A 102940-nucleotide genomic window follows, 5' to 3' on the forward strand; every position below is an offset into this window, starting at 1 on the left:
GAAAACTTGTCACTGCATCATTTATGGAGGTAAATTTAAGCAGCCTCTGTTGCACTAGGACAATAAACATATAAAGATGCAGAAGAGCATTTTAATTTTTTCTTTTGAGAAAAAACCAGAAATTTATAAAATAATTTCTAATATCATTCATGATGGCATCACAACCTGTATCAGAGAACTTTTCTTGCACATGTGATGCTCCTCTAATATTCTCTACAAGTAAATAGAAGCCTCTATAACTACCCACTTCAATTCTCACCTTGTACTTCATTTTAATTTTGTAGAAGCTTTCATTGAGAAAAACCTTTCCAGGTCAATTTAAATCTATGCAGCTGGGATGATCACTAAAGGCAGGTTTAACTGGATATATTGTATGTCTGCTATTAAATCTTTTGTTATTTCAGAACAAAACTGATTCACTTTTTTTTTCTTCATCACATACTTGCATTGGTTTAAGTTTGAACTGTGAATAGATACTGTTTCAGTGACTGAGATATAGTTACACTGACAGAGGAATGAACACCTGGAGTGCAAAAAACAAAACACCAGTGCCCTGTAAAACCCAAGTATTTTTTCTTCCTGTGTTAATAATGAAGGCTTTGCTTTGTGTATTCCTTGTGTGTCATTCTTTACATTTTCCAAAAGGACTGTGTGGCAGTGTGAGAAACTCAGTTCCAGCACAAATACATCCCTTGTGGTCTACACCCTGATGCCTCAGTCTGCCCTGCTGGAATTCAAGAGCAAAAGAATGAAAGGAGACTCTGAGTCTGATTTATGGCAATGCACATCTCAGGCCAAGTTCAAATGACATTACATTCACTTCAGCAAAATATAAATAAGTTCAGTAGCTCAAGACAGTTTTGATCCCTGTTACTCTTTTGAGCTGGCTTATGGTCTTTACCTCTAGCATGCTTCTGCCCAAATTACATCCTACTATGACTTTCAGGGTAATACCCTCAACACAATGACACTGTGCAAGGTCAACAGTATGTCAACAGAAAGACCGATCTGTGTGACTTAAGGCCTTGCTGCTCAGGGCCTTGTCCATTTGGATTTTGAATATCTCCACTGATGGAGAGTCCACAACCTCTCTGATCCCCTGTTTCAAAGTCTATCAATCACCTTTGCAGTAAAAAAAACCCCTCTGATATGAAGTCAGAATGTAGCTTGTTCCAACTTGTATCTGTTGCCCTCTTGTCCTTGGGCTGTGCACCTCTGAGAAGAGTCTGCATCCATCCTCTCTATATCCTCCCGTATTTGAAATGTTTGAAGACAGCACTAAGATCTGCCCCCTTTTGTGTTCTCTTTTAAAGGCAGAACAATCCCAGTTCTCTCCTTGTATGTCATGTGCTCCAACCCCATGACCAGCTTCACAGCTCTTTGGTAGACTCACTCCAGCATGACATGATGCAGTAGTCTGATTGAGGTATCACTTGTGCCAAGTAAAGGGGAAAAACAAGTTCCCTTGACATACTGGCTAAACTCTAAAAGTCATCTTGTTAATGTGGTTGGCCTTCTGCAAGGGCACACTAACATACCTGTGAAAATACATTACTCCTAACAGAGGTGAAGATACATATACACTGACACTGAGTTACAAGGCCAGTAAAAACAAAGGTTCTGTTTTGATTGGATGCTTAAATGTATCATCAGGCATTTCTTATTCAAATTTCAAACAAAACAATTATGCATCTCTTATACTTTACTGTCCAGCTTAGGAGACATTCTCCATTCAAGATGGCAACTTACCCCTTAGCCCCTAAGGGAAAAATAATGCAAATGGCATTTGATCCCAATGACTAAAGAGTACAATAGGAAGTAATGGCTCAAGGGAAGAAATGTAATGAGAAGTAGCAAGGAGGAGTAATGGCATGGGAAGAAAGGAAGAGGGACTAATGAAAGGGCAAAATGGGAAAAGGTAGAGTAAAGGGCAAGAGAATTATTATAGAGGTGAAAGGTAGGGAAGATACAGTCTTTTTATAAGCATCTAGAAACCCTGACAACACTACTAAAGGCCTCTTCTCAAGCTCTAGAACCTACTGCAAAAAAACAGACCCTGCTGACCTCCTCTTTCAAACCCTTTTAAAGTTCTAAATGCTATAAAATCTATCCTGGTGTTTCAAATACACTCAGTAACAGCTTGCAGTGTGTGAATCCTTGATCGTTTTTTTTGGCTCTGCATAATCAACTTTCTGCAGTACACTGAGACTCTGGCATTGCTCCTCAGTGGCCAGTGCCAGCAGCAACCTGAGTTTTGACCATTTTAAATTTGGAAGGATTAAGGATTTAAATCTAAAACCAGTGACTTGTTTGGCCTAAAGGACATTTTATGCTTCAATTTTATTTTTTAACAAAAACACTCAAAAAGTCTAGCAGTTGTCCCTAACCCAGCTGATTTTCTGTTAATTTCACTTTTCAGCTTTCAAACTTTGTGTTCAAACTACCCCTCCTATTTTTTAGCCATTTGCCCCAACAGGATCAAACAGGGCATTTTTGTGTAATGAACTCTTTTCTCCATGACCACAGCTTTCACTGTGGACAGCAAGAACGTTGCAAACAGGGCTTTATTTATTTATTGTATTTGTTATATAACACCCATCCCCATGTATCTGGCTGCCCTACAAAAGTTAAAGACAAGAATAAATAAAATAAGGCTATACCCAGTGGTGAGAGAGAAGCAGCTGTTCTGCCAAGAGAAGAGCCAAGAAAAAACAACTCAGAGCAAAAAAGCTGTTGAGGAAAATCAAGATAAAATGATCAAAGATGCACTATCCAGAAAAGTCAGCAGAGTTTATTATTGAGGCTTTTGCATGCCCTGTTCACTTGATTGCCGTACATTTTACGGTCAGCCCTGGAGGCTAATGCAAGTGGAGATGCTGTGCAAACCTATCAATGAAACCAAAAAATCATCTGCAGCTGTCCAAAAGTCACAGCAGTGTGAAAAAAGAATCATGACAGTCAACTGTAACTGCTTAACAAAGAAGAGGACAGATTTCATTCATTTTTTATGAGTTACCACCATAAACAGTCATGTAAAAGTTACTGTGATTGCATAGCAGGAACCAAACAAAGGGAAATTAAATTATCTTTGCTACTAAAAATAAAAGTCAATATCAAAAGTGCTATAGAAAAGTAAGTTTTCCATAGCACAAAAAAGACATCAAAATTCCAGATAATCCAAAAAAATTATTAGCACTCCATTCATCTCCAACCCTGTTGAGTGTCTTACACAGCCATTAGTAAACTCTATTTGAAATGTGTCACTCCACAAAACAGTGGGGGTTGTTCATTATTCTATTTGTTTAACATAGCAGAATCCAGAAAATGGATTAACTTTGAACCCTAGCAGTACAGCCACATGATCTCAAATTCTCGGATGGTAAAAATGCCAGCCAGACCCTCCAAGCTTTTTAGTCAGTATGATTATATGATGTCAAAACCTGCCTGAAAGATGTAGAGATAGGATCAGTGTACATCTGAGCTGAATTATGTCATTCGTACTAACTGGGCAGGCAATGAGACTGTTCTTCTCTTTTGCTGTTGCGTTTCCCTCACGTTCCCTGCTGACCTGGCATGTTCCACTGGAGGTACCCATTTGTACAGCAGTAGAATATGAGTATTTTTGGTCACACATAGGGTATGCGTCCTTTCTGGCTGCAGCTGTGCCAGCTCCAAAAGCTACAACTCCTATTCATCCCTGCCTACTCACTGGTCCACCCCTTGCAGTGTTTACCATGCTTTCTGTCCTGCCAGCAGAGCTTCTCTGCAAGCACCTCCTAAAACATTTCAGTCAAACTGAGTCAAATTCACAGGATTCAGTGGGAATCTTACATGTATGTCTAGTTCCTAAATAAATCCTAATAGTTCAAAGGAGCATGAGTCCAGGCTAATTTATAGTAAATAAAATACATGAAGTCTTGACACCATAAATAATACCTTTTTTTATAACAACCTTTCATTCTCTTCTTTTTCCCTTTTATCACCAAAATCCTAAGCACAATTAAAATTCCTTCTATCATGATATTGTGGTTTGGAAAACCTTCCTCTTAAAATTCCAATAAATAATTGGAAGTTACTTCATCTTCCACCAAATCCCGCTGTAAGGCCTCAAGCTCCTGGCAAATTTCCAGCTATAAAGATTTTGTGGCTGTTTCCCATCCATCTATTCCTTTTAATGCTACTTCCTTCCCAATCTCCAGACTCAGAAGAAAAGCAAAAGAAACGGAGTGCATTCCATACAACTGTGACAGCAGGGCCAATTCCCCAACAAATTGATTTGTTTGGTATAACCTGCCCTTATTCTGTGTCTTCAGACAGAAAGCCCTTCAGGGCACAGTCTGTCTCTTTGCTGTGCTTAAAGGACACAAAAGGCCCAACCCTCGCTGGGAGCCTGGACGCTATCTGGATTCTAACAGATGCTTTGATCTCCCTCCATTATCAAGCCATCCCTACAAGACATCGGGCTCAGACTGCTGAGGCTCTTTTACATTTGTCATCAGACAGTAAATCCATATACAAACGAATGTACGTTTCTTCTTCTCCTTGTAAAAGGACTCCTTGTCCTTACTGTCCTTGTGTGTCAACCTAAGCACAATGAATCCATCCCTTACAATCGCTGAATCCATGCTCACAGTTTACTGCACATGGACTCTGTAGTTGCATGCAGCCTAATACGAGCTGGCCTGATACTCAGAAACCAAACCTCCCAATATACACATTCAAATATGGATTTTTGAACACGCAAAAATTGCAGATACAATAGTCATAGTGGTGTAAGTACATGGAACACAAATCCCTGTGAGCATTTTGACTCCACTGTCCATAAAGAGTTACGAAATCACCATGCAAATACAAAGGGTGTTTTCTAAACTGCCCATCACACTAGGCCCAAACTGAACAAGCTCAGAGACTGAATTATCTCTTGTCCATGAAGAAAATATTGCTTTTGATCACAGGGTTGAGGTTTTTGGCAGGGTACCAGGGAGCTCCCAGTGTGGCTGCCTGTATCACACAGGCAAGTGATACAGCTAGAGGGCAAACATAAGATTCCCACTGTGCCAACATATCAACCTTTGTAAACACAAATATTGAATGAAAAATAATGAGCGGCAAGACTATATCATGCCAGTGGTACATGCCATACTTATTATTCTAGTGCATATACTCTGAATAATAAGATCTTTGCAGGAGTTCTGCTGCCATACTCCTTCAAAATTAGGCATTTCTAAATCCACAACAGCTGATGAGAATACTTTTCAGGTTGAAAAAGATCCTAAGTGGAGAAATCTAGTTTAAGAATGTCTATTTTTTTCTTACTGCCTTTTCAGTTGTTATTTTCTCACTGTGGTGTATCTCAGATCACTGTCAGTTATTGAAGTGTGTCCAAAGGGTACCCTTGTAATGCAGTGTTTAAGGACAACAGCTCTCCCATCCTCTCCAGTCACCACCTCCCTGCCAATGAGCGAGTTACAGAGAAGGTGCATACTGTAGGAATAGAATTTCACATAAACCATCTGTGACGAAAGAAATTCTAATCATTTGAATTGTCTCTTTTCACAGTAATAATTTAATTAGAACTTTTAATTGAAACAGATCTGAGGAAAAGAAATAGTATACTAAAGTTGGTTTAATTGTTCCATTTTTAAATTTTGATAGAGGATATCATAATAATGGGAAATAATGGGATAACCGTTTCAGTCAGTTTCACTCTTTCACTTAACTTACATCTAAGTTTATATGAAATTTCTCCACAGTAGCCCTGGAGAAGGAATTCATAGCTCTTATTGTAAGCTATGTGAAATGCACTTTTTTTCCTCTGAGTTGGCCCAGAGACTGCACATTTTTCTGAAAACAAAACAGCAGATTTCTATACTTCATCTGAATCACAAGTCTCACATTCTCATGTGCTTGGAGACTCGACTTTTTACTCTTAATTCACAAAGACTCCACAGGCGCCACTGGAACGAGAGCTGTGCCAGGGGTAAGGCAGCTTCAAGATCAAAGTGCAGATTTATCAAGAAAACAATGAAGAATAGGGAAAAAAAAACCCACTTTAACTATACAAAGTCATTGTACATTCATACCAAGAAGATTTCACTCATTACCACATTTGTGAACAAAGGGGAGAGGCGGGCATAAAGAGGAAGGGCAGAATGACGTTAATGATGTTGCAAAAATGTAGCTCAGAGATTTGTCCCTCAAGTTTCATACGTGTATAATATAATCAGTGATGGATTAACATGCTGGAAGTGAGATGTTTGGAAGCTTTTCTGAACCCAGAAGAACGTCTGGTTTAAAAGCTGTGCTGTAGCTTTTTGGAACAGTCTCCCCCAAAATTTTCTGAGTACCTATGGCAAAAATATTGCAATATTACACATTTCTAATAAGATTCTTGTTTTAATCTTGGTAGAATTTACAATGAGAAAATGCAGGAGTACCTACAGGGAGAAAGCAGTTAATGTTTTCCTGTCTGCAAGACTCTTGTTCAAAAATTCTGGAGAGTACTGTACTAATGGCCCCAAAATACTATAGAAAACATTTTCCAAATGACATGATCAAGTCAGTTTAACAGAATAAGCTATAGTGGCAGTAAAACTAAAGAAATAGTATATAAAAGTGGTCCTAATGCATTTCTTCTTCTAAGACTTTTCTGTCCCAAATCCACCAGTCCAGAACTTTTCTATTTGCGTATTTACTGATCAGTTGTGCAGTTTGCACAGAGCTTGTATGATTCAAATGTCAGTGCATATACTGACTTTCACCGGTAAAAGTACATAAAAAAGCCAGGGAATTATCTTACATATCTTGTTAGAAAAGGAGAAAGCATTATTGGTAAGGGGGATGATCTTTTTGCTTCTTTGTTTAGGAAAGGGCAGGCTGTTTGTGATCAAATTCAGGAAGAGAAGGATATTATTAGGATAGCAAGGTAGGCAGGATGTAAACTACTCAGGTCTGGCTGCTCTCATTAATTCCTCTTCAGGAAGGACAAATAAGTAACTTGCAAACATTGTCAAGAATAATGTTTTAGGTAGTCCTGCAAGGAGCAGGGAGTTGAACTCAATGATCCTTATGGATCCCTTCCAACTCAAGATATTCTGTGATTCTCTGATTCTATGAAATCAAGTCAAGTCTTTTACTATAAAGTAACAGGACTTGCAACTGAGGATGCAGTAGATAATGCCATCTTTCCAGACACTAGTAAGGCTTTTGACAGCTGTCCCATATGACATCCATATGAACAGCTTAAGAAAACTTTTTCTTGACTCCTCTGACATAGAGTGGGTGCATAATTTGTGGGAAAATCATACCCAGAGTGTACTTATTTATGTCTAGCTGTCAAAATGGAAGGTAGGCAGGATGTCTCTTCTGGACATTAATTCCAAGTAAAATCATGTCTACTCTCTCTGCCCTGTGGTAGAACTAACATTTCTGTCCAGAGAGTGAAGGACTTCAAAGGTCTTAGCATGAGAAGAATAGTTTTTAGATTAACGCATACAGCTTATTTAAATATTCAAGCCTAGGTTTAGAACCACAACGTTTGTACTCACTCTGTGGCAGCATCCAGATTTCACTATTTCTCTCACTCAAGAGCTATTTGATCTGTTGATAATGGTAAAGAGGGGCAAGTAGAGATGTACAGCCCTCAGCATTTAGTCAGTTTCAGGAGCAGAAGCAGATTGTTGACTAGAAAGATGATAGCCAGATACCTCTTTATTTTCAAAAATGTGCACAAGACCCTGTTTAACTGTTAAGCATATAAGCTAACAGGTCACTTTCAAGTTCAGAAAAGTATACATTTCTGGTGATAACCATTTTCCAAAGAAGCTCTGACTCTCAGCTGCCTAATAGGATTGTGCTTACCACCGCTGTTTGTGCTTTCTCTTGCTCTCTGCTTCTGGCATGCACACACATCAACAACTACAGCCTGTCAATCCTGCAGCCCCATGTTTGTAACACACCAGCTCATTTGACATAGCTTCTCGTTGGCTCTTCCACCTCAGCTATTGCTTTGGGCTGCAGTTCCTGTTGGTTCATAAAGGAGAATCTGACTATTCCTTCATTTACCATTTTTTTAAGAACTAAAATCTATGACGTTAAAATTTCCTATTATTAGGATAGCACAGTCGTTATCTCGTCTATGACAAAAAAAAAAAAAAATCAGCACTTGGCATTTACAAACATTGTAGTTTGACCGCAAATGATAAAAACCTGTACTAGCTAAGGATATTAAATAATGAATTGAAAGACTTCCGGCTGCACTCTCCTGCCTTTTATTCTTACTTGGCTCTGATATTTGCTGGATCCTTTTGTGATTTGGTTCAACAAGTTTTGAAATCTAAACAGTTTGTACAAGACTTTGTAGCCAAGGTTATATTCCAATAATCTCACTTGTTGGTCAAGGATTCATTCAAAAGCTACATAATATAAAATTGCAAATTTTGCAGGCTCATAAAAGGCAAATACAGATGTCAGAAAAGTCTTCTCTTCCATGGACAATTCCTAGCAAGTAATATGATCAAATGGCCACCTAAAGAATATTCATGAGGGTAATGGTCTTTATTAAAGATCTTAAAAAATATCCAAAAGGATTGGTGGGTGGGTACCTTAAAATGTTATCTCAGATTAAAGAATATCTTCTGAACAAGATAAAAATCACCTGCTAAACAGAAGTCTCACAGGATCCGCCAGAGTGACACTTTTTCAAAACACCTAGTTTTTAACACAGTCATAGATAATGACTTATACTAATGCCAATTAAATCATAAGGTTTTATCTATAAGGGATCTTAACATTACAATGCAGGAAGATGTTGATTCATCTGTACTAGGAAGAATGGACAGTTTCTGCTGTTTTTCAAAAGCAGAAAAAACCTTCTAACTCTCATATTTAATTTAGCAGCTGGTGGAATTTGCTAGAATAATTTCTCTCATTTTACATTTAAAAAGGAAAAGTTCATACCACGTAGGGGTTGAATAATATACATATAAATAGTTTAAATACTTTCAATAGTTAGCCACCTGTCTGAATATGTCTCATGTCTTCTTGTTCAGAAACTTGTCAAAATAGTGGCATAAACGGATAACTTTGAATTTTTAGACTGAGCATGATTATTCAGATGGAATTACACCTGTGTGGTTGGTTCATACAACATTTTCCATATAAAGAACAAAAGTTGTATCATATATAGAATAGCATTGCCAATATTCCAAAAAAAAATTGAGATTTCATCTTACTATTTACTACTTACTACTTTTAATCAGCTTATGCAGAAATTTTATACTGGTTTTCTTTTTTAGTGGTTACTCTAAAGTGATTATTTTATTATAGGAATTACTTGTGCTGGTTTTGGCTGAGGTGGAGTTCATTTTCTTCCTATGGGTATGGAGCTGGTTTGGATTTGTGCTGAGAACAGTGTTGATAACACAGGGATGTTTTAGTTACAGCTGAGCAGTGCTTACCCACAGTCAGGGCCTTTTCTGCTCCTCACCCCTCCCCACCTGCGAGCAGGCTGGGGGGGCACAAGAAGTTGGGAGGGGACACAGCTGAGACAGCTGACCCCGACTGACCAGAGGGGTATTCCAGACCATAGGACGTCATGTTCAGCATCGAAAGCGGGCGGGGATGTTTGGAGTGATGGTGTTTGCCTTCCCAAGTCACTGTTATGTGTGATGGAGCCCTGCTTTCCTGGAGATGGCTGAACACCTGCCTGCCCATGGGAAGTGGTGAGTGAATTCCTGGTTTTGCTTTGCTTGTGTGCACAGCTTTTGCTTTACCTATTAAACTGTCTTTTATTTTTACCCTTCTGATCCTCTCCCCCATCCCCACGTGGGGGCAATGAGCAAGCAGCTGCGTGGTCCTTAGTTCCTGGCTGGGGTTAAACCATGACATTACTCTGAATGTCATTATTAAACTGAAACTGCTGTAACCTGCTACAGGTTTTAAGGTTCAAATCTGAAAAACACAAAACACCAATAAACACACAGTTCACTATGCTTTTAATAGCACCTTCATAGTTCTATTTCATAAATTTCAATCAAAACAAAACCCATTTTCCCATGTTGGGCTCCTTCTGTGGCAATAATATTTACTTACATATATTATGAGACCTAAAGCCTGCTGAATGTTACTCTGTCTTCAAGAATGATCTACTATGTCAAAATGTATCTGACTGTTTTATAGACAACTTTACTATGGTTAGATGTGAAGGGTTGTTGTGGAAGAGCATTTTAGATCACTTAAAGAATCACATCAAGGTATTAGCTGAAGTGATTTTTAAAAAGTAAGAGTGCAACCTAACAGAGTTTGATGGCAAGGTTCACTCTATTATTTACTACATGGAAGAAACATACAAAGGCAAATTGAGTTAGAATTGATTTAGAATGATTTACAGAGTCTGGAGATGCAAAAAAGGTAAGGGACACCCTCTTGTTGAGACACAAGGTTCAGAGTGGACCCCCTTGCTTTCTGAACTCCTGATGGAGCTTAGGGGCGGCTATGTCCAATCCTAGTCTCAGACTTGGGTATGGTTTATGTCTAATAGAAGAGATACAAAGGGTAAGGAAAACCTTCCATCGAGTCATGAGGTTCAGAAAGGACCCCCTTGCTTTCTAAACTCCATCTCAGAGAGGAATCTAGTTGCAACTGGATCCAGACGTAGTCCCAGACTTGGTCAACAGTTTACAGCTGATGGAATTTATCTACATGGATTTCAGTAGACATTCATTCAGCATGCTATCAGTCACTTACTGAGGATCTGTTGCGAATAAGGGGTCTCTTAGCCTCAGGTAAGGAATCTCAAACCTTGTTGTTAAAGAAGCACCTTCCATCCGGGCATCCGGTGTTAGTTCACTCTGTAGTTCAAACCCTAGGTTTCCTGAAGCACAGACTCAGGCATCGAATCTTATAAAAAGAAATAATTTAATAGAGCGGTACAGCGGGAGGATTGGCTCAAGCTGGTTGCCTCCGGGGAGGGAAAAGCTGGGGGGGACCCCAAACTCATGCTAAGTAAGCAAAGCTAAGCAAACAGCATACTAAACCACACATTATAACTCTAAGTGATTCATTCTATTTAAAACTTACTTATTTAAGCTAAACGACTAATATCTCTTAACATTGAGAGGCATCCCTGCTCAAGGGGAGAGTTGCCTAGTGTGCAGTCCAGTTGCTGTCCAGGCAGAACTCAAATTGGGCTCACCCAACAGTCTGTTGTTGGTAAAAGATCTCGTTGCTTCAAGGAGCAACCTTGACAGGCATCCCGACTCAAGGGGAGTGAACCACCATGCAGCTATTGTGCCTAGCAGGGAGAGCTCAGAGAAGGCTCGCTTAGGCTGTCCTATTTATGGGATAAAGTGGTTGTCTTATAGTCAAATTGCGTACAATGGGAGAGGTATGGACAAGACTCCTTGTACCCTCAACATTCTTTGTTCCTCTATGAATGAGTCTTGGAAAAACCACCCACTATTCACATGTTAATCGCAGGAGCAGTGTTCACTGTGTCTCCTTTGTGGGTTTCCTAGAGGAGTTCTTGGCCCTGCTACGGTTCAGGTCTTTACCTCCTTTGGAGTCTGTACCAAACTACTGATAGTTTGGCCAAGGAGGAGGTTGAATGCATCCATCACAAGGGTACATGCTGTTTTGCTAAGAATGAAAGATTCCAAAGTGCCGTAAATGGCAATTTCATTTTTTTAAATTTAAAAACAACTTAGTAAAGTATTATTATTATGCTTATAATATCTGTAGCAAATAAAAATAAAATATCATTTAAAAAAACCTGAAAATTTGTGTTCATTTTGCTATACTCTGATGTACCATAATATATAATAACATTTATAGCCAAATAATATTTTCAAAATTATTGCTGGGGTTCTATTTTACACACATACTATACACATTCGTACTCTTACTTACAAATAAGTTTTATATATGTGTATAAGTTTATTTTCACAGACCATGAGCGTGTCAAGGAAACCAAACAAACATGCTTTAAAACCAGTTTTCTTTATAGAGCTGGTCTGCTGAATAAGAACTGAAGTGTACAATTTAAAAAAACAAAAGGGGGGGGGGAAAAGAGAGGCAGATTGTTTATCTTGCTGCCTGAAGATTGCTATGCATCCTGGGTACTGAGACCTCAGCTGGAAGTGATGTGTGAGGACTCTGAAAATCCTATTATATTGTACTGTGCTACAAGCACCAGAATTAAGAGAGTAGTTTTGAGAACTTGAGACTGGGAGAGGCTATTATCATGTAGTGATGCCCTATTGCGGGAACTGAGTACGTCCCTTCTCAAGGGCTCTTATGTGAAGTACTCAGAAAATTATTAGAACTGTAAATTGTTCCAACAGTGTTTAGAAGTCCAAAGCTGAAACCTCCCTCTGCAAAGCAGTATAGTAATAAACTTAAAAAAAAAAAAAAAAAAATCAAGAGGAAGCTACAAGATCTCTTGTAAGCCTCTTCAAACAGCTTTCTTATTGTAATCTACATAATCACAATGAAAAAAAGAAAGTAATTTAAAGGTTAGAACATACTGATAACTTATGAGAAGAATGTGATAGGTCCTTTTATATTTACTGATGTGATTTCAGAGGAAAACAGTTCAGGAAACAGTCTGACACAGAAGAAAAAAACAGCTGTGTTTATATTTACCTTTAAAGATTGTATGGAAATTTGGGCTTTTATGATTAGTTTGTGATGTTTACTGGAAGAATCTTGAGGAGCCCAGTATTTGGGATGGGAAGAAGGCCTGTGATTACCCTGTGTCAACCACAATAACCATGATTATAGTCTGGTAGGAAAGGGTTATCTCCATAGAATAAAAAAAGAAAGTACATCAAAAAGCTATTAAAAGTAAATAAAGACCCTGCAAGGAAAAGAACCATCAGCAGAGAGCTTTCCCTTGAAGGATGACAAGTGTTGGAATATTCTATATGAATGCTATATCTAAAAATGATCTTATACTAGAGGATGATAGGTTACCTAATGGGGAAAAGAAAAGAACCAGAATCCCAATGAAAGCAAAATCCTGATAGATTACTGGCAATGGAAGTCTGATAACTAGCTTATCTCCATTCCAGAATATTGGGCAAAATGTCTTTCCAGGATTATCTAAAGATTCCTACCTAATAAATTCCCCACTAATACATTCATCTGATACACAATGTGCTTCATGACTCCTACACTATGCTGTCTTTTTTGAGGGTTTGAGGGACATCTACATTTTTAATGTAATCCAGAGCAAGTACTATGGTAGGCAGAGCTGCACTTTCTGGATCACTGCTCCCACATTTTACAGAACAGTGAGTTATCTGTGGAAGATGAGACTTACTGTTGCGGTTGGTTCCTGGAGTTTCTAGTCATGCAAACGAAATATATTAAGAGGTTTTCTTCATATCTATTTAAAGTATAATTTTGTAGTACATTGCAAATGTGTAAAAACCAGACTTATAAAGATGTTTACAGAATAAACATTAAATGCACACAACCTACACAAGCATTCACATCAGTGGAATTAGTGGGAAGTGAAATTAGTAACATTTTACACTTCTTTTGCACTACATTTAGAGAACATTTAGCTATCAGAGGAAAAAAAAGGAATGAAGCTGCTCACATGTCACTAATAAAAATGGGGAAAATACAAAATAAAAAATTTTAATCTGAGGCAAAGCATATTTGATTTTCATGGTATTCACATAGGTCCATCAAAGTAAAACATTATTTGTACAGTTGAAACAATATTTCAACTGTTCTAACTACATTTTGTGTGCAAACAGGAATTCTGAGTTTCATTTTTTACTGAACCATTGTAGAGTTTAATAGCTTGTGATTATACAAAGTTCACATATCTTGTTTTAAGCTGTTTGAATACAGCATGATAAAAGCAGTTGAATGTGATCATCTTATTTCATACACCTAATTTTATTCTCCAATTTTGAGTCACTGAATCACTGGAATTCTCTCTTTAATAACTTACCAGAAACCTGATCAAAGAATTAAATGCTTTCATATTCTTGGGCTTAGAGGAAGTCAAGATTAGCGAGTACTTTTCAGGAAGTATTCAGATCTCAGAGAAAATACTACTTTAGGGATACTTTTCCCAAGATGACACATTCTCATAGGTAATGTGTCTTTAATGTTTAGGCTAAAGCAAAATTCCTGCCTAATTCTCCAGGGAATTTGATAGTGATTTTACAGAATTAATGAATCATCAGGAAATTAATATCAAAGCACAGCTGACTGGGTTCCTATTCAGCATTTCTGAATCACTGCTCATTGAGCAAAGCAATCAGTGGACAATGAGGGTTTTGCCTGAGCAAAATGTGAGTCAGGAGACCTGGACTCCCATTGTCTTCACTGGGAGTTTTGCCTGCATATGGAGTGAGCTGGGACTTCTAGTGAATGGGAGCCATTCACAACGTAGCTAAGTAAAGCACCCAATACATCACCATTTTGAAGTTAACACTAGGTGGTAGACATTACTGGAAGAAATACAGACATTTTTGGAGACATGTGAAAGACTTGTATAAAGCAGCACTTCAAATGTATTGTCTCTTATTTCCCCCTTGTTTTGAAAGGTATCTGGCTGTTCGTTCTGACATTCCCTTTGGTTGAACAAATTAATTAAAATAATTTCCTTTTTGCATGCAGTCTGTAGGCGGAAGAGACATCCCTCTTTGCAGGGGAAGAGATGACATCCTTGCAGCTGAAAACAGAAATCTGTTCCGCTGTCCATACGGTCTATCATTGTTTAGTTGTAGGAGGGAGTGATTTCTGACTAACCAGTTCTCAGCATGCTGCTATGTAAGTGCATATCCACTAATCTATAGAGACACTCCCAGCTATACATTTGTGATACAAACTCCTCCATGAACACATCAGTATGAGTGAGACCTTCAAGCCCATTTCCCAACCCAGCTGAGAGCTGGTATAAGCAGAACAAAGGGAAAAGCTAAAGATGAAAAAGGAGATAGAGTCAAATAAAGAAAAAGAACAAAATACAGCACAAGAAAGCCTACGGGGGGGGGGGAAAAACATGAGACAACAAAGAGAAAAGGAGTATTACAGACTGCACACAGACAGACATAAAATAAGGGATGGTTTGGAATAGGTGTCTAAGAACCAAATAGGGTCAAGATCTAAGCTTCCCTCAAAACTTGGATTCATTGATTTAAATGAAAACAAGACCTGTCCTTAATCATTTTTCTCTGACTCAAAGGAAAGAAGTGGTGGGCTAAGGAGTAAAAAGGGAGATAGACTTAATGGAAGTAAAGGGAGAAGGAGAGCAATGAACCTGCAAAAACATGGGGAGTAGTTGCTCTACCAAGGAAAAGAGGACAAGGAGGGGAGGTAGTGCTCTTTTGGGGTAGAAGTTCAGAAGGGAGTAGAAGGGGTGGACTAAATGACTGCATGAAAAAGCAAACCTGATATATATATTATGTAGTGAATCTGTAAATGAAGGATAGGATACTATACTACGGCTGAAATATTTGATTTACATCTTTCTTTTAACAATTTCTGGTCTGAATGAAAAGACTACTGTTTGTGTTCTTTCGACAGATGCATTATACATGTGTGCCAGAAGAGATTTCATTGTATACGAAATAAATCTAAATAAAAACAATGTAACCTGTATCAATCCTTTGTGTTGTTACAGAACAGGCAGTTTTAAAATGTGGACTCAACACATTTGGGGGTTTTTATTTTTCTTAATTTTTATTACAATTTTCTAAATTTCTTTTGTATAACAATAATATTCATATCCTCTCAGACACTGAGTGACGAACCTAGTCCTTCTGAACAGAACAAATTGAGTTAATATATCACACCAGTGATATGTCATCTTTCCTTTGAAACATACTTGTTCACCCTGCTATCTAATGCTTGATTTTTCTATAGATCTGATGGCAGGCATTTGATTACATTTCAAGAACAACAATGAGTAATAAATATTAAAGGACTGTTCCCATTTTCTTTTAAGTAAATAGCAGATTACCAGTGAGTTCTGTGGGCCCTGGATCCCAACAGTGAATGGAATTTCAGAATGAGACACACAGCAAGAAAATAAATGCTGACCACCACACAGCCTGAGTGTCTGGATGCCAGGGATACTATGAAACAGATACTTTGAGATCTTCCATGGAATACTAAACAGAGATCATCCAGAAGAACGTAATGACTTTAAATCATCTCAGCCTGTGTGGACTGGAAGGATAGAAGCAAAGAAGATTTTCTGCCATTCTGTTTTCCAAACCTGATGCTGCTTTTTTCCCCTGCTGAAAATTTGCATGTTTTCTCAGAGCCTGTTTCTTTCTCACAATAAACAATGCAAAGCCCTCCTGCCAAAAAAAGTCCAAATGCTAAACAGTTGCTATTATAGTCATTATTATAGCAGCAACTTTGAGCTGTGTGCTTTTAAATTATAATTATTTTTACAAAAGATTTTTATGTGTCTTGATTGCAGTAATTATGATTCCATAGGAGTAAATGTGTATTTAAAAAGTCACGTTAGTTTACTGCTCCAAATAAATGAGTTTCCTTAAATGAACTTCATACAAATGAGTGGGGGTTTTTGTATATATCTTACTTCCTATGCTAACAACATGCTAGGATGTATTAAACAGCTGATAAACCATTGTTTCATTGTAAAAATAACTATGGACAAAGATGTCAAATGAAAAGCAATGTTTTATATGAAAGGTGTTTCACACAGATAATATCAGATTCTGATTCAGAAATGCACCTTTCTCTTTAGTCTTTTTTCTCACCTATCTGCTCTTGCTTTGTTTAAGGAGGTAATGTCAAGAAAATAAAGCTATGAAGAGGCGAAAAGGAATCTGAGACCATGTCTGTTATACAGGTTAGTATATGTACTAGTGATAAGCCTGTACCTGTGTAAAGAACATCCAGTGTAAAGAGCATCACAGGATCCAAGAAATGGGCTTCTTCAACAACCAGTCTGGTAGGGAGTAAAGACAGAAAACAGTTCAGCCAGTGGGACACCCACCAATGATGCTATTATCCCAAAATAGGACCTCTGTGGGATCATTGCTCTGTTGCTACCATGACAAGGAGGGGTTGGAAGTCACCATTTAGAATGCCCATGACAGTGTGTACCCCCAGCCAGAGCTTCTCCAGTGGACTCTCAGTAGCTCAGTTGATTCACAAGCTACTGAAGTTTACAGCTGATCAGAGAAAAAGTTTAAAAAAGAAATCAGGAAGAGGAAGTAGAGAGGGACCTGAGAGAAAGAGAGTAGCAAGCTTCTGGCTCCAATGCCACACACTTTTGTAACTAGCTACAATGTTGTGTTAACTTTTCAAATGAACCTGTCTGTCCCTTGACACCCATTTAAGTGGTTGCCACTAGCTGTGGGAAAGCCAGTGAAGCCATACTATACAGTGGTTTGGATCTGAAATGCTATCAGCTATCAGTTGGATCCCATTAGATTTCTTACAATGACACAATCCCATCCTATCTGCCATCCTTCCTAGACAACCTTACCTATTCTTTGGTAAGAATTGCTCCATTATACATACAGACATTCACATTCTTGGTAAGACAGTCAGGGGAAAAGTTCATGAGCCACATCCTCTGCTGGTATAACTTCATTTCCCTTCCCCCTTCTCCCAAGAGTGAGTGGCTGATTGGACTCCCTGTGTTGAAAGGGAAGAAAGTTGTCTATACAGTTGCAGTCAGACATACAGTACCTGTTAAGGCCCAGACAGCCCATGATGCTGAACGGAGATACTAGAGGTTCATGTTTCTCTGCTGGGAATTTTCACAGAGCAGAAAAGGAATGCCACAGTTTTGTTGTACAACTTCTGACTGACAACTGACGGAGCTCGAAAGCTTAAAATCACAATTATTCTCATGGCACAAGACCTCAAAATGTAGGAAAAAAAATTACCAAGAGGATTTGTTGGCTGGCTTGAGTGAGCAATGTTAAGACTGTAATGGGACACTAAACAGAAATGTAGAAACAGATCACTGAAAATCTGAGTCCTGCAGCTTAGATTGGCCATTACTAGTAATCATTCTACCAATCTCAGGCAAAACACTTTGCTTTTGAAGTGTTCTTTTGGTGGAATAATAATATTTTATAATAATCATTTAATCTTTACCATCAACAGGACATTTTACAACATAATTTTTATTGATAACTGAGCTTGACCAATGATTTGCAATGTATCAAAGATAAACTCAAGTTCAGCATAAGCAGTAGAGGAAGTTTCTTACTAAAAGTGATCAACAGTGATGTGCTTTGATTCTTATAATGGAGTAGTCTTAGAAGGTTTGAACTGGATTCCTTTAGGAGTAACAAAACCAGATCATACAGTCCAAGCACTAATGGGTGTTTGGGCCACAAAACAAGGTTAGAACTAACCTAAAGTAACATTCCTGCTATGCATACACTGCAAATGTTGTGTCCTCAATACCAACTATGAATCTACAGATCTTTTCCTGCAGCTCTTAAAATTTGCTAACAAAACATAGCCAATGTCTTTTTTGATGTGTGCAGAGCACGTGCAAGTATATAAATTATTAATACTACTATAATTATTATTACTACGATAATTATTAAATTATAAATTGTCTTCCCACTGTCCTCAATAAAGCAATGTGTTAACTTTCACTGCATCAGATATTAATGAAAAATAAAGTATATTTTTCACATTTGGCTGTCCAAAACTGAAGTATTTGTAAATTCCCACTCTGATAAACAGATTTGAAAATAAACAAACACCAAGCCTCAATTTCTTATACTCATTTTAGCATGTTCAAAGAAGCAAGAGCCAACCAAGTTTCTCAGGAAAACAAAAACAAAAACCAACAAACATGCCATGGTCCTGTGGAAATATTCAGGAGCCTAAGGCTGTGTCTTAGTTCTGCCAACTATTTGCTAACTCGTATGGATTAAATCTGACCTCTCAGAGACTCAGGTTTTTTTCACTGGTACAACAGCATATAATGGTAATTAACAGTTCTGAGCTGGACTGGAGCTTGCAAGGGAGTCATATATATTCTTACTTTGTCCAACTTAATTGAAGACTGTGGATGTACCAACATACCATTTACCATGAATCAACATATTCTTTCGCAAGAATTTTATTCCAATTTTGCCATTGTGGTTTTCACAATACTTCACCGAGCTTCTACCTAAACCTCCAAAACTTCAAAGTTTCAGACAGTATTAATTTATAGTGCTGATTTATTAATGTGAAGACTGGGTTACTTTGAATGTTAAAAAGCTTATTTCAGCTGTGATCCATGCACTCTCATACAGGATTTTTACTGTCTGGGAGATGAAATGCTTGTACAATTTGTTGCTTCATTTCTACTTCTTGCATTTGCTACAACTGACTTCCCTGGGTTTTTGTTTAATAGCTCTAGTCAGCTGAAAATAACAATACTTTATGTTTGAACAGCAGCTTCCACTCTAATACCTTTACTTATTTTACAAAGGCGCTCAGATACAGATACATGCCGACATGCAAAGTACATTTACTGACTGATTTTGTTAGCCACAACCAAACAGGGCTTGAGTTTACCACAACATGTGATTTCAGCTGGATGAATCCACACTGCCTGTGAGGAAGAGGTTCAGGTTAAAGCCAGTCCTTACCCTATACTTGCATTTCCCTGCTTTGCAAGCCACCTGGTGTGTTGTCAAAGTCGGGCTGAAATTGAAACCCAAAGCACAAATTAGAGTGCTGAGCTAATAGGACAACACAGACAGGCTCGTCAAGGCCTTAGGTCATTCCTTGTCAAATTTTTAAAAAAAAAAACAATCCTGAAGCATGTGGAAATTATTTTGTCAGTGTAAAATTGGCCATAACACCAATGACTGCTGCTCTGTGTTACTCTATGAAACACACCAATGCTTTTGCATATTCTTAGTGTTGGCCGATCCAATCTAAAGTCTACCATGTTTCTAGTAACTTTTATGTTTTAAGTTGCTCTTCCTAGAAACTAATAATACTACTGAAAATTACAGATAGAAGCACTTAAATGGTAACATTTTAAATTTGTCCTAGTCCTACTATTAAACACTGTATACTAAATGTGTTAAATCTATTGTATACGTAAAGAAAATTCCAGTGCATTGTAATTTCATGTATTGCAGGGTGACACTGTACTATGAACAGTGACTCATTTACTGGTATCCAGGGACATCTAAGATACATGGTTTTTTGTAATATAAAGGATAATACTCTTTATAGTTTCCTTATTTCACCATCACAGTTAAAACCAATAAAAGAAATGGATGTCAGGAAATGAAGGAGAGAGGAAAAAAAAAAAAACAAAAACAAACCAGAAATAAAATTTTGAACAAGAACATGTTGGCAAAAAGCTCTTAATATTGTGTTTTTCTAAGCACTGTGTAATAATATCTGTTGCTCACTGAGAGCTAATAAAAGTATTCCTGCTGAAGTTAAGCTAAACTGTACAACTGCTTATTGTCTATCTTCATTTTAGGTCACTGAATAGCTAATTCTCTCACAGGATTATCCTCATTTCTCATAGACTTCATTATTAATGAAAGCATTAAACGATGACATACTTTTGGATCACCTCATTTGGGGCCTGACCCCTGTTCCATTAAGGCAACTTGAACATTACTATTCGTATGAACAGAAGGCAGAATGAAGTCCTTATCTGGGAGGTTTTACAGAAAGCATGCCATACTCCAAAAAGAAGGATCAAACAAGAAGATCACTAAAGGCCAAAGGTCGGTTAAGAGGTCTGTTCCCATCTCCAGGCAAAATGGTGAAAGTATTTAAAAACCGCACCATGAAAAATAAGAGTGAGGTAAACATTTAAGCTGCCAGGTATAAGAAAACACAGCATGTGTTTCTGTCTTTGCAACACAAGCTGTCAACATTTTTTCTTGCTTTTTTAAAGTCAATTAGTAAGTTAATTTAGATGTTTACTTTCTTAAGTTAGATTTCTAAGATCAAGATTCTGCAGCACAGAGTTCAAACGACATTAATCATGAGTGAGTTTGCATTATATTGTAAGATTTTTCTCTACATTATACATCATTATTTGAAGCACATTTAAATTAGAAAACACTTCAGCAAAACCATTATCTGTGACTGTGTGGAAGTAACACTGCTCTTAATTTTATTTTGTACCTGACTATTTTTTGCTGGCTAGTACATAAGATTATTTCTGTATACTTAAAATGACTTTCCAGGAAAAAAAAAAACAACAAAAAAACCCCACCACCCCCCCCAAAAAAACACCAAAACCAAAAACCAAACAAAAAAAAAATTAAAAGCCACATCATCTATAAACAAACTTCTTAAATTACATGTTTAGCATAAATTTATATACATTTCAATTTACAGTATTTGTTCATCTTATAAGGAAATACACTTAAAATCTCATAAAGATGCACTGAAATATAATTATTGAATATTTTATACTGACTTTACCCACATTTAAAATGAAAGTGTTCCTCTAAAAAGTGAAAGAAGGTCTTTGGGAATTCCCCTGACTCTCCTCTGCAAATATCTTTACGGTAGTACAAACTTTTAAATGCTGAAAAAAACTGAAGGCCACTTATTTCTCAAAAGTGGATGCTTTATGCTTTTCCCTTCATCATTCATTCTGTGCTATTGAAACAGGATGAATGGGGATTAGTACCAGTGAGTTTAAATGGCTAAACAAGAGGCAAGTCTCATCATGTGTTTTGAGTATCTACAAGAAACATACAAAGAATTATAGTCGATTATGTTTTTTTCTATTCTTGATAATGCTTCAGTTGCTTCTGAAAGATATGTCTGGTCCCCCACCCTGGGAAGAGTAGATCAGGACTAACTGCCTTTAAGAATTAGGAAATACGTGATAGCCTCTTTTTAGAACAAATTAGCATGCTCACATATTTTACCATTTATTTAACAAGTACAGGAATAGTGTTATATAATTAAGTTTGGGCTTTTCAGATTTCCAGTCTGGAATGTCTGATGAAGAAGGGCTCCAGCCTCCCCTGCTCTGTGTGTGTGTGTGCAATCCTTCAATTCTTCCTGGGTTCTGATTTTGCATTTCTAACAAAGCTGAACTGACAAAGCGTGAAAGTGGTCTAAAAGGAAAAACAAAGAAAGTGACCCTGCTTTCGCTTTGCCAAGACTAATCAATATTCCAGAAGCTCAGCTTTCCCCGCTCTTCTGATGTGGTTTTTATTTTTTTCAGAGTTAGGCTAGCAGTCTCCTCCCCTTTCCTTAAGTTACAGTGATAGTAAGTTGCTGTATTCCAGAGCACATGCAGATTGTCAGTTTTCTCTGTCTCCTGCTCGCTCAGCTCCGCTGCTCTGTTGTGTTTGCTGGGAAACTCCTGCCTTACCTGCCACCACCGTGTTCTTAGAGCACTGAAGGTCTGAAAAGGTGAGCCGATCGTTTCATTTAGTCGGGTTTTGAGTACAAAGTCTCAATTTTCCACTTTCTGCCGTTGTATGTTACTTACTGTAATGATCCTTTTGGCTGTGCCCACGTTCTTTCTTGATCTTAGTGTAAGTTATAAAGGTCAGATTAGCTGCATTAATCATCTTGGAAAGAAAAAGCACCGTGAATGAGTCTTTTTTTTTTTTTTTTTTACAAAACACTAAAATTAATTGTTCTGAAAAAAATCCTGCTTGCACACAGTAGGTGTGTCCAAGCTAGAATATTTACTAATTTAAGTATCTACCTCAGTCACAGAATGTTTCCTCTTTCTAAAGAAGCAAAGCATATAGCATTCAGTTAAAATTCAGGGAGGATATTGCACTAAAGTGCCAATCTTGAAACGTATGGTAAAAGCAGCAATCAAATCCCATCAAAACAAATTTCTTACAACATGGTATTTCCTCTAAAACATGCTGTTTCAAAACCCTGTGTATTTATATTCTAAGTGCTTCCTAAAAAAAGGTATTTAAGCACTAGGTTTATGAAAAGTAAGATGTTAGAGTTGGACTATGTATAAATGGGGAGAGATTTCAGTGGAAGCAGCTAACCCTATCCATTTATTAATTTCTAATTTCTCATTAAAACATGCTAGTGTATTAACTAAGACTTCAGAAAATGGGATTCTCAGTCTGGAAAATACCTTTGTACAGGCTCCATTATTAAATAAATTCATATCAAGCAGCCACAAAAATATCAATTTAAAAATGAAAAATAATGAAAGACTTCTAATATTAAAACATTTTACGCTTGAATCATTGTGTGATTTCTTAAAATCAGGTTTTACCCCCATAATTGCTGTCAGGCCAAGCTAAGCATTACTTTGCAATGTGAACTTGTATTACAGTCTGAAGCGACAAGCTAAGTGGGGTATAATTTCTGATGTTTTACAGATGTGTTCTGAATAGTTTATACACTTCAAAGATGAATGTTATCAACATAAAACTGTCAAAGGCATATCTTATAAATAGTGGTTGAGGGATAAACAAACTATTCCTGCTACGTTTTGCCATTTGAAAAGGAGGAATTCAGCCAATGCATTCAACCATTTAAAAACATGTGAAATGCAGAACACTTTAAACGAACCAGTTCAAGCAAAATATTTCTCTCCAGTGGTTAATGTGAAGGTGAGCTAGAATTTTTTTCAGATGATATGGGCCTGCTGAACAGATGAAAAGTAAGCCTGACAGATAGTTTTAAACATTATAGCACCTTACGCTTCTACAAATTGTACTAATTTTACATTGGTATACCTCTTGCAGCTGCAAGAAAAAAATGTCACTACTGGGTTTTACAGCACGACAGCACGTCAGATTAATTTCTGAAGAAGGACACATATCTGATCAGGCCATATAATCCTCTCAAAGGGTTCTTCAACAGTCATTGAGGCTATGTATCAAAACCTGCAATCAACCACTTAGATATTACAAATAATACAAGTTTTACTGAAACATGAAGAGTATTTCCTTCCATGTAAACATATGGTTAATTATTCATCTAAAATCTTATTGCAGTGTCTGATATTTCTTGTCTTGTAGGTTTCTCCAGTACCTCCCACGGAAAAGAGCCTTACACTTTTCTGAAGGAATATTGACAGAAGTTAATTATAAAAGAAAACTTACTGCAAGACAGATGACTAAAGGTAACGGAGAAGATCCAAAAACTGGAAGTAGGATGGAACGCATTCAGCAAGGAGTCCGGAAACGTACACTTTTGGCAAAAAAAAAAGTGCAGAGCATAACAAAGGATGATGTTAAAAGTTATCTATTGAGGAATGCCTTTGTGCTCTTCACGGTTGTTGCTGTGATTCTTGGTGAGTAATTTGTTCAACAGGAATATTCTGTTCTCGGGTGCATTTGACAATGACTATTTGCCTGGCTGATTCGCATTACAAATGAGGTCCCAGATTCTTCTGCCCTGATAAGAATGTTCTGACTTGTAGAGTTGTGGCCTTGAAAGCTGCATGTTGAAGTTTAATTATTCTAGTATCCCTAAGGAGAATTTTGGTGAAAAAATCAACTGGTTTATGGATTCTTCTCTTAAAAAATCAGATACATTAACTGAATTGAATGTTTTAAATTAAATCTTTTTCTACCAAAGCCAGCTGCAGCAAAATTCTCAGGATGTAACTTTTATTTACCTAATCTATCAAAAAATAACACCTTGCAGTGAAAAGCAAAGTCCTCAATGAATGAAATGAGGTGAGATTTTCAAGCAAAGGTGTATATTAGAGCCTCAATCTTTTCAGTTTTCCCTTGATATATGCAAAACAATCAAACATAAGTACAAGTTTATGCTCTCTCAGTCATTCACAGTCTTACACATGCATCTTTCAGATCCAATTGGGGCAACAGTGGCAATGTTCCTTATTCAAAGGACTGCAAGATAGCATCTGATTAAATGCCTTTTTAGAGTATATGGAGAGGAATCCAGAATATCAAACAGCATTTAGATTTGGAATGCACCAAAATGTAAATTTAAATTATTGCTACACTTTTTGAATTTACATTAGAAGGAGAATCTTCTGAGAAAAACACACAATTTTTTAAACAAATTTTTCTTTATATAACTACGTGATCAGTTTTGGTAGTTTTCCTTTAACTACAGATTTTTTAAATGACACCATATGTCTCATGGAATACCATTCTTTATAGTGTGAGAAAGAACATTATGGCTTTACTGTACTACTTTCATTTTTATTTTCTAATTAGTTTAAAATATAAAACTGTGAATCTGCTCATGAAAACCCATGTGTTAGCACTTAAAGATAAGAGTATATATCCTACACTGATGTAGGCCCTAATGTCCTTGATAATGCTGCTCTGTATAAATCTACTTGCTATGTTTCTACAACTTTTTCAGGAATTTTAGGGCTTTATCATTATTTTTGCTTCAGAAAGTAAAATTTTAGTGCTTTACCATTATTGTTGCTTGATACCACATCTGCAGTGTTATTTTAAATTAATTTCAGTTTTGATGGTTTTCTTCTGGGAGACAATTATATTAATTTGTATATTGGTAAAATATACTTCGTTGCTATAACAGAAATGTCAATCTCTCGTATTTATCAACAGTATTTGATCACAAGTGCTTTGAATTCCTAAATAAGAACTTGCTCAACGCAAAAAAACCATTAATATCAGGGGTAAAAAATGTAGGCATTTTATCTACAATGGACACAAAATGCAGAACAAATTAAGCAGGTTTTGAAACACTGTCCGATCTCAAAGGAATGCAATTCTTAGATTGTCACCTGCTTATCCTGCACAAGACCAATGTGCTGTTGCAACTTTTCACTGTCATCTAGCTCCATTGTGACTCCCATAAATTTGGCAATGTGGGAACAGAAATGTAGGCTGTACGAGCGTTTCTACTGTTATTGCATGTTCCAGTTAGCTTTGGGTGACTAGTGACAAATGTCTGCCCACAGCTCCACTACCACCTACAGCAATGGCAGAGTACCAATAAGGCTGAAATACAAGTTGGAGAATTAATGAAAAAGTGCAGCCTAGGATGAGCTGGCTGCTCCAATTCTGCTTATGAACCTATAGACATACCTGATATAATATGTGGAAAAAATGTCTTCTCATTACTACGATGGAATACTCCAAAATTTTCTCACATTTGTTATTTGTGGTGTAATTTTACAGTACATATATGTTATTAGAACAGTAAGTTTACACTTGGTAGCTGATAAAAAAGTAAGATTTGGTTTTTGGAGGGAGTTTTTTTGCTGTTGTGGAAATATTTGGAAGTAGGGAACAAAGAGTTTGGAAAACACTCAGTGGTTGAACTCCATCTGTCTAGTTTGGCAAGGACTAAATTGTTACCATCTCTCAGTTGTTTGGTGATCTGTGGAAAATCAAATGGTGGGCTTGATCCCTTTCTTAGCAGGCAGTAATCAACATTGTGAAATCAATCCACCAGTTAGCAGTCTTATCAGAGATGCTTGGATGTGAGTGTAGGTGGAAACCAAACTACGCTCTGGCCAGGATTGAATCATTACAGGAAATGACGCTTAAAGCTCTCTGTAATCTAAACAGACAGTTGACATCAGTTTTTAGGGTAGTCAGTCCAGCAATTTTCATAAAGACTAAATTCAGGAAAAGCAAAATGTTAGCTTTAAAGAGAGCAACACTTTTTCAGAAACATTTATTTCAGGTCTCTTGTCAAAGAACTGACATGAAAAAAGCCTATTTAATAGAGTATTTCTGATTTCTTTGCTGAGCAGCATTGATGCTGGTACAGGTTAAGTGGGTAGGATCATGCGTCTTAGCCCAGTTTCGGGACTGGAGTTTATAATAGGCACTTGAGTTTGTGTCTGTGGCGACATGTACTTTGCTATGAAGTGGGCAGCTACAACATGCATTTGTTTGTGTTACATACTGATATTTTGCAGAGAGAGTAGAGATTTTCTGGCATTCACATGGTAAGGAGAAATACAGCCATCTACCCCAAATTCTGCTGTTACTCTGATTCTGAACAGAATTCTGAACTGAATTCTAGACTAAATTCACTAGGTGCTATAACACACAACCAACTAATCTCTAAAAACCTAATGGTTAAGATGCAAGAAGTTATAATTCATGTTGAGAATTACTTAGCACTATTCTCCGTTTCCCAAAAACCTCATGAAGGTCCTTCTGACTTCACATTCTGCATAGAGAAGGTCTGTCTAGCACGTCATCATTGTCATCGTTGTTGCTATTTTTAGTGAAATTTAAACTGCTTTCAAACCCTTTGAGAAACTTTGAGAAAAGCATGATCAGTAAGTGAACTATGATACAGTTTTTCAGATTCTTCTGGTACACCTAGAAATATTACATTCATTTTCTGCAGTGGATCTTGGCAAAAGCCAATAGATGAGAGCAATTATGTGAGGCGAACTTGGGAAGCTGACCACTGGTAAATTCAGAGAGTCACGATGACCAGGAACAATTTAAGGTAGGCTAGGGGTCATGGTGGCTCATGGAAAATCTGCAGGAAGTCTTGCAAACTTTGAAGTGCTAGCCAAATTACTGGCAAAATCTCAGGCAATGCCCTCTCTCCCACGCTATTTAGCTCCATCATCCTGTCCCCAAAATGCCTTCCTTTCAGATGCCCTTCCTTTAGCAGACTGTCTTGATTCTCTGCTACTTACCTCCCATTTTCCAAAAATGCCACAGGAGTCCAGACTTTACTCTGGCAGGACTCCTAAATGCCAAAGAATCTCCTGTGGATTCTGAACTTGTACTGAAGGAAAGATTGAGACGCACAGAGCTGCTGAGCAGAGATCCTGAGAAGCTGTCACAGAGAAATACTGTTTAATTGAGGGGCTCAGTGAAGTAGAGGGAGGTTGTGGAGCAAGTACTATAAAAAGCAGTTTCTGCATAGTTATGAAGCCATTATAGCTCCAAATTGTTAGCTAAAATCCTCTTTACACCACCAAAGTTATATGCTGCAGTTGTCCACTGGGACATTCAAGGAGTACGGAGATGGATCCAGTTCTGTTTTCTGGCTACCTGTCTACCAAAGGGAGCACAGGACTGGCTGTGTCATTGAACCCAGTCACAATAAATGTGAAACGTAGACAGGCCCATACATCTGTTGTACGACAGCATGCACCATATATGATTCCAAAACTTTCCAACATCTTTATAAACAAACCTATTTAAAAGTATAGGAAGACAGGAAAGATGAAGGCACTGCCAATGTCCATATGCCCCTGAAAACAGCAAAGAGTTAAATAAAGCCTGCAGATGATCATTCATAATACAGACGGAAAAAACTCCTGCAAACCCCATAAAATATCTGAACAGTGAAAAGCTGTGCAGAGTGGAGATAGTCCTATCTCAACACACTCCTGGTCTGAACAATAGTTTATAACGAGTACTAAGAGGTACAAGTCTGTAATACACAGGTAGACGGAATCCCGGATAATGCCCACAAAAAAGACAGTCTCTTGTATGTTGAATCGACACCTTTTCTGCTACTGGCAATTCCTCTGTATCCACTGAAGACTGAAGCTGACATACCCAAAGAAGGGTATTTGACCCCATTACACACTGACAATGAACACGATGACAATGCCTAAGGCAGCCTTGGTAAAATTTGCATGAGAACAAAGCAAAGATCCAACACTATAGGAGAAATAGCTGTAGGAGGTGAGTCCTAGGTGAGAGAATATGTTAAAACATAAAGACAGAAACGTGACACCAGACAAAAGATTAAGATATATAGAAGAAAATCAAGATAGTTTGGGTACAGCTGAGGAGAAATTAATTCTATTTATGCTGAACTCAGAGGTTACTGCTGTCCCAGTGCTCTCCTAAAGAACCTGCCTGGCACGATTGCTTTCCCTCTTAAGTGACAAAACCTTCCTAAGTAATATTCTGAAAAAATTGCTAAGCAAAACCTTAATTATTTTTGAAATTAAGAAATAGTTATAATTTTATGAAAAAAACAAACAGATGCCATAAGATCCAGAGTAACACTTAAAAATTTAAAAGAGATGATCCTTTTCAAAAGGGAGAAAAAGTATAGAAGTAGAAAGAACTTTAATTCTACCATTAAGTAGCCAGTAATAAAAGTCAGACTGTGAAATACAAACGGCACACTAATTCAGCAGTTACTTACAAAATAAAATTATGTTAATTCAATTAAATACCATAATCTTAATTTCTTACCATAGAAACAGCACTGGTTGTTGGACTGCTGTACGTGGCACAGAGTAACAACAATAAACTTGGCTACTTTGTGAATCACAGTTGTGCATTCTGGAGATAGCAGCTCTGCATACATGCACAGTAAAGATACAAAATGTACTAAATATAGACTTACAACTGTCTTATTTCCTCTAAATTGTCAAATCAGTGGATTTGCAATCTGATACTCAAAAGTAGTGTGTCTCAGTGGTCATAAAAGAATCCAGAGAAACATACATTCACTGGACTTTTCATACAGCTTGTGAAAAGGAAGGTGAGATTCTCAAAATTCTCTCTAGAAATTAAATTTAAATTTATTTATGTAATAGCACTTCTTACAAAGCAGACTTCAAGGCTATCCTGGGAATGCAGGACAGTAACTGCATGAGACATTTAGGATGCTTATGTGATTTCTCAGAGATTTTACAAGAAAATCCCCTGAATGCCAGTAGGATATGGCAATCATGCTATCAAAAGTTATGTTACAACAGAAACAGAGGTCATCTCAAAGACTGTCAAAAAAACGGTTCTGTTGAGCATCAAAAGGGACTAAAAAGACATTTCAGCATCAAATGAACTAGTATTACGGCTTGCTGGTCCTTTCCACTTTTCTGTAGTCATGCACTGTAGTCACTATGGCGACTGCAAAGCAGTACAAAATCATAAGCAAGGTGCCAATTATTTGGATGCTGAGTAAATGTTTAACATTGTTAGATCCTTACTAGCACCCTAGCTATTGTAAAGCTAGAAACAGTTGTCATCTGCACTGGAATGCTTTTGAGTTGGCCACAATGAAGGTGTAGCTGAAGATGGCATGTTCAGTTGTTTATGAATACCTGAAACTTTCATTCATGTGGCTTAAATTTGTCACACAATTTTTTGAAATAACCAGGTGTCTAAAAGTTTCCAGAGAATTTACGGTACTGAAGAAAAAATATTTTTATAAAATACTTATCTTTTTAGGTGAATCCAGATAAAGTGCATTTGAAAAACTATACAAAGAAATCCAATATTAAAGACAAGTAAATAAGAAATTAGATCTCTTGGATGTTAATAAGGCTGCTAAAAAAGTAAGATATAAATGCAGGCATTGTGATAATTTGTACTGTAGCATTGAATTCTAGATCAGTTGCTGAGAGATACTGACTTTTTTATTTTTTCACGCCTTGTTAAAAAAATCAGATGTTCTGGAACCACAAACTGCCTGAAATAATCCATGCAGTCACATTAGCTGTATATATCCTCTGTCCATCCTCCCAATTTCTTTCATTTACTGTCCATTCCCTTCAGATTTCGTATTTCATTCAGTTTCAGATTACAACTCAGTAATCCCCTCACTACAGGAAAGACATGGAGGTGCTGGAGCGTGTCCAGAGAAGGGCAACCAAGTTGGTGAGGGGCCTGGAGCACAAGTCTTGTGAGGAGCGGCTGAGGGAGCTGGGGCTGTTTAGTCTGGAGAAGAGGAGGCTGAGGGGAGACCTTATCGCTCTCTACAACTTGCCTGAAGGGGGTTGTAGTGAGGTGGGTGCTGGTCTCTTCTGTCAGGTGGCTAGTGACAGGACAAGAGTAAATAGCCTCAAGTTGCAGCAAGGGAGATTTAAGTTGGATATTAGGAAAAATTTCTTTACTGAGAGGGTTGTCAGACATTGGAACAGGCTGCCCAGGGAAGTGGTTGAGTCATCATCCCTGGAGGTATTTAAAAGACATATAGATGTGGCACTCAGGGACATGGTTTAGTGGTGGACTTGGCAGTGTTAGGTTAACGGTTGAACTTGATGATCTTAAAGGTATTTTCCAAACTAAATGATTCTATGATTTTGGGGATTTAGTGTATTTTGTCATATATTTGTTTCTCATCATATTACAGCTCAGTTCAACCTGGAGCTTTGGAGCAATACGGCAAGTGCCTCCTCCTATACTAATTTCTCCAACTGTGTTGTTCATAGAATATGCTATGCTATCAACAATGTATATTTGAAAACAGCTAGGCTTCTGACCAAGGAGTTTTAAATTAGTCATTAATACAACAAAAATAGATGGTATGGAATAGGAAAGAAACTATGACAAATATGGAAAGAACAAATGGAAATTATTCCAGAGAATTTTTACTACTTGAAGTTGTACTAACACGGTTTGTACTTTAATCAACAGGATGAAACCACGGGCTGTGTAACTTCTTAAAATCCATACAAAAGAAATTTATTTTGATGATAGATTTTATAAAGCATTTTTTAACAAAAGAGGAAAATAATAGGTCCAGTGAACTGTACAAGAGTGAAAAGGAAAACAGTTAAAAGCAGGAAAAAAGGCAAAGAAAACCAGAATGGTAACAGGAGAATGAGGTGGATAACAAAGTGTTGCTGTTACTCATATTTTGTGATTGTTCTTCCATGTCCTTTATCGTAGCAGCAGCTATATGCACCTTTTGAATTCTTGTTCAATTCTGTACATTGAAGAAATGCATTTTCTTGCTTGAAATTTGATATGTCTATGTAATTTTCTATTAGCATGGGTAGAAGATCATAAATGGAAATCAGCTTGACAGTTACAAAGTGTGTACTTATTTTTCACCATTTACTGTAACTTAGCATAACTGAAAATTCATTTATTCAAAAGAAGTCTAAAAAGGTGGGCCTTAAGTGTGAAGCATTATTTACACTGAAACATAAGCTAGTCTCTCAAACTGGCTCTAGTAAATCCTCTGGTTTTACCATTCATGAGGACTAAATTAAAAAAAAGAAGAAAACTGCTTTTGTATGAATATAGCAGGACTATTAATCAGGGAATTCTTGGGTGTCCTAACAAAAGGCAGTTGATAAATAAGTCTACTACATATATTTTTGTGTCTTTTAAAATAATTTTGACTTGGGAATACATATGTTAAGCAAACATAGATGTACAATCTAGTCCTTCAAAACCTAAAACATAAGCAAAGGAAGCTGCATATGGAATCCAAATCTCAGACCTGGGTGTCTTTTTAGTGCATGAGCAGGAGCCAGGAAACTGAAAAGAATAACCCCACAAGTCCACAAGCTAAGCATATAACTGCCTAAAACTTTCCAGGAGAAAAACAAACAAACAAACAGGTTTGCATTCCTACTCCCACTCCTTTCTGAATGAGTCAGGAAGGTCAGTGCCAGATATTTTAACCTAGTCAAGATCCAGAAGCACAAGAGCCCTCACCTTGGGAATGGTGTCAGCAGTGCTTGAGGAATTGGCTTACTCTTTTCCTTTCAGAAGGCAAGTTACAGGGGAATGTAACTCCACTATTCCTTTCAAAGTTGTCATCAGGCAGAAGGAAATGCAAGATTTCTAAAGGCAAATACACATGCCAAGAGAGCAAAAGGCAGCATGATGTTTTCACCTAATGGCTAAAACACTCATCTGAGACAGGGAGTCCCAGGCTGTGAAGTAATCCTTTGAGTAAGAACAGGAACACAGGGCATCCCAAATCCAGGTGATTCTCCGCATGTGTGTGTCAGTTGTGTTCAATTTCTAGATCCACAGGACTTAGCCTGGAATTAGGCAAATAGATATTTAGGTCATGGCAATTCTGAGAAAAATACAAGCACAACAGTGGGAAGTGAGGGGTCTTCCAAAACAAACAGAGAACCGCCCACTAACTTTATGCATATCCAGAACTAATCTTATTTAGAGAGACTTTGAAGTTCAGGATTTGGACTCAGGTACTTACTGTGTAATTAAGTATTGTTCCAGGTGCCAGTTTCCCTTGTGACCTTTAAGGTAGGCAAATTCTGCCATTCTGAATAACACCTAACAGTGAGAAGAAAGGTATCATAACCTATATGGAGGCTACATCTAAATTAATCCTTTATGCTACAACGTATCCTTCAGACGAGTTAACTCACAAGAAGTTAGGCATGAAACCTCTTTTTAATCAACTGAAATAAAACACTTTTGGAAATTCATGTGTTGAAAGAGCTGTTGACCTGTAAACTAAACAGATAGAAGGTTCTAGTTATGAATAGTTTCATAGTCATACTGAGGTTTTTAGGGATGAAGTGGCTCAACTAGCAAAATTAAACATCTAGGGACTGAAAGTATCCTAGCTATCTTTTTAAAAAGATAGCAACATGATTCCATGAATTTCAGTCATGAACCTGATTTCCTTATCAAAGGAATTCACTGAATGATAAATCAAGCATAAATAAAGGATTCCATTAATGCTTACACTTTATATGACAAAAGTCTTGTATTCTACAACAGGAAACACTTCCTTTCAGTCTCTCCAGGTTGTTTGCATGTGTCAGCAAAATACTGGATAAAGAAGATTCTTTAAAATCTTTTAACAAAGTCTGCCACGTGAGTTGTGTTCCATTACTCAAGCCGTTCTAGCATAGGCATATCTTGATTCAACAAAACACTTAATCCTCTGGCAAACATCTGTTACAGATTTAGACTATCAGTGCTAAGCTAAATTAACAGGTAGTTTTGTAGGAATGAAAAGTTGGGCTAGCTCCACAGAGACATGAGTGCATAATATGAATGTCCCAAAAATGATGGTGTAAAACTGCATATCAAGGAAGCCAAGCCTACAATGAACTGTTTTGCAGTGTATGTCTAAGGTGGAATTAAAAAAACAAATAAAGGCGACTATCAAGGTCTAACCTCAGGCTCTCTGTTAAACTACACTAGAAGTTCTTCAGAGTAGAGCTCTGTTTTCTGAGTGTGTTTGCACAAAGGTCTTGGCACTGAGGGATCTCAGTCTCATTGACTGCAATTCCTCAGTGTTACTATACTGTAAAAAAGAAAATAATATGGATGGACAGCTGAAACTGTAGTAGAGAAGAAAATTCAGTGCTGCTAAGGACTGTGTCAGCTTCCAGTTGAGGAAAAACAGAAAAGAAAGAAAAGTAAAGGCAAGAAAGGAACTATGTAAACTTTAAGAGAATAGTTTTCTTATCTTTTAGGAACTATTCTTTAAGGGATAAAAACATTAACATTATTCAAAAAGGTAAAGCAGCAAAGTAAACTCAGGCATGAAAAAAAGTTATTACAGTGACTTTGTAAAGCACTGAGTAGGACTGTAATTCTAAATAATACTTCACAAAATATAATCTGGCATATATTGTGAACACCTGATCTTTTTTTATATGCATAGTAAGTGAGTATTCCTGAATTTTGATGGAATTATTTGTTATTTTTTGCAGAAGTATTTTTTCTATACCTCAGAGACTAATAGGAGTACATAAACTAGGAGTAGTTTGTCTTTTAAAAAAGTCTTTAGTCTGAGGATGAAATCAAGAATAATGTCCCTATTCCATAAAGAACAGTCTGCTTCAGTGCCAGCAGTGACAACTCTTCCTCATTCCAAATCCCCTACAAATGCCCTGCAACTGCTTGTCTTATAAATAACAACAAAAGAGAAATCACAGATGAGAAATAAATACAGAAACAGTTCAAGGAAAAGAAGGGAAAAATCAAGAAAAAATTTGAAGACAAACAGAGAAGCAGAAGTTGGATAAAAAGAGAACAATCTTTTGGACATGTTCTCAAAGGAAGAAAAGTACCTCCTAATTGAGGAAGAAGGGCAAATGAACCAAATAACTAGAGAGAGAAGGGAAAAAATGTGTAACTCAGGAGCCAAGAAGTAGCAAGAGACAGATTTTAGTGATTTTTTAAAAAACTTTTTAACAGCACTCAGATACTGTTATATCCTCAGATGTGGAATAAGAAGTGTCCTGGTTTAGGCAGTACTCATAAACCAGTGATTTTACTCGTTCCCTCATTACATCAGTTCTTCCTCACAGCTTCAGACTCCAATCGTATGCCCTCTGTCCACAAAATCCAAGGAGCTGCTGCTGTGTCTGCAAGTAAAGACAACATGCAAGTGCCCAGCCATAGCTGTACAGGTGTTTCAGGAGTTCAGGCACCTCCAGAGTTAGGCAGTGGCAGGCAGAGGCTTTGAGTGTCTTAATTTTGAGCTGTGAATTAAGCTCCTATGCATCTATGTTAATCTAGCTCGAAATGCCCATAAAATGCATATTATAAAATATGTCTGGATCTTTGCAAATTGTAACCAAATAGTGATGTTAGAAGTCCGGTGTGATTTTTTTTGGAAGGTAATAACTCTCACTGAATAAAGCAAATCTTCAGGGTTGGGTTCAGGAGGCAGGTGTTTGTGGTGCACAGTGACTGCAGCACTGCACCTCTGTCTCTCTTCAGCATAGCTGAGAGCACCACGGCACTCTCAAGACCCCTGAGCAAAGGTAACACACTGACTTCTGTTCTGATGCAGGGAACAACTCTTTGACATCAGTGTAACTACACATTTGCTTTTCTCTGGACGTGTCTCTTTTTAGAATGCTGTCCAGGTGGAATTGGAAGATTTTTGCCTGATGTTTTCTAATTTTTCACAGCTTAATGGAGGCAGGAGTTTCAGCTAAATTGCCTGATGACTGGAAGTCTTGGAGAGTCCCAGAGTGCATGTATGCATGCACAGTAGACTCTGTGGGCAAACTTTAGCAATCCCAGGAAGTGCCAGGCCTGCCACAAAGTGGTATGTGCCATCCAGGACTACCATGGGTAGTCCATTTGTGCACAATAAGTGTAGTGCATCCTGACTAGAGTAGGTATGTGTTTTATATACAGGTAAACCAGGTAGTTCATTCTTCCCAATAGAATTGTCAACAAGTTGTAAGGTATCACTTTGCTGCCAGAACCATCCCATACCACAATATATCATATCATTGGGATCTTCTGGATCCCAGTCATGTCTAGGATATCTAGCTCTTCTATGGTACTTCTCCCATGGCTTCCCTCATGCTATCTCTCAAGCAAAGGAGAGATAGCTATTTGTGTCCAAATTAACACATATTCCACTTCAGTATAGCCACCTATAAGAGCTGCTTGGAGCACAGGTCCTTAAGCTCTCTGCTGCACTGGCATCATCCATTTAAAAGAGAAGGTACATATCACACAAAGATATAGACACCTATACATGTGAGATTCTCTGCTGGGTCTCTGTTAGATGAGAACTGTAGAGGAATAACAGCTAGTTTATTAAGCCAATTGATACTTGGTCTTCTTCAGGTCTGAAACAAAGAATCAAGTTCATATGGAAAACATTTATTCTAAATTCAGTCTCAGAAGAAGAGAACTGAAGGAATTTTAAGCTACCTATTAGCTCCAGTTCTGGATTGCCATAGGAAATGTAACTGATAAGGTTGCTTAAGGGTATGTTTCTGTGATTGATTAAGCCAGTCCTACCTCTGTCCCTGGCTGCGTATTTCCACCCCCAAATGTTTGCTTTCTTTCCTTGCCATTACACCAGCACCACCATCATCTAGCACAGCAGTAAACCTGTTCAGGGAACTAATCTGGCAGAAAACTAACCCAGTAAAAAATAACTCCTCCCTGGTTTAGCCCACAAATGAGCTCATCTCAGTATCTGACAAGTACAATTGCATTGAAGTAAGGACTTTGGATTTGTCTAGTTTGGAGAAAAGGAGGCTGAGGGGCAACATTGCTCTCTGCAGCTTCCTGAGGAGGGGAAGGAGAGAGGAAGGTGCTGAGCTCTTCTCCCTGGGATCCAGTGACGGGACATGTGGGAATGGTTCAAAGGTGCATCTGGGGTTCAGACTGGACATGAGGAAGCATTTCTTTACTGAGAGGGTGGTCAAACACTGGAATAGGCTTCCTAGAGAGGTGGTCGATACCCCAAGCCTGTCAGTGTTTAGAGGCATTTTGGCAATGTCCTTAATAACATGCTTTCATTTTTGGTCAGTCCTGAAGTGGTCAGGCAGTTGGACTACATGATTGTTGTAGGCCCTTTCCAACTGAACTATTCTATTCTATTCTATTCTATCCTATCCTGTTCTGTTCTATCCTACCTATCCTATCCTAACTTATCCTATCCTATCCTATCCTACCCTACCCTATCCTATCCTGTTCTGTTCTGTTCTATCCTGTCCTGTTCTGTTCTGTTCTATCCTATCCTGTCCTATCCATCTTAACCTGTTCTGTTCTGTTCTGTTCTATTCTATTCTATAAAAAAGATCAGCTTAAATTGTAGACTTCCTGGCTGTAGCAATTTGGTGCTCTCCACAGCATTATTCCCCTCAGCTTGATGCCATACATGCCCTTCCTTACCTTAGTTATTTGCCTACCACAGTACTTGGACAAAAGAGCCTGCAACTGTATCTCCTGAAGCAAGGACATTTCTCTTTTCTTGGAATGAAGACTCATAAAGTGCTTTTTAGGTTATCCCATCAAATATACTTTGTGTGAAGAACTTTTAAAGAGGGTCATAATCCTACACCTTTAGGACAAAAACGGTCAAAAATTAGGCAGCACTGATGACTGTATAATACAAGAAGTAGTTCTCAAATGATTAAGAGCAGTAACTCTGCTGCAGTCCTAAATTAAATGAATTAAGTAAAATAACTAACTAGTTAGCACTAAACAATAATTATCATAATAAGAACTAATCTTTAAGACAAAATCAGTAACAGTAACAAAACAATCACCAAAAAAAAGACTGCTGCAGTATTTAGGTATTGAATATTTGGGTTAAGTACCTAGTATTTAGGTTCAACAAAATGGTTTCAAAGGGAACATACCTCTCTACCTACACAAGGAAAACCAGAAAGTAAGGAAGGAGCGGGGTGATATGGAGGGGGGGTGGAAGTGGGGGAAATGTTCAATATAAAATTATCTGGAAAAAAAGATTAAAATCAAAAGCATGCAAGTGAATTGGTGAGTCTGTGGTTCTTGTGGCAAGAAAAGAAAGATATTAAGAACAATTGTGATTTTGTCAGCAACTTAAAGTATTTCTTATCACTAGAGAAGTTATTTACCTGTTTGTCTCAAGTAAATACAGTTGCGGCCTTATCTGAAACTGGTTCTTAGAAGAAAAGGTGTCAGAACAAAACGGTAAATTAAGCAGAAACAAATGATGCAAAGAACAAAAGCATTCATTCCAGAGCTCTGCAGGAACATAAGAATGAAATGGCTGTTCAGCTAACAAAAATATACAATGTCCCATTAAACTGGAAGGAGCCTGATTCTCTTCCTGGCTTTAGACCAATTTCTGTAATAAAACAAAACGTTATTTGGTTGCTGGTTACAAGGTTTTTCTGGAAGAGCACTATTAACAGCCGTTACTTCAGTGTACCGTTCTACCTTTTTTAGGTATTCTTTTCCAGTTATTATGAAGTTTTCTATTCCCTGCTGGAAAAGAAAAAGTAAGTTTGTACCTCATCTATTAAAGAAAAGGATATTGATATGGACCTCATTTAAGTGTTTTGAGATTTACTGGTAAAAAGCTGAAGTGTATGTAACTCATTGGTGTGTTCTCTTTGAACAAGCAAGCACTAATACAGAAAGGGCAGCTTTTGCATGATCATTAGTACCACCTAGTAATTTCCTCTTGAAATATGATTGAGTGATTTTTAATAAATTAAAAAGTAAAACTGCTAGATTTTCTACTTTCTGCATGAAAATACAGGAGAGAGCATGGACACTGTAAAAAATATCAACTCCAAATAATGGTTTGGTCTTAATTTCTGTGTGTTTCTGAAATAAGAGAGAGACCAGAAGCTCATAAGGATTCATTTTAAAAACTGAGACTTCATTTATTTCATGAAATGGCTGCTATTGTTCACTTAAAAACATCATGCCAATTAGGAGCTTCCTTATTCTCTTAAAATTATGAATTATTTGAAGGAGTGAAAAAAAAAATCCTCTCTATTGAATTTATATATCTAATTCTTCTAAGTAGGCCAGAGAGGAGGATAGAGTTAAGCTTCCTTAAAGTTCTTGAATGAGCAGTTAGACCAGGGTAAAGCCCCATCTCTCATCTTCTAAGAGTTATGGTTCTTTTTTTTTTTTACTGATGTGGTGTTTTAAACCCATGTGTAGGTGTGCAACCTGTTTCATCTATGCAACACAAAAACCCTAGGCCATTCATCAATGTCTTTCTATTTTATGAATAAGCAATCGCAAATCCTTTCTGCCATTTTTGCCATTTCCATCCTGTTCCCATCACTGTCAGAATCATTTTCACCTTCTGTTCCTTTCAAGTTTTAAATCCTCTCTTCAGTGTATTCATACAGACTGAATTTTATTTTGAACATCTACATTGGTATAAAAATGCAATAAAACAGTTTAGTTCAAGGATTGTTCTAATTGTCATCAGGATTATCTGCAAATCAGTTTTCCATAAATTTGACTATGTCACTGATAACACCTTAAAAATCTTTTTATAACTCTAATCTGATTTTCTTCTTCATTATGAACTGTATAAATCATTCAGCAATTTGGTTCTGTTATACAACTTTACACACATATAGAGTTCATCTCCTTAACTTAAACAAGCACTACTGACTTTTGTCCAGAAAAAAACTCACAAATTCTGTCGAGAAATCTATTCTTCCCTGCAGTGCAGAAATGGTACACCATTCACCATTTGAGAAGTCAGGCTCTGATAGCGTTGATTAGTTGTTCTTTTCTGTTACAAAGGGTAGACAGAAACCTGCACAACAGGTTGTGGGAGCTTGTTTTACACAAGGCTTTGTTTCATTACAATTTTCAGAATTAATCAGAAGCTTGAAACTTTTACTGAGAAAGGCCAGCTCCAGTATTTAATCTCAGTCTTGATCATGGAGGTTGCTAAGCAGTACAACTCTTACCACACACAAAGACGTGGACAGTTGTTGAAATACTGCACACCTTCCAAAGGTTTAGTACCTCCTACCAGGTCTTACCTCCTGATTTTATCTTGATACTTTGTCATTGTGTCTACCTTTAAATCATCATTGTATACTGTTATCTCACTATTTAAAACCTGTGAATGTTGGTTCTGAGAAGTGAATTCAAAGAAGTCAAAGCTACCTTGCCAGGTTTGACATTTCTCTTTCAAGTTCCTAATTTTTATTAATAAAACTTTGTCAGATGGGGTGTAATAGCCAGCATACAGGTATTTAAACTCAGAACAGAAAATAAAGTTTCATCTCCATATATTCTAAAATCAAGAAAGACTGGTAAAATCATGCTGTTCTGCTTTCATTATCACACACTACAATGAGGAAATAATTTGCTTAAATTCCTTTTTGCACTGCTAAGATCACTGTGTGAACACATTTAATTTTCTGAAACATCTGTGAAGCAACTATTACTATACCTATTTTACAAGTAGGGAAACTGAGTCAGAGAAAGGTTCTTATGGCTAGGTGTGACTGTGTATAAATTAATAGCAGTGCTAAGATAAAGGCTGAGAAATTAGTAACTATTGGGTGTTGACTGAGTTCACCAGAATACACTACCAGGGCACATTTTTTCCACATGGCAGAAATTCTTTTTGTAAACTGCAGTGCTGGACAACCCTATAATTATGCACAGAGCACTTTAGGACAAAAAAAGCAATAATTTTTCGCTCAACAGGTTTACATGGAACTTCAGAAACTTGCTCTCAGTACCAATAATATTCATTCAAACAGCCATCTACTCAGGCCCTCATTCTCTCTTAGGCCACTTTGTACTGCTTGGACAGTAGTGAACCAGATAATCGAGCCCTTATAGTATAGCATAAGGACTAGTTCTTATAGCAGCCTCAGAAACCCTTACTAACTTCAGTGAGGCTTTGTACTAGTGCAGAGATTAATTCATGTGGAACTAATTGCAGGACTGTGGCCCAAGTAAGAAACTGGTCTAGCTCTGTTTGCTTGTTATCCAGTTGTCAAATGTAGTGCTCATTAAGTGCAGAAACAAAGGGTCCAGATGGATTCCTTATATCTGAGAAATGTGTTTCCCATATAAAAAAAAATAATGAGTAACACTGCAGTGGGATTTAAAACCTTACTGAAAAGAAGGGAAACTCTAAGGCAGGTCTTTTAATCAAGAATAATTCAGAGGCCCTTCCACTATGCATTTTACGGTCTACTTTTACCTAAATATATCATTTATGCAAAGTGCACTTTTTTCCATAGAACATGAATGAGACTAAAACAAATGCCTTCCAGTCCCAGTGCTCTCTTCCATAGTGTGAACTCTGTGCTTGGTTCCAATTCTGCTCTATTCTCTTTCTCCCATCCTGTAAGACTGAGATTTTCTGTCCTACACAAGACATTTCTGGACTCCTCTAACTTAACCTGCTGAAGTCCCTAACAGCAGGATCAGACAGACAAGCATCACTAACATGAGAGTTATAGCTGTTTCCTTACATCAGCAGATGGCAATAAGCTAGTGTAGGAGGCATAACAGCATAGAATTTGGCATGAAGAGATTATCTGCTGCATGGATGTACCAATCTAATATCTGATTTTAAAAAAAAAGCAAAACCACAAAGTGATTAAGAATTGGAATCCAGAATTAAAAAACTGGAAGAAGTTTCCAGAAGCCTTCAATGTTATGGCATTTTCAGGATATACCCAAGTTCTAACGTGATCTAGAAGGGAACTTGAATTCTCTGCTGCCTAACAGCATGGAGGATGCAGTTTCATGAAAAGTTTCAGGAAACCTAAGTCTACCTATCTGCCAAAAAGGGCAGTCCCGCTCTTCTCCAAAGTGCATTTCTACCTATTCCCTTGTGAAGATACCAACACTTGGGCAGCCACGCAAACAAATTACCTCAGGGAAATGACCTGGCTGAAAATTAACCCAGTAAAATAAATTCTTTTTGCAACAGGATCAATTCTCTGATCCAACTTTCTATACAGCCACTGTTAGCACAAATGCCAGTACTAGACAGTGGAGAAGAGCATGAAGTCAATAATGGGAAGGAGGGATAGTTGAGTTTCACCATCTGTATGGCTAAGGTGTTCCAGATAAAGCCATGTGTTGCCTGGCTGGATATAGATAGGCAGATAGGCACCAAACCATTTAACATTCAGTAAATTGTCAATAGTTATGTCAATTAACCAAATAAGCAAATAAAGCAGTTGGTGCCAAGTACAGGACAAAATCTACAAAGTTCTAGCTGAGAAATTTAGGTTGCTATACTCAGCCCTCTGTGGCTTCCATGTGTAAATATATCTCAAGCACCATTTATCTGTTCCCAGCAAGACAAATGGATCCAGGCACTCCCTTACTCCACTCCCTCAGGCATTGAAATCCACCACTTAATCAGCCAGTAAGACCTTCCAACCCAGATTAGCTGCTTCTTTGCAAGTGCCTGTGTTTCTGAAGGTAGGGATGTGTAAAGCTACTTACATCCAGATGCTGTTTTGCTGTGTAACGGCCTAACCACAAGGGGATTCTCAGATATGCCTGTCCTGGTTATCTCCTCCAGTCTGAAGCACATCTACAGGGTCAGGACCCACAGAGTGAACAGGCATGGACAGGAATTCTGAAGGCTGGTAGCTAGCATGGGTATGCATTGCATATATGATTACACTCAAAATCCCAGAATTCAAAGCATTTGTCTGCAGTAGCAGGGATTATTTCCTTTTCATTAATGCTCAAGATGTACCTTTTACATTAATCCATATTTTAAAAAATAGCAGCACAAATAACATTCTCAATCTCTTACAGTGAAAAATAATTTAATGGCTTCAGTAGGGCTACTCCTAATAGTTGAGACAGCAAATCAGGAGTGCAATCTGGGACATAAAAAACCCTGCATGTTACAATCAGATACGTCAAATAAGTACTCTACAGATATTCATGTTCAGATGTTACTACTACTTTAGATATCATGATATTTTTTCCCTCTCTTCAGGTGTAATCCTTGGATTTTCCCTCCGATCATATAAGATGAGCTATCGGGAAGTCAAGTACTTTTCATTTCCAGGAGAACTACTCATGAGAATGCTGCAAATGCTGGTCCTGCCACTAATTGTATCCAGTTTAGTCACAGGTAAAAAAGAAAGTTTTTTTTCTTCTTTTAAATAATTTGATAAAGATGCACACACCAAATCATAAAAAATGAACATTCCATGTTCCAGAAATGTTATAAGCTGCAGAAAGAGATAGCTTTGCTATTGCTGTTTTAGAGACAATGTGTCAATACATTTGAATTAATATACAAAGAAATTAAAAGATGCTTTTCCCAATTCCAAGACAATCTAAATGTACAAGTAACTATATGTAGGTGCTATGAAGCTGACTCTGTACTCCACTTCCTTCTCTTATTTCCTCAACAAATATTTCTTCCACAATGTCTTATTGTTATCCGAGATAAGGTATCTCAGAAAAATAGTTCCAAGACACAAGAAAGCTTAAACTATTGATCATGGGCAATAACCCACAGCTGTAAACCCGGATCTGTAAAGCATGTGTCTACCTCCTAAACTTTTAGCAACAGATTAGAAAAAATAGGTGATAGACAGCATAGATTGAATAGTTTGGAAGAAACTTCATTCCACCAGTACTGGTTTCCTGTCTTCTGGTCAGCAATTCTCTTAAGCTTCAAGCCCTCTTTATTAAGTTGTTCCTTGAGCTAGAGATATAATAATTTATTTCTTATGATCATGTATGCCTTGTCATTCTACCTAAGTTTCATGGAAGACCTCTCAGATTTTTTGTGAATGTTTAGGACATACCTGTGATTTATTCATCCTATTAATTATCTGAAGAAAAGAAAGCATGGGCTTTGGTCTATCAGCACATCAGTGGTACAGCTTGGAGAACTTAAATCAAAACCAGCCACTGTGAAGTCCTACGTTCTAAACACCTAATATACTACCTTAATTGTCAGAGGATCCAGAGATTATAAACTGTTCTCTATTTCAATGATTTTCAAATACTTTAACATTAAGACCTCCCCTAAAAATGCAAATGAGCATAGACTCCACCTTCACAGATACCAAAGATAGCATATATGTATATAAGCTGTTAATACAACAGCAGAAAACTAGGGTATTCACAGTTACAAGATCACATGCCTTCACATATTTCAAGGAGAAACTAAAGCTTGTTTCTATACACACATATTATATGGATAATTAAAGCTTAATGAACACTGAAACTAGAGAGAAAATTTTAAATCATGTAGGGCAAACAATGACAGGTTTTATTCCCAACCAGTGTAAAATTCTGTTACATGTCATATCTCCTTGCAGTCTTCTTGTCCCTTCCACCTGCAGAACTTCCCAGGTTGGCTGGACACTGATAGAATTTACCTGCTCAGTTCCTCGTAACTCTGCATCCATACTGGTTCTTTGAAAGAGCTCAAGGTAAAACAGGAAATTAGGTAGATCATCCTATACAAGGATTTGAATTCACTTTCAAGATTTTAAGAAGAAACACTTTATTCAGGGAAAGATCAGCAAATCCACTTCAGAGAGTCGTAAGCCTCACAAGGAGCTGGCCTTGTGACAAAACAAGATCATCTGCTGTACCAGCACATCTCAGAGATTTTATGATATACCAGAACAATGAGTTTCCAAATAGTTCTATTCTGAGAAGAATCTTCAACCTCTGGATTCAAACAATACCCTTCTTTTTGATGGCTTTTTTCCCCTTTAAATTTTTTTGAGACCTTTATCCTTTTTTATGACCTTTTTTATGCCTTTTTTTCATAACAATAATTTCCTTTATTTTATAAAGGTTTGTGGCAAAGAGAAATCTTATATAGCTATAAGATTTGTCTTATTATCACACAAGGGCCTTGTAATATTAAACAGATTATTCTTAGAGTTTCCCTTTGAAGTAGAGACAGTAATTTTCAAGGTGAATAACAACATTTTAAACTTCTTTAGTCGGACAGGGAATAATCAGAGAAAACTCAGTGCAACTCACAAATGACAGATTTAATTCTTTAAAAAAAAATCATTAAATAAAAGATATTTTCCTGTTCATTGCTGAAACTGTGGAAAACCTGTTTTCTACACTGAAAAATACCTAATTTAGCATACAAATTGTTGTGGTTTTTTTTTTAAAGATGCTCTTACATATTTGCTACAGAACTCTGATACTCAAGTAAATATACAGGTATTTTTGAACATCTAGATAATAATGAACTATAACCTTTACAGGTACACTACTGTGCAATTTTATAGATGCTATTGGTCTCTTCTTTTTTTACACATTACAGGATAATTAGTTGGGTAAAAGTCTTATATTTCTCAAGTCAGTCTTAAGACCGCTCTTTGCATCCATGAGCCAAAACTCTTATTTCCTGTATTTTGTTTGGCAAAGCAAAGTGGATGCCTCTTAACTAACCTCAGGAAGATTCCTCCAGGGTCTTGCACGCTGATAGTATAATTGCTTCTTCCATTTGTAAATGATCTGAATAAATATTTTTTGCTCTTTGTAGGCATGACAGTGTCTCCCAGATATGATGTTCTGGGTTTCCATTTGTATTTATGTAAGTGTGCTCAATATAACTGGTTGTGACAATATTAGAACATACGGTCTCTGAGGTATTAGAAATAGGCTGGGGATGATTACATTCCTTCACAAATTTTGTGAATGTCAAAGAAATTAGAGCAATAAAAACAAAGTAATAAATATAGAAGCTATGGGCTGTTATGTAAGTGCAACATAAATTGGGAAAGTGAAGACTTCTGCTATACAGGTAAACAGTTCTGACGGTTATTCACAGACTCTTGGGCTAATAAAATATAAAAGGTGAAGTCAACACAGTCACATTTCTCTATAGCCTGTTTTGGTACCTTCATGAAAGAAACAATGCAGAATCATATTCAGAGGTTTCCACTCCCGTTTGCCTTGTGACTTACCATTATTGCATGTGGCTTAAGCAGGTGTATAGTTTTCTTCATGAGATTCTGTCTTCTGATGTGTATGTTACAAGGCATGTACTAACATCTGCTTGGGTGAAAATGGAGGTTGTATGCATACCTTTCACCATCTTTTACTGCTTATAGGAAAATATGATTATATGGATACCTGTATTCTTTATCTTTTATGGTTTAGACACAAATCCAGCTGCATACTCTATGCTGGTCTTTATTCTCTACAGTCTTTCAGATGGGAGAACTCCCAAGTCAGCATTCCCAATCAGTATCTGTTACAAAGTCAAAGGCAAAATTAAAGCACAGTATATGGGAGGCAGCATAAATAACCAAAGAAATAGATGAAATTCCCATCTGGATTATTTTATGGACAAATCTGACCCGAATTCTTATACAAACACAGGGCTGACAGTTTTGCTCCGTTTCTGTTTTGAGTTTGTTGCAGTTATGGGAGTTCAAAATATTTTATACCTTCTTATTTGATTATAATTTGAAGCATTTGACATAAACAAATTTCTTGACATAATAATTTTAAAATATGCATTGTCCCTTAAAGGTATATAAAATAAATATATATGCATATGATAACAATTGAACTTGTCATGAAATAGGCAAAGACTACAAGATTTGCACCAGCATTAAGACTACTATGCACTAATATTTTTTGAGCTGTTATAGCAAGATCATAATGAAATTGAAATTCCATACCTTAAAACTGGCCCACAAATTTTATCTGCATGTTTCAGTTATTCACTGAATATAAGGGCATCAGAATGAGGTACTTTTTCTAACCAAACTATGTATTTCCTGAAATCACATTCACAAAAATGATTCATGACTAGTCTTTATAAAAAATGTAGCTGGAACATGACATTTGTGACAAATATTAAAGCTAGAGAAATTTTGCAAGGGTTATTGGCAAATATTTTCACAATTCTGGTCATAGCTCAGTTTAATAGATAGGCTGCTTCTCCTTCCCCAGCATTGTGGAAGCTTGGAATCTAGTTGTGCAGGCACAACTACTTTTAAATGCAAGTAAACTAGGATTAAATTCTGTGCATTTCTTTCAAATATCCTTGTCTGGTAAAATATAGCAAAGCATAAAAAGCCCAGTCAAAATCTGAGACTAATTTTTCCTGCATATTGCAGAAACAGTATGAAAATTGTTTATTTACTAACAGTAATCAAGCTGGGGAAAGAGAAAGGGAATGTAGGAATGTAGAAGCAGTGAAAACAGTGAGGTCCACTGGCTCATCAATGATTATCAGTACAACACAATGTGCATTAGATGATAATGCTTGTCCAATGCTTGTCCAAACTGTTAATGGGAGTAACACTAATATGGTGCAAATGAATCTTAATCACACACTAGGATTTTGTGTGCAAGATTCTGTACAAACACAAAGACTGTGAATCTTCTTACACAAAAGGAAGCTGTATAGTAAAACAGTTTAGAAGCCTGAGCATGGAAGGTTTACCTCAAAGAAGAAAAACATCTTAGTATGTAGTTTGTAGTATGTCTTTGTTTATATTCACTCCCCTTTCTAATTCAAATAATGACATGGCTGTCTTTCACGGATTCTGGAAGACACAGAAACTTCCCTGCCTCTGATGCAGCCTTTTAATAACAGACTACAACACTGATATCTGCAGAGACACAAGTGACTCTCCTTTGGGCAGACTCAGAGACATAAGCTTTTAACCCCAGGTTTTTCAACATGTTCATGGTGTTTAGCACTACAAAAACTATAGAATGTGTTGACAAAGTGCAGAAAGATGAAATTTCCATGTGTGGATGTCTCTTAACAAACCTTAGAAGTACATATGATGCTTTTGATTTCAGCTATCAAAGCAGTGCAATGAACAGTGACAATGTTAAAAACAAGTAGTAAGGAACATGGTCTATCCCCTCACTGAGATAAAAACAAAGGCACACAGAGTGACTCGAGTAACAAAACAAAACACAAGTAGAGATCACAATTAACAGACAAGTTGCAGATGCAGTTGCTTGAAATTACCTATAATGAAACAAGGATAATATTCAAAGAAACGACTGCACCTGAAATAGTCTCCAAGACACTCCCTTACATAAGTCAGGAAAAACACAATATCTGGATATGAACAGATTCAACTGCTGAAAAGCCAAATTTTGCCCAAAGCAATTTATGGATGTAAAATGTGGAAAATTAATGCCATGTCATGTTGTATAACCTTAGGCAAATGATGTTTCCCTTTTGTATCTGTGCTTTCTTTCTCCTTTCAGATGTAGTGCTGATGAAGTTTTTTTACAGCTACTAGGCAGAAATGAAGATAACTATATATGATGGAAATTTTAATGGAGACATGTAGATTAAGTTGTCACAGCTCAGCTGTGTATATAGCTATTGTGTATATAGCTATGTATATATAGCTCAGCTGTGTGTATAGCTATTTTACTTGTATCACTGTAGAGATGGAAATAAACTTAAGCAAATAATTACAGCAAGGATGGTATATGGGGCCATCACTGAGAAAGTCGCTGTAGAAATACTACACCCAAAGTTACCTAGTGACTGCTTGCAGCTAGTTATGATGGTATCACTAATAATCAGATATGCATAAATGGACCATATTTTTTCACTAGATACAACTGTTTAACAGGAAAGTGTTAACGATGAAGTTAAAAAAAAATTCTCCTGACATTAGCATATGGTGTGGTGGACCTAAACTAGGTTGCATGACAGGGAACTGTGATACAATGGCACAGCCTCCCACATTCAGATAGCAGCTGTAGCCAGTCTTCTGTAAAGACATAATTCTAGAAAATACTACAGTCTCATGTTATTAAATTTAAGAAATTAGGTATTATAATTGCCTTTCCAATATTTAGAATGAGGCAGCAAAGGACTGATCAAGTGTAACTGGATGCAAATGCTATTAAAACTTATCAAAACACCTATCCTCTAGTAAATTATTATCATTTTTCATTTTGACAATTGTAATGTCCTTTATTAACATATTAAATAAATAGCAGTAAACATAAAGGGCCAGAATTTTCAATTTGCTCATCCTAACCCCTCACATCAGAGCACACAATAGGAAGGTCTCATAAAGAGACCTGCGCATCACCTCTTCAAAAAAGAGGCTGGGAATCCATCCTGTGTCTAGGTTTGTGGACGCAGAAGCCATACTGTATGAAGTCTCTGTGTAGTTCCAGTGTTCTCCTGTCTACTTGCTGACAAGTCTATTGTGGAAAAAAGGCTATCACTTACTACAAGGTCCCAGGTGCTGTCTCATATCAGCCACAAATGTTTATGGTAATTTCAACAGATGGAAAGTCTCATTTAGCAGGATTCCAGAGAGGGGAACAAATGCTGTGGAGCCAGCATTATCCTTCTCCCAGGAAGGAAAAGGAGGGGCCTAGCAGTAATTCCCTTTAAATCATTCTGGCAGAACAGACCTATAACCAGTGCCTGTGCAAACCAAAATTATTAACAAAATTCAGTCTTACTCTTCTGTGTTTCAGTTTAAAAAATATAGCATTCCTGATTCAGTTCATATAGTTCATACATGTAAATTGAGAAACAGTTTGGCAGTGTTTGCTCAGTTTAGCTGTTCACCAGAGCAATGAACCCATGTTCCAAATTCCAAAATTTGGAAATTTTCTGATTTTCCCAAAATTCTCTGATTTTTGCATGTCCTAGAGAAATTATTTTAGAAGTCAAAATAAGCAAAACCCATCAAATCAATGAAAAGCTTTATACTGATCTCATTTGACTCTAGTTATAGGCAAAAGAAAAGAATTGACAGATCCTCTATGAGTGAAGCACCTTTTGGATTGGCAGTGTATTTCAGCTGCCTGTATATTTGTATTGAAAGCTTGCTACAGAGGAACCCTGTAGATACCTCCTACAGTAGTAAGCCTGCTATAAGTCACCAATCCATGAACATCCTAGGAGTATATATTTTTTTTACTTATGCCTTTCTTTTAATACATAAAATGTTATTTTAAAAAGTAACTAACCTTCTTTTTCAGGCAACTCTTTCCTCTTTCTCCCCCACCCGATACTATATAAGCATGCCAACATTGTAAAAGCTGAATTGCATGGCAGCTTTAATTTTATGCACTTGTACATTTCATGCACACATCAGTTTATGCATTCATATAAGTATTTACATATGCAATTTGCATAACAGGATGACAGTGCTATTTAATTTAAACATCCCAACCCTTTTTTTTCCCACAAAAAAGGGAAAACTTGTGCTTTGATTTGTGTGTGTCCAAAACCTGTAGCTAAAAATGTGGACATGCAAGTTACTAAGTTTGTAAAGATCCAGTCATCTTGTAAATGGAATTTCCTGTAGGGCTAAAGAAACAATTGAAGAAACGTTACTAGTGTTGATCCATGTTCTGTAACAATTTCATCTCAGGCTAGCATCTTTATGGTAGATGCAGGCCAACAGCAGCTAAAAATATACAAACATGAAACTTTATATACATAATTACTTTAAGCACCTGCTCTTCAGTACCTGTATTATTGTATAAAACAAATGTCTATAAAGTCTGGCATACAGCCTCTAATAACCATTATTTAGACAGGCACTCAAACAATAAGAAATTAGAACCTTCTTATACTGTTCCTTTCCACAATCTTTAAGGGAATGTGGGCAGGATAAGTTTAATAATTATGTCATGTACTTCTAAAGTATTTTGGACAAAGCTTTTAGAAGTTTAAAAAAAGAGTTTTAGTAGCAGGCAGCTACATTTTGAAAAATCAATAAGTAAAAAAGGTAGGTTGGAAACTATTTAGCACCTAGAAACACAAATTTTCAAGTTGAAACACAGAAAGAACTATATGCACATTCAGTGTGTTTTGGCAATCCGTTTGGCTGTGACATCCTGAATATGTTTCCTGAACAAGTTTTATACAGAAAGTGCTCCAGGAGGAAACTAACTATACCCAGTTGGAAGTCAGAAAGCATTGTGCCAGGCATGGATGTTAGAAAATCATAACGAAATGTCATACATGTGTGTGCAATAAATACAGCTTTGGGTGGAACCTCTTACTCAGAAAGTACTATATATATCAATCTATGCAAATACTGAAAGCAAGGAGCCACAGAAAGGATCATAAAATGAAAATATAACTCAATTCTCAACCATTTCTGAAACAATTTTGCAATAGGAAATGCACAGCAATCTATCTTCAGAAAAGCCTGAGAGAACAATTCTAAGTGAACCCAGATCCCACTAAAAATTAAAATGCAATAAAAGGAGAGATGAAATATCTGCATATAATGACACTCGGTGTAAAATAAAATTTGATTATACCTTAAAAAAGAAAACCTAAGCATCCAAAAGCAGAAAGTACGCAGCAGTGTGTTTTTGAAGTCTTAGTTTCTGCAAGCAGTAATGGACAAACAGCAAGCGTGTTCAAGAACAAAGTCTGCAATAATTAAAGAGAGCAAAACTAAAAAAACCTCTAAAATCATTCAAGTTTGCTAGAAGCCCTTAATTAAAGGCTGATTTAAATTTCATTGCAACCTATAGCTTTTCCTAGTGAACCACTACTTTTTTTTTTTTTTTTCCCCACAAATATTGAATAACCACACTGTTATTCAATTTGCATTCTGCATGGGATTCCAACTGAGTTGGTGACAGGTAACAACATCCCATCCTCAAAGACTTAGTTTTGATTTTTTATCTTAGTTCAAATGCATAACATCAAGACTTTGCTTGCTGACAGGCAAGTCACTGGCAAAACAAAAAGCAAAAACTGGAAGAACACGTAAGAGTTAAAGCATCCTGCCTAAGCACTGATGGACCATTGTAAATCCACACTGTCTCTCTATTAACATTTCTGTTTCAAAGGCAGAAGTACTAAAAATATCCTAGGGACAGCTCAAAGTAATTTTTTGAGTTTGATACAAACAAATACAAATTGGTTACAGAAAAACAGCACACGTGAAAATTAAAAATACTTAACTTAACTTAAAAATACTTAACTTTAAAATATTATGAAATGCAAAATCAGCTACCTTAGATTGTAAACGGAGAAGACTTGAGTTTGTATTTTGTACAGCAAAATTTTGGGAACTAGGACACTGAGAGCAAGCATTTTATTCAGGATATTGAAGACTGAAGCTGTATAGAACGATGTTTTCAATAACAAGTAACTCTGTGATAACATGACAGATGAACTAGAATGGTGCCAAGAGCAAAGTAATACACCTGAGAAAGGGGAATGTGCTACACCTATACTACACCTAATCACGAGCTCTCAGATGGACACTAGTACACAGGCAAGGGTTCTCAGACTCCTTGTGAACAATCCAGAGAAGGTGACAGGTCTTATTAGTGCAATGGAGCTCTAGTGAAATGCAAGGAGGGATTAAACAAACTACAACTTCTTGGCATGAAAAAGATACAACCATAGAAGGTTGCCATAAAAGTCCACAGAGATCATTAATCATTTGTAGAAGCTTAGATGGAGTAACTATTATTATATCTCATAATTATTTTTAATAATAAAGGAAATATGAGGTGCCCAATGAAATAACTAGGGTGTACACTTATAATGAAAAGGAAGTACTTCTTCACACAGCACACAATTAAATTGTGTTGTGCAGTGCCACAAGCCAGAAGTTAATAGTTTCAAAATGAAACTATAGAGTTCACAGATACAGCCATCATTGACATTAAATTTGGGGAACTAGCCATTTGGAAGGCCCTAGTCCCCAGTGGTAGCTAGATACAAGGAGGGCAAGCAAGGGCAGTGAACACTATCTTTTTCTGTTTCTTCAAAGTCTTTCAGTAAGTATCTGTTGTCAGGTAGAGCTGAAGACAAAGAAATTACTTGGCCAGCCATTGGACTGATTAATTTCCCATAGGTTTATGTTACTGTTGCACTCCATAGAATTTCATATCAGATTGAAAGGGTTTCTCTGTTTTCACATGTTAAGATTTCACCTACCAATTGCTCTAAGGAAATGACTAATGTCAACACTTTCAGCTTTCTGACATACACAGCTTTTTCCAGAGCCAGTTCAAAACCAAGGAAAAACTCTTCCAGGATCTCAGAATCATTTCACTTTCAACAAATGTAAACTCACTCCACTGACATGAAATTAGACTTAAAAATAAAAGAGATAAGGCAAATCATATGTCAAGAAAGAAGGGAAGAACTATGCACAATATCAGCAGCTCTTAATTACGCCACTCTTGGGAAGTTGACAAATAACAACAATGTAGGAGCCATTAACAAAGTTATGACAAAAACCAGTATGAAAACTTGTGAAGAGTTACACCAAGAGATAGTTAGGTACACAGAGGCTTCATTCAGGCTTTCAGTTTCCTACTCCTTTCACCTTTTTTACCACTAGCCTGAATACCCTGATCTGCATCCCCATTTCCTACATGTGAATGTAGCACAAATCCATTGTATTTGCTTCTTTGTCAGTTTGTCTTTGCTGTAACTGCTCATGAAGACCAGAAGAATCCAATCAAGAAAGTTCCTGAGGCTGCATTTGGGGGACAGCAGGAACATTACTCAGAGTACTTAACCACCAGCAGAAGTAACACATATCATCCTTTCATCAATGTTGTAAAATCTGACAGACACAAAGTACTTTCTGAATCACTGCGTCAACTACACAGATCATTGCAGAAGGACCAACTGCAGACCCAGCCACACACAGAAGGTTGTCATCTTTCAGAAACAGGAGACTGTAATGCTATCATTAGGTCCTCTACCCTTGTTTTCACCCTGGGTTTTTTTCCATGTTTTGATAATGGGCAGTTGTTGACCTATAATATATTATTTCCATTTAATTCTCACAATTAATTGCTGGATCTCCTACATGCTGTCCTTCAGCCATTTATTTGGATTATAAACTCCTGTAAGGCAGATCCATCATTATCACCACTACTGCAGGTAGAGATACTGAATACTTGCCTCTTGATAGCACAGCTGGATGCCCCACCCGTGCTCTGAGCAATGGAGAACAAGTCACTGTGCACCACAAGAGCTACAGGACTAAGCCCTGGGTCTGGGTTCCAGTAAGATGTTGGGTTGTCTGGAAGAGGAGGAAAGCTGCCCAGCTAATTGTTCATGCTGGTATCCGGCCACATGGTGCAGCTCTCACTGGTGCTGGAGGATAAGAAGGAGAAAGCAGATACAAATTTCTAATGAATTGTTGAGACTACAGATACAACTAAGGAACAGCAACATCTGGGATTTGAGCTGCATGTTAGGGAGTCACAAAGCAGATCCTCCATTGGCTACAATTCCTCTCATCCAGGCATTCCTGTTAGTGCATACTTTTTCTTTACTTTCTCTTCCAGGGTGTTTCTGAACATATTCTATATCTCCAGTTCAGATCTTGAGAAATGAGTGCAACAAAATATAAACAATGCTGTTGTATATGGCATGAAAAATCTCTCAAAAGATATCTCCGCAAATATTTAAGAGCTTGCCTCATTACTAGGAATTGCTTTGCAGTTGTGTCATAGCTCCTTTTCATAGCTGATAACTTTTTGCAGAGATGTGACTGGCACAGGGTAGCATACCTTTTCATATTCTTTTGTGCAATGTTGTCTCCAGGTGAGTGCCTGAGGCAGCCATGAATGCAGCAAAATGTTTGCTGAAACCTAGAATCTCCTTAGAGATTTTGTTAATTGGATGGTAAATCTCTCAATGTGAACTTTTTCAGGGTCACAGTCAGATCTGGATTTCCTCATGCAAGTGAGTCCAGGGTGCTGTTATACTGCTGAAGTTTGATGCAAAACTCTTGTAACATACCACCAGTCCCAGAAAGGACTGGTTTTTTGTGGTTATGGCTTATTCTAGAAAACATCAGTTTTGGCTAGGTCTGGACATAGTCTGCTACTTCTATGCATCGCCTCAGATATTTTACTTGAGCCACCCTGATGACACTTCCCCATTTACACAAGGCTTTTTTCCTTTGATTCTTTCTAGGACTTGATCCTCCCAGGTTTGACTGAATGATGCCACTGATACATACCACAACCAAGTTAATTCAATTTACCTAAAAGCCCATCTGTGTGTGTCTGGAAGGTAGCACCTGAATTTCAGAAATGGGGAAAAAAGAAATTCCTACAGGCACCTACCAGTTCTCTAATTTGGTCTTTCTTGAGTCGCCTGTCTTCTCAGGTTAACAAAGTTTGTATATTTAGCATTTTTTATCTTGGCCAAGTGCTCATCATTGCAAAGCATGGCATTTCCATCTGAAAGAGGGACACGTGCAATCAGTACAAACACAGATTTCTCAGAGGTTTGTACACTTAGCAAACAAGGCAGTTTAGTATACCACAAACTTTCAGTTCCTGTTACTGTGAAGACAGTTACATCTAGCAAAACTGGAAGAAAAGCACCTGGGATGGCAAGCTCTTAAACTTTGGATCCTTGGCTCACCAGATAAAAAAGTTCCATGTATTCTTTCTATCGATAATATCTTGAAAGGACTTTTTTCTCTGCAGGAGTCTACCAAAAGCAGATATACCAATGTTGATCTACAAAGAGAAGTGAAAATATTAGGATACAGAAAGACTTGTGCAAAAAAAATAGTCTCATTATTTATTTGGCCATATCATGTAGGAATGAAAAGATAAAATTCTTTACAGTTTCACACAACTGAATAGCAATTCAGTTCTAATACTGAGTAAGAAACATGCAAAGAAAGAAAACAGTCAAGTGCTCAACTCCCATGACAACAGAAGCTTTCAGATCTTAATGTTATTCTTAAAGACCCATCATCTCTGGAAGTCAAGTATCAAAGGAAATTAAATTCCTGGCCCCTTGGTTGTAAAGAAAAGCTCAAGAATAGATCCTGACTGTATTCTGAACACTCAAAGAGTCACACAACAAAGAGCACTTATTTGAAAAAATTTGGGGGTTTAAAGTATTCCAGTATTTGGAAAGCGTGAGTTTTAGTTCCTGAGTAGTTAGAGTTATCAGATCTGGTATTAATCCTTAAGCAATATTCATCTTCTCTACTTCACTGAAGAGTTTGATGGGCTTCAAAAGTATCACAAGTTGTGAAGAAGTTTTTGGATCAACTACATTAACACAAACATTTATTTAGATGCCTCAGTTAAGCATGTGTTCAGGATCAGGCTTTGGTTTGTAGTAATAATAATATACTTAAACAGAATTAATGTTTTTTCAGATAATTACACCTTTTCATTCTCAGATAACTGTACTACTAGTTCCTTACTGGTGGTAGATAAGAAAAAGTACAGCATCGTACTAGAAGTGCACTGTTTGCACTAGAATTAACATAGTAAGGCTGATTCTTTCCTCCATAAACAGCTCTTTTATTTTCTCTCTGCTCATATGCAAAGCTAAATACTTACTTTATTCTGACATTTCACCACCCACTTCTAACTTAGATCTGAATACTTAGATAATATCAGAGATTCTCCAGTGAATATAGTTTCTTTTCATAGAGAAAAAGTAGGTTTTGGTCAAGAGTTCACCTAATGAATGGCTATTTCATTAATGAATACATTCTTGCACTAAAAATCAGCTTTGTCCAATATTTAAAATTGCAGTATGTCTTAACTCCCCAAACCCTGAAAACAAAGTTAGAGAACATTAGCTTACTAAGCCTGTCTAATATCTGGCTCAAGGCTAATGAAGCTGTACAAAGGGCCCACATCCATAAAGAAAATAAAGTTTTCAACTTAAAGATAGGATGTTTAATAGTTCATTAAAAAGTAAATAGACTTCTTTTCTGTTCTGCAGAACATCACAGTCCAATAATAACAATGATCTAAAAAATCTCTCCTGCCTTTCATCCGTTTAGTTTAAAAAGAGCTGATATTTTCTTTGGTACCTCAGACTTCTAATGGAAATTCATATCCTGCAAGCAGATGATGCCCAGATGGCAACTGTGTAATACTTGAATGGTGGAAGCCAAAACCTATTTTTCAGCTGTACTTAGCACTGTAATGCCCTGGAAAAGAGCTGAATAATATTAAAAAGCACTGATTGCTACTGTCAGGCATTCCAGAGGAAGCCTTAACTTCTTTCCATTGCCTCCTACAAGTCTGTAAGGTAGAGAAAGAGAGAGCAAAAAATGTACTGCTTTGATGTTGCAAGGCTGTAACTGAATCAGTGACCCAAAGTTCAAGAGGTCACTGAAACAAAGGAGAGAAAAGAAGGAAAACAAAAGCTTGTTCACATGAAATTCCAATTCCACACTTTCATAATGAGTTCTCAGAACAGCCTTAACATCATTACTGAATTGTGAAAAAAAAAACCCCAAATTATAACAACAATTTAAAATGTAATAGACTAATTGCAGCTAAAGTAATAACTCCTTAGTATTCATATGGCATATTACCAGAGGACGTTAAATTCACAAATAGGAAGTATTTTTTTCCTAAAGTTGATTTGATTGTTACCCATTAAATTCTTGGGGGGATTTAGGGTGTAATTAAACTATGATTTACTCCTATGGTCCATGAAAAAAATGGAAAAATGCTTATGATGTTATGCATTAGAATGTTCTTATTCATTATCAAGATGCTAACTCATGGATTGCAAGTGCTGTTTTAAAATGCTGCTAGTTCAAAATTTTAAAAAATTCTATACAAATTTTTTCAAATTTTGTCTGCATCAGATCCCATGCTCTTTAAATAGATTTTGCTATACTTGATAAAGGAAGTCTCAGATTGTTTCTAGATTCTTTATTAATACAAGATTCACATTTTTTTGATGCCATATCAAACTTCATATTTAATGTGTTTCTTTGAAAAATGAGAATCTAAAAGTACTCCGTATTGTCAAATTAGTTACTGTTCTGCAATTTCTAATGAAAATAATGACTTAGAGACATGAAAGAGCGACATGCATTTCCTTTTGATGCAGAGAGATAATAGTACATAGTGGTGCATCTTTTTTGTACTCAAACAGTCAGAGGGAATGAGGCCCCACTATACTAGGTCCTGCACCAAAGTCAATACAGTATTAGGGGTAATGTCTTTCAGGACAAACTTCCCCAGACTGAGATGCTGTTGACATTGCTGACTTCACTGTCATAGATAGATAACTGAGCTAATTTTGTATCACTATGGGGAGCAGAATAGCAACGGCAGCATGGAGCTCCATTCAAAGTGATTTATATTGCTTCATGTGAATGCAGATAGCACTACAACTTGCAGAAATTAAAACTATACTTGAGGTGTGAGAGGAGAAAAGTCAGTGAACAAAGTGTGAATTCATCAAGAACAGTCTATGGAAGCATACATACTGTTGCAAAATAGTACAAACTGAAAAAATGTGTGGCACATGGGAAGGAATGTAATAAACTGAAAGGATTACAAGAACATGTAAACACCAGCAGGGTGTGTGTAACATAGACAAAAAGGAAACAGACAGCTCCATGAACAGCTCAGATAAATGCTCTGGAAGAGCAATGGATAAAACAGCAGCAGAGGAATGACTGCTAGCTTGAAAGCAAAATGAAAATATATCACTTTTAAGTTGGACACAGATGCACCAATCAGTGTTGTATCACTGACAACATTTCTTAAGAAAAAAAAAAAAAAGACAAAGCAATTTTGATTATTAGTAAACCTGGTAGAAGACGAGATAGTAGCTACTGCAACAACAAAAAATACACAGGATTCTTTAGTGAGTGGGCAGTTACCAGAGCAACTTCAGATTACTCAAAAAAGTGAAGTCTTGTTGAACATATCTAAAGGCAATGTCACACCATTCTTTTCCAAATTACCTTAACATTGCTGAATTAGCAAAGAAAGATGATCTCAGGGTTTTAAAAAATTGTGCTAAAATTAACATTCCAAGCAGAAATCCAAAGACCAGGTTGTTAACGGATGCATTAGTAACACACTACCATTACTTCAAATCTTAGTTGAGTCACATCCAAATGGGCAAAGCTTCTTTCCAAATCATGGCTGCTGCATGAACGCTATAAAATTAACTTAACTAGTGTCAGATCCTAGTGGACAATCATCCAAATAAAAGACACTATCACTGCAATAGAGTCTATTCTTGGAAGTTTTAGTGAAGAAGCCAAGAACTGGCTGGCCAACAATACTAGATCACATTTTGAGTGAGAAGGTGAAGCCTCCAGCATAGAGCTGTGACAAGTTACAGGCCAGTACAATCCCATACTCCAAAACCCATGTCATTTTGCACTTAGACAGAGATATGTCTCTATTTTTTTTTTAGACAGGCAACCTTAATTTTCCATTCTTTAAATCTTGCACCTCTCTGACTAGAATTATGTTCACTTCATTTTTCTATCAATTCAACAGTAGTGTCTCTTCAGACATGTGTTGCATACCAAAGATGTAAAAGCAAATGCATTTTTACATTAGACTACATTACTAGCTACTGTTCCTTTACAGATACCTCTAATCTCACATCTGTATTCTCAAGGATGTCATTTTTTCAGTAGCAGCTAAAGTAGATCAGGAGTGATTTACGATACTAAATAGTTTACAGCTTCATCACATAGTATACAGCCAGTCAGATAACACAAGCACTGTATATTTCTGGAATGTTATTTAATAAGTGCTGCACATACAAAAACATGTCTGTGAAGGACTCCAGGCACAGTCTGCCAAAACTCAGACCAGTGTTTCAGCAGATTAAAAGCTTCCACATATATTTTAAGAAATTGCATTATGGATTTTTATGGAGCATTAAGTAATGTGCTTAACACCATCCAGAAGGCAAAGGTATCTTTATCAGTGGTATCTTGCCAGGATGCGGTGTGTTTCATGTTTCAAGCAGATATTTTTGGCAATATGTTCAGAATAAGTGAAAATTAATATTTTCATCCTTGGGGAATAGGACAGAAGTCTTACAACCACTAGCATATTTATTTCAGTCTTGTAACAACATGTCCTGTAGTAGTCAAGCTGACTTAATGTGCTTTGGCTTATCAGCTACCACATTTAACTTTTTTCCTAACTAAACTGAAATAATTTACAATATTACATTTTGCTTTTTTCTTAAGCAAATGTGCTCATTTTTTTCACTCCTGATACAGAAATTAAGCAGCTTTATGCCCAACAGAAGAATCCTATTTCCAGGAAAGCTTAGTCCAAATGTCTGAACATAGAAGGATGTCTTTTTAGAATTACACTGTGCAGGTAGCAGCAGTGTTTTGTTACCAAAAAAAATTGTGAGCTGCTATTTTCTGTGTTCCTGGGTCTCTGATTCTTGGCTTGAAGACAGTCAGTCCTTTGTACTCTGTTATTACAATGAGGTAACCAAAGAAAGAGAGTCTTGGTTTGAGACTGTCAGCTGTTACTAATCACTGCTCCATGGCTTGCTGTGAATCCCTGCTTGCCTCTCCCTCCTGCTCTGCTTAGCACACATAAAGAAGATAAATTACTCCCTAGTTTCCTTTCAAAAAGCATATTGTCTGGCACATTCCAATACTGTGAGCAAAAGATGGAATAATGCGAAGAGTTAAATGGGTATCTAAACAGCCCCACAGCAGGGTCCTTCTCAGGCAGATGTGAGTTTCAAGAAATGTAATTTCCTACTCATTCTCCAAATGTATTCTGTTATACTGCAAACACGAAAAGTAAATCAACTATGTTTTCAGAACAGTAGAGCATATTCCTGCAAGAGGTTTCCTGTAGTAAGGCAAATATCACTGACACTCAATAAATGCATCATCTAAGTGTACCATATCTACGGATGGGACATTTACCACCTCTCTGGGCAACCTGTTCCAGTGTTTCACCACCCTCATTGTAAAAAATTTCTTCCTTACATCTAATCTGAATCTACCCTCTTTTAGTTTAAAATCATTACCCCTTGTCCTGTTCAACAGGCCCTACTAAAAAGTTTGTCCCCATCTTTCTTATAAGCCCAGTTTAAGCACTGGAAGGCCACAGTAAGGTCTTCCTGGAGCCTTCTCTTCTTCAGGCTGAACAACCCCAACTGTCTCAGCCTGTCCTCATAGGGGAGGTGTTCCACCCCTCTGATCATTTTTGTAAGGCCCTCCTCTGGACTCACTCCAACAGGTCCATGTCCTCCTTATGTTGGAGGCCCCAGAGCTGGATGCAGTACTCCAGGTGGGGTCTCACAAGAGCGGAGCAGAGGGGCAGAATCACCTCCCTGGACCTGCTGGTCACGCTTCTTTTGATGCAGCCCAAGGTACAATTGGCTTTCTGGGCTATGAGCGCACATTGCCAGGTCATGTTGAGCTTCTCGTCAACCAACAGCCCAAGTCCTTCTCCACAGGGCAGCTTATCCCCCAGCTTATCCATAAGGGCTTATCCACTTATTCCCCAGCCTGTATTGATACTGGGGTTTGCCCCGACCCAGGTGCAGGACATGGCACTTGGCCTTGTTGAACTTCTTGAGGTTCACATGGGCCCACTTCTTGAGATTGTCCAGGTCTCCCTGGATGGCATCTTGTCCCTCAGGTGTGTCAACCTCACCAGTCAAGTTATTTGCGCATAGTAACAAGAAAAGTAAGATGTGAGCAAGGCTGTGGAATACCCTACCATGAAAATAGTTAGGCTAAAAATAGCAACTCAATAAATTTCTCAAGCTCAATAAATTTCTAACCAAGACTGTATAATATATTTGCCTGCTACATCAGAATGCTATACTTGATGGCCCAGGAAGTACTTTCCAGCAGAGATTATTGTCATACTTTTTTATAAGATGACAACTAATCTTGATGCACTGAAACCAAGCAGAGTTTCATAAAGTGAAGTTATTCTTCTGAAAGAGCAGTATCAGTGATGAATAACAAAATGGTCTTTCATTATTCATGGCTAACTGAAAGGTAAAAATCACTGTAAAGCCACTAGAGATTATTTGGGTCTCTACCATTGTGGTAGGTTGACCCTGGCTGGGTGCCAGGTGCCCACCAAAGCCACTCTATCACTCCCCTCCTCAACCGGAGAGGGGAGAGAAAAATATGACAAAAGGCTCGTAGGTCAAGATAAGGACAGGGAGAGATGACTCAGCAATTACTGTCACAGGCAAAACAGACTCAACTTGGGGAAAATTAACTTAATTTATTGCCAATCAAACCAGAGTAGGCTAATGAGAAATAACACTAAATCTTAAAACACCTTCCCCCCACCTCTCCCTTCTTCCTGGGCACAGCTTCACTCCCAAATTCTCTACCTCCTCCCCACCAGCAGCACAGGGGGACAGGGAATGGGGGTTACAATCAGTTCATCACACATTGTCTCTGCTGCTTCATCCTTTTCAGGGGGAGGACTCCTCACACTCTCCCCTACTCCAGTGTGGGGTCCCTCCCACAGGAGACAGTTCTCCATGAACTTCTCCAACATGAGTCCTTCCCATGGGCTGCAGTTCTTCACGAACTGCTCCAGTGTGGGTCCCTTCCACAGGCTGCAGTCCTTCAGGCACAGACTGCTCCAGCGTGGGTCCCCCATGGGGTCACAAGTCCTGCCAGAAAACCTGCTCCAGTGTGGGCTCCTCCCCACGGGTCCGCAGGTCCTGCCAGGAGCCTGCTCCAGCATGGGCTTCCCATGGGATCACAACCTCCTTCAGGCATGTCCACCTGCTCCGGCGTGGGGTCCTCCCTGGACCTGCAGGTGGAGATCTGCTCCACCATGGACCTCCCTGGGCTGCAGGGGGACAGCCTGCCTCACCATGGTCTTCCCCATGGGCTGCAGGGGAATCTCTGCTCCGGTGCCTGGAGCATCTCCTCCCACTCCTTCTTCACTGACCTTGGTGTCTGCAGGGTTGTTTCTCTCACATCTTCTCACTCCTCTCTCTGGCTGCCATTTCTGTCTGTCCTGCAACTTTTTTTTGCTGCTTAAATCTGTTATCACAGAGGTGCTACCACTATCGTTGATTGGCTTGGCCTTGGCCAGCGGCGGGTCTGTCTTGGAACCAGCTGGTATTGGCTCTGTTGGACACAGGGGAAGCTTCCAGCAGCTTCTTACAGAAGCCACCCCAGTAGCCCCCCCGCTACCAAAACCCTGCCACACAAACCCAATACAACCATTCACACTAGTCAATGATGATCTGACATTATATTACCATGGTTTCATAAAGATTTTCCTTCTAATGAATAAACTGTGGCTAGAAGAGCATGTGTTTGCAGCCAAGAGGATGAAGGATAAAAAAACATGGTCAGTTACAAAATATTTTCCCTTAACAAAAGTTAGAAAGGGATGGAGGAAATATATTTGAAGCTAGCACACATTACACTTATTTGCTAGCATATTTTTACGCTGTTTCCATCAAGATGTATGGGACCAACAGAGGGAGTACAATGTTCAGTTTGCAACATTTTTGCACATGCAAAAGTTTTCAGAATCACTGAGAGGTATCCAGCATACACATTCAGGTATATTTCAAAACAAGCACTCTATGAAAGTCAGAAATAAGTACGTATGGCAGGGTTAGGTTAGCATCCTCTAGAAAAGGTCTTTTTTCATCGTATACAACCTTTCTCCTCACTGTGGTAGTGGAGAATCCACAAAGGAAAGTACATCGCTTTCTTTAAGTGCTTATGTGGACTCTTCTACTTGTTCTTAAGTCCCACCTTTCTGTTAAAGTCTGTGATTTCTCTGGTTCACTCATGCAGTGAGATTTTTTCTTACATGTAACAGGAACATGAGTGTATCTTCATAAGGTTATATTTTTATGCTGATTTTTTTTGAAGGCAGTGCTGGTTTCAGTAGTCGTGGCCCTCCAGAGCTCTCCTGAGCCCAGGTGCTCTTTCACACACCCTTGTTTTCTTCTTGTCATCAAATGTTGGATGGTGTTTGTTCAGCCACCTGGTGAGAACAGAGCCAGCTTGAAGATAAGCAGGGTGAAGTTAGGAATGCTTAACTTGCTTTAGCAGCACTGACACCAAAGAGCAAAGCATGCAGTTTAACAATACAGCCAACTTGAAGCAATGGCTAACTGCTGCCAAAATGCTGGTTTTCCACCCCTAGACATGCTTTTCCTGCTGCTTCCTTTATAAAAGTTCTGGTGTTCACGTGATACGATTCTGAGATGATTCAGAATGACAAACTGACAGAAAAACTAACCCTCCAAAACCCAGAGTTAATAGTTCTCTGGTGGCAAAGGACAGGGCAGGACTACAAAGCTGTGGGGCAGGTCTAGTCCTTTAGAAGCCACTCTTAGCCATTTAATTGGCTTATTGAACTGCATTACTATGTCCCAGCCATGGGTTTCATTAGTCAGCTTGGCTTAATAATGGTCACGTAATTTTGGATCAAGTACAACTGCTAATTTTCTTATGAGATATTTGCCAAATGTTCTTAATGGACCTGGAAAAATTAATGAAATATCTAATTTCATTATTTAAATTTCCATATTCAAATAAGGATAAGTTAAACTGAGATTTGGAGGCAGCTTGTCCCATCAGTTCACGCAAAAATGCATACAGAGCTATATTTCAGACATTATATGTCGCTTCAGGAAGTCATTACCTGTATTGATTTGATATTAATTCACCAATGCATATAGATCTTTGAAAATGTTATTTAGCTTTTTTTCTTTTCAATTTTATTCTTTTACTGCTTCTGCTATTAAAAATAATAATCTAGAGTTTGGACTAATTTTGGACCTGATCTTGTGAAGGGCTCAATTGTCAAAGCTTTAAATATTATTTAACTTTTATTTTCTGGGAATGCTCAGCACCACTCAGGACATGCTCAACAGCTATCAGAATAAAACTCTAGGGCTTAATCGTGTTAATTAAACTCTGGCAATACTTCCACTGTCTTTACCTAACTATTGCTTTTCCTTACAATCTTTCTGTCAGCATATTTTACCGTGACCTTGCACAACATTATTCATTTCCACAAATCCTCGTCAACATACACAAAAGGGATTGTTCTCATGGTCTCACACTGAGAGTTTACTCATCACACAGTGCTTAGTGGATGTAGGGGGTCAAGAGTAGCTCATTTAAGACTGCTTCATTAGGAGAGTGAAAGACAACCTTAAAGAAACAAAATTAGGGCAACACTCCTGAGTCAACAGTTGCCATTATTGCTGTTCCACCATAGGAGTCCTTAACAAGCAACTGCAATTTCCTAATGAAGAGACCGTAAAAAATAAACAGGAAAATAATTAGCAATAAAAATATACTCTGTTCATCATGTTTTGTTTCTAAAGACTGAGTCCAAAATATCTAAAGGAAATTTATATAAAAATCTACATTAGCAAAGAAATGCCATCAATTCAGTTCTAATATGTTGAATAAGGAAAGAATTCATCATGATCATAGAAATCCTCTCTTTTTTATTTCCAGTAGTCAGTATGTATGGAGACCAGAATGCACAGTTTGTTCCACACACTCATTCAGAACTGTTTCATATATTTGCAACAACCTATTGCAATGTCTTAGCAGGATTCTGACTTCACCAGAGAATAAGGTGTTTGGTAGTAGCCAGAAATGGCAGAGTTGAAATTTATTTTACACAAACTGGCAAACTCTAAAATAACTCCAACATGTCTGTATGGGTCACTGTACACTGTTTCTTCCAAAATAAAGACTTCTTAGGGGATAAAGAATTACATTAGGAATGGTTCAAAGCTGCATCTGGGGAGGTTCAGACTGGACATGAGGAAGCATTTCTTTACTGAGAGGGTGGTCAAACACTGGAAGAGGCTTCCTGGAGAGGTGGTCGATGCCCCAGGCCTGTCAGTGTTTAAGAGTTATCTGGACAGTCCCCTTAATAAAATGCTTTCATTTTTAGTCAGTCCTGAAGTGGTCAGGCGGTTGGACTAGATGATCATTGCAGGTCCCTTCCAACTGAACTATTCTATTTTATATTTGAAATTTTTGTCATTATGCTTCAAAAGTGATTTTAAAGAAACCAAGCATTAAAAATATTGTGGGTAAAGTGCTAGATTCTCTTGTTACAAACATAAGAATTTTAGTATAGGAAAGCAAACACATAAACTTCTTGTTTTTTCCAAAAGTTTTTAAAGGACAGCAGAAAGATTTCAGAAACAAGGACTTTCAACATGAAAAGCAGTAGGTGAGCATTTTAATTGTTTTCAAAGTGAAATTATACAAATGCATATATGCATATGCTCACATGCACACCCTCTCCCCACAGAAACAGAGTCTCACTTGCTCTGACAGATGATAAAATCACTGAAGGTACTAGGATCAGTGCTAAGTAGTTGGGTTTTTAGGAAAAGCAAAAGAAAAATGAATCTTGCTACTTGCCCAGTTCTTCAGTGGCATACTACTCACTTTGAGCGTAAGAAAGATCCCATTTGAAAACTGCCAGTTATGGACCCTGATTCGGCAAACCACATTAGTTAGTGATTAACATTGAGGACAAATGTAAGTCCAAGAATGTTTTGCTGACTAGGAGTTTACACACAGAAATACAGCCTCAGTTGTACCAGCTGCCAACCAGTTATCACTGTGGTAAATATGCATATTCTGTCTAATTGTGTAAATATGTATATTCCTTCTTCCTGAAAAAACCCACAGGCAGAAGCTCTTAGGTATTGTAACAGGAAAATGAGGTATGTACTTAAACTCAGATAGCTCATAACTTATGACTTGAGGACATTGGACTGTACTGCAAAAAATCAGTCAATGCATTTGTGATAATTAAAAGGAGAAAGTGTTCTGAAGTTGTAGGACTTCTTAGCATAGGCTCTGCTTTTTGGCTTTCAAAATAATTAATTGGAATTTATTTTTGAACAAGGAGATCCAAAGCTATTACTGGCTTAACTATTATCTAAAGAAAACATACTTAGTATATTTTACCTTTGATCTTACTGAGGAGTACAGTATCATCCCTTGGTGCTAGTGTGCCCTAGTATAACCCAAGTTTACATATAGATTATGTACAGCATATTTTCAATGTCAAGAAAACTAAAAACAATAGCGGCAACTCTGGATTTGTAAATTCTAGAATTCTGTATAATCTAGAATCATAAGTACAATATAAAAAAATATAATTGACACAAAACCAGTCATACTATTGTAACGATTCAGGAAAGTTGCTGCATCGTTAGTTCATGCTGACTTGCAGAACCATGATCAAGTCAGGTGAACAATCAGAACTATCAGATTAACAGCTCAGAATTTTTAATAAGTTGCCCCAACTAGTTTTTTTTCTCCTTTTCCCCCCATCCTTTCTCTCTCTCTTTCTCCTTCTCTTGCAATCACATACTTGCTTGCTGCCTTTCCTACATCCTAAAATATTTTCATTTCTTCTCTAACACATTTGTTAAAGAGCAACCTAGTGCTTTCTTCTTTTGCCCTGACACTCTGGAGGACTCCTTGTCATGTCTTTATTTCACTCACAGTGTGACTGATTCCTCACTTACTTCTGAAGAGAGGGAAAGAGTAGGTGAAGGGAGAGGACAGGGGTAAGGGCTTAGGTTTGTTTGCAGTTTTACAGACTTATGCCTGCCCCCTTCTTTATTCTCTTCCTTTCCTCTCTCCCTCCCTCGCTGCCCGTCAATACTTAAAAAATCATTCCCATTCATGTTGTGTGCGCACACACGCTGTGAGAAATTACAGGCGCTCTGCTCCAGGTTGCCTTGACAACTCCGAGGCATCCCTGTGCGTGGGGACCGGTGGCACAGCAAAGTTTCCCAGGCCCCCTGGTGAAGGGGAGGGTGGAAGAAGAGAGGAGCCAGAGGTGCTGGAGCCAGCAGCTGTGTGGAGGAGAGAGCAGCAAGCAGGATGAAAGGGGCACATACATCTCCCGCAGGACAATGGGATTTTTGCTGGCTGGCTGTGAAAGGACACACTGAGGATACAATGGTCTGTGACACATGAAAACCTTGGAGCAAACTTTATTGCTTCTCCATTAAGGACCCTCCCACAGTCCCATTCAGCTCTGAGAAACCTTGTCAACATCTTAAAACGTAAAGAAAACCACCCCCTTCATTTTCTTGTGCTTTAAAAACAGATTTAAAATATTTTTTTAGAAATTTCTTGCTGGTGGTATGCTGGAAGCTTTTGCAGTTTCAGCCCTGGACGGTACCAAGTGTCCCTCTTGTGAGTTCCCTGACTTCCCATTAACTTCAGGGGGAGGGAAGGCTGCCCTGCAGCTCCCAGCAAGGGCTCGCTGAGGTTAGAACTTGCTTCCTCCTCATATAGCTTTTGTTCATACTTAAGCCTGTCATCCCTCTGCTTTCAATGCTTGCTGCTATACATGCCATGAGTGGTTAGAGCTCAAGAGAGGAATTGCTGTTCCCTACTTTCAAGCTGAGAAGTCCTTTATACGATAGCAAGAGCAGGAATGAGACTAAGCAAGGGGGGCCTTACTAGAGTAAGGGGCCATGTAGTCACAGCTGGAGTGTGTAATAGGAAAGCAAGCTGGAAAGCAGCTTATGAAGAAAAGAGCATGACTCTTGCTTCCTGACATATCACTTGCACATGGTTCACCACTCAATCCCAGAATCAGTCCAAGAAAGAAATAGGATCACAAGCTCTAATCCTTCAACGCAGCAATCTTTAGTGATAAGGTATGCCCTACACTGACTCCTAGTGACTTTTGGAGCGTGGGAGACTCAACCTAGTATCAAGTGTGGCGTATAAAGGAAGGTCAGGTCTGGTTAAAGAAGTAAGCACGTATGCCTGCAAACCCTCCAGACTGACAGGGCTTGGCATCTGGTGCTGAATCTATTACCTGGCAAGGGCAGGATACTGGGAACTGACTGATTTAACACCTGTGCGTTTCCAAACCTACCTAGCAAACTATGTAAGTTAACCTTTTCATGCTCAGGACGTAAACCAAGTTTAAAGCTGATCTTAGCTAAAATGAAAAAATACACAGCCTTTTGCTGCTACTTTAGAAAGAGCAAGTAAGAACATAAACCGGCAATTAAAATATACAAAGATAAAGTTGCCTGGACTAGTACGCATGCATTTTCACTTTTTAAATTATATTTTAAGTTGCATACTAATACTTTAAAAATACAACTTTTAACAAATGCTGTCTGTTATAAACGTTGTGCAACTCAGTAGCAGATCTAAAATTCTCCAAAAATTATTACCAGTATTTTTATGCATTGGTCAATTATATTTGCATTATTTTGCATTCACATTATTTTGAGGACTCAAAAAAAGTAATCGATCCTCCATCCACCAGCAATAAGGCTACAGGGCTTACTTCCTGTTTGTAAAGATATGAAAAATGTTTGTTACCTGGTAGCATTCACCATTTTCCTCAAAGAATTTCAAAACATTAAATGTAAACTTACCACAAGCATTATCATCCAGTTTTACAGATGGAAAAGCTAGGCAGAGAAATGAAGGATCAAGTGCTTCAAATGTTGGATTTCCAGTTTCAGTTTCTTGCTGTGCCAGTAACACTTTGTTCTTCCACTACAATGGCACAAGTAAATCAAGCAATTCAGGGTGCAAATCTAGTGATCTCCCTTTGCAATTTATTTTGTGGGTACAAATCTTACTGGTTCTAATGGCTTCTGCTGAAAGGACAGACAAATGCTAGCTGAAATGAAAGGGTAAGTATGAAGCATGTGATTGGTTTTATACTTTGAAGATTTGATCAGAACCTGGAACACAGCCTTGATCTCAGTTACGTCAGTGACTAGAGTATTTTCACTGTAATTCCAGTAGCACATATCTCCTCCTTTAGAAGATAGACAGAAGTACAATATATCTACAATGATTTGAGAAAACATTTAGTTTTGCCAGGTCATGATTCTAGTTTTATGTTTCTATATTATTGATATTTATGCAGTCCTGTTGCCTTATTTAAAATGCTTTCTCCTCTGAGACAGGTAGCGAGAGCAGAAGGTGGTCAACTTTCATTATATTTTGTATGTTCAAAGATGGCATCTATATAAATGTGTGGGCAGTCTGCAGAAGTCTGAATTAGACAGTTTTATAGGGGGCTAAAGGAGGAGATGGTAAAGCAAAGAGATTCTTTCCTGACCAATTTTCTCATTCCTGCACTTCGAAAGCTGGATTCCAACACGAAGCATCAGCACTGTTTTGAGACAGATGGTGTAGTCCTCCAGATGAGGTATGGGGAAGTTGTTGACTACTTGCAATTTTAAGGAGAAGAAGTAAAGGGGCATGTTAAGGAGAAGAACACTAACCGCACCTGCTTGGAAAGAGAAAGAGCATTTCGATTTCTGACACTCCTCATGAGACACTCCTTCTCAGAGATTCAGAGCTCTTTCCCTGGCAGAACTGCACCTTCATTTAAAAAACACAGTGCAGTTCTGTTGGTGCAATTTGATGAACAAACACTTTAACAGATGCCATAGTAAGCACCCTAGTATTCACATTAGATCAGATGCATTAAGACGAGCCAAGAATTACGATTAATGTCGCAAGTTTTGCAAAGCTTATAAAAGACTCTAAAGGCTAATTCATACAATAGTACTGATTTTCTGAAACAAGCTAACAGCATTTAATCTGTTTTAAACTCCCATGGCTTGGGACAGAGGTAAACTGAGGTCATTCCATTAGGGATTGAAGAAAACTCTTCATACCCGTTAATTGTAGCAAACGTTATCAACATTACTTGAGAGTACTCTGCTTTCTTACTTACTATTACAAATTAGGTGCAGCACATTTCTAAGGCACATTTTTCAGGCTATGCTGACTATGCTAATCAAAACCCAGGAACTGGTTCGCTGGAAATAGGGGAATGCCACACTGCATCAGAATAATAAACTTTGCTTTTTAACAAAGTGTTAACAAAGCACAGAAAACTGTAACTCTTGTAATAAATTATGTAATAACAAGCATTAGGAGTGGGATGGGAAGACAGTGGCAGTACAAGCTGCAAAAGAGGGCCAACTTACCTTGCATAGCTTTAAATGTACTGGTCATCAAAACTCTTCCCACAAAACCATTCTCATCATGCTGAGTTTATACTCTTTACTCACAACTGTATGAGGTGAATGTCCTTGTGCTTCAATTTACTAGGAATTGCTGCCCTGGATAGTAAAGCATCAGGGAAGATGGGAGTCCGAGCAGTAGTCTACTACATGAGTACTACGATCATTGCTGTACTGATTGGTATAATCATTGTGGTCATCATCCACCCTGGGAAAGGTACTAAAGAAAACATGCACAGAGAAGGCAAAATTGTGCAAGTGACAGCAGCAGATGCCTTTCTTGATTTAATCAGGTATGGCTATGATATTGCACATTTTCTGTACTGATAGCAATGACAGTAATATTTAGATTAACGCAAGAACAAATGTAGAGAATTTTAGACAGTGACTACATAAACTAGCCAAATTTCTTTCAACTATGTGATACCAATATCTCTAATCCCTACAACGCTACAAAAGAATACGTGGATTTATTTTCAAATCGAGCTGTTGCAATGGAAGAAACTGCTTTTAATATTCAAAGAAAGGTTCTTTCTTTCATGCATAAAAGAAAGACTTCTGTTCTGCTATCTGCATGGGTCTTTTCCCCTCCTTCTGTAGCACAGTCCTTATTACTAAATTCCTCTGCTTTCCTTTATTTCCAACTTCCGACAATTTTCTCACTTCACATGGATCCCTGATTTAGCTATTCGTCTTAATTTTGAATTGTAGCTGCCAATCTGGGTGCATCTACTCAACTTGTTAAATTGTATGGATGGGAAATAAATTCCAGGAACAGGCCAGTAAAATGCTTGAAGTAGAGGGGCACAGATATAAAATCTTGTTTTCTCCTTGCTCAGAGTCTCTGCAATGCCTCTTTTATAGAGCTAATATGTCACAGATGTATTCCAGGGAGTAGGGAAGCTGAGGTTTTGAACTCGGGAGCTTTTCCACAGGTAAAGCCACCAAAATTTTGTGTTCCACTAACCCATTTGGAGAAGCCAGAGACATGGAGAAAGGCCTCCAAGAGTCATGCTGCCAGGAAGGGGGACTTCAGAAAGACCCATGAAGAGGTTTGCACTCAGATTCCTCAAGATTTATTCAGTTAGGCTGCTTCTAATTCCCTCAGAAATGTCACCATTCTGGAAAGCAAAGAAACAAACCCCCATATGTAACAAGTATACACACACATATATAATCATGTAAGAATACTCAAACTTTGGAAATATTTATTTCTTAATCACAACAAGACTCTAAATCAAGTGATAACTATCACGATGTACTAGGGTATGTGACTGCAAAAAATGTTTGAGAAGTACAAATGCATTAAATATTAATAACTTCTTTATTAACCTGGATTCAGAAAGCATTAATAAATACAAAATTAAAAGTCAGCACTGACCCACAGAGCTTTGTTCATTTGGTAATTTAGCTAACATTCTGCTCCATAGCCAGACCTGATAAGCAACATTGGATACAGAGATTGCAATTGCCAGTATCTATCCAACCCTACTACATTTCGTCCTGATAAGGCTAACGAGGCTAATGCTATATGCAAAGCTCTACTCACATTATACATAATTACATATTTGTCTTAGGATTCCTTTGAAAATTAGCTGGTCAATTCTTTTATTAGCTGTGCCGCTACTTAAGATATTACTAGAATCTTATTACTTCTCATGTTTTTTTTCCTTCTTTTTCACAGAAATATGTTCCCTCCAAATCTGGTGGAAGCTTGCTTTAAACAGGTAAAAATGTTTTGTTATTCCAACTAAAACATAACAAAGTAAGAAATTGAAATGTAATAGCATTTTCTTTAGGAATATCATATACTTGTGCTTACAGCAGAAACAAATCTTATGTATGCTGCCAGCTGTCAAAAAACCCAAACCAAATCTGTGCCTTCTTTTCAATCATATTACCTCAGTATTTGATATGAGAAGTGAATAAAACACCTGGCACAGCAAATCAGAAAATAAGCTTTTTCAAAATGTCAAATTCATAAGTCTACAGCAAGTTTCATTAAAGTCAATACAGAATTTACTTTTCATAAACAGTGTTATGTTAAATTGGAAGATACTGAGATACACACCATCTGAACAAAGACTGGAAGATATTCAAGAATGTCATGTGAGAAATGTGCATAGGTTCGAAACAGCGGAAAAAATTTTGTGGACATCAATTACAAAATCAAACTAGGGGACTTCCTGGCACCTATGGTAGGATTGCATAGGAATGTTCTTTCTATGTTGCTTCCCAAATTCCTCTGTCATTAGCCTGGTCTTAACCTTAACTGTCCTATGGAGAAAATGATAGTTACTAGTTACATTCCCTTTTTAAAAGGAGGACAGTATAGATTCAGTGGAATGTATAACATGTATTTCCATAATCTAATTGCTTCATATTGACCCCACAGACAATCTTGAACTGATAATATTTACCAGTTATTGTAGCAATTAAAAAAGGCTGAAATCTGGAGGTCAAGAAGCAAGAGGATGAAGTAGAAACTTTCCAAAGTCCAGCTGAGTTACATCTTGCAGAAGAATTGAAAAGGAACAGTAACATTTTCTTTAGTTACATAAACAGAGACAAATAAAAAGCAATGACTTTCTAGATTAAAGATTTGGTCAAGATTAAAGATAAACTAGACACAGGTCCAAAACCAACAAATGCTATGCCTCTGTTTTCAGCAAGGATGATGATGAACTCAAGACAGTGATGCAGAAGAGCGGTATGGAAAGACGAAAGTCTATCTGTAAACTAGAAACAAAATTCAAAGAATTTATTGTAATAAATTCAGGGAATGGTATCATCTTTATCGCAAAATGATGAAAGAATTAGGGCATGATGTTACAGATCTAGCAGCAAGTATTTTTAATAAATCTCTCAAGTTGGGAAGTTATTATCTATAATTGGGGAAAGCAATAATAGTGTCTTTTGAATTGCAGTTTCAAAAGGATTTGGGAATTGATTTAAGCAGCTAATAACCCATTAGCTTGATCTCAATTGTACGGAAGGATATAAGTACCTTGAAGCAAAGAGTAAAGACTTCATAATACATGAAAATGAAAAATACATTAAAAAAAAAAGATAAAGAATAACACAGGTTTCTGAAACATAGATTGTACCAGAATAACCTTCCGTCTTTCTTCCACAAAACTGCTCTTTTTTTTTTTTTTTTTTTTTTGGTGTCACAGAAGTTCAATGCATCTAACCTCTCTGGACTTTGTGAAACAAAGTTTTTAATATGAGGGAAGTGAAATAGTTGAGCAGGGGATAGGATTATTGTAAGAACTGTAAAATTTGTGGAGATAGCCATGGAAGATGCTGAAGGACTAAGCATACCTTAATTGATATTTTTATGAATGACATTGCCATAAGATGCACATAATGAAATTTACAGATGACAAGAAAGTCCAGGCACTTCCTATCAAGATATCTAACAAATGCCAAAGGTGGTATGTCCCTGGCACACTGTAATACTATAAAGTCACAACAACAAAGTGAATTGGCTCTTGCAGACATTGGCATGTTTGGTTATCTCCTTGTAGCTCTTTATCCCATGTGAAATAAACATTTAGAAATCAACAGTAATTTCTGCTTTGAGATGGGAAGTCATCATCAGAAAGAAAAAAAAATTAAAACCCCTCTAATTCAGCTCTAGGATGTATTAGGTGTCATAACTCCAAGAGAGGAAATAAAGCCAGAGGAATGTGACTGTCTGGAATACAGAGTATATTTGGGTCATCACATTCATAGGAAGATTCAGGCAAAATGAGCACAATGGAGAGAGGAGTTGCTGGGATTATCAAAAGAGGACAGCGTATAAAGCAAAAAGAAGCTTGATTTAAAAAATATTCTGGTACAAAAACCAAAGTGATAACAGACCTGTATAAGATTAAGAAAAATGTTTATACAAGAAGAAATGGAAGTCACTAGAACTGAATTAAAGTGGAAATTAGTGAGGTTTTTAACATTCATTACCTAAAAGATAAGGTCCTGGAAAAATCTTCAATTAGGAGTCATGGGAACAAACTACCTCATCAATTTTAAGATACAGCTTGAAAAATTCTCTTGATAAAGTATCCTACAGCATCAGGAAACTTGACTTAGTGACTATCAGTCCTAAATTTGTGGTTTTAGTTAAAGATGTCCTGTAGATTCTCTTTACTTTAAGTATATTGTATTTCTCATGTGCTTTACAGCTTAAAGGGATTTCAAAAAAATGGTTCAAAAACCAGGAAATATTTAATGGAAGTTTTTTCTGACATTCATCAACAGCTATGTTTACTGAAGCACCAGGATTTTAAATCTGTCATACTGATACTATTACCTTTTGAATCAGGTAGCAAAACCTAGATTTTTTAAGTATAAGTGATTTTGTTGTAGCAGATTTTTTAAACTAAAAACATTTTATGGAGCAACAAGTATATGTAAGATTCATAGGTATCCAGATGATTTTGTACATCTGACTCCATAACTTCCTTTTCAAAAGTTTACATCAGGTTTTTCATATGTTTCTCAGAATATTTGTGAAAAAGGATGATCCATCTGGCACTAATCTGGTTCTGTAACACTGTGTTTGCTGGCCCAGACACAACCCAGACTACTGCTTATAGTAGTCCACACTCAAAGCCTTAATACTGATCCACAGCTTTGCACACCTGGAAACCATCACTGGCATTTGCACTCCACATTCAGACCACATCTTTTGATATAATAGGCACTCACACTCTGTTTTATAGCATCCTTAGGCAGGTTTCTTTCCTGACAGAGGTCTGTGTTGGAACCCACTGGAAGGTTTTTTTTTCTCTCTCACCATGGCCAGCAGACAGGTCCTCTAATGACTGTGTTAGTATTCACAGCAAGTTTTGAACCTGTTACTTCCCCCATCAACAACAAGCACTTCCCAAAGCAGCTCCATTAACACACAGGACCAACTATAATTTCCAGAGTTTTTAACCTCAAAAGAACAACTATTACTCAAATTTTCTAAAACCAAGACATGGAAAATTGTACTTTTCTTTGCATAATTAATTTCAGTGAAGTAAAGTTAGTTTTCTGGATGTGGAAATGCTCTCCTGCAAGATGAAATGGAGCTGTATGAAGAGGGTAACCAAGGTGGAGGGGGCTTCTAGATGGAATTGCAGAAGTTTTTGTAGTCTTGCTGCTGGAAGAAGAGTCAGGAAGTAAGGCTGAGACTTTAGGATTTATTTAGGAAGGATCTTCCTAAATTTTCTACTGTTCTTCATTCAGTCTAATGGTTCTTTGGATTGCCTTTCCTGTTCTTCTTTCCCAGCAAGTCTGTGAGGCAAACAAAGCTGCCTCCTCTTGCTTCTTCTTCACCTGCTCCTCCTTTCTTTGCACATTTTCTTCCCCAGAAAGAGGAGGAGAGGTGGAACAAAATGCCCCTTCCCCTCCAGAAAAGAACCCCCCCATTGTGGATCCCAGAAGCTAGGAGGAGTCCCTGTAGGAGAGAAAGAGAGCCCACAGAAAAGCTAAGGAAATCCTTTTATTCAAACCTTTCAGCCGAGAATTGGCAGAACCATTTCAGTCTTAGCTGGTGGCATTGAGGCCCAGGCCCCAGGAAAGTCTACAGGGACAAGGGGCCACCCTTGCCTAGCAGGTCAAGTTAAGAATAATCTGGAAAATGTTGGGCTTTAGCTTAACTCTGTTCTTCATGAGTTACTCCGTCTCTCCCTGTGAAAGACCAAAGTCCTGTTGACAACCTGTCTCTATCAGGACCTCCTCCAATTAAATCAGTGGCAGATGGGGATCACTGGAAACAGCAGATTGTTAATCCAAACAGCATACTTTCTGTTGCTGCTTATTTCCATATGACGTATGTTGCTAACTTCACTATGTACCAATCATTTGGGGGCTTTTGTGATTTTTATCAGTAACAGTAGACTCTGAAAGACTGCACCTAGATAAATATTCCACATTTAGTTAAAACTAGATTAATTTGTTCAAAATTTTCTCTAAACCTCTATATTCACCCCAAGTTCAGGGATAGCTAAAGAAATCTTTGGATTTATCTTTCAGCTCTGGCTATTATCTCTTCACTTCTCTTTCTTTGCTAAATTCAAAAATGCTATCTAGTCTGGGGCTGAGCAGTCACAAGTAGTCTGCTTGTTAAGCAGATACTGCTTTTTAACTGCTTGTTCTTTGTGCTGTGCTCTGGGGATATCTCAAAAGACAAAAGAAACACAGGTGAACTTGGGAAATCAAGAGAAACTGAATCAATTTAATGATTTGGGGAGGGTTATTCTGTTCTGAATAGGTGGAATTTGATGCCAGCTGAAGCTTAAAGAACTAGAAAGGTGCATCTGATAACTGCATTTATAGAATCATAGAATCGTTTAGGTTGGAAAATACCTTCAAGATCATTGAGTCCAACCGTCAACCCAACACCACCATGCGCACTAAACCATGTCCTGAAGTGCCTTGTCTATGCGCTTTTTGAACACCTCCACGGATGGTGACTCAACCACTTCCCTGGGCAGCCTGTTCCGATGCCTGACAACCCTTTCAGTAAAGAAATTTTTTCTAATATCCAATCTAATGTCTTTTGAGCTATTTTTAATTAAAAATTCTTTTCTGAACTCCTTCTTATCAAGGGGATTGGAAGTGTTAATCACACATCCAGACATGAATACTAACTAATATATGCTGTCTAGTCCTCATGATAATTTTGGGTAGTTAAGATATATTTTAACCTATGTCATCAGCTCTTCTGCAGACAAATTAGATGCTTTCACACATGTCCATATGGAAAGAAAAAAATAATTAGGAAGATGGGATATCACTGCCTTATATTCATTTCTCTTCATTTTTTTAGGCTTGCATTTAAGCAAACTTGTTGCTTTTAAAGTCATCATTCAGTAAAAACTACATAATCGTACAGACTTAGCACAGACAGTGCTAATAATACTATCTCAGAGTACTGATAGTAAATTATGAGTTTTCAGAGCAGTTAACCATGCAATTACCTTCTCTGCAAGTTAACCACTGGAACGTGCTACTGCTGTGTTTTAATGCTGCTTCTTAAAAGGTCATGCAATATATTCAAGTCAAATGACTGTGGGTATCTTGTACCACTAATGAAAACAAAATAATAATAAAAGTATGAACTAATTCATTATATTATGCAATAAAGTAATTATATTGTCTATTTCATAAAGAGCTAACTTAATTAAAATTCATTTTTAAGTTGTTCATTAACACTGTGTCTTGTAAAAAATCCAGAAATGCCATTATTTTTACATTTTACTTGCATATAAGGTTGTTCATAGAAAGCTATTAGTATTAATATGTTCCAAATAATATCTACCTTGCTCCTAATTTGTTCTCTATACATGAACTTAAGGAAAAATTATGACTATTTTGCATCTAACATCTTACCAGGCAAAAATACCTCTGCCTGGAGACAACATGCATCAAACATCCTCAGAAATGAAAGCACCTCAGTGATGTTGTCTAGCCCATTACAGATGAGCAGTGTAGGTATGTAGACTTCTAGTAAAACACAACCAGCTCTTCTGAGACCCTTAAGCCTATAATCTGTTACATGAGCAGGTTTTCTTTGTCTAGTTTCTTCCATTACTGAATGTTGCAAAAGAACGAGGATCTGCAGAATCACAGTGGGATATTAAAATGTCAGTTTGAGCTACATTCCCACCAAGATAGACATCTGCCTGAAAGTAGGAATCTCATAAAAGCTCACAAAATGATCTATCACCAATTTCTTTGCAGAGCAGTAATAGTCAACTTTGCTATTACCTCATCTATTTCAAAATCTTTGACATTTTCTATCATCTTGAAGGTGGTCTTTCATCCTGTCACTTCCTATAAACAGTTGGTTTTTTCACCATTCCACACACAAAATACAATCTTGTATTGTGCCTTTAGTGTCATCTGAAAAATCACTAACAAGAATAAAACGCAACCTGTACTTTTTCCTTAGTGGGTATCTCCTTTACATTTTCCATATTTGGTTTTCCTTAATTTCTTCTGCTTCACCAGGAGCCTTCTCATGACTTTTGATAGACAACTTTGGGCATAAGTAGACAGCCACAGCCACAAGATACATCCTTAACCTCATTCAGCAACAGTGAAAGTAAGGTTAGTTCAAGTGACTGTCCCAGAGCAAATAAAGCTGCTCTGATTCCTGTCACTCAGATTCCCATTTTGAATCTCACTGTAAATAAACCGTTTCTCCATTGCTCTGGAATGGGTTCTAGAAAGACTATCGTCCCTAGTAACATTCCTGAACACTTAAGTCTGGCCAACAGGGTGAGTCAACAGATAAGATCTACATCTCCCTGTACCAGTCTAGTAGCTGAAATGGAAATACTTTGCTGAGTGAGGTCCTGAAATCCATATTATACCCCTAAAGACACTTAACTGATAAAGAATTAAAGGCATCTTCCTGCTAGGACAGAAGTCCAGAATCAGCACAAAGGAGAAGGAATATGCTTATTACAACCTAAAACGATTTCTGGTTTTTAAAGGCAGGAAACTTCATGTGATTGTGCATTCTCCCCTGTAAATGCTCAACTTCTTCTCAGTCCCCTGCCATGATTTTTGAGCCCAATAGCCGATTCCAACCTAATCTGACAGGAGAGGGGAAATTCTCAGGCAAAGTGAGACTGTGCTGGCACTGAAAGAAAAGCAGTTTGTGACTTAGCTCCTGGCCTGTTCCAACAGGCAGCAGCCAGCCAGCCGGGCAGCACACATCTCACACCGACTGACAGCCGCCTCACGTGCGGCTTTTGACCTACCCAGATAGGTAGGAATGAGAGAGGGACCTGAGGGTAACGGAGGAGAATCAGAGCAAGATCAGTTATGGTCTGCCTAGGGAAAATAGGAAGCAAATAAGAAACTTGGTAGGAAATTAGGCTTTAATTCCAGTCCTCATTAAACAGCTTGCTTTTTTAAGTTTGTCTAATCTGTATGCCCACAAGTCCAACATAATTACACCCTTCAGATATTTGCATTAAGGAATTTTTACCTACTTTTTTTCCTACTGAAAAACAGTAGTAAAAATATACGTATAACACAAGTATTATAACTGTACACATTAAAAAAAAAATTAGAAGTGTTTCATGTACGATGCTAGGCAGTATTTTATCATTCCTGTCAGGACTGAACTAAAAACCCCTTAGTGAGAATGCCTAGAAAATTTCCATTTCCACTCTAATACCTCTCTGTCACTTAAAGAGGCAATCCCATCCTTCCTTCCCCAGCTGTGTAGGTACAGTCTCGGTGTTTTGCCCTGTCTGGCATTCACCAGTCAGTGAGGTGATTCATCTCCATAGCCTTTACCCCAAAATGACCACTTTTTTTGCTTGGTAAGTTTTTTTCCAATTTAAAAAGTAGAACTGGCTTATTGAGAGATCAAACTAGACCTAACACAGGGGACAAATTTTCACAGGTTAGATGTGAGTGGGTGAGGGAGTGGAACTGGGCTTTTCTGTGTCAGCCAACTGTTCAAACAGCTCAGCTGTCTCCTCTAACCACAGCCCAAATCTTAAAACATTTTAGCAAATTTCATTTAAAACTCAAGAATTCTGACCTCCATGGAAATTTGTTCTGCTACATCTTATTCAGAAACTTTCTATAAATCTCCTGTAAGCAAGTTTTATCTGAAATTCTGAAAGACTTAAAATCTTCAGGGGGATACAGCAAATATGTGGAAGGTGTGCATAAAACTATTCAGGTGTGGAAAATAACAGAAAATTAGGTAAGTGTAGATAGATACTGATATTCAGGTTTCCCATCTTAGTCATAAGTAATCCATTTCACTCAAATACTTTTGGAGTGTGCAACAGTCTCCAGATAATACTAATAATACTACAGCTCCCGGACTTAATACTTATCTTTTATTTGCAAGCCCAAAGGAATAAAAATCCAAAGTTGCTGAATAACCTTCACACCAGCATCCCATGGCTTTAATAGGGTATTTAGAATCCTGAGATATATTAGAAACATTTTATTAGTGATATTTAGTTTTCTTTGTGTTCAACAGAATTTAATCAGGACAGGGCTGCAGGGCTTTTTGAGCCCAGACAAAAATATGCGTGATGCACATTTCTCTCTAGAAAAGCATTACGTGGTAAAGACTGGTTTTCAGAGTAGACGTTTAGGGTCACATTGAGATTTTGAAATTGATTTGCCCATTCCATAATGGAACCATTTAATGTAGACCCCTTTTCTTAATTAAGAAAAGTGGTGATCTATTACTGTGAGGCATAGAAAACTAATGGCTTTGCCATAGCTAAGCAAAAAAGAGGTATGTTATATTTAAGTTACGTTCAGTCTAATTTTTTTAATTCAAAAAGATGAAAAAGTAAGGAAACTCCAGAGCACATGAAAATATTTTCACTAGCCAAAAAAGACCTATTTATTTGACAGCTGGAAAAATGTTGCTGGGAAAAACAACAATGTATAAAAATGCAAACTAAGAATCATAGTTTTGTCACAAAATTCATGAGCATGACAAATCTGTGTCTTTGATTTTGATATATTTATGAGAAAGTGAGTTCTGAAGCTAAAGGTGAAGATTTAGTTCTTGAAGTTAATGTGTATTTTTGTTGCATTCAGGAAAGCCAGGTTTTTGTCACAGTACATTTTACCAACAAATATTACACAAAGAATTCAAATGCCCTACAATAGTAATTAATAATTTAATGTGTGATTTTTACATTTGTTTGCTATAATTCACAGAATTCCTATCTTTGTTTTATTTTCATTTCAACAGTTCAAAACTAACTATGAAAAGAGAATGTTTAAAGTAGATGTTCCATCCAATGACACATCCACGGTGGCTGCCATAGTAAGCAATGTGTCAGAAGCAGTGGAAACCCTCATGCAAATGAAAGAGGAAATAGTTCCTGTTCCAGGTTCTGTAAATGGAGTGAATGCCCTTGGCTTGGTGGTCTTCTCAATAAGCTTTGGCCTGGTGATTGGAAGCATGAAGGAGCAAGGTCAGGCGTTAAAAGACTTCTTTGATAGCCTTAATGAAGCTATCATGAGATTGGTAGCTCTAATCATGTGGTAAGTGCCTCTTTGATAAATTCCATTTTAAGCTACAAACAATATTTTTTCATTACAATCAGGCACTGGGTAGCAAGATTCTGTTTGGCAGGAAGTCAAACAATAAGACCTTACCTACCTTGTGACTTTTTTCATAAATTAACCCAAGAACTGTAACTCTGTATGTCAATAATTTGCCCAAACATACTTGCTCTTTCAGTGTCTTTAGCTTTTGACAGGAGAAAAATCAGGGTCTATGGCAGAACTTGCTATGCTTATACAGAGCCATTCTATGTCTTCATAAAGATAGCAATCACAACAATATGCTATCAAAGTTTCCTTATATCCTAATCTAACTGCACTAAAGGAAACTGGCAAACCTCTCCCATAACCTTATTTCTATGCAGCAAGACTGTCTTTTCACTAGTTTCCAACATGACTGGTTCCTGCAGTTGTGTAGTGTGTATACATATGTCCTTGCATTGTAGCTGCACTTGCACATACACAGAATTTTCCTGCTTTCTTTATTGTGTTCAGTAGGTAAAGAAAACCAATAACTTTTCCCTCAAACTTCAGGTATGAAGACTTTTCAGCAATGAAGATTCATTATTTGTCAGGTAGAAGGTTAATTATGAAAGAAATTGTGTCTTGTTGCCTTCTTTACTACAGAAAACAAACAAACAAACAAATCAACACCAAAAGCCTTTCCAAAAACACACACCTATATGTTGCAGTACTAGATACGAAACTAAAAATAAGTATACTTTTCCCAGTAACTAAAATTCTGATGATAAAGCAGTGGATAAGAATTGTTACTTCTGAGAAATTTCTACATGGATTTGATGGCTTAAAGTGCAGTGGAGATATGCTGGATAAATTTTGTTCTGTGCTAACTTAGTGTGAAAAGACAAGTGGACGTTTATAGAAATAAGGCTGCACCAGAAGTCCCGCTGCAGCAGAATTATGTTAGAGTTTTATGGTCAGCACTAGCTCTTTCTTCATTTGCAGCTGTGCTTACCGATAGGAAAAAGCAGATCATACCACCTTTGCTGCTGCCCCACAATGCAGCTAACCTCTGTCATACAGGTGGCTCCATGCTAAAGTATTTATCCAGTGCCCCACTGGATAAAATGGGCCATGGCCAGAAGAAGCTTGAAATCATTGGAAATTATCAGCCTTCTCTCTGGGTTCGTTCCCCAGCAACATGGGAAACAGCCCTGGAGAGATAATAGAGCTGGGTACTTGGCACAGTCTACAGCTATGTCAGTTGAGCCTTCATTCATACAGATAGAATTGTAACAAAATTGACTAAACTAGCTTTTAAATGACACTTGAACTCCAAAGGGAACTCATCTCCCTACATGTCTGAAAGGCATGCTATACATCCTTAACAGATCCTGAATCCAATGGCACCCATCAGAAACAATCACTGCTGTGGTTTGAACTGTTAAGAGTTAAAGTGTTGAACCCTTGAGCTGCTTCTGAATAATTACAGTCATCCTAACAGTGAAATCCTACATTCATGCAGGCATATAAACACAAAAAGTATGGATGGGGGAGTGAATTTCTGCTTTGTTCAGTACAATACTGATATGATTTCTTATTTGCAGGTATGCTCCACTTGGAATCCTTTTCTTGATTGCTGGAAAAATTGTTGAGATGGAAGATATGGGTGTGATCGGTGGTCAGCTTGCCATGTATACTGTAACAGTTATCATTGGTTTGCTAATTCATGCTGTCATTGTCCTACCTCTTCTCTACTTCCTGATCACTCGTAAGAACCCTTGGGTATTTATTGGAGGCTTAATCCAGGCATTAGTCACAGCTTTGGGAACATCTTCCAGGTATAATACAATATTTTAAGGCCATATTTTTTTTATAATATTACTGGTTTGAGAAACAAATTTGCCTCAGGTAATTGGTTAACTCTGTATGCAAGTATTCACTTGGGGACTTTATTTCAGTTCCACTGCTCTCCAACAGAGATAATTATCATTATATTGACTTGAACTCTGTTTTCTATAAGAATCCCTGAACAGATGAAATGAATCTGTTTGGTGATGCAGACTGTATGGCTGGAACCCTTGTGGCTTTGATTACCCTTGGTGTTTGAGTTTTTAAAGTAGTTTGTAATGGCTTACTGGTAAAGAATGCAGCTGGCAAAGGATATGCATGACAAAATGGAGCAGCAACAGGAAAGTTCAGAGAGGATTCTGAGAGAGCTTGAGAGTCCTTATTGGCAGCTGATGTTCTGTGCTCAAAATTCTGATAGCCAGTGATGGATATACAATCTGCACCAGAAATGCCACTTTTGCTCTTTGTTGGTGAAGTTATAGGTACATCATATGAATAAAAAAACTGTTTTCATCTATGATGAAACATTATTGTAATTAAATATACATTTCTATACCATATGACTTTGCATAAAACACCTTTCATTTTAATAGATTTTAAAATTGTCTCCTAAAGACAAATGTTTTAACTCAGACATTCTATATTACTAAATTCAAGCCTCTGGTGTTTGGGATTATTTTGAAGATCTGGATGAGAAGCTGTTGTGACCATTACTGTAGAATCTAATTAAGTTTTGTATCACTGAAAAAGCTTTTGAGGGCTTAGAAAAATTATGACAGTATGTTAATGGGTAGAGAGGAACAATTACTAATTTCACATTTGACATTTGGATGTCGATCCTTGCAAGTTTCTGTAATGCCTAAAAGGGAATTTGATTAATAATGATTTTTAAAAGAAGATAATGAAACTAATGCCAGTCAATATAGTTTAAGAGAAAATAAAATGAAGCTACAACTCTGGTGGGTAAGTCATACTGTTAAGAGGGTATGTTCCAGCTTCTGTAAGACATTCCACTTGGTACTGCTCAAGATTCTCAGTAAGAACCTAGACTGACATAAGAGACCATACTATACTGTGAGTGTATTTAATAGCTATTTAAAATTGACTGTCATCAAAGAGATTTTTCCAGCACAATCATCCACCGCCTTTCTTTATTTTACATTTTAGTAGTATTTTATTTTGTCAATATTAGTAAAGTTCTCAAAGACATGAAAGTCTGTTTAGTTAGCAATGAAAAGGTCACTGACACAGAGTAATCTGAATTGCTGGGTCTTGAAAAACCTCTTTACTTTGGTGTAATCAGACGTAGATATACATTTTTTAAGAACAAAGAGTCCAGCCAGTTCTTATAAAATGGCCACCTTACCCTTCCTTCTGAGACAGTGTCTCTGGAAAGGAACTTGGCATCATGTGGGCTGAATGGGCACTCCTGGAGCATATGAAGCCAAAATGCTCAGTTGGGTTGGTCTTTAAATGACATTTCCTTTCATATCATATTTGGATGTGGCAGCAGGGGAACAAGATTAAGTGGTGTACAGGGCCTGGCTGGGACAGAGTTAACTTTCTTTGTAGCAGCTTGTATGGTGCCATGTTTTAGATTTGTGACCAAAACAACACTGATCACACACTGGCATTCTAGCTATCACTGAACAGTATTTGCACGGTGTCAAGGCCTTCTCTGTTTCTCATTCTGCCCCCACAGTGAGTAGATTGAGGGCTGCGCAATAGGTTGGGAGGGCACACAACCAGGCAGAGGACCCGAACTAACCAAAGAGATATTCCATGCCACATACATCATGCTCAGCAATACAAAGGGAAAATGGGATTTTAGGGAGACTAGGCATCTTTGACTCAGAAACTGGCTGGGCACTGGTCTACCTGTGGGTGGTAGGTAGTGAGTGATTGCTTTAGCATCACTTGTTTTGTTTTCTTTCTCTCTTCTTACACTTACACTTCACTTATTAAGCTTTTTTTTTTTTTTTTTTTTTTCAGTCTCAACCCCTGCATTTTCTTGCTTTTACTGTTCCTTTCCTCTTTGCCTGTCCCACTCAAGGTGTGGGGCCAAGTAAGCAAGTGGCTGTGTGGTGCTTAGCTGCCTACTGGTGTTAACCCACAAGTGGTAAAGTAATGTAACTATCCATCAAAATGCCCTTTCCAGGGGAACCAGCAAATAAGAGAAAACATGCTGTTTACTGAAGGCTTGAATACCCTAATTTGTGTAACTTCAGGAAAACAATGCTTAGGGATGATTCAATCATAACTTCAAGACATAAAAAAATGTGAAGCAGGGATTTTTAAATAGATTCGTCTGCCTAGCAGAAGAATCTCGTAACAAAATAGTGAAGTTAGACACATTCAGACTAGGGACTACATAGAGCGTGACAGTAATTAACCATTGGAAAAAGTTTCCAAGAGCATTATGAGGTACTCCATCATTAGAAGTGTTTAAATTCAGCCTTTGCATTTTTTAAAAAAATATTTTGCTACATCACATAAAAATTAAGACAGAATAATGTCTCTTGTCATCACAAGGCATGACACTTTTCATTCCCTCTTTGTAGAATTTATATCATGTATTACATTGTTTCTTTTTGTTTCAGCTCGGCAACACTACCTGTTACATTTAAGTGCCTAGAAGAAATAAATGGAGTGGACAAACGAGTTACAAGATTTGTACTGCCAGTTGGTGCTACAATTAATATGGATGGAACTGCTTTATATGAGGCTTTGGCTGCAATTTTCATTGCACAAGTTAACAACTTTGATCTGAACTTTGGGCAGATTATCACAATCAGGTACAGAAGCCATTATTACCTACAACTAATAAAAGCACCTTTGCAATGACTCCTTCTTGCTGTTATATGCAGGATTAAACAAGAGTGTCTAAAGCTAAAAACAAGAACTGCTACAGTAGCTGAATAACTGTAATGATTTACATCTTCTCCACAAAAGAGCCCCCCCAGTACATATTGTCCATTAGGTAAACCTTTAAAAAACTGTAACATGACATACTTATCACTGCACTTAGTAAAGTCAACAAGAACATTTTTTAATGACTTTTAAATTTTCTTTCTTAAGAACTCATGCAGCTGTTGGGAGCTATAGGCTTACAATCAATACCAGGTAGTTCATAATGCATGTAGAAAGCAGTAGCACAAAAGTGTCACAGTGCTAAAGCTAGGAGAGGTAGTGTTTTCCTAGTCCTGATGGTCTCAGGATACAAAACAGAGCAAGCTGTGTAAGGAGCAGGTAATACCTTTTATTACACCAGCTGATAGAGGTGGAGAAGATAGGTATGTTTTCAAGCACACAAGCCTTCATGTTTGAAATGGAACAGCAAACAACCTACTGAGTAGCACTTGATGATAACTGGTCTGCATTAATTTCATTATGTTAAACAAACAGTTTAAGAGATAAGGTGATGGGTACATGTGCAGAAGAAAGAAGGTCAGCAAGGGGAGAGAGGGACACTGTAGGACAGAGGCTTATTTATCGCACAGGAACACTGGAAGTTCAGATATAGTGCACTGGGAATGTAGAAGATCTTCAAGGAGAAGTGACTCTCTCTATATAAACCACCAGCTTAATTCAATATTCATCAAGAGAAGGCAAAACTCTGCCTTCACACTCCAAGGCAATAGTTTCATGTTCATTAGTACTAGAGCTGCTCCCTGCCAAATCACCTGACAAAATAAATTCTTCCTAAACCAGGTGTGAACAAGCATATTTCTATCAAGTTACTAGACTGTATGACTCAGGGTTTCTGGCAGCTTTCTCTTTTCTGATGGCAGAATGCCAACTGCTGGAGGACAGATGCTTCACCTGGCATGAAGTTATAGTGAGATGGACAGAGAATAAAAATTCTTGCATTAAATCTGCCAGGACAAAATTACCTCCTCAGCTTTTCTTTTAACATGTTTGAGCTTGTGGAGTGAGTTTGTTCAATGGGTGTGGGCGTGTAGCCATGTTTTTGTCTGGCTCTTAGCATCTAGTAGGGGATTTACAACCTAACAAAATCATATTTCAAGGGTTCCGAATAAAGGTTTAGTGTAAACATTTTGGATTAAGAGCCACACTCCCCTGAAGCTATGCAGTGTTAAGATAAGGGGCTGGTCTCATCTTTTTATTTACTACTGATCAAATGCATTCTTGCTTCAAACCTGGTTTTAATGTTTGCCAGATGATAAGGAGAGTTTATTATGGAAGTCAATTAATTGCTCTTGCCATCTCTTTGCACAGCATCACGGCTACAGCTGCCAGTATTGGGGCTGCAGGCATTCCTCAAGCTGGACTGGTCACCATGGTCATTGTGCTTACATCAGTAGGTTTGCCTACAGATGATATCACTCTTATCATTGCAGTGGACTGGTTCTTGTAAGTATTTTTATGGAGTCACTAAGGGCTTAGACCATATTTAGAAGCACAATAGCCAGGGACATTCTGGCAATATTGCAGTCAGTGGTGTACTTCTTTTGCTGTGGAAGGCAGTTGGAAGGAAGTGTTAAAAAGAATCACTATTTCTTGTGATTAAGGTATTTTCTTAGAGCAGATGGTGAGGGGTGTTACTTAATGATGGTTCCTCTTGCATGTGAAAGGGTTACTTAGAAACCTGGATCCTTAGGGTACTAAGAAAAATTTCAGACACACTTTAATTAAATCAGCAAAGAATTGCTTTAGTCTCCTATTTTTTGTAGGATGGCAATGAAAACCTTTCCATTAATCAGGGTCAGAGCTGGTTCAGATCTGACTCACATTGGAGGCCTGCTGACTATCTAATCTGGGAAAGGTTCATACGCCTACCCCATGGACACAGAAATGAAAAACAGTTGTGTAACTCTCTTATCCAGCTACCACAACGTATTGCCCCTCAGTTTTTCCATGCCTCTGTCTGTAGAAGACTGACACCTGTAGGTATATGGGGAAATCCCTTAGGTCCAGGAGCTAAATCAAGACAGGTTTCCTCCCACCTCTAATTCATCTAATGCCTATTAGTTATAGTTTCCAGAGGGTTTTACCCTTCGCTCTTCTCAAGTGATCCCTGCAAGAAGTTGGCTGTGTTGTTATGAGAACATATTGTCTTCAAATGATTATCTAACCACATGCCCACAGCCTTATGTAGGTGGATGCTTATCGAGTAACAGTGCCAGTCACTCCCCATCAAGCTGCCTTCTACATCTTTTGGGCAGAGCCTGCTGAAGAGGGCTGAATTGTTGTAGTTTAATTTGAATTATTTCAGCACAATTCTACCCTAAATTACTGACTATAGTTTACAGTCATGACAGAAATGACCCTAACAAGGTAGATTCTCATTGGCTTACATGTTCAGAGGATATAAACTCAAACCACCAGTGTATAGAAATCCCTCCAAGAAGCATCTGCTATGTGCTCCCTTTGTTGTCCTCATCACACAACTGTTTCTTGCTGTGAAGTTGCCAAGAGTATCAACAAATTTTGTGACTCCAAGTCCTAGTATATTTGTTAATTTCTGTAGAAGAAATCATGGCATTAACAGTTCAGATAAATGATTGTATACAAAATAGCTGAATCATCTAGTAGATTTTTAAAGGCCATTTTAACAGCTAGTCTGCATGCTTCCCTGAACAAGTGGTGAAATCAAGGGTGACTTACTGTTTCTCCTTAGGGATCGTCTCCGTACCACTACCAATGTCTTGGGAGACTCCATTGGAGCAGGAATTGTTGAACATTTATCACGGCATGAGCTGAAGAACAGGGATGCTGAAATGGGTAATTCTGTGATAGAGGAGAATGAAATGAAGAAACCATACCAACTGATCTCACAAGAAAATGAGAGTGAGAAACCGTTAGATAGTGAAACCAAGATGTAGGGTAAAGAAAGCATTAGTCCAACACAAGTGTGGAAAACACACACTTTTTCCAGCCATTAATATCTTGAATTCACCAAGTTCACTTATTCCTTGATTTTTCCCTTTATGCTAGCACTGGAAAGAGTTAATGAAAATATATTCCAAACGAGCAGTGATCGCAGTATATGTTGGCTTCCCACTTAGAAAAAATTAACAGGCCACAGTACTGGTCCTGCTACACATGTGCTAACTGAGGACAAAAAAAGAGAGATTCTCAAATAAAAACAAAAATCAGTGTGTAAGTTACTCATATGTTACTCAGTCCTGTGAACCTATTCTTTTTTTTTTTTTTTTTTTTTTTTTTTTGTGAACTGGAAGGTAAAACAGATAACAGAGCCTAAAAATGGTTTTATTTTTTTAAATACCTGTTGCAAATTCTATAAACACACAATCAATACTTCTACCTTGATAACTGCATCCAGCTAAATTAATTAACAGGATTTTTGGGTTTTTATCTGATTTTTTTCTCTAGTGTTATATCGTTGTTCAAATACTAGCAGGACAATAAAGAGAAAGACATTAATTAAAAGGATAAAAGGGGGGAAAACATAAATAAAGAAAAAATACCCCAAATTAGCACTTTTATCAGCTGAGTTGAAATATTTCTAAGAAAGTTATTTTATCTAGACAGTTTTTCACATTAGCCTCAGCTGATATTGAAAAAAACTTAGCCTAGTCAGCTCCCACTGACTTGCAAATATTTACGTATGTATGTGTGTACCTCCAATCTGGATTTGCCCCCTTAATTTCAACATCAAAACCCAGTTGAACAATTTATGTGTGTCAGTGTTCGTAGGAGTAAGGCCCTAGGCTGTATTGACTCTGGGACAGAAAATGTGTCTTCATCTCTGTTTGGAAAAAAACCATAGCATGCTCTGGGTATGCCAGTTATCTATTTAATAAGCAATAATAAGAATAGAAGGCAGCACCAGCTTTCTGCAGAAGGTGCAGAAGGGTGAGATGCTCAAATCCTAAAGGGACTGGATTCTAAATCTGAATCCCTGGGTTTTTCTGATTGGAAACCTCCCAAATGCTTGGTCATCCCACTGATAAGTTATAGAGCTATTAGCTGGATTCACAATTTTCAATCTGGAGAAGAATGCTCCCTATCTCAATATGAAATTTCAAAATCCTTGTGTGTTTATCAGTAGCATCTCAAAAAGAAAAAGTAACACTTTAGAAAGTAAAACTAATGGGTGCTTTTTTACTTTTTACTAGGAAAAATATATAAATTGCAAAATAGTAAATATTATAATAAATGTTGAAATTTTAATTAGAAAGGATTTTAAAGCGCAATATTGTAGGTTTCTTTCAGGGAATTTGTAAGAAAGAATGAAAAAAGGGAGACAATGCACTTGTAATCCTGTGGCATTATTTGTTCATTTCAAGATTATTCCCTGATGAAGCCCTTTTCTAGAAATATAAATTATGTATTTTTAATTTGTTTATTATTATAGAGGTTAAACTGGAAACTTTTATAAAGCAGTTACGGTTGAGGCAACAAAAAATATTAATCAACAGGCACAATAGTGTTGAGTGATCCTTTTTATTAAAATGTTTGGTTGTCTTCTTTCTCCATCTCCCTACCAAAAAATTCTGATGAATGAAGGATTCTCTTGCAATGTCCCAGCTGCCACTCAAAAACCATTCCATATGTTGCTTCTGTCACTAGAAAATATAAATATGGTGTACAAGTAACTGTAGTGAAAAAGTCAGCATGCTGGTTGAAGGCAAATCTTTTCCCAGGCAAGACTGGTTTTTTAGGACTGAAAACTCTGCCCCATCTTCTCCAGCTCAGTAACCCAGACAATACAAGCAGGAACTCTCCAGTGAATGAAATGAGCAGGGTTTAATACAAAGTATTGAGCAGTCAAACCAACAAAGCTCTAAATGAATCTCTGACTGAAAGAAAACAAATATGGGGGATTTTTTGCTAACAGAATGCAAATCTAGGATACAGACAGGCATTTTTTGATATGTAATTAGAGATATTTTTATATAGATACTGTATTCAGAATGTGTGTATAAACATTAACTGTAGATTTTATGGTGTAACAATTTAATTTTCTGTTAAGATTTTGTTTGGAAATACATTGCAAAGACAATGTAAATGGCTGTCTTTCTATGACATCAGCTGAGAAAAATGAATTGTGTCACAAAGAATGTGATCTTTTTTTATACTAACTTTGTTTCTTATGGAAATCAGGTATTATAGAAAGATTCCCTTCCCCATCCCTCACTGGTTCTGCATTGGTATGCACCCGGAGTGGATTGAGAAACATTACTTTGTAGATGTATTTTCAATAAAAATAGTTTTACATTACTGCTTTTTTTGTGATTTAGAATTTTTTTCAAAGGCTCTGTAATAGAAGCTTCACACAAACTTAGAGCTGACACTCATAATATGAGATTTCAGGAATTCCAGGCCATTTCATACAGCAGGGCTTTGATATAGCAGGGCTTCCTCTCTTCAAATACCTGCTTACAGTTTTGTGATCAAAAATAAATAAGCAAAGGAGGGGAGGGAGGAACATTAAAAATAAAAAGGACCAATGGTCATCCTACTTAAGTTCATTCAAATTCAAGTATATAAATTCATATTGATATCTGCAAAATGCTAAAAAAGTATTTACATTTTCATTGATTCAGCTACTGCAAAGCTACCAGTTCATTTTGGATGTATAATTAGATGGTCCAAAACCCCCATTGACTGGGGTATTACAGCATCATAACATTACAGCCATCTTAAACAAGCCACTTTTTTTCTCACAGAAGTGGTTTGTCATGGTGTCAGTGTTCATTTGGCAACAACTTCAGATAGCAGTTATCATCTAATGGAAGTGAATGTCTTGTCAGAAGGACTGGGAAAGGTATAAAAGACGTGAGCTGAATCACTTTCATCTGGGAAGTTGTGTTGGTTGGAAGAGCTGGAGGTAGCAGGAAGAAGTCCTGCCTTCCTAAACATACACCAACAAACCACTGGACAATGACCTCTGTGAATTTGTCTGTGGTATTTTGAGTTAAGACAATATATAATGCAACCAATTTTGTAAAAAAAAGAATCAGAGAAGACATGCATGAGCATAACTTTTCCCAATTTTTTTTCTAGTTGTCTACACATTCATTCACTCAACCCAGGTAAGTGACTTTGTGTTTCTAGAGTTACTCTCATGATGGGAAGAGCTAAAGAAAGAGGGTTAGTGTATCACTTGGAGATATTACTGGCACAGTGGCCTTGCTTACTCCTCTGTGCCCCCATGCAGAAAAAAGATGTCTGGTATTCCGTAATTTTTCAGCAGTGTTTTCATTTGGAAGTTGGGGTACAAAACAGCCATGCCATTCTTAGGCAAGAATTTATGTCTCTGTAACACTGTGTGGCCAGTATAAAGCAGAGTGATCATGCATGTGGAAAATCAACTACTGGCACAGGAAAGTATCTCTGTCTTCCCTTCTGAAGGACTGAATTTGCACAAGTAACATTTGTCTTCCAACACAGGCAGAACTGATAAGAAATTTAGGGCATTTTTTTTTTCAACTAACTCTGTAACACGTGCTTGGTTTAATAAAGTTAAAATGAAAATGGTGCAGAAGTATGTATCTTTCTTCTAGCGTCATAAACAGTTTACTAGTTGTGCTAGCTGTGATCAACAGTGTGTGACCAACTTGCTTTGAGTGTGATCAACGATTTCCCAGAACAGGATAAAAAATCTGGGATGAACTGATATATCACTCCTGTCTGGGTTTCTGTTTGATCTTTCTGAAGAGATCGGCTTACCCAGGAAGCATGGAGTAAGATGGAGAAAGACTCTAGCAAGATGGAGAAAGACTCATACACCTCTATGCCAAACTGAAAACCCAGACTTGCAACATCAGTGAGGCAGGAAGACTCCTTCTGATAACAGAGAGCTGTAGTCAGATGATATATTCCTGCATGGTGAGCCCTTTCCTTTACCCTCTCCCCCCACCTGGCTCCTCAGATGTCTCTAAGATACCCAGAGGGATCTAAAAATTCCAAAATTTAATACAGGAGCACTTGCATGTCTAACCAAAGTTTTTCTTCAACATGCCTCATTACACAACTAGGGCTGCACAAATAATTGATTTTTCACTTCAGTGAGAGAACTGAAAAACTGAGGAGAATAATTCTTCCAGGGCATCATGAAACGATTTTTTGTTGCTTAAAAAAAAAAGATTGTCTTTCAGGTATAATGAAATGCTTCGTTCTCCACTTCTTGAAACATCCTATCTCATTTCTGAACCACTTTTACTCTATTTTAAATTAAAACAAACTCAGCTGTAAAATTAACTGTAATTCAGAAACAAAACATTCAACCATTTTTCTAGGAAAATGTCAAAATTAAATATTTCAATTTTTCTATAATATCTTCTCATTTTAAAGTCAGTTGTGTTTACAGAAGTTGGCACAGCTTCACAAGTATTTGCCTCAAAACTGCATTTTTCAGCAGTATATTTTTATATTACTGCTTTTTCTTTCCTCTTTACAACTTCCTTTCTCCAGACATTGCACATTTTTCTGCTTTTCCTGATTGTTTAGATTTTCTTCTTCATTGTACTATTGGCTTTTTAAGAGCTTTTAAAAATGTCTGATATTTGATAAAAATTATAAATCCCAACTCTTTCTTGATATTTTTCCACCACTGTTACTATTGCGCTCACTCCTAAACTTGTGTTCCTTTCCTGCATCGTGGGTTTTTTTGGTGCCTCAACCAGTTTCCTGTTTTCTGCAGGACCATATTCCTCTCTCCACCTATCCCACTTTCTCTCCTGGCTTTAGTCTTCATTTTCACAGCTTCTCCTCCAAGAACTCCACTGCAGCAGGTCTTCATAAACCCAGATTCAGGTCTCAGTAGTATTCCTGGTCTCCTTCATAAACCTAGACACAACTCAGCCTTTCTGTGTTTTGGTTCCCGACCAGTAAAATGGGGACAATAGCACTGCCCTAGCACCAGAGTTGTTTCCAGAGAAATGGAGAAGTGGAGAGCACATACAACGGAGCTGACACACACACCGAGGTCATGTCTTGTGCAACATCCAAACCCTGAGGATTTGCCCCTAGCGCATAGTACCTTTTTACTATTACCTCCTGTGCTGTAGATACTTAAGATGTATTTAAGAATTTATACTACCTTCTCTTCAAAACAAAACTTTAATTTGTTCATCATAATTGTACGTAAAAAGAGGCCAAATCCTGTGGTGCTTGCTGGCTCCTTTCACTGGCAAAACTCCAATGAATAGCAATAGGGAGAAGGACAAAATAAAGATCTAACTTGGATTTCACACCCAGAGAATAAACTACCGTGCAAATATATTCAGAATAAAATTAGTACCGATGACAGTTGGTGACTGTTGTCTGGTCTGAGCAGGTGCTATGCAAACCTCCTTCACAGATCTGCCAGTTCACCTTGCTCATGACCTGCAGTTCCTCTCCTATTCAAATCCCACTCCTCTCCCAGGCAGCAACTCCTGGCCATGCCAAATTGCCTAGTGGTTTTGTGATATGCACAAATGGGGACTGGAATGAGACCACCCAACTTGCTTTCATTTACAGGCTAAGCCAGGATGTAAGGCAGAGTCTCCAGAAGAAAAAGACTACGGTACTAGCCCACTGTGCCACTTAGCCTCCATGGTGCAAAAGAGCTATTCAGATGCTGCCAGCGCTTCATTTTCAGATGTACTGTGGCTCTGGAACAATCAGCCTGCTAAAAACTGCAACGAGTTTCCCAGCAATAACAGTCAAAATTTTTGTTTCAACGGATTATGCTGCCACCATGTGGCAAATGGTTTTTACAAGTAACATTTTCCCTCCAATTAAAAAAATTAAGCTAAATCCTCTGATGAACAGTTGAGCACAACACTTAAAGTTTGCTTCAGCTGCAGAATGCTATTATTATAATCCAATTTATTCACATAAAGAATATACTCATTCTTCTTATCCCATGTTCAGCACAGCCTTAAAGCAGTTCAGCTCTGAACACATTCATTCTTATGTTGATCCTTTCACGTGTGTATGTTTGTTTGTCTGTGCTTTATCTGAGCATCTCTCAGGCAAGATGAAGATGTCTTGGGGAAAATGTGTGCCACAGTTCCTGAAACAGTCTGTTAGATACTGGGGGAGTGATGGTGTATGGGCTAATTTGCTAACAGAGTGGCATAATTAATAACACACAGTTATTAATCTCTCTTCCAGTCTCAATTTTTTCTCTTTGGAGGGGCTTTCTCTTGGTAATTGGGCATCCCCCAAGGTTCTATGAAAATTCTAGATTTGCACACTTGGAATCTATACCTGCAAAACCTTGTCCCTGTTGACACATATAGACACTACATTGACAAAATGCATTTTGAAGGGACTTGAGAGTCAGGCCAAATGTTAGTCTTTCTACAGGAACCATTGATTAACAACTAACTGAAAAAGTACCACCCAGGCTGTCAGCTGTGGCCAAAGAGCATTTGGTATATCTGATGAAGAGAAGAACATACAAAACTTTTAAAGTTTTCTTTCTCCTAAGACAGAGTCTGGCGCAGGTCAGTTCCCCAACTCAACTGCTCTAACCTGCCAACAAGGTACAGGGCCCTTCACAGTACAAACAAAGCATGACCACTGCACTTTCATTCCTTGTGCTTCCTCCTGGCGGGCTGACAATTTGCCTCAAAATCTCTGAACTACTTCAGAATTCAGATGAGTCAGGTGAGCTCTTCCAGAGCCACATCCACCAGTTACATGGCTGCGCTCTGCTTGCATGAAGCAAATGCTATGTGGCATCTGGCCAGGACCTGACCCTTCTCTTTGCAAACCAGCAGTGCTGCCAACTCTTGTAGTACTAAGTATTATGTTGTAAACTCATAGAGTCAGAACTAGGAAAATTTTGCTTACACTGCCTTAAAATACACTTCCAGCCCTCATCCCTGTCTAAAAATGTGATGTGACATGAAGGACCAGAAAGCAAAGAAAAAGAGCTCCAAATTATTATTTTTAAGTCAGTCGTAAAAGGGCCCAACACATGATTTTGAACATTTGACATCTGTAATACTGAATCCTATGTTTGTAATACTGAACCCTACTAAAATAACATCCGTCAAAAGCCACTCCAACAAATATTGACCTTCGTGTCAGCTAATGTCTTTGTCAAACTGCACTAGGACTCTCATAGTTTAGCAATAACCAAATCACCATGAAACTCCACCACTACCAAAAAGTGCATCATCTGCTAAAAATACAAAGAAGTTTTAAAATTGTGAAAATAATTCCAGGAGCATGGGCAGGACTTTATTTTCTGCTAACCCAAAGCAGCTCTTCTATTTCAGAGCCATAACCAATAAACTACAGAGTTAAGCTTTGGTTGTTCCTCCTTTCCTTTTAATTCGTGACTTTTCACACTATACTTCAGTCTGGTGGGTAAAGCACTCTTCAGATATAAACTTAGCTGCGAACACAAAAGAGACAGTATTGGAAGGTAAAAGGGTGCTGGGGGATATACTGGGAGCTTCAGAGCAGCAATTCTGACTTCCTGCCATGGCAAGATAATAGCATAAACCCACTCAGCATGTGGACAAACAGAGGGTATTGCGAAGGATCTGACATAGCTTCTGCAAAGGGAAAACCTGCCTCATGGACCTGCTGGACATCTGTAAGTGCACTAGTAAGGAAACCAGTGGGTGCAATATATTTGGATTTTCAAAAAACCATTGACAATGTCCTACACCAAAGGTTAATACAGAAAACAAGTTACCAAGGACCGGAGGATATCTCCTTTATGGATTTAAAGCTTGTTAAAACATAAGAAACAAATGGTACAGCTTAACTAAAATTTCTCAGGGTGAAGAAGTGTCCAAAGTGAGTCCTGTGAGAAATTGGTGCTGGGACTAGTTTTTCTGAAAACCTTTATCTGTCCCCTGGAGAAGGAAGTTTGCAGTGAAATCCCTTTAAGCACACAGGTGATATGATGCTCTTTCAAGTAGTTAAATTCCTTGCCAATGGTGCCAAATTCCAGAAGGAGCTCACAAAACTGAATGGGTGAAAGGCTGCCAGGTAAGCTTCCCTTTAGACGAATATAATGTAGTGCACCTATAGGAAAAAAATCTAAACCATGTCTACATGATGTTGAACTCAAATCTGGCAGTGCTGCGACAAGAAAAGGATCTTAGAGTTGTCACTGACAGTTTCCTGAAATCATTGGATCAATTCACCGGCCAAAAAAGGCAGCAAGATGCTGGGTACCATCAGCAAAGATAGAACAAGAAGAACAGAGGACACACCTTGAGTCCTGCAGACAGCCGAGGTCTGTGCGTTTCAAGGACGATATACAGAATTAAGAGAAATGAACCTGAAATAAAACATCTGCTTTACGACGTGATACAAAAACGCTGGCGCTCCTTACTTGGAGAGGTTGTATGATGAAGAATAACAAAATCAAGAAGGCAATGGATAAGGTAAATGTAGAACTGCTCTTCACCATATCCAATGCCATCAGCCACAGGGAGAACTTGATGACACTACTGGGAGAGTATTTTAAAATAGAGAGTTTAAATGAGTCAAAAGTGAGTACAGCTTTACAAAGTGGATAGTGAACTTTGAAACTTGGCTGTCACAGGACATGCACACAGACCGTATCACAGTGGAGGCAACAGTATCAATAGGTTGAAAAAGGGATTATATACATTCATGAACAGCCCTAAAAGCAGATAACAAAAGAAATAAGAAAGGACAAATCTTCCAGCATCCTTATTGCACCTACTTTGGAAGTTAAGGAAGTCACCCACAGAAGTGGCCAGCTCACAGGCTTTCACTAAATGCTTTGAGTGTCTCTACTGCAGGGCAGTGAGAATATACTGGGTTTAACAGAATATTGGTCTGACCTAGCAGGACATTTCTAATGTGTTTACTTTTTTCCACCTGTCCCACAATAGCAGGCATTTGGGCAACACAAAATCACCCATTCTGTTACCTGCTGATAAGTATCCTGTGGCACCAGTAATTCCTTCTGTGGCTTTCCACTTCACTGATTCATGCCTTGAAGTTCTGCATCTTGCATAAAGTAGTCACCGTGGAGCTGCAAATTGACGGTTAATATCTTTCAGGAAGAACTATTGTCTGCTTTCACACATGTAATGCTGTGTGTGCTTTTGTGTATGATATGGTATCTTTCTTTGCAGCATGTTACAAAGTTCCCTTGTTAACCTTCTACAAAACTGACATGACTTTCCTAGACACAGACCTCTCTTCTAGACACAGAGCCACAAGACCAGCTTCCTAGAGCTCCCAGTAAGTACCATTTTGCAGTTTGGGCAATGCAAGAATTGCCAGGTGAAATAGTGAACAAAATGTCCCATCTCATCTCCTGTTTTTCTATTTCTTAATCAATTTCAGCAAATCCAATCTCCCTTCCGTGGAGCCTGGTAAGTGTCAATACAAATCTGTACAGCTGTGCTCTGCTGTTTTCCAGCCAATCCACTCATGCAGGGAAAGCTCAAAGTCTGAAGCACAGAGACAAGCTCATCCATATGCGGTTTCCTGAAATACTGCTTTTGTTATTCTGATGTTTCTGCCACTTCATGCAATATTCTCTTAAAGAACTTGGGGAATTATTGGAGCTGTGAAAACAAAAACTCCAGAAAACAAACTTTATCCAGATTCATCTCACTCCTTTGATTCGAGAGAGCAACAATAGATAAAGAAAGACAGCAACTTGGTACAATAATTAATAATTCATCATATTTTAATGAAAGTGCTGTCAGTATCAATCACTGAAGAACTCAGTTTAAAATTTCTTTAATAGAAATTATTTTCATTTGAACAAATTATTATATTATAAATGTATTATGTAGATACAATTCATTATTAAAAATGTTCTTGTGCAAATGTTTTATGGATTTTCATCATTTGTTAGCAAATCTATGAAAGCATTTTATTAAAAGCATGCCACTTAAATAACTCAGGCTAAGGATATTTAGAAATGGCATACTATGAATTTGCTAGGAGAGTTTTCTCTCTCTCCTGCAAGGTACTGAGCATTGTAAGTTTTTATTGTGTTAAAAAGCAGTTCTGAAAAAAAGTATGCAGAAGGTCTGTAGCATAGGGCAAATCAGACTTACAAGTTGATTTTGAACCCCTCTAATGCATTTATTTGGGAGAATTCTTGATAGACACAAATATCATCAGTATTAAAATCTTGGGGGCTCCAGATACAATGTGATGCCCCTATTCTAACTAGCATGCCAAGCGTGAGGGAATACAAGAATCAGGATTTCCTCCGCTTAACAGGTCAGGGCTGTAAAGAGTTATAACCCAAACACAGGGTCATCATTCATTGGCCCGATTAACTACTTTTGCCGAGTTAAACATTCCTTCAGCTGACATCACAGAATGAAGCACATATTTATAGCAAACTGTAAAGGATAGCAGCTCTGTTCATTTAATTTTTACCCCTTTTCATCTCTCCCCTTCTTTACTCTGTTTTTGCTCCTGCATCCTGCTCTCTGGAGCTAGGACTGGCATTTTTTGTACATTTATGTACATCACCTGTTAAGCAAGAGGGCTTCTTGAAGTCCCTCTAGGAGACTGGGCAGTAGCCATCCAGCCTCATGTCATTAAATTGGTTGGGACAAGAAGCAGCACAGAATTTGTTGGCTCACACACACTAGAAATTTTGCATCTAAAAGCTGTACTAAATTGGTGAGGTTTAAAGCCATTTTAGCAGAATGCTTTTGTCCAGAAGATGTACTGTACCTACAATATCTAATTTCAAACTTCGTAAGGGCAGAGCTCACTATACAGAGTAGTGCAGAGAAAGCTTGAGTGATAGATGTGACATATAGTCCTGCAGAGAAAGCCAGTCCAAGTATGTGAGATTGTTTCCTCCTCCCTTTCTCAAGTGGATTCATAGGCTTTACAATAATCCCCTTACACTAGAATGAAATTCACCCCAGATCAGGCAGGGTGAATTCTTCGTTCTGCCTGACATCTAGTGGTCCTAAACAGAAACATTTTCAGGAACTCTGAATGGCTTTTTCCGCAAGTTTCCCATTTTGATAGTATGCACTCAGCCTGAACATCATGTGAAACTTTACTGTTTCAGATGGGGGGCCTGTGGCCTTTTCTAGCATTTTCCCCTGAAAATTATTTAAATCAGTATTTTTATCTGAATTCTGTTTGCCTTTCAAGTGAAGCAAAAAACTTAAACAAAAGTATAGAGATGTCAATCAACATTCAAGAGATTCAATTGCCATGGGTCTTTCACATGTGCACTAACATGTTGTGGAAAAACTGCTCTGATACATGACCAGTAAAATAACTGTACTATGCTACACAGTCATCTCGGTTTTTAAAAACAGTCAAAACACAGATTTTCCGGAATAACCATGTTCCCTTTAGACATGGCGCTTAGTACAAGTGATTGATACATCGAAATTCATCTTGGAATTTATGCACCTTACTCGTCACTTTTAATTATTCTGATTTAAGGCTTTAATATCTCTTTCAACTAAAACTTCCAAAGACACCCAAGAACTACTTGTATGAAACACAGTATCAAAAAAGTCTATACTCAGAAAGGATGGATAAAAGCAGAAAATATTTGGGCTTTTTGCAATGGGATGAATAGCAACTTCTCACCATTCATCTTTGATCACATCATTTCAAAAACTACGCAACAGCAAAAGGACATTCCAAGAAAGGCAAGAGAAGTTATGTTGGAAGAATGGAAAACTTTCCATCTGAAAGGAGCATAGAAGGGTTAGAACTAGTTGGAGTGCTACTAAAGAAGACCAGTGGCCAAGTGGCCAAGATCTCCATTAAGTGGAAAGAGAATGTGCCATTTATGCTCTCTTCTAATGAAGAAGCAAAGTGGCAATCCATGAAGTTAGAAGCTGAAAATTCATACATTACAGTTAGTTACTTCAGATTATATTGAAGTGAAGATTTCAGCTGAATCCAGAAGAGTTTTCATGTTTATAAAGACAATAAGAACATCCATACTCACATCAGATAAATTCATGTACAAACTTTTAAAAGGGACAGAAATTCTCATGCCTCAGGACACCCATCAGTCTCTGTGTGCCGAGTAGGAGGAAAATTCCCCAGGGGCATGCTAGATCACATGACTTTTTTAGCAGTTTTGCACTTTCTCTGAAGCTTTGGCTCACTGTTTTTGCCAAAATCAAATTAGCAAATGAAATGAACTGGAGGTCTGATCCAGGATGGCAGTTCTCATGTTGCCAATTGCCACAGCAGCATGTGAAAGCAAAAGACATGTATGTTTATCACTGGACAACAGGAAGGCAAGAAAGCAAGAGCTTGTGAGGCATATGCCCTCTTAGCATTGATTTAAAATCATACATCTCCCGTCATGAATTTACCAAGCTCCATTTGAAAAACAATTAGGATTTGGCTTTTTACCTCTATCATTGTAATTGGGAAGCTGTTTATTAACCTATCCAATGGCTAGGAATTTCCTTTTAATTTCCTAATCTATAAAACTATTTTATATCCATTTGTTCTTATTCTGGATACTTTCTAGCACATAAGTAGCTCTTCTCACTCCCCATGTTGAGTTACTGTATTCCCTCTCAGCCTTCTTTTGTCTGGACTAAAAGTAAATTTTTTCAAGTCTACTCCCACGTATCTCTGCTCCCCTGATTGTGCTAGCAGTCCTTTCCTACACTTGAGCCCTTACCCTTCTTGCATATAAGCGACCAGAATTGCTAATGGTATTTCAGATGAAGTTAGGGATGCACAAAAACATTAATTCTTCTGAATAGCTACCAAATACTTCACTGACACATCCCAAGATCTCATTTACTGCTTTACTACCATCTCATTCTGTCTACATGTAGTCATCCTTTAAACATTTTCAACTAATTATATTCCAGTTTATAGCAAAAAATCCTGTTATTAGTCCCTAAGTGCAATGATTTTCCACTTTGCACAAATGAATTGAATTGCATTCAATCAATATTTGACTTCTTTTTATATCAAAGTCATTAATAGAATTATTAAGACTTGTCTCAAGTGGGATACTTTACTAGTAACACCCCTTCAATCTTACTCTTCCCTTTTTCTCTTTTAACCGGTGTCTCAAACTCATGAGTAGTTCTAGACAAACCAATCTTCTTCGCTTCAGTTAATAATTTTCATCAAGAGATCATACCAAACATTATGTTGAATACCAAATAAATGAGATCTAGTAAATTGCTTTTGTCAAGAAAATTAGTTATATTTAGAAAGAAAATGATACAGCAAGTTTGGTCTGATGTCGGTCTCATGAATCCACACTGCATTTTGTCCTGTTTCATTTAGTTCCCACTTCTCACTTCCTTCCAATTTTTGCCAAGTCTTTATATTCTGCTAAGCTCAGGCTAGACTGGTGTCACAGCAATGGGGGCTTCAGGGAGATCTGCGCAGTCCAAGTGCCTGTGCAGAGGCAAGATCAGGTTCAACCAACATTATCTTTAACACGTGTTTGTCCAATCTGCTCTCAAAATCTAATATGGCTGTGAAAATCTTCAATTAACCATGCCCACTGTTACACTCCAGTTAGAAGTACCTCCTACTGTTCACTTTAAGCCCTCCCTGCAACAAAAGATGATGTTTTTTTCTT

The 102940-nt window shown here is 37.7% G+C and overlaps 1 protein-coding gene across 1 annotated transcript; it reads left to right on the forward strand.

Annotated features, from left to right (window-relative positions):
- The first annotated feature begins 22224 nt into the window (after window positions 1–22224).
- Window positions 22225–90131, forward strand: SLC1A3 (solute carrier family 1 member 3). Its single transcript, XM_075021865.1, has 10 exons — window positions 22225–22377; window positions 23970–24244; window positions 42793–42930; window positions 70661–70865; window positions 72257–72299; window positions 81314–81609; window positions 83199–83432; window positions 86043–86237; window positions 87682–87816; window positions 89084–90131. The coding sequence occupies exons 2-10, from the start codon at window positions 24064–24066 to the stop codon at window positions 89286–89288; spliced, it is 1632 nt and encodes a 543-aa protein (XP_074877966.1). The 5' UTR covers window positions 22225–22377; window positions 23970–24063; the 3' UTR covers window positions 89289–90131.
- The last annotated feature ends 12809 nt before the right edge of the window (window positions 90132–102940 follow it).

The sequence above is a fragment of the Buteo buteo genome, chromosome Z (genome assembly GCF_964188355.1).
Source record: "Buteo buteo chromosome Z, bButBut1.hap1.1, whole genome shotgun sequence".
In the NCBI taxonomy this organism is placed as follows: Eukaryota; Metazoa; Chordata; class Aves; order Accipitriformes; family Accipitridae; genus Buteo; species Buteo buteo.

Coding starts and splice junctions, on each gene's coding strand:
- SLC1A3 (XM_075021865.1), top strand. CDS start 24,064: ATGACTAAAGGTAACGGAGAAGATCCAAAAACTGGAAGTAGGATGGAA. Junction 24,245..42,792: donor GGTTGTTGCTGTGATTCTTG/GTGAGTAATTTG, acceptor CCCTCTCTTCAG/GTGTAATCCTTGGATTTTCC. Junction 83,433..86,042: donor GCTTTGGGAACATCTTCCAG/GTATAATACAAT, acceptor TTTTTGTTTCAG/CTCGGCAACACTACCTGTTA.